The 144,179-nt window shown below is 43.0% G+C and overlaps 1 protein-coding gene across 3 annotated transcripts; it reads left to right on the plus strand.

Annotated features, from left to right (window-relative positions):
- Window positions 1-11,898: 11,898 nt before the first annotated feature.
- Window positions 11,899-102,039, plus strand: LOC133481277 (BMP/retinoic acid-inducible neural-specific protein 3-like). 3 transcript variants are annotated; one of them, XM_061780442.1, is made up of 9 exons: window positions 13,384-13,503; window positions 19,327-19,439; window positions 19,521-19,736; window positions 32,881-33,071; window positions 46,027-46,211; window positions 71,656-71,761; window positions 72,542-72,778; window positions 81,282-81,504; window positions 97,925-102,039. In XM_061780442.1, the coding sequence occupies exons 5-9, from the start codon at window positions 46,041-46,043 to the stop codon at window positions 99,039-99,041; spliced, it is 1,854 nt and encodes a 617-aa protein (XP_061636426.1). In that variant the 5' UTR covers window positions 13,384-13,503; window positions 19,327-19,439; window positions 19,521-19,736; window positions 32,881-33,071; window positions 46,027-46,040; the 3' UTR covers window positions 99,042-102,039. The 3 variants fall into 3 exon arrangements, with proteins under 3 accessions (XP_061636424.1, XP_061636426.1, XP_061636425.1); XM_061780440.1 differs by lacking the exons at window positions 19,327-19,439; window positions 19,521-19,736 and adding an exon at window positions 11,899-12,344 and having other exon boundaries at window positions 13,196-13,503; XM_061780441.1 differs by lacking the exon at window positions 13,384-13,503 and having other exon boundaries at window positions 13,529-19,439.
- The last annotated feature ends 42,140 nt before the right edge of the window (window positions 102,040-144,179 follow it).

Raw genomic sequence — 144,179 nt, forward strand, 5'->3', positions numbered from 1 at the left:
GCATTGTCCCACTGAATTTCAGAGGAGGGAAAATTGTCCTGGCGGCACAACTTATGGTCATTTAGCCAGCTCAGAGGCTGCTTCTCTGTAGCCCATGGGACATCGGTGGTGGTGACCCACATTGGTGGTGACCAATGTGGGTCACTTGGAATTACGTGAAAGAAGGCTGAAAGTTCCGTTGAGACGGGACTTTGAGAGCATTTAGTGACACGCCCATAGCGTCTGGAAGCTGAACGAATGTCTCAATTCTTGACAATTTTGAGGCCTGATTTCACATACCGTATTTTCATGACCATAGGGCGCACCGTATTAAAAGGCGCAGTCTCAGTTACGGGGTCTATTTCTGTATTTAACACATACATAAGGCGGAACGTATTATTGGGTGCAGGCATGGTAAAACATACGCTAGCTTAAAACATATGGTAGCATGCATGGACACTAAAACAATGTTTTTAAAAAGGCATGGAGCAAAACTGAGTTCGGTTGTACTTTATTGACGTATTTAACAATGTATTCATGTTATTTTTTGATCAATCCTCATCCACTAATCCATCAAAGTCCTCATCTTCTGTTTCCGAAATGAACAGCTGAGCAAGTTCTCAATCAAACACGCCAGGTTCGAGTCAGTCTCGTTGCCGTGCAAAAGCTCGAACAACAGTGCAAGCAGACATGTTAGCCCCAGCATCCACAATCCATTCACAAATTGTGGAGTAACTCGCCCGGCGCTGCCTCCTAGTCTTAGTAAAGCTGTGTTCACCATCTGGCATCCATGGCTCCCACGCCGCTCACTTCACTTTGAACGCCCTGTTTACACGGATGTCCAGCAGTTTGTCAAGCCTCCCGGAATGATGGCAATCCCACACATAAGGCGCGCCACATTTTAAGGTGCCCCATCCATTTTGTAAAAAATTTAAGACTTTCAAGTGCGCCTTATGGTTGTGAAAACAACGGTAAAAATTGTTTTTATCATTCATTGTCCATCTTGTTAACAAGACTCTCTTCTGTGATGTGTCAAATTTACAAGACTTTTTTTCATCTGTTTGGGTGCACTTTAAATTGGCCAGAGCTGTTTCTGTTCCCATTCTGTTTCTAAAAAAAAGATCATTAATAAAAAACATGTGCCAACTGAGATTGAATTTATTGAATTGCCCGGTGATTTAATCTGTAGGTCTCAAAAGTGGACATGTCCAGGGAAAACAGGAAATCTGAACTGTAAGAACAGAACCTCAGCACTTCCATGTAACATAACAAATTAGTTCCCTGCAGTAATTGGGATTCATAAACAACACATTTGGTACCTTTGCACTTGGCACACTGGTATCGCTTGAAATATTAATGCGAAAGCAACCACTCTGCTTGTTATCTAAGCATTTTCATGCTTAAATCAAGACAACTATTTACAATACATCACAGTAAAGATGTTATAAAGTATGTTTTGATTTTGTTGGAGTGGTCACATTTACAAATATAATTTTTTTTTCTCATAAAAATAAACTCAACTCCCTGAAGAGGTGAAAAATTTCCACATCTTGAAAATGTAGATTAATTCTAAAGTGATACATGATCACATCATCTACACACAAATTGTGTGTGTGTGTGTGTGTGTGCATGTGTCTGTGTGTGTGTCGGTGTCTTACTGCGCTCCACCGAATATACGCTGCATGTCAAAATCATTCAGTGTGAAGGGGGACAACATGAAAAGCATCTTGGGACCTTTATGCAGTATATACAGTGGGTACGGAAAGTATTCAGACCCCCTTAAATGTTTTCACTCTTTGTTATATTGCAGCCATTTTCTAAAATCATTTAAGTTAATTTTTTTCCTCCATGTACACACAGCACCCCATATTGACAGGAAAAAAATTGAATTGTTGAAATTTTTGCAGATTTATTAAAAAAGAATAACTGAAATATCACACAGCCATAAGTATTCAAACCCTTTGCTGTGACACTCATATATTTAACTTGGGTGCTTTCCATTTCTTCTGATCATCCTTGAGATTGTTCTACACCTTCATTGAAGTACAGCTGTGTTTGATTATGATGATTGGACTTGATTAGGAAAGCTACACACCTGTCTATAGAAGACCTTACAGCTCACAGTGCATGTCAGATCAAAATGAGAATCATGAGGTCAAAGGAACTGCCTGAAGAGCTCAGAGACAGAATTGTGGCAAGGCACAGATCTGGCCAAGGTTAAAAAAAAAATCTGCTGCACTTAAGGTTCCCAAGAGCACAGTGGCCTCCATAATCCTTAAATGGAAGACGTTTGGGACGACGAGAACCCTTCCTCGAGCTGGCCGTCCAGCCAAACTGAACAATCTGGGAAGAAGTGCCTTGGTGAGAGAGATAAAGAAGAACCCAAAGATCACTGTGGCTGAGCTCCAGAGATGCAGTCAGGAGATGGGAGAAACTTCTAGAAAGTCAACCGTCACTGCAGCCCTCCACCAGTCGGGGCTTTACGGAAGCCTCTCCTCAGTGCAAGACACGTGAAAGCCCGCATGGAGTTTGCTCAAAAACATCTGAAGGACTCCAAGATGGTGAGAAATAAGATTCTCTGGTCTGATGAGACCAAGATAGAACTTTTTGGCCTTAATTCTAAGCGGTATGTGTGGAGAAAACCAAGCACTGCTCATCACCTGTCCAATACAGTCCCAACAGTGAAGCATGGTGGTGGGGGTCTGAATACTTTCCGTACCCACTGTATCGAGATTGTGCCTCTATGAGTAGACAATTATTTAATCATTTCACTTTTCTATTAAGAGGTTAAAAATATATGATGAAAACCTTTCCAATGTTATACTTAGTTTATGAATAATTACATAAAACAAAATTACAACTGAAATATGAACTGGAATTAAGGCTTACCACAGACTCAATGTATTTCAATAAGATTGAGGCCCATAGTCCACAATGGTTAGCACATCTGCCTCAACTCCAGCCTCACCTGTGTGGAGTTGTATGTTCTCCCCATGCCTGTGTGGGTTTTCTCCAGGTACTCCGGTTTCCTCCCACATTCCAAAAACATGCATAGTAGGTTAATTGAAGAATCTAAATTGCCCTTAGGTGTGAATGTGAATGCGAATGGTTGTTTGTTTATATGTGCCCTGCGATTGGCTGGCAACCAGTTCAGGGTGGACCCCGCCTCTCGCCCACTGTCAGCTGGGATAGGCTCCAGCACGCTCGTGACGCGTGTGAGAATAAACGTTACGGAAAATGTATGGATGTATGATCCCCATAGTCACCCATTGGGATACATGTTGTACCATGCTGCCAGGAGTAAAATGGACCAATCATGGTGTGTGTTCTGTGTGCTGCTCTCAACTCAATTGATTTTTACTCCTTGTCTCGCAAATAGATAAGAAGGAAAGAAAAAAATAAACACAACAATACCTTGCTTTTCCACAGTTAAAGTTTGTTTTACACCTTTGTTTGTTTTACATCATATTGGGTCGGCTGTTAAAGTTTACAAAATGAACAATTATAACAAAATTGTAATACTAATAAATGTCTGTGTTACTACTGCTCGCTTACTGCTTAATTCAATAGCAAGAAACACGTTTACAGGATATAAACATGGATCAATGTGTATATTTATATTTTTCACAGAGGGTTTGCATTATATCATGAAAAGTTATATCATGTTAAAGTTTACAAAATGAACAATTATAACAAAATTGTAATACTAATAAATGTCTGTGTTACTACTGCTCGCTTACTGCTTAATTCAATAGCAAGAAACACGTTTACAGGATATAAACATGGATCAATGTGTATATTTATATTTTTCACAGAGGGTTTGCATTATATCATGAAATGGCTGTTTCTTTCTGTGACTGGCAAGGGAGAAGGCAGTCTGCATTTAATTTTGTTGGATTTTCACTGAGCAGGACATATAATGAGCATCATTTTCACAACTTAGACAAGAGACATTTACCGAATACTTCAAATTAAACACACAAGTTTTCTATTGAGGTATAATTCACACTTTTTGAAGATTGGTAAGGTTTTTCATGACCACTTTGACCAATGATGCCATTATTGAACAAAAAACATCTACAATTTTGATTTTAAAAATTAATTTGTTTTGTAGATTTTTCACAAGACACAAACCTCTTTCTAATGGTCACTAACCTGCATTATCTGAAAAGGACCCACAAATTATAAAGAGAATTAAATGAAGGACAATCTTATAACTAGATACACTATATTGTTGTCACTGGCTGGTAATACAGCTACTAAGATGAAGCCCAGTAGTGCCACAAATAAATCTAAATAGCACTGAAAATAGAAGCATGAAGATGAAAGATAGTATAAAAATGTTACATTACTGTTGGTTTGATGAGGTCTTTGCATGCACTTTTATGAATTAATATGTGGACTCACATATCATTGAATACTCATCCGTTGATGAACAGTAAAGATAATGACCCAGATGAGCTGTAAGTATATTGTAGCTACTGATTAAAGCTTAGTTGGGCTCCTCGATTTTTTTTTTTTCACCACTTTAATGTATGTCTCTAATGACATGTGTTGGCCTTCTATGAACAGTTTTTTGTAATTGGTAGCAATTTTGATTTTAGAGATACAGAGGCAGTTAACTTGCATCCCATAAGCCTGAGTTATTCTCATCTGAACAAAAGGAAGGTCGTCACAGAGGAAAAACTCATCTTGACATTGAAAGGCGAGGTTTGTAGATCACAACGAGGTACCACCAACCAACACTACAGTGTCAAAGTACAGAGAAAGGCTGTCAGGTTTTCAAGCTAATTAAAACCCTTAGCTTCACTCTGTTCCCTGATCACTCCTCACAGAGACCCATGAGTGGCATCAATAAGCACGCACAGGCTTAAGTGAATGTTTACTTCCCCTAATGACTATCTGCCTCAGTGCTGAGTAAATGCAACTTCCAACGTCCTCTCTGCCGCTCGTTGACTCGTCTCACATGGAGATAGTACCTCAGCCTGGGGTCTGTGTACCAGCTGTTCGCCGACACTAGATAATTTGCTGTCCATTATTATTTTGCTGTGTGTAATGAGCACTCTGTAGTGTGCGACCTCAGAGGCATGCAGTGTTTGTCAACAGCAGGATGAGTATTTTCTGACTGAAAATATTTTGTATTTTTGCTCAGACAGATGGATAAATAGCTGCATGAATCTGTTATAGTGATTATTTGCCAAGGATGCCAGTGTCTGTCATAACCATTATATTGTATACCCACCTGTGACTGGACAGTTGGCTCATTAAGATACGTTTGGAGATTGGAGCGTCCAGTTTATCTGATCAAACATACATTTTCACTATTTCAGCAGACCCCATTACATTAAAGTTTTGGGCAGCAGAGTCACACCTACTTTCCTGTAACAAATGTATGATGAAGCAAATGACATTTAAATTCTAAATAGATACTGAGCTCTAAAGAATACTCAGACTCAACATGAAATATGTGAATAATAGGTGGAAAATGCCAAGTTAAAACTCTTTACATGGGTGTTTTTTTATCCTTTGTTTTATTTCACGCCTGCTAATTGTACAACCCCAATTCCAATTAAGTTGGGACGATGTGTTAAACATGAATAAAAACAGAATACAATGATTTGCAAGTCATGTTCGACCAATATTTAACTGAATACACTACAAAGACAAGATATTTAATGTTCAAACTTTATTTTAATTTTTTGTCCTGTTCGGCTGTTAGGTCAAGCAGAATGGAAAATCTGTATCCCTTTTATGCCGGAACAGTTTTATTGTGTCAGAGTGGAGTTTTTAAATTTCCGCTGTGGTATTATAATTGAGGTTTATTGAGAATCAGACTTGATCAGTCGAACAGAGCAAAGTTTCTAGAAGGGAGAGAGAAACAAAGACAAAAGACAAATCACAAATTGTGAACAGGTTGAGAGAAGTAAACCATTACATTATCTACAACAATGAAACATTACATATGAGTGTTGCATGGGGCTGTAGTGCTACACCCTGTGAGGGAAGGACAGGACAAGATAGAACAGGACAAGGACAGGAGAAGAAGCATGCAGGGCAAGGGTCGTGAACCCGACTGTACAACTGAACTGTGGTGGCATTAATTATGTGAATTATAAAAGTCTACAGGACGAGAGTATAAGTGAGGGGATACACAAGCGATTTGCATATTCATGAGTTATTTGTCGCAGTAAGTGCGTGACCCCACACCCAGTGAAAGAGTCCTAGGGGTGTGTGTCTGCGGATACATGCAAGTGAATTGATACCGTTTACATGCACAAAGACTGACAGAAGTGTCCTGTAATTGCTGTGGCCGCACCGCGGCGGCTGAGCACCCCACCCAGTCAATCGAGCGGCGGGATCAGGCCCAAGGGTCCACCCGAGAGCAGCCCGGCGGACGGGACACGTCCCACACCGAGGGACCCAGGGCGGTCCGCTCGCCCCACCGAGGCGCCCCAACAACTGGCCACCCAGTGGGGGCCGCAGGGAGCCAATGCCACTCCACCAGCCAACCCCTCCCAACCCCCCGCCACACCCACCTACCCACACGCCCCCCCCACCCCCCAACCCCCAGGAGAGCAAGTTTAATGTTCAAACTGATAAACTTTATTGGTATGGGGCTGTGTTAGTGCCAATGGCATGGATAATTTACACATCTGTGAAGGCACCATTAATGCTGAAAGGTACATACAGGTTTTGGAGAAACATGCTGCCATCCAAGCAACGTCTTTTTCAAGGACGCCCCTATTTATTTCAGCAAGACAATGCCAAACCACATTCTGCACGTGTTACAACAGCGTGGCTTCGTAGTAAAAGAGTGCAGGTACTGCCTGCAGTCCAGACCTGTCTCTCATTTAAAATTTGTGGCGCATTGTGAAGTGAAAATACGACAACGGAGACCCCGGACTGTTGAACAGCTGGAGCTGTACATCAAGCAAGAATAGGAAAGAATTCCACCTACAAAGCTTCAATAATTAGTGTCTTCAGTTCCTAAACGTTTATTGAATATTGTAAAAGAAAAGGTGATTTAACACAGTGGTAAACATGACTGTCCCAGTTTTTTTGTTGCAGCCATAAAATTCCAAGTTAATGATTATTTGCTAAAAACAATAAAGTTTATCAGTTTAAACATTAAATATCTTGTATTTGTAGTGTATTCAATTAAATATAGGTTGAACATGATTTGCAAATCATTGCATTCGTTTATATTTATGTTTAACACAACGTCCCAACTTCATTGGAATTGGGGTTGTACTAATAGCAGTAGTTAACTCATTTACATGTTACTTAAAAAACACTGAACATTTAAAAAAAAAGTGTTATGATGTTGATAGTTTAACAAACACGCATTCATACTCGCATTGACACCTAAAGATAATTTAGAGTCTTCCATTAACCTAACATGCATGTGTTTGGAATGTGGGAAGAACCCGGAGAAAACATTCACGCACGGGGACAATATGCAAACTCTGCACAGGAAGGCTGGATACGAACCCACAACTGTGAGGTGGTCATATTAACAGTCCTCCATCATGCGGTTCGTTATTGCTCATAGTGAAAAACAGTTTTCAAACTTGATCAATTTGATGGTTTTACAACGATGATAATACAAAATCTGTGTGTACTGTTTTGAACTGAGTCGATATTGGGCTGGTTCGTGGAAGTGGGCCTGTAGTGTACTTGTCCTTCAAAGTCATAATGGATCTAGCGGGGCGAAAGAAAAGACACCCAATCCCAAGACATGATGATGAAACTGTGACAAATCAACTCTTTCTCTCACTCCACTTTCTGCAAGTCGCTGTGCCATGGGATTCCAGCTTCTCTTTGAGTTTGGGAGTCAGTGAATCTCATGGCTCAGTGGTGTTCATTTCTATAATCCAATCTCTGTATAAAACCTTCCTTTGAACATCGACAGAAAAAAAAAAATGAAAGACCGCACATCTCCCTCCCTTCTTTCGTCCGCTCTCCGCCGCGTTGATTTACGCACAGTGTCCGATGCACAAGCACTGGAATAAAGCTGGGATGAAGCAGATCTAATTAACTTTTCTTATGGGGAGAGTGATGATTATGGTGCTGGAAGAATGAGCTACAAGATGAGGGCAAAAATGATAACTAGAAGGACTTTAAGGTTTTACACGGTCCCCTCGTCTTGATCATCATCATGATCACAACAACCATTATTCCCCAAATAATTGAACATGTTTAGGAATCATTTCACCTAATGATAATATCCATTTGAAATATACATTTAGTTGATTGAACCATTAGTAGTACACTGTAAAAAAATGATTTTGGAGAGGGGTAAATATTCATGAAAACCATCTAAAATTTACATTTTATATTTTACCTACACTACCGATTTGACAACAGTAAAAAGTGTTACCAAGAAAAATTGAGTAAAATCTACCCAAAAGCCATTGGTATTACAATATGAATCACGTGACGTGTGCATGCCGCACTATTTGGCTAACGTTTCATCGGCTCATCAGCGCATGTAGTAGTAGCGTGGTCGTCTCCCAAATCCCAACTTGGACGTTGTGGGATCGCTTAATGAGTAATTAGTTGTGTATGCCACCTTTCACCCAAAGTGTTCGCTGATCTAAGTTAGTTACAAAGCATGCCAAAAGTACTTTACCTCTGAAACCTCACCGGATGCATTAAGTTCCTTGGCTCCCGGCAGGTTCTTAGCGCTGGGGTCCTGGGTCCGCACTTGGTTCCCTGGGTGGGCACTTGGCTAGCTTGGGGCGGGATGGGCTAAACACCTTGCGACACTGGCAAGAGGTTACCTGCATGATCGTAGCCCAGTCCATCAGCGAACACTGTGATCCTATAGTTTGAACTGGTCAGGCCCAGAATTGGTGCTGCATCATAACTATGCTATGTATGGATATGAGGACTCGAAATTTGGGGTGAAAGGAGATGTACAGTAGTACAACTCCAACTATTGCACAAATGCTTGCCTTTATGTTTTGCCTGTGTGTCAGTCTTGGCTTGCTACATATGGTGTATCACAACCTTTATCGGTGACATAATACAACAAGTTATGGGGGGAAAAAAGTGTTTAATTATTTTCTTTTTCTTATTTTAGCTCAAGAGAGGGCAGGGATAGGACACGCACGGAAATAAAACGTGTATGTAAGACAAAATAAAAAAGCATTTCTTGGCAGAAACCACAGAGCCTAAAGACATCAAGACAAAAAAAGAAGAAAATGTACCATGTAGTTAGTTGTGGTGTGGGCCGAAGAACCTGTATAAGATTGGTGTGGCTCCAGATTAAAGTGCACTTCTCTTCCAAGGTTTCCCTTAATCTTTCGCTCTATATGTATGAATCTTCATTGCTGTCACGTACGTGGTTAGGGCAAAGGCGAGGAACACAAGGCAAGAACATGGTGGACCCAATTGCAGGGAAGCAGGGAGGCAAGGCAGGAGTGCGGGAATCTCAAAATAATAATATTTAATCACAATGATAAAAACAACTGCCGACTATGACATGGCAAGACATGAGACAACGACAATGAACCGACAAGAACTGAAAGAAACCAGGGAACTAAATACAAACAAATTGACGAGACAACGAGGAACACCTGGAGAAGACACGAGTGGCTGGAGAGAGCTGATTGGTCGACACAAAGTAGACGAGAACAGGTGGATACAACAACCTAATGAGCACACGACAAACATGGAACACAGGAAAACATGGAACAAAACTAAACAACCCAAACCAAAACACAGACCATGACAGTACCCCCCCTCTAAAGGAACGGATCCCAGACGTTCCCCAAACAACAACCAAAAAGTCACCAACCCAGGGTGGGCGGAAGGGGGCCTGGAGGAGGGTACAGAGTCCACCCCTCAGGTCAGTCTGGTGGCCATCCAGGCCACCCGAAGGTGAGGTGCTTGGCTGAGCGGTTCAGGAGGTCGTCCAGGACGCCAAGCACCAGGGTATTTACAGGGCCATTCAGGAGGACGGCCACGGTGCCGAACCCAATGGTAATGCAGGGGCCAGGCAATAGGGTTGGGTGGCGGCCGCTGGACGAGCGCCGCCGGAGCAGGGTCCGGTGGCGGCCGCTGGACGAGCGCCGCCGGAGCAAGGACGGGTGGCGGCCGCTGGACGAGCGCCGCCGGAGCAAGGACGGGTGGCGGCCGCTGGACGAGCGCCGCCGGAGCAAGGACGGGTGGCGGCCGCTGGACGAGCGCCGCCGGAGAAGGACGGGTGGCGGCCGCTGGACGAGCGCCGCCGGAGCAAGGACGGGTGGCGGCCGCTGGACGAGCGCCGCAGGAGCAAGGACGGGTGGCGCAGCTGCCGAGGAGCCGGAACGGGAGCCTGGCGCAGCTGCCGAGGAGCCGGAACGGGAGCCTGGCGCAGCTGCCGAGGAGCCGGAACGGGAGCCTGGCGCAGCTGCCGAGGAGCCGGAACGGGAGCCTGGCGCAGCTGCCGAGGAGCCGGAACGGGAGCCTGCCGCAGCTGCCGAGGAGCAGGAGCAGGAACGGGGCCTGCAGTCGCTTCCTCAGCCTGCCGCCATTGAGGTTTGGGAGTAGAGGGTACGGGAGTGGAAGAGTGCACAAGGTCTCGGGAAGGTGAACTAGAAAAAATGGCTGGTACTGAACATGGTGGCAGGTTTGACTAGACGTGACTTAATTGGAGCCGTGGAACAACGTGTGGGAACAGGTGAAAAATTAAGTGACTTGTGAACAGGGGAAAAACAACGAGGGGCGCCTCCGTTGGCCACCACGCGGCGGTCCCGGGTAGATGGCCAAACGGGTGCCCAAGAAAAGGTCAGAGGGAAAGGATTTGGACTCACTGGGGTTGGAAACGGGGAGACATGACAAAAACTGACGAGGACGGGATAAACTAGGGAAGGAACCAGAAAAATCTAAATCTGTGTCAGATTCAGAATCAGACAGGAGGTTAACTAAATCGGGGCCATCTTCACAATCAGAAAAATCAGAATCTAAAGAAACGTGGATGTAAAATAGTAGGGCATGGTGAATAACTAGGACAAGTAGGGGGACCCGATGAAAAGGACAGAAAAGACTGAACGATAGGGCTTACTGGAGGAGGGTAGGTATGGATGGCAGGCTGAGGACGGTGGGAGGCAGTTTGGTGGTGTCCAGGGTGACGCCATGTTCTTCCCGCTGGGTCCTGTTCTGGTCGGTTCATTCTGTCACGTACGTGGTTAGGGCGAAGGCGAGGAACACAAGGCAAGAACATGGTGGACCCAATTGCAGGGAAGCAGGGAGGCAAGGCAGGAGTGCGGGAATCTCAAAATAATAATATTTAATCACAATGATAAAAACAACTGCCGACTATGACATGGCAAGACATGTGACAACGACAATGAACCGACAAGAAGTGAAAGAAACCAGGGAACTAAATACAAACAAATTGACGAGACAACGAGGAACACCTGGACAAGACACGAGTGGTTGGAGAGAGCTGATTGGTCGACACAAAGTAGACGAGAACAGGTGGACACAACAACCTAATGAGCACACGACAAACATGGAACACAGGAAAACGTGGAACAAAACTAAACACAACCCAAACCAAAACACAGACCATGACAATTGCAGGTTTCATGGCTGCATAAGCGGTAGTCCTACAGTGTCTACTTTATATAAGGATGTACAATTTGGTGCTGCAAATGTGGGCCTATGTACTGTATGTATTCAATGTAATATGAAGACAAGCAAAAGCCTTTTCAGGAAGTGAAAAAAGCCAAGGGGTAGGAATAAGTGTTCATTTATTTCGTTAAGTGGTTATTTGACATCATCTACCCTTGGAAAATAAGATCCAGCATCCTCTGACCGCCGCCTCCTTCTGAACACCTCCCACTCTCACTCACGTCCCAGCCAACCGGGAGTGCTTTTGCTGCGCGAATAAATTAAAATGAGGCTGTGCGTTAAAGGCGAGAGGGAGAGGGAGAGGGCGCCGTTCATGCGATATGCACACAGCAGCGCGCGGCCACTGCGGCCAGTGTCAGCATACCCGTATGCGCCCCTCAAGGTGTTGATGGAGAGCTCGTCGTAACTTCCTCTTGACATTTTGGCCGAACGGAGCAGAAGGGATGCAGAATATGCGATATTGCATGAAGTGGACTTCTAACATGTGAGCTTTGGGCACTCTTAGAACATCCGCGACTCGTTCTTTGGGATTGTATCATTTGAGCTGGATTTTAAAAAACAACAACAACAACAACAACAAGAAGAGGGCGAGAAAAGAGCGGCAATGGTACAACTGCGCTAAAAAGTAGTTTTCTCATGCTGCCTGGTCTGTGCGTGGAACCATCCACAACTTCGCTCGCCGATCAAATCATTTTATGGAGACCAATTCCCTCAAATTACGGACCACAGCGCTTCCCAAGAAGGTAACAGGCTCCTTTAAATCAATCAAAAATACCTCAAATTTCAAGTACCTTGATTCAATACCAATGTATCCACTTTTACTGGTCAAATCCAGTTATTTGTGTATATATCTGATTTTCATAGTGTCTTCATTTCATTAGCGCATTTAGATCGTTTACTTATAATGTGTTTCTTTTTTCCCCCCATTTAATTCACCTTTTATCTCGAATGCACTGTTTGTTGGTTGAATTTGTTATTACTGACTCGGGCACAAGCACAAGGATTCCAGTGTACCTGTTCTAACCTATTTTTAACTTGTACACATGCAATAAATACAATTCTATTCTAAGACAAAAATGTAGCACTAGATCCAATTTGGCATAACATATGCTTCTTACACTGTATTTTAAAAAAAATATTTATTCTAACATATAGAATGTATTTGTATTTATTATTTTACGTATTATTTTCATTGAACAAAATGAATTTACGAAATGGCCTTTGGGCAATGTATCTTTTTGCCCCCCCCCGCCCGGTATTGTGGAATCACCTGAGGAAATTTGGTGTTAAGCTCAAAAGCACCCCAGCAGGGCTCAGTGAAGCAAATCAATCATTACTAACATTTATATTTTGGTCCTCTGTGAGTCTCATAAGTCTCACTCTCAAGTCCAAGCCTTACCTAAATACCAATTCATACTACCTATAATAGAGTCAATTCAATATGTAATAGCATGTCTCAATACTGTAGTACAATTCCTGGAATCTCTGAGCTCAGTTATATAAGGAAATGCAGCTCGAGCATTTGTTTTCACCGCTCACACTTCAAAAACGTAATCTCTCTCTCAACTCATCCTTTCTTCTTTATTTCCTTTAGGACAATTACGAAGTGAAAGGAGAATGAGGAGTCAACGGGGACGGTGGAAGCAGCATGAGTGGCCCCTGTATCACTGTTAGACTGACGGCCCTCATGTTTCTATGGAAGTGGATAACACTAAGCCTGCTACTGAGCCGGATGTTGGTAGGGGTCCAGGCTGCCGAGCCCGCACTTGCTGGCTTCACTGGCTCTGCAGGGCCCCTGGGCTGGCTACTGACAGGCAAGGGTCCTTTCCACCACTCACAGGAGTTTATTGATTTCACAGAGCGCTACCAGCAAGGATTCACCACCAAATACAAAATATACAGGTAAGATTTCAGAATCTTAAATAGAAATAAGGTAGCTTGCTTATGAGAAGCAGGAAAATACTTGAAACTCAATTTATAACTATGTTTGACTTTGCTGGGCATTCTAGCATAAAAAGGGTTTGTAGAAAAGGTTTATTATTATTTTATTTTTTTACTTTTCCATTTGACTATAAAAATACTGAGGTCAGTGGAAATCAATGATAAGTATTAGGGATTATTACTTGCTGCACACAAATGAAAAAGCTATATGCATGTGTGTTTTGTCTTACATAACTAACCCTGATATATAAAACAACAAGGTTTCATACTGCATAGCAATACAAAGTGAAGATACCACACCCACGTTTGAGCAAAGGAGATATCCTACTGAGCCAGCTGATGTGTGGCTGAGTAGTAAGAATGGCTTCAGAGGTGTTTGTTATGAAGCACAGTGGGTGTGTACATATAGAAGCCACAGGGTATTGTTGGAAAGCTACTTTCTGATATTTCTTCAGGTTGCAGAGACAGATAAAAATCAGGGCTAAAGTCAGCGTTTCAAAATCCTCCTTAAATGAATGCACACAATGATACACATGAACGGGTTTGCGCAATGGGAGTCTGTTTTTGAAAGTCAAATTCTTAGATATAACATTTCATCTGAAAATGTTCACGTGAACCTCGAAAGCGGCAACAATACTCGCGTCCTTCATCTTTAGCAAGCAAATGCAGGTGTCGTTTGTTCTGGTATTTCCCCCTCGAGTTGCATTCTCTTTCAAATACAAATATCGCGGAAGAATTCAAACTTTGACTGGCTTACATAAACTGCAATTTAGCATATCTTTAAGATAACAAAGCACACATAATTTAGCAAAATATTGTATTTTATTAAGTGGATTTCAACAGTACATGCGGACATATGTGTGTCTTTCTTTAGAGGTATATACAGTATGCTTTTCTAAGATTGAGTGAAAGCTGTCAGAGGGTTGCTTGGTTGTTTGTGACCATGTGCCAGGAAGGTGGATGCTTTGTGGAAAGAGTAATGCTGTCAAAGTATCCACACTGCATTAGATGACGAAGTGATACAATTTGGACACAGGTTTTACTGGCGCTGGCGTTTATTAACTGACTGATGTGACAATGCGAGGTAGGGACAGAGAATTTACCTTTGTTGGCTTCACCTAATATAAGCATAAATGACGAAATGTCAGTAAAGACATGCAGAGGAAAGAATAACAATTTCATCCCAAAAAATAACATTGAAATGGTAATATACACATTTGTACATTTGTACATGAACAGTATTAATTCAATGTCGAAATAAAAGAACTAATTTACACAAAATAGCCACCTAACTAAACTTTAATAGCCCAAGACAATTTATTTCAATGTGTTTGAATGAAGTAAATAGTAACTATTGTGACAATTTACGACAGAAAACTCAAACTGTCTCAGGAATAACTTAACAAAGTCTTTATTCCAACAAAGTAACACAAAAAAAACAAAACAGTTCAACACAAATTACTATTGCCATGTAGAAAAAAAAAAGAGTAATCACATCAAAAGGCGCTATTAATGAGAGGAAAATGAGTGTGTAAGAATTCCAATAAAAAACAAACCAAAAAAACTACAGTGCTAGATTAAAAGCAAAAAGGCACAGTAACAAAAAGAGGATAGTTCATGCAGAAAAAAAAAATCATATTACAGCGAGGAAGGAGTGGAGCCAGGAAGACACAAAAAAAACAGGAATACATCGAAGGTATCTTACATGGATCAAAAAACAGGAGTGCGACAGGATGCAGTACCGCAATCGGTAGTAACAAAGGCGTCTTTTTGGTGTGGCACTGAGCTTTGGACAGTGGCTGATTGAAATTAACATCCACATATGCCTTGTTGCTCTACTCTCCATTGATACACACGGTGCTGACTCGGGACAAAGAAGAACACAAGGAGCACAGCAAAAAGAGAAATAAGAACAAACTCATCGACTAAGGATCATGACAATCCATTTCCCACATCTGATTGGTGCTTGAAATTTGATGTTTAAAGCACTAAAAGGTGTTTCATTATGATACTGCAAGTAGTATACACCCGTACACAACAATAACTCCTCATCTATGGAGTGTGGCATTAACCAATTCACTAACATTTGGAGATGCTACAAATGAAAAATGCAGTGGTTGCTCAATCCCTCCCTCTTTTCAGAACAGAAATCCTGACAACAAAGGCATAGGAATCTTTGGTAACCAATTTTATTCTGCTTTTTACAGACATAGTGCCCATTATGTCAGTGAAATGTTTGTTGTTTTCTGTATTTTCTCTGGTTGTTCGTCTGTGTCATTAAATGTCAAACTGTTTTTTGACAACTGACATTAAAATATCCTCAGTGGGAAGCTTTCTGAGTGATTTTCCTTAGTATTTTTAAAAGAGGTGTATTATTGAGTGGGTCTCTGTAGTCCCTGCATTTCAAGTGTGAAATTACACAACGATGTACATTTTTTGAAAAACCAAACCGTTCAGATAATTTAAAACAAACAATGCAGAGAGGTAAAAAGAGAAAATGTGTGCAGGTTTTCATCTCACTAGTATGTTATCCTGTATTTTTTAACATCACAAAATACTTTATATCGCAGGGTTAAAAAGGAAAAAAAAAAGGCAATGTAATTTTTTTTACAATATCGTGCAGCCCTACTTTCGTCAGTCCGCTATATGTGGAACATCATGTGACTCAAGTGAAACACAGGATAGCTGACTCCCTGTGTATGGTATGCTAACGAGCATAAATAGGATTGAATACATGATTGTGTAAAGCCGAATTTGCTAAAATGTTCTTTATGGCCGGTGTCTTTGGACAAAAGTTAAATAAATGTATGTCCTTTATTTATACAAATATGATATCATCCATGTAAATAACAAAGCTTAAACACCGTCTACTGTTATCTTTGGCGGCTCTGTGGTGACATCTGTAGTGTTTAAAAAAAGACATTGTCGGCGTTTAAAGTTCCTACGGGTGCTTTTGAAACGGTCCCCTTCCCCATTCACCCGAGTGAGGAGGAAGTGTTTTTACCCAGTTTGCCTCATGCGGAAGTAGTTTGTGCATATTCTGGATTGACTTCCAAAGTCGGATTGAAAACAGCGCTGTTCTTCGTTAGGCAAATCCGTTTTTATGTTGGCACAAGCCACAGAACGGAAGCAGTGGCCTATGTTCATGAGACAGAACCGCCTCCCCAAAACCTGTTGAAATCAGTAGGGCTGTAATTTCTTCATCCTTGGGTGTTTTGACTGAGGCATGTCACAGACATGTTGTGAAGACACCTTGGTTTTAAATTGTGAAAAAAACATGCATAATACATGCATGCAGTAACTATATCTAAAATATGTATAAAATGTTATCAACACATGGCTTTTGACAGAGCGAACCAAGGGACAGAAGGAGAGCTTTTGAAAATTATCTAAATTAACATCCTTAACTACCAAGCATGTGTCTATTGAGTTGATCACCATGTCTAGGATGCAGGCCATGCATTTTTCCCCCCCATATAAGTCCTTGCCCCCCTTTCCGACACTCCCCTGTCAAATGATCTAATGAGCTAATTTTTCTTTCTGGCTCATAAATATTCTACAGAGAAAAGTTGGCCTATGCTGTCACTGGGGCGTGGAAGTTAGGGATGAGATGAAAGGCTAAGGGAGTTGGCTGGATGAGGGGAAATGCAGGGAACCAACACCTTATCCCCCCTGCTAGTGGGTTGTTTCCACCCACAAGAACAAATTGCAGAAAGTTGTTCCAGTATATTCTAATAGAAATAGATTTGAGGTTCAGTCTTTCTGAAATACCATAACTAAGATCCATGGAATGTCAAATATGACATTTAAAAAAAAAAAAACTCCACCCCGCAAAAAACTTCACAGCATGTGGAAAATAATGTGTATGAAAAATGTATGAATTTTAAATATGCAAGAGAGTGATGTAAAGTAACTTTGGTAAGCCCTAATCCACTGCCTTGATACATTAATGGACTCCTTGAATTCATGTGAATCACAGGTATGAAAGCACTTGCAGGAAGCAATTTTGCTCCTCTGCATTCAGAATATGTAAAGCAATTAACGTCAGTCCTTCACTGACTGCTCTTTGTTCTCACACGAACAGAATGAGTTTGACATGATTTTTTTCCCCAATCAGTGGTAGGAATTGGAAAGATGAACAAAATACAGTACTGTGATGAGAAGTAGTGTTTTTGGGAACTATGAGAGGCTCTCATAGTGTAGCATCATGAACAGCACCATATTAGTCAAAATGTCAGGTCCTCCTTTATCCTCTTCATGGACCATAAATTTTATATCACGCCTCATCTGCCATGTTTTATCCGCTCATTTCTCTCATTCCCTCAGTGTAAGCAAATAAAGCTTGGTTAGATGTAAATAGTCCATGTAATTGTTCCACAATTATTAGGGATGCACCAATACCACCTTTTTCAGACTAAGTATGAGTGCAAGTACAAGCCAATACCGAGAGATACTGATACTGGACCGTTGGCCGCAGAAGCACAAGTTTGAATGTAAACAAACAACTGCAGTTTTCAAACAGCAATTTAGTTCATCCGTTGGTTAGTAAACACACAAACAGGAGTGGTTCACTTCACTTTACTTCATTGGAGCTCTGGCTCTCATCCCTCTCCATATGCTATCTCCTCCGAAATGCATTCTGCGCTGAGGGGACGCTGGCCGGGTGTTGTTCATTTTAGGAAGGTGCAGCTCCTCGCAGTTGTAGCATTGTAGACAAACGACGAGAGTCTGCTAGTACTCAATGCGGCTTTTGATACGGTAGATTATAACATAATGCCGAACAGGTTGGAAACGTGGGTAAGACTAATTGGAACGGTCCTTAAATGGTTCAAGTCCTACCTGGAGGAAAGGAGTTATTTTGTAACCACTGGTAGTGTTCACTCTCATCGAATGGCAAAGACCTATGGGGTCCCTCAAGGGTCAGTTCTTGGACCCCTCCTGTTCATCCTGTATATGCTACCCTTGGGTCAAATTCTTCAGAACCTTAATGTTGACTATCATAGCTATGCTGATGACACACAGGTATATCTACCAGTGTCTCCAGATGACTACAGTTCAATTGAGGTGTTGTGTCACTGTCTAAAATAACTGGATGAGCCAAAACCTTCTTCCGTTCAAGGTCAGAGGACAAAGATGTTTTGGGGTCAGTTAAAAATCATATTTGCATCTTTATGTTATGTAATACATGCACGTCACTTCCAGCAAGTTGTCAACTATGGTTTAGCTAAAAATGAAGTTTTTATTACACATATTGAGCACTCCCCGAACATACCCGAAACTCAAGAAGTGGTTACTCCACCTCAAGGTCTATCAGAAGTGATGTTGCAATTGACAAACACAGCACGCTACACTCTATACGCAATGGCGAGCAACGTGTAGGAATAGGAGGAGGAGGAGGAGGAGGATTTCGACGTACAGGAGCACCCAACTGAACTTGGCAATGTCAAACCGTACATGTTTAAGACGATCAGGAGGTCAGAAACTGACAGTGTCAACAAGCTGTACAACAGAAAAAGAGTGGCCACTGGGTTGATGTGACGGTATGTCTTTATACAGTCATGGCTAGAAATAATGGCACCCCAAGGGTGCCAGTATTTTTTAGCACAACTATACATATTATATATTCATATATGTTTCAGTGACACGGCACAACTGCCCAGTGCATAATAACCATAATAGAGTCGTTGTCATGAACTGTGTGCCCTGCAGTCCTTTTGCTGGAGCCTGGGTGGCGCTTTGCGCCTGTCTCGCCCTCTCTCTCTCTCCCTCCCTCTGTCTTCACAGTAATCAGCACCACCTCGGCCGCACACTTGTCATCAATCAGCCCTCATCATCACCTGCATATAAGCCTGCCAGATCTCGGAAACTCTCGCCAGAGTATTGAAGCTTCTCCAGCGGTACAACGGCTCCCCAGTCTCCAAGTCAGCTATGTAATTCCTTGTCATCGTTCTGACCTTCGTGTTCTTCCTTGTCCTCAGTTTATCCTCTGTGTCCCTCGTCAAGTGGATCTGTGCCACCTCGCCATCAAACCAGCCACTTGTACTCGTCACTGCCTGCCACATATTCTCTGCCTCCACACTCGCCAGCGCATCTCAAGGACCATCCCCATTTCCCTTTCAATAAACTCTTCATCACAACCTCTCAGCCTCCGCCTGCTCTTGGGTCCAGTCTCTATCCGATCGTGACAGTCGTAGGTATATACAAGGAAATCCTCACCTCTTCTCCGCGTCGCTTCGCCCGCTGCACCGTGGCATGGAGTGATGAATTTTATAAATGCCATCTTTCCCAACAAATAGGCCTGAACCTAATCACATCATAGGCCATAAAATTGTAGTGCACTAATTTAACATAGAGTGTATACCATTTGCATTTAACAATTATCCATGATTACAACATTTTTCTAGTTCTCTGATGGCAGTGTCATAGAGTCGGACAGCGTCTATGGTTTTTGTTTTGCTGTTTTAGATCAATAGTCCTAATTCATTTTTAACAGAATGGTATTCAAGTAGGCACGGTGGACAACTGGTTAGCGCGTCTGCCTCACAGTTCTGAGGACCTTGGTTCAATCCGCGGCCCCGCCTGTGTGGAGTTTGCATGTTCTCCCCGTGCCTGCGTGGGTTTACTCCGGGCATTCCGGTTTCCTCCCATATCCCAAAGACATGCGGTGTAGGTTAATTGATGACTCTAAATTGCCCGTAGGTGTGATTGAGAGTGCGAATGGTTGTTTGTTTGTATGTGCCCTGCGATTGGCTGGCAACCAGTTCAGGGTGTACCCCGCTCGGATAGGCTCCAGCACTCCCCCGACCCTTGTGAGGATAAGCGGCTCAGAAAATGGATGGATGGATGTTATTTAAGTTATTAAAAACAGTTTTTCCTTTAAAAAAATCTGCACGCCATTACCAGGAACATTTAGAAAAATTATCTGGACTCACACAATATGTAATAATTTTATTTATTATCCAAAGTATTAAAGTTGCATTATTGGGTATAGTGCTTGAAGAAACATTTTGGAACACTAAAACAAATGGAAATGTGTCTTTCAAACCCTCATTTTATAAATGTTATTGTGTTTACCATGTACACACGTCCACCAATAGCTGTTTAACTTCTTACCATCACCAGTTAAGAAATCAGAAACCCAATCTTAAAAACACATACCCAAAGACTAATCTTAACTAAATACATGTTTTGTGCAAGGTTCCGTCACACTTAATTTTGTACTCCAATAGATTTACTCAAACTCTGCCCCGAAGCAATTTTGTGATCCTCTTGATACTACTAGTCCATCAGGGTACTGGGCTAAGCACTTAAAGGTATTTTCTTGGCACATCAGCTGGGATGGGCTCTAGCTCTCCTGAGACCCCAGTGAGAAAAAGTGGTATTTAAAATTGCTGGATGGATTTGGTTATTTGTAAGCTTTAGATACAGTTGGTGCTTGTTTTATTTCGATTCAGAAAATGTCTCTGAGAAAGCAAGTGGCCCACATGATGAGCAAGAGCTTCAGCACAAGTGTAATGAGAAAAGGTAGTTTTTAGACCAGTTCTTTTGTAATTATGAATGCCCATATGGCTTGTCCAGTGAGGCAGTTGTGGCTGAGAAGAAGTCAATCTTTTGTCCTCAGGAAAAAAAGCAGAGCAAAGGATTACCAGCAGCAATAGCAATGACGAGGACATCACCAAGCACCGAGCTTATGACTTGTGACAAGTGTGTGACAGGAATGATCGGAGCCAGAGGTTTATGGAAGCAGCCCCCCCTACCCCAAAGATTAAGTCTGTGTGATAATATTTTATCACAGTTTTATATGTATTTTTACATCCAAAATAGATCCACACTATCTTGATATTAATAAAAAAAAACCTAGATACGAATTATTCATATACACAACCACAGGACTTTATTGTAATTGTAGTTTATGTTACAGTTTTAGCTTTAAATTGATATCGCAAACCCCAGAGAGAGCAGCTTTATCATAAAGAGCACCGTTATGGTTGTTGATTGCCCTTCTATCTTCTGTTGTTTGTGTTTTTGTGGATGTTTGCACCGAATGTATTAACATAAGTACACGCTTCATTATGTATCGTACAATTCACTGCATTTCTCGTTTGTGTGTGAGCACACGTCACTTGTCATAAATGTTATGACAAATTGCAATACAAAAGGGATCAGTAGGTAAGCTGTCAGCACACCGCTCTGCAAATCATGCTCTCTTGCTGACTCGTGTTGTTTTCTATTGTCAGAGGTGTAGTGACATTCATGGAAGCAACAAATCAATACTGCAATTTCCTTGTTTAATAAAACTCACGTCCTGCAGTTTTGCGGTTTTGTCACACTATGTGGGATTCAACTGTGTCATATGGATGAATTGGGTTGTTATAAGAAATCTGCAAATAGATAATACTAGGTTCAAGACATCCTCCTGCTATTGCTGCTATTATAGTTTATGCTGTTAAAATTGTGAAAACTAATGCATTCATAAAAAAAAAATCCATATACAATGAAAATATACAGTTTATATTAATCTGTCCTAACATAACATGAATGCCACAGTACCTCTAACACCAATCATGCTTTTCAGTTGTTGAGTTGTACCCTTGGTCAGCCTTCCTATGGAGAAAATGTATATACAGAGGAATCTCAAGTCAAATAGCCTACAATCTGGAATAAAACATTTATTAACTGTACAAGAACAGTTTAAAAACAGACTTACAAGCAGTTTTTGGCATATTCCTTTTAAAAGTAATTATTTATACAACTCCAATTCCAATGAAGTTGGGACATTGTGTTAAACATAAATAAAAAGCGAATACAATGATTTGCAAATCATGTTCAACCTATATTTAATTGAATACACTACAGAGACAAGATATTTAATGTTCAAACTGATCAACTTTATTGTTTTTAGCAAATAATCATGAACTTAGAATTTTATGGCTGCAACACGTTCCAAAAAAGCTGGGACAGGTTCATGTTTACCACTGGGTTACATCACCTTTTTATTTTAACAACATTCAATAAACGTTTGGGAACTGAGGACACTAATTGTTGAAGCTTTGTAGGTGGAATTCTTTCCCATTCTTGCTTGATGTACAGCTTCAGTTGTTCAACAGTCCGGTCTCTCCGTTGTCGTATTTTATGCTTCATAATGCGCCACACATTTTCAATGGCAGACAGGGCTGGACTGCAGGCAGGCCAGTCTAGTACCTGCACTCTTTTACTACGAAGCCACGCTGTTGTAACAGGTGCAGAATGTGGTTTGGCGTCCATGAAAATGGCGTTGCTTGGATGGCAGCATATGTTTCTCCAAACCCTTTATGTAGTTTTCAGCATTAATGGTGTGCGTTCACAGATGTATTAGTTACCCATGACCTCTTTGACCCGGAGGACACAACCTCCACAATTTCCAAAAACAATTTGAAATGTGGAATAGTCGGACCACAGAACACTTTTCCACTTTGCATCAGTCCATCTTAGATGAGCTCGGGCCCAGAGAAGCCGGCGGCGTTTCTGTTGTTGATAAATGGCTTTTGCTTTGCATAGTAGAGTTTTAAGTTGCACTTATGAATGTAGCGCCGAACTGTATTTACTGACATTGGTTTTCTGAAGTGTTCCTGAGCCCATGTGGTATATCCTTTACACATTGATGTCAGTTTTTGATGCAGCGCCACCTGAGGGATCAAAGATCACGGGCATTCAATGTTGGTTTTCGGCCTTGTCGCTTACATGCAGTGATTTCTCCAGATTTTCTGAACCCTTTGTTGAAATTATGGACCATAGATGATAAAATCCCTAAATTCCTTGCAATTGTACGTTGAGGAACATTATCCTTAAACCGTTCGACTATTTTCTCACGCACTTGTTCACAAAGAGGTGAACCTCGCCTCATCTTTGCTTGTGAATGACTGAGCAATTCAGGGAAGCTCCTTTTATACCCAATCATGACACCCACCTGTTCCCAATTAGCCTGTTCACCTGTGGGATGTTCCAAACAGGTGTTTGATGAGCATTCTTTCTCTGTCATTTTTGCCACCTGTCCCAGCTTTTTTGGAACGTGTTGCAGCTATAAAATTCCAAGTGAATGATTATTTGCTAAAAACAATAAAGTTTATCAGTTTGAACATTAAATATCTTGTCTTTGTTGTGTCCATCCATTTACAACACCGCTTATCCTGGTTAGGGTCGCGGGATGCTGGAGCCTATCCCAGCTGACATCGGGCAAAAGGCGGACTACACCCTGAACTGGTCACCAGTCAGTCGCAGGGCACATAGAGACACGGACAACCATTCACACTCCTATTCACACCGTCACTGAGTGGGAACTGAACCCACGCCGCCTGCACCAAAGTCAGGCGAGTGTACCACTACACCATCAGTGACTGTCTTTGTAGTGTATTCAATTAAATATAGGTTGAACATGATTTGCAAATCGTATTTTGTTTTTATTTATGTTTAACACAACGTCCCAACTTCATTGGAATTGGGGTTGTATTTAGTTCCCTGGTTTCTTTCAGTTCTTGTCGGTTCATTGTAATTGTCTCTGTCTGTGCCACGTCTTAAGGCCTCTCTAAACCCCCGCGGTCGCGACAACGCCCGCATTGTATCATGTGACCGACGAATTGCCCCGCGCAGCACCTCTACGTAGCTTGCCGCGCACCCATCAAAAATAGTTGCTGCCCGTCGAACGCCGAGGAGATCATCTCCCGAGATTGGTCCGTTTTAGTCAAATGCTGTGATGACGTACCAGTGTGGCCATTGGTTCTACATACCATCTACATTGCCGCCTTCTCGGTCGATTTTGCAGCATAATTAAACGTATAATCTGGTCATTTAGGTCCATTTGTTCTGTCCCAGTCGCCATTGTTGTTGCATTGTTCATTGTTACTGAAAGGAAAATAAAAACGGCTACCGGAAATGGCCAAAAGAATTGCAGAGGAAACTCCACCGTGGTGTCCTATCCAATACCAGCGACACCCCCGACTTGGAGGAAAACTGCAGGACACTTTCAAAACAGCGCGCATGGGTTGCGCTCGAGTATAAAGGCAAACTACGCGTGGGACAGCCGCAGTGACGTCAGCGCGGTCGCCGTCCGCACGAGTATAAAGAAGCCTTTACTCACTAGTCACGTTTTGTTTCCAGTTTTAGGTTTATTCATTGTTTCTTTGTTACATTGGTTATCTGTTGTGGGACTTAGTTTAGTTTGCTTTATCCATGTTCCTTGTTTGCCTTTTTTCGTAAATTAAATGTCATTTTTAGAGACTTCTGCACTCCTGCCTTGCCTCCCTCCTTCCCTGCACTTGGGTCCTCCACATTTTTGCCTTGCCTTCCTCACCTAACCCTAACCCTGACATTTACGCATCAGCATAACAGTGGAACTTCAAAAGATTATTTGCCAGAAACGCAAGCTTGTTAACCATGTCTGGCTTCAGAAAGGACCTCTCGCAATTTATCCCCGATGCATTTGAAATTTCCTCTGAGGGAGATCTAGTGGATTGCACACACAAGTATTTTCTTGCCAAGTTGATTCGCTTTGTCGCAATTTTTGTCACCTGCACAACACTTCGCTCTGTTTTGGATCGTCTTTTTTTTTTTTCTTTACATCCAAAATACAAAAATATTGGAGAATGGCTTTATTTTTTCCACAAATTCTGTTGCATGTCTTCACACATTTTTCTCTTTAAACTGTGTATGTAGTGTGTGCGTGACTGCGTCTCCCTCAGCTTGAAGGAGCGCTCACTTCTGCCCTCAGATGTTTATCAATGGTGTGCTTTAGATGTCGATCCACGGCAATCATGAAGTGAGATTTGTAATTTGCTGGCCTAAGTGGTGCAGTTATGGACAAATGTAAAAACCTTTGCCTGAGCGGTACATGCAGTTGCAAGCGGAGAAAATCTATATTGTTGATAAGGTTGATTTTGAGATATTAATTTTGTTAACTGGCGGCAAGGTGGACGACTGGTTAGCACATCTGCCTCACAGTGCTGAGGGCTGGGGTTCAAATCCCGGCCTCGCCTGTGTGGAGTTTGCACGTTCTCCCCGTGCCTGCGTTGCGTGGGTTTTCTCCGGGCACTCCGGTTTCCTCCCACATCCCAAAAACATGCATGGTAGGTTGATTGAAGACTCTAAATTGCCCGTAGGTGTGAATGTGAGTGTGAATGTTTGATTGCGATTGGCTGGCGACCAGTTCAGGGTGTAACCCGCTTCCTGGCCGAAGATAGCTTGGATAGGCTCCAGCACGACCGCGACCCAAGTGAGGATCAGCGGTACAGAAAATGGATGGATGGATAATTTTACTAACAGCCCAATATTGGGAAAGATGATGTCACATTCATCGGTCTGATGACAAAAAAAAAAAAACTGGACTGATAACAACAACCGTATTATTCCAATATCATACAACTGCACAGTCGTCAGCCTTTTGCAGTGACTCCTTACACTCATGGATTTTGTGACCAAAATTCTTCGCTTCCAAGACCAAAAAAAAGACAATATCTGCTGTAAATTAGCCTATGATGACCAGAACTTGCTGAAATTACGACCGTCCAGTGACTTTGTGTTCGTAACTCCGACACATGCGACAAGACCCAGCAGCCTACGAAGAAGCTGGCTCTCTTAGTATCTCAAGCCAACAGCAGAGCAGTGGGGGCGGCTTGGCTGCATGCGGAAGCACGATTGTTGCAGTGGCTAACAGCAAAGGTAACAATAGCTCACCCCTGCAAACGCCGCTCCAATGCATCTTCATTTACAACTTTAGCTCACTGGACAATAAATGAGATCATCTACAAATGGAATTAACATCAAAGCACACAACGGCCCTCCTTCGTTCGGCAGGGAAATGTGCAAGCTTGTATCCACTAATACTAGACGCATCTGCCGGCTTGCTCGATCAGCACCAACTCCCTAACTGGCACTCTTTGCCAGACACCAATTCAAATGTCCTTAAATTCATTGGGTTATCAATACTATTGTACTGATTGCATAATGACAAAGTACATTTATAAATTGCATCTCAGATCAATCCCATTGTACTTGTGTAAAGTGACAATAAAAAAAAGCATTGTTTTATTCTTATATTACATTACTACTATTATATTACTATTATGACTATTACATACACTATATTGCCAAAAGTATGAGGTCACCTGCCTTGACGCAGATATGAATTTACTGTGACATCCCATTCTTAATCCATAGGGTTTAAAATGACATCGGTCGCAACGCTGCAGTTACAACATCTGAAACTCTTCTGGGAAGGATTTCCACAAGGTTTAGGACTGTGTTTATGGGAATTTATGACCATTTTGTCACAACGCCATTTGTGAAGTTACACGCTGATGTTGGACAAGAAGGCCTGCCTCTCAGTCTCCGCTCTAATTCGTACAAAAGTATTCTACAGAGTTGATGTCAGGATTGTGCAAGCCATTCATCCACATCAAACACTCTCATCCATGTTTTTATGAACCTTGATTTGTACCTTGATGCACAGTCATCTTGGAACAGCAAGGGGCCATCTGTTCTCACCAAGTTGGAAATGTCCAAAATATTAGCCCCTGAGCTCCAGTGAAAGGAATTCTGAATGCTTCAACATGTCAGAAATTTTGGACAGTCAGGTGGGGATTACCCCTTCCTGTGCACCAGTGCACAAAGCAAAGTCCATAAAGACATGGATGATAGAATTTGGTATGGATAAACTTTACTGGCCTGCACAGAGTCATGCCCTCAACCCAATAGAACAACATTGGGTTGATTTCGAGTGGACAGTGAGCTCGGCCGTCTCGTCCAACATCAGTGTGTGACCTCACAAATATGCTCCTGGAAGAATGGGCAAAAATTCTAAACTCACTCCTAAACCTTGTTGAAAGCCTTCCCACAAGAGTTGAAGCTTTTAGAGGTGCAAAGGGTAGACCAACATCATATTAAACTGGAATCGAGACTGTGACCCAAATGGTCGCATATGTGACCCTTATTTCAGTGTTCGTGAGTAAAAATGTAATCTGGTCGTACTTGTTATTTGACATAGTGGTTGAAAATCATCGTCTTTTTCACTCCTTTAGTCAATCTCCTCCATCTCCACACTCTCTTTTCCCAAGAAAGAACTTCTTCTCGTTGATTAATCACTTATTTTCTCCTTGAAAATCATAATAAAGTTGCAGGAAAGTCTATTAATACCATTAAAAATGACCAATTATATTTGCTTTATTCCTTTGTGACATTAAACTAGTCCAGTGATTAGACATTTTGGGAATACACTGTGTAGGTCACCACACATTAGCATCTTTGAGAAGCGGGCAGTTTCGAAGTTGTGAATTGAATAGTTTGTGTTAACCTTGGATTTTCATGGTTGCCCTTTGGGTGCGCTGGCATCCTCCTGTGGGAAACATGCTTGTTTGAGACCATGGATGTGAAATATCTTGTCTGTTTCCAAGCATTCAGCTCTGTTATTGACTAGAGAATTGTGAGGTGTGCTCACTCAGACCTGCACTTGGCAAGTTGAGCGGAATTTATTTGTATGATAGATTTTACATGGCTAGAGAATCTGTTTGGGTGTTTAACGGTTTCGTCTTTACTGTTACATGTATGTTTTTATTTGATCCTGATGAGTGTGGTGATCTCCGCCTTTTGTATTTTTATATACAGAATGAAATGCCTTTAGTTTTGAAATGATAATAAGCCTACAGTATATCAGATTGTCTGTAACTAAGAGATGTACAACAGGCCAAGGTTCCAGGACTGGTGTCACAAAAGATATACAGTATTTTGAACACAAACTACAAGTTTTCCCCTTCAATGTAGGCTAGACATTCAACGTCTACTAAGAGATCCTGCGACATTTGCTTTGTTCACTGCAATAGAAGAGGTCTGCATTGTGGCAGGACAACTTGTGCCTGTTTCACTATGACAATGCACTTGCTCACATTTCCTTGAGTATTGGACAGTTCCTGGCCAACAAGAACATTGCCATACTGGAACAACCTTTCTACTCATTCGACCTGGCTCCTTGTGATTTTTTTCCCTCTTTCTCAAACGCAAAAGGCTTATCAACAGGACCTGTTCTGAAAAAAAAAATGGTTGTGACAACGGAGCTGTGGTGAATCCCAGAAGAATCCTTCCAGGAGTGCATGAAGGTGTGGCAGAGAAGGCTGGGAAAGTGTATTACACTCCAGGGGGATTACTTAGAAGGGGAAATGTTGTAATTTGAATTAAAAATGTATCTTTGATAGCACCACTCCTGGAACCTTTCTGACACACCTCGTATCGAACTAAAAGGATGCATTTACGTTTTTCCAATCACAGGCAAGCTCTCTATGGTGAGAGTTAGCTATCTGACAGACTCCAGCTCTCTCCTAAGTTTTACAGGCTTAAAATTGTTGCTGATAAATTCATTCTGACTTTCTGATGACTGCAAGAGCTGGGATTGATTAACCAGGGGTCATAATTTTTCCCCATGGAAGTCCTGACTTTTTTCTCCCGAAGGCATTTTCCACAAAGAATAATGACATTGAGGCTGATCCAAACAATAATGTATGTAGGTCACTGCCAATGTGGTACATAAATCATAGAGGCACAGTATGTACAATCAATTGTAAGATTTTACCTGATGTATTAGGCCAGCTGTCATGAAAACAAGAAGAGGAGCATCCGGCATCAATTCCTCTAATGCGGACACTCTCTATTTTGGTGAATTCTCAACAGGTTATCATTTTGAGCAGCAAAGAGTATTCAAACTGAATTCAACTTTTACATCCAAAATTCAAATAACTCAATGGGCTTTTCTGAGAAGCTAGAAATTACTTAACGATAACAGTCAAACTTTATACACACACTTAAATGAGCAAAATACATTTTATGCGAATACTGTATGGATAAAGATGAGGCACAATGGAACGGTCCCAGAATGCAAATGGTCCCATCTCTCCAAACGTAGTCAATAATCATTCTCTAAAAATTAGAAAGTAGCCAGCTTTTAGGCTGGATTTAACAAGTCTAAGTGCTCAATTCCGATTTAGTGTCAATCAGATTTTTAAATTATCTTTTACTTATTTTCAGATTGTACAATTTACTGGTACAAATTACTGGTTGCGACAAAAGTGGCAAAAACAATGGAAAAAAGTCTACACACCCCTGTTCAAATGCCAGGTTTTTGTGATCTAAAAAATTAGACCATGATAAATAATTTCAAAACTTTTTTTCACAATTATTGTGACCAATAACCTGCACAACTCAATTGAAACAAAACATTTTGTTTAAGGGGGGGAAAGAAAAAAATAAAAATAAAAAAATATATATATATCGTACAATCGCCTGGTTGCATCAATATGCACAACCTAAAACTAATACTTTGTTGCTGCACTTTTGGCTCATGTTATAACGCTCATTCTTTTTTAGTAGTAGTCTATCAGGTGTGACAAAAACTTCCCACTCTTCTTTACATAAAATACGCTCCAAAGCTGTCAGATTGTAAGTGCATCTCCTGTGCATAGTGTCCTTTTGGTGATGAGCAGCATTGTATTTATGTATGCCAAACATACTTGTAGGAATTATGGCCAAAAAGTTCAGCATTGGTTTCATCGGAACATTAGACACTTTCCCAAATGCAGATTTCAGGTGTGTTTTTTTTTTAACAATGGAGCCGGACTTGGATGTTTTTTTTTTGTAAGGTAATTCTTTCGTCTTGCCAGCCTAATCCATAGCCGAGACATATGAAGATGATGGGAGATTGTTGTCACATCTACTAAAGTACCGGCTACTTGCCAGAAATTCATCAATGTTGCTGATGGCCTCTTGGAAGGCTCCCTGACCAGTTTTCTTCTCGTCTTTCCATCTATTTTGTAGGGACTTTCTATTTTGGTGAATTATGTTCTTGTTTAGGTCAGGTGTTGTGTCATATTCTCTCCACTTGATGATGACTGTCTTCACTGAGTTCCATGGTATATTAAATATGTTGGATATGGTTGTGTACCCTTCTCCTGGCTGCTACTTTTGAACTATGACATCCCTCCGATCCTGCTAAAGCTCTCTGCGGACCATGGCTTTTGGTGAAAGATGTGACAACAAAACTGACAGGAAAGGTCTACTAGAACATCTGAACTTTATTTGGGGTCAATCAGAGTCAGTTTAAATGGTGGCAGGTGTGGTGAATCCCTTTGAATGTGGTTGGTTAATTCTAAATACAGCCACATTCCCAGTTATAGACTGGTGTGCACAGTTTTGTAGCCAGATTATCTCAAACTTTTATTTTTACTTTTCCTCGCTAAGAGATTTTGAAATAAATAATTCAGTGATAAGGGTTATAGGTCAGATTAGTGGTGGAAATATGTGTTGAAATTATTTCTTGGTAAATTTTTTGACACCACAAAAAGCTGGCACTTGAACAGGGCATACAATAATACAGTGCACCACAATCTGTTTTTTACTTTCGTTATCCAAGGTTGAATGACTTGGGAGATCAGTGGACTCTGCTGAGAGCAATTCTAGTGTGTTGTTATGGTTGGTGTGTTTTTACCGCATCAGCCATTCCTAAGGTTGTTTCCCCAATTTGCTATATTCAGCACAGAGCTGCACCCTCAGGCTGCCTCAATGCAGTGATGGATCTGAGACACCTGAGCTCTGATGGACAGGTAACAGTTTACTAAACCCCTACTCTGATCACAGCCATGAAGCTGACTCGTGCTGATAAACAATGCTCCAGCTCCCTTGAAAAGCGTTGTTGACAAGTAGAATTGCATCGAGGCCCTTGTTGAACCTCTTGTCGGGGTGTGCTTGTATGTTTGTGATTGGCCATTATATGTACTCAGGATCTCACCGAGAAGTCAGTCTGTGTTTCAGAAACATCAAATCCCTGTGTAAGTGTGATTCGTGTAAAATTACAGTAGAGGTCTTCAACTAAAATTTGTGGGTGCATATATACTGTAGTTCCAGGCTCAGCTGTAGTACCAATCAAAGAGTGAGATACATATCACTTTCAAACACATTAATTTCAAAGAGATCCCCATGGATAACAAACAAAAAAATATATATAATGGTGAATCATTAGGGAGGGATAGACATAAAACAGGGTTTAATGAGCTGTTTTCGGTTTCATATATTTCCCAGGGGGTCATTGTTATTGGTGGGAAATTGATGGGCAGCAGGCCTACACCCATGGGGGCTGAATGATATTCTGGGCAATCAAAAATTACTTTCAGCAAGGGTAGCTTTGTTTCGCTGTTTTCAGCTGCTGAATCTGTGATTGCATTTTTCTTTTTATAGGGAAGTTGGTGACCGCTCAAGGATTTAGAGTTTGTATGTATAACAAGACATATCAGAGTGCCCATTTGTTCCTTTGAAAACATATTGTTTTAGATTTGACCAACATGGATTTCTGCTGTACATACTGTATATTTGGCCTGACAACTGTAAATGGATGGCCAGGCTCTTTAAGAGCTGTGTTTGATAGTATATTGAATTTTGAGATTTTTTTTTTTAACAATAAAACCTGAAGGATCATTCTCACAGTAAAAAATGGTGTGTGTGTATTACCTGAAGTTATTACCTGAATATATATATATATATATATATATATATATATATATATATATATATATATATATATATTCAGGTAATAACTTAAATCTTATGATACTAGGGCTAGATTTTTACATCATTGGGTTTTCTTTGGAAAAAACGTCTTTAGTGCATAGTTGAGTTATAGTGATAAAAAAACAGCATGCAATTACTTAGAATTGAATAAAAATGACTTTTTTTAAAAATGCTTTTCACTTTTAAATATACAGAACAGTATGTTGAGAACCTATGAGAGTGGAAGGTTTTCTTTGTTAGGTTAAAACACTGAATATATTGTAAGTAGTATTTGAGTAGTGGTAATCTATGTATCAAGCATCGGGTACTGCACTCGGTAGATAAATACAGCTTGGCATGCTCCAAGGCCAGGCTGAATATCAAATGGTTTCAGATGACGCCTGCACTAAAAGAGCTGCTCAAAGCTGCAAGGGTCTATCCAAGAAATGAAAAAATAAAATAATTATAGTAAACGCAGATGAGAAAAGATCTGCCAATTATTATGAATAATCCCCAGAGAAACGCAATGTTTTTCAGTGGTGCAAAACCATTTTCACAGCCAGAACAAAGGAAAGTGGAAACGCACAAGCACACTTGCACACACTCATTTTCTTTTCTTTTTTTAAGAAAATAACTGTAATCTTGATGTAAAAATGTAAAAAGCTTAGTAGATGACCTTGAATTGTTTCTTTTCCCATAATGTGTGGCTTCTGCTCTTTTTTAAAAACATGCGTACATACATTATGTATTTTTTCTCTCTCTCTCCTTCTCTTTATGACATTTCAGGGAGTTCGGACGATGGAAGGTGAACAGCCTGGCCTTGGAAAGGCAAGTGAACAATGGCTTTCCCTTTCCACTGGACCCAGAGTTCCTCCAGACCATTAGGAATCTTGGAAGGCGGCCCAGTCTCAGCGCCATCACTGACAACATTATTAGGAAATATGGAACCCACTTCCTCCTTTCTGCCACGCTGGGAGGTAAAATAAAGTCAATAGGGTCTGGTTCAGTTGTAATATTCTGTATTATCCTACTTTGAATCTGGTAGTAAAAACACTGGTGGACCCAAATGCAGGGAAGCAGAAAAGAAAGGAGAACAACGAAATAAGCGAAGGTTCACAAGACCTCTTTTTGAGCCTTCAACAGAATCCATAGATTTCTTCTAGAGCTCTTTTAACCACTTTAAATAGGTTAATATTGCGTAAAAACAACAGACAAAGCAAAGACCAGTAGTATCAATTTGTGAAAACACGAAATTGACCACCCTCCTTGAACCGTCACCTTATCGTGGTGGAGGGGTTTGTGTGTCCCAAAGATCCTAGGAGCTAAGTTGTCTGGGGCTTTATGCCCCTGGCAGGGTCACCCATGGCAAACAGGTCCTACGTGAGGGACCAGACAAAGCACGGCTCCAAAAACGAGTACAATAAATGGATTCAGGTTTCCTTTGCCCGGACGCGGGTCACCGGGGCCCCCCTCTGGAGCCAGGCCCAGAGGTGGGGTTCGAAGGCGAGCGCCTGGTGGCCGGGCCTGCACCCATGGGGCCCGGCCAGGCACAGCCCGAAAGGGTAACGTGGGTCCCCCTTCCCATGGGCTCACCACCTGTGGGAGGGGCCACAGGGGTCGGGTGCAGTGCGAGCTGGACGGTGGCCGAAGGCTGGGACCTTGGCGATCCAATCCCCGGCTACAGAAGATGGCTCTAGGGACGTGGAATGTCACCTCTCTGGCAGGGAAGCTGGTGTGTGAGGTCGAGAAGTTCCGACTAGATATAGTCGGACTCGCCTCAACGCACAGCTTGGGCTCTGGTACCAGTCCTCTCGAGAGGGGTTGGACTCTCTTCCACTCTGGAGTTGCCCACGGAGAGAGGCGCCGAGGAGGTGTGGGTATACTTATTGCTCCCCGGCTCGGCGCCTGTACGTTGGGGTTCACCCCGGTGGATGAGAGGGTAGCCTCCCGCCGCCTTCGGGTGGGGGGACGGGTCCTGAATGTTGTTTGTGCCGAAGCAACTAACAGCAGTTCAGAGTACCCACCCTTTTTGGAGTCCTTGGAGGGGGTGCTGGAGAGCACTCCCGCTGGGGACTCCATCATTCTGCTGGGGGACTTCAATGCTCACGTGGGCAATGACAGTGAGACCTGGAAGGGCGTGATTGGGAGGAACAGCCCCCCCGATCAGAACCCGAGCGGTGTTCTGTTATTGAACTTCTGTGCTCATCACGGATTGTCCATAACGAACACCATATTCAAGCATAAGGGTGTGCACGCGTGCACTTGGCACCAGGACACCCTAGGTCGCAGTTCGATGATCGACTTTGTGGTCGTGTCATCGGACATGCGGCCGCATGTCTTGGACACTCAGGTAAAGAGAGGGGCGGAGCTGTCAACTGATCACCACCTGGTGGTGAGTTGGCTCCAATGGTGGGGGAAGATGCCGGTCCGACGTGGCAGGCCCAAACGTATTGTGAGGGTCTGTTGGGAACGTCTGGCGGAATCCCCTGTCAGAAGGAATTTCAACTCCCACCTCTGACACAACTTTGCTCATGTTCCGGGGGAGGCGGGGGACATCGAGTCCGAGTGGAACATGTTCCGCGCCTCCATTGCTGAGGCGGCCGACCGGAGCTGTGGCCATAAGGTGGTTGGTGCCTGTCGTGGCGGCAATCCCCGAACCCGTTGGTGGACACCAACAGTGAGGGATGCTGTCAAGCTGAAGAAGGAGTCCTATCGGGCCTTTTTGGCCTGTGGGACTCCTGAGGCAGCTGATGGGTACCGGCTGGCCAAGCGGAATGCAGCTTTGGTGGTCGCTGAAGCAAAAACTCGTGCTTGGGAGGAGTTCGGTGAGGCCATGGAGAAAGACTTACGGACGGCTTCGAGGAAATTCTAGTCCACCATCTCTGGAGGGGGAAGCAGTGCACCATCAACACTGTGTATAGTGGGGATGGGGCGCTGCTGACCTCCGAATACTTCGAAGAGCTCCTCAATTCCACCGACACACCATGAGGGAGCAGAGTCTGGGTTGTCTGAGGCGGGCTCTCCTATCTCTGGGGTTGAGGTCACTGGGGTGGTTAAAAAGCTCCTTGGTGGCAAGGCCCCGGGGGTGGATGAGATTCGCCCGGAGTTCCTAAGGCTCTGGATGTTGTAGGGCTGTCCTGGTCGACAAGCCTCTGCAGCATCGCGTGGACATCGGGGACAGTGCCTCTGGATTGGCAGACTGGGGTGGTGGTCCCCCTTTTTAAGAGGGTGTGTTCCAACTACAGGGAGATCACACTCCTCAGGCTCCCTGGTAAGGTCTATTCAGGGGTGCTGGAGAGGAGGGTCCGTCGGGAAGTTGAATCTCAGATTCAGGAGGAGCAGTGTGGTTTTCGTCCTGGCCGTGGAACAATGGACCAGCTCTACACCCTTGGCAGGGTCCTCGAGGGTGCATGGGAATTCGCCCAACCAGTCTACATGTGTTTTGTGGACTTGGAGAAGGCGTTCGACCGTGTCCCTCGGGGGGTCCTGTGGGGGGTGCTGGAGTATGGGGTACCGAACCCCCTGATACGGGCTGTTCGGTCCGTGTACGACCGGAGTCAGAGTTTGGTCCGCATATCCGGCAGTAAGTCGGACTCGTTTCCGGTGAGGGTTGGACTCTGCCAAGGCTGCCCTTTGTCACCGATTCTGTTCATAACTTTTATGGACAGAATTTCTAGGTGCAGCCGAGGCGTAGAGGGGGTCCGGTTTGGTGACCTCAGTATTGCATCTCTGCTTTTTGCTGATGATAGGGTTCTGTTGGCTTCATCAAGGCGTGACCTCCAACTCTCACTGGAGCAGTTCGCAGCCAAGTGTGAAGCGGCTGGGATGAGAATCAGCACCTCCAAATCTGAGACCATGGTCCTCAGTCGGAAAAGGGTGGCGTGCCCTCTCCAGGTCGGGGATGAGATCCTGTCCCAAGTGGAGGAGTTCAAGTATCTTGGGGTCTTGTTCACGAGTGAGGGAAGAATGGAACGGGAGATTGACAGGCGGATCTGTGCAGCGTCTGCAGTGATGCGGACTTTGTATCGATCCGTTGTGGTAAAGAAGGAGCTAAGCCGAAAGGCGAAGCTCTCGATCTACGTTCCTACCCTCACCTATTGTCACAAGCTGTGGGTCGTGACCGAAAGAACAAGATCCAGCATACAAGTGGCCGAAATGAGTTTCCTCCGCAGTTTCTCTCCCTTAGAGATAGGGTAAGAAGCTCGGTCATCCGGGAGGATCTCAGAGTAGAGCCGCTGCTCCTTCACATCGAGAGGAGCCAGATGAGGTGGCTGGGGCATCTGATTCGGATGCCTCCCGGACGCCTCCCTGGTGAAGTGTTCCGGGCACGTCCCACCGGGAGGAGACCCCGGGGACGACCCAGGACACGCTGGAGAGACTACGTCCTTCGGCTGGCCTGGGAACGCCTCGGGATCCCCCCAGAAGAGCTGGATGAAGTGGCTGGGGAGAGGGAAGTCTGGGCGTCCCTGCTAAAGCTACTGCCCCGCGACCCGACCTCGGAAAAGCAGTAGAAAATGGACGGATGGATGGATGGATGGATGAAATTGACCATTTCCGCTCGTTCAAGTCTGTGTTTAAAAAGACGCGTACGGTAAATACCCAGCAATGCTGTGCCCATTTGTTCCAAAACTGTTTTCTGTCAATCACCCAAAATTCACTGTTGGAGTAAAACAGCGCTAATAAACACAACATCAAGCAAAATTAGCCTGTATCGATAGCGCTAATAACTTTCTGCCCGATTACAGTACACCAATAGTTGATTGAATTGAATGACTTCAAGGGGACATTGAAACCAAATTATCCTTCATATGGTAGAAGACATTTGAGGACGTGATAAACTGAAGATGCCATCAGTAACTCACAGACCACTCTATTTACACCATTAAGTTGCATCACCATGATGCTGTTTAGGGTTTAACTTGATTGATTTGCTGAAGGAGCAACGTTGTTTTGTCATCACAATCAAACCATGGCAAGTTTGGACACGCCTTCAGTTGATTTGGTTACTGAAATGTGTTTGTTTTTGGGTTTTTCTTTTGGCAATTTGGTTACTCTTTTCTTTTTTGAAGCCACATTTACAGTATTGACCCACGGTGGCCCGTGGAAAAAATGGGATGGTATACAAATCATCATTATCATCTTCATCAGCCATAATCTATCCACTGCAGGATGAAGGCTTCTTCTTCATGTTTCCAACGACTACGACATTTTGTAATTTATTGCCAGTGTATTCCGGTGTGTTTAATGATTTCATCTATCCATCTACTTTTCGGTCCTCGCCGTGGTTGCTTTGTGTCCAGTGGGATCCAATTGATAGTTTCTGTGGTCCACCTTTTGTCAACTCTTCGGCCAATGTGGCCAGTATATTTCCATTTAAGGCTTTTTATTTTTTGAATGACGTCGGTAACTCGCGTCTGCAGTCTTATTGAACTGCATCTTTTCTTGTCGCGAATGCTTATTTTCAACATTGGGTAAGATGAAGTTGGGACATTGTGTTAAACATAAATAAAAACAGAATACAATGATTTGTAAATTGCTACAAAGACAAGATATTTAATGTTCAAACTGATAAACTTTATTGTTTTTGGCAAATAATCATTAACTTAGAATTTTATGGCTGCAACACGTTCCAGAAAAGCTGGGACAGGTGGCAAAAAAGACTGAGAAAGTTGAGGAATGCTCATCAAACACGTGTTTGGAACATCCCACAGGTGAACAAGCTAATTGGGAACAGGTGGGTGCCATGCTTGGGTATAAAAGGAGCTTCCCTCAATTGCTCAGTCATTCACAAACAAAGATAGGGTGAGGTTCACCTCTTTGTGAACAAGTGCGTGAGAAAGTAGTCGAACAGTTTAGGGACAATGTTCCTCAACGTACAATTGCAGGGAATTTAGGGATTTCATCATCTACGATCCATAATATCATCAAAAGGTTCAGAGAGTCTGGAGAAATCACTGCATGTAAGCGGCAAGGCCGAAACCCAACATTGAATGCCCGTTACCTTCAATCCCTCAGGTGACACTGAGCAAAAGCCATTTATCAACAACACCCAGAAACGCCGCCGGCTTCTCTGGGCCCGAGCTCATCTAAGATGGACTGATGCAAAGTGGAAAAGTGTTCTGTAGTCCGACAAGTCCACATTTGGGACTTGCAAGAATGGGAAAGACTTGCAAGAATGGGAAAGAATTCCACCTACAAAGCTTCAACCGATAGTGTCCTCAGTTCCCAAAACGTTCATTTGTATGTTGTTAAAAGAAAAGGTGAAAACATGACCCTGTCCCAGCTTTTTTGGAACGCGTTGCAGCCATAAAATTCTAAGTTAATGATTATTTGCTAAAAACAATAAAGTTGATCAGTTTGAACATTAAATATCTTGTCTTTGTAGTGTATTCAATTAAATATAGGTTGAACATGATTTGCAAATCATTGTATTCTGTTTTTATTTATTTATTTATTTATACCACAGTCCCTTGCTCTACCAGAAACTCGTAAAACTCACACTCGCGCCCAGTCATAAAGCTGCCCCCCCCCAGCTGGGACGCCTGTGTCCTGTCATAAACAATTTGTTGCCAGTTCCCTGCGATCTGGGGCACCGAAGGACTTCCCAGATTCTCCAGTCTGCTATTTCTTCAAGAAGCCTTAACTAGTACTTATTCATCTATATATTGTGCTTTACTATTACCCTTTTTCTTAAAAACGTAGCTCTACGATTGACCAAAAAAATTGTTGTAATCAACCTGGCTTAGGAGACAGAATGCAAATAAATAAACCTCCTCAAAATTTACTTGCCAGACAGATGGAAAAATCCTCTTTGTTGCCCCTACTCTAATGCTGAATCTGGGGAGAAAATCAAACAGATTAATCCTCATACCATATTAGTCACTTTCAAAGACAAGTACTCCACATAATTTCCCTTGTACATGATGCAAATTAGGCACAGTCTCATGACGTATGTAGCAACTCAACTTGACACCTGTGGCACATCCGCCCACTTCTGTGAATGGAAAGGATTGCATTCGCTATGCTGTATTAATAGTCACTATACTGTATCAACTCAATATTGTAGGGATGTCTTTAGTTGACTGGTGTCCCTCGCGTAATTTTCTTAATCCGGTTTGCCACAAACAGGAACTTCTATGTATATCTACTTACAAAAATTACAGACAGGGAAATTATGTTCCCAATTAGAGTCTTCCAGCCGTTTACTTGTGTGCCACTCCACAAAAAATGACTCCCTCTTACACACAAGTTAACACATCTTTCATTACTTTTCAACCTATGTCAAAACTCCTCTTCTCGGCACAAACAAGACTAAAGCCATCGTATGTGTTAATGTGCTTCTCACAATCCTCTATCATTTCAAGTGCTCTCTTAGCATCCATCCATCCATTTTCTGAACCGCTTCTCCTCACGGGGGTCGCGGGTGTGCTGGAGCCTATCCCAGCTATCATCGGGTAGGAGGCGGGGGACACCCTGAACTAGTTGCCAGCCAATCGCAGGGCACATACAAACAAACAACCATTCGCACCCACATTCACACCTATGGGGAATTTAGAGTCGTCAATTAACCTACCATGGTTACGGGGAGAACAGGAAAACTCGACAGAGACGGGGCCGTGGATTGAACCCCGGTCCTCAGAACTGTGAGGCAGACGCCCCTAACCAGTCGCCCACCGTGCCGCCGCTCTCTAAGCAATACATATCAAATCCCATTCACCATCTCAGATACCAACTTGCACGGCATTTATTCAAACTCCGCGTGCCTTGACTTACAGCGGCCATCTCCAATCAGGTTTTAAAGGCGCCATAACACATCCGCCGGGCACACGTGTTAATGTATCTATTATTTAATTATTCTTCCAGAATATCATGTGCATACCTATGTATACACAGACAATACCTTATTTATTTATGTTATAAATATAACGGGCAACCTTTAAAGCACTTTACAAATATTTACATATATATTCATATAATTATATTCATCATAGTTCTAGGGTTTACTTTATATTGTGTACACAATTTATAAAACTTATAAAATTATAAAAAATAAAAAAAATCTCTCCAATGGAGGCCTCCGCAGGACGTGTCTGTGAAACGTAGAATCACTTGTCCGATCTTATTACTCGCAGAAACTCATGTGTCGGGATATAATGGTTAACCAGCGCTTTGACGACAGACGACGCGTCGTCTTTTGCACAAGGATAGGCTTTGGGCCGTCCAGAAAAAGTGTCGACAATCATTAATATGGACTTTATGCCTTGGACTGGGACCACCATTGTTGGTTTAGTCCATTACCACCACATCATTCGGGCATCGGCCCATCTCAGTGTGTTGCAGTTCCCTCTTCGTTGTAGGAAACAACAGGAGACACTGAAATCTTGACATATATCACAAAAAACACAAAAATCTTTTACCTTTGCAGAAGATCAGGGTGCCACCAAAAGCGCAGCTTGTACAGCATTGACACATAACTCTCATGTGCCGGGGCGTGTGCTTCCTCAACCACTAACCACATGAACTTTCCTGTAGTTAAGACCAGTCTCCTCGGGCCTCTCATCGGGCCAAATCACAGCTTCTCTTTGTCGTCATACTCAACATCTTTCTTTTGCCACTCACGTTTGTCTTCCTCTGGCGCCGCGCACTACATCAACTGTTACTGCAGGGTGAAAGTAAATCAACTGATCCTGTTTCACAACATATTTTCCTTCAGCATCCATTTGATAGCCTGCTACTTTTTTTTTTTTTAAGTTGCGGCATCAGCCGAACCATTAATAAATAATAACACTCTGACCTTCAGATAACTGCACATGGCCAGCAGTTCTGCAACTTGAGTGGAGGGTTTCATAAAATCATTTGTGGACCAAAGCGTTTGGAATTCAGAATTTGGATCTCTCCGATGTCTTCATTGGCCTCTTGTTTACAGGGATACTATGGCACGTTAACAAAAGCAGTCTGGCAGGTCATGGCTGCATTGAATGGCTGCATTGAATGGTGGCTAATTGTAGGCCATTGAATTGTTCATTTTAAACCACACAGCCTTTTGGCTGTCCTTTTGGAATGGTAGCAGGAGTAAGAAACCCCTGGGTTTTCTAGTACTCGCTACTAGCTACTTGTGTAGCAAACATCTCTCCAGTCCCCCCCAAAAAAACCCACATTTTTTTTTACATTTTTTCAGAAAGAAAAGTAGCAGTAAAAATAAAATATAGTGGTGGAATGAGTCAACTCGGTGAGGGACACAAAAGGAGCACTGAGGAGAAGGAGAAACACGGAGGTCAGAAAAATCACAAGAAGTGTCACGGCTTACAAGATGCTTGAGAACCGTTGCACTGTAAGAGAGTTTTAATAATCTGGCGAGAGTTTCCGGGATCTGGCAGACTTTTATGCAGGTTACCATAGGGGCGTATATCAGAGAGCAGGAAGTTTGAGTGGCAGTGAGGTCTCCATCCGGTGATGGCTAAGTGCGTCCAGTTTATGTTTTCTGAGCCAGGGAACTAATGGGGTCTTAGGGGAAGGGATAACAAAAAGAGAGATGTTCTTGTGGTGATTTCCAGAAATAAGTAAGGTGAATGGCACTGTTTGCTGAGTGACAGAGGAGATAACTCGGCCATCCAGGGCTGTGATTTTCTTGGGAGACGTGGGTGGTTGGAGAGGGAGTTGGAGCTGAGATACTATACCTTCGTGAATGAAACTATCGTCTGCATCGGAATCAATTAGGGCAACTATGGGTGTATTGTGAGCGGAACCTAAAATGCAAGCAGGGATGGTCATACGAGAGGAAGAGCTAGGGGAAATGGTGGTTTGGCTCACCACAGCGCTCTCAGACCGTGGCGAGCCTGGTCTTTTGGTCGCAAGGGGCAAGTGGCAATGAAATGACCTGATTGACCGCAATAAATGCACAGCCGCTGGATGACACGACGGTGACGTTCCTGGGGATCTAGTCGGGTGTGACCAATTTGCATGGGTTCCTCAGGTGCAGTAGGTGGTGACAAAGGGACAGTCAGAGGTGCAGAAGGTGGGTGAGATGCTGACAGTGCGGTGCTCACGGTGGGAATGATCTTACGCGCTCGGACCCCCCTCTCTCGTTCTCTCTCTTGTAGTCTGTTATACAGACGAATGGTAAGTGTGATGAGATCCCTGAGAGAGGAGGGCTCATCTTTAAGCTGTTCCCAAAGACCGTTAAGGAAAATCCCCCGGTTTTATACATTTGTAAACGTTACGACAGTAAATATCAAGTCATATTGAATATCAAAATTAGGAAAACAATATTGTGATAGTCACTGATTGTGTAGTGGTACATTTGCCTGACTTTGGTGGGGGCAGCATGGCTTCAATTCCCACTCAGTGACAGTGTGAATGTGAGTGCGAATGGTAGTCCGTGTCTCTATCTGCGCTGTGACTGGCTGGCGACCAGTTCAGGGTGTAGTCCACTTTTCACCTGTAGCCAGCTGGGATAGGCTCCAGCACCCCGCGACCCTGAACAGGATAAGTGGTATTGAGAATTTCGCACATTCAACAACAATAAGCCGTGGTTCACTGCTAAACTTAAGCAGCTTCGCCAAGCTAAGGAGGACGCATATCAGAGCGGGGACAGGGCCCTGTATAATCGAGCTAGAAACCAGCTGACCAAAGAAATTAACATTGCAAAGAGGATCTATACAGCAAAGTTGGAAAAACAGTTTAGCGCGAACGACTCTAAATCAGTCTGGCATGCATTCCAGTCGCCGTCAACCGTCGAGACCTTCAAGTTCCTGGGAATTACAATCTCCCAGGACCTGAAGTGGGCGACCAACATCAACTCCGTCCTCAAAAAGGCCCAGCAGAGGATGTACTTCCTGCGGCTTCTGAGAAAGCATGGCCTGCCACCGGAGCTGCTGAGACAGTTCTACACAGCGGTCATCGAATCAGTCCTGTGTTCTTCCATCACAGTCTGGTTTGGTGCTGCTACAAAAAAGGACAAACTCCGACTGCAACGGACAATCAAAACTGCTGAAAGGATTGTCGGTACCCCCCTACCCACCCTTGAGGACTTGCACGCTGCCAGAACTAAGACAAGGGCGTGCAAAATCCTCTCGGACCCTCCCCACCCTGGTCACCAGCTCTTCCAGCTCCTTCCCTCAGGTAGGCGCTACCGATCAATGCAAACTAGAACTAGTAGACATTCCAACAGCTTCTTCCCTCTTGCAATCAACTTCTTGAACAGCTAACTTACAATTCCATTACAACAAGCTGGCAATTCTTTGACTTGAGTTCGTTGTCACATTTCTGTATTATGTATTACTCGTGCACTCACTGTAGTTGTCTCGCCGTGCTGCACTATTTGCATATAGTGGCCACTCATGCCAGAGTAGCATCTGCTCCATTTGCACACTGATTGAGGAGTATCTGTAACATTTGCACAACCATTGTCCCAGATTATCGCAGTACTCGTCACTTTAAACCGCATACACTCCTTGAAGTCTCAGTGCCCTTTGCACAATGGTCATTGCACCGGACTATTGCGATATTAGCCATTCGAACTGAGGACTCTGCATCTTTTTGCACAATTGTTGTTTGTTGTTGTTTTTTGTCAATGTCTTTATGTCTCCAAAGTGTTCTGTAAATTGACTGTCTGTTGTACTAGAGCGGCTCCAACTACCGGAGACAAATTCCTTGTGTGTTTTGGACATACTAGGCAAATAAAGATGATTCTGATTCTGATTCTGATTCTGAGAATGGATGGATGGATGGATGGAATATTGTGATATCAAATTTAGGCCATATTGTATAACGTAATTAATGCAACATAAATGCTCTGCGTACAATGTCCGTGAGAGAGGAATGGCCAACAATTACATTGAAATAGGATAATCCATACAAAGAACTGCAGAGTAAAGTAAAACAAATCTGAATATATATATATAAATGTAAAAGAAAATATAATACATACACAAAGCGGTGGAGTGGTTCCTTCAGATTGTTAGATACTGTAGATAGCTATAGCTATCTCCAGATTAGATAGAAGCACACAGCAATATCAAGCACTTGATTAATGAAATCTCCAACATGCATAATCGGCCAGACATCACTGGCAATTATTTGTTGTGTTCTTTTAATCAGCCAAAAGGTCACACACTCAGTTCGGGGTATTGTTTTGAGTTAGCCTCTTGCTTATTCTTGAACTCGATGATGTCAGGTAGTGTGAGCTCGATGCATTACTTCTGTACTGTCCATGTATTTTGTGTACTTAAATAGAGGCCTATTTATTGTTTTTAAAAAAAAAAGTACATTCATTTATTCACCTAATTTATAACATAACTTCCGCACTCACATTCACACCTAGGGGCAATTTAGAGTCTTCAATTAACCAACCATTGCATGTTTTTGGGATGAGGGAGGAAAACGGAGTACCCGGAGAAAACCCACGCAGGCACGGGGAGAACACGCAAACGCCACGCAGCCGAGGCCGGATTTGTGAATCACACACACACACACACACACACACACTCACACACACACACACAGACACACACACACACACACACACACAACTGTTGGACTATTTGCTCACGCAGTTGAACCTCACCCATTCTTGCTTGTAAACAACTGAGCCTTTTGGGGATGCTCCTTTTATACCAATCATGACACTCACCTTTTTTCTAATTAACATGTCGAATATTTCAAATAGGTGTTTTTGTTTTAGCATTCCTCAAATTCCCAGTCTTTTGTTGACCCTCTCCCAGGTTTTTTTGGAACATGTTTCAAAATGAGTCAATATTTGCAAAAAAATAAAATAAAAAATAAAAACAAGTTTATCAGTTTGAGCATTAAATATCGTGTTTGTAGTGTATTCGATTGAATATAGGTTGAAAAAGATGTGGAAATCACTGTGTTCTGTTTATGTTTACATTTTATATAACGTCCCAACTTCATTGGAATTAGGATTTGTACATAATACCTCCACACTGAGCTTCTCTGCCCTTGACTTAGTAGCTTGACGGACTGAAGATTTGTCAGTATCAAATATTGTTCGCCAGACGCCGCAGGAGAAGATTGTTTGAAGATGTTAGCATTAGCTGATAGCATTATCAGTGTTAATGATTTTTCCACTGCAAGTGCCACATGCATGGATCTGCTACGTTATTGACAAGTGGAATTGAGCAGCTTCTTGAAGTAAAACCACTGAGCTAGTACCTGTCGTAGTCTTCGCCTCATCTGACCTCTGCCCCAGAAAGCTCCAGTCTGCATTGATTACAATAGACAGGGTGAGCAGTGGTTCAATTGCATGAGACAGAACCACCCCACCATCATGAGTAATTTCAACCTGAGTATTAATTAATAATAGATTAATGTGCTGTAAATAGTTTTCATCTTTTTTTTTACCTTACGATTCAAAAGAGATTCTTTTAAGACACTTAAAAACTTTTAAATTGTGAGAAAAAAATGTGTTAGATGTACAGTATTATTAAAATTAGATTTTTTTGTCTGTGTGTGTGTATAGGAGACTCATATGACAACTGTCGTCTGTTCTCTAACACTTTGTTAGCTCCAGGGAAATTCAGAAATTAACAATCAATTGCAAACTTCTACTGCATGTCAGTGATCTGGTACCTTTATATTAGAATGGGCTACACCAGAAAAAAAAAACACTACAGTGGCTCACTTACATGTTTAAGATTTTGAAATAATCTTTTTTTTTTAAAGAATGTTCTTCATGTGTGTGTGTGTGTGTGTGTGTGTGTGTGTGTGTGTGTGTGTGTGTGTGTGCGTGCGTGTGTATGTATATATAAAACATTCTCTTAAAAATATGGATGAGTATGAGAATATGGATGTATTTGCAAGAATGATGATTAATGTGTAATTTAGCTTCTAGTGTTCTTTTTTTTACATTTTACTTGTCATTGAACTGACTAATGGGATTTTAATGTTTTAATATATCTTTGAAATTCATAGGAGAAGAGTCTTTAATGATCTTTGTGGACAAGCAGAAGTTGAGTCGATCAACTGAATTAAGTGACACTAATGGTACAGCTGTGACTCTGGAGGCTCTCCATCAGCTGGCTGCCTCCTACTTCATTGACAGGGAGAGCACACTGCACAAGCTGCACCACATCCAGATTGCCTCCACTGTCATCAAGGTAAGACCTTGTGCATCTGTTTGATTGTATATGCACATATATTATGTGTATAATGTATAAAAGGTATCATGTATGTATCTGTATGTCTGCTTATATGGGATTTGTCAAAAGGCAATTTTGACTTTTTGAAGTAACATCAGAAAGCCTTTTTTTGTCATTGTAAGCTGCAGATACAACCGTAACAGTCTTTCAGTAAAACATAGAATACAAAAATAAATCATATGCCAGATATACTAAACAAGACTAAAATATGCAGTACTAGGGATCTCGTTTGATGTGCGTCCCTTGTCTGAGACGCACAAAAATGAGCAGACATGCACAAAGCATGGTGAATCTGCGGCCACAGACGCACAGCATTGCTTACCCACGTATGTGTGTTTGTTGCTGAAGTGCTTCAGCGAATCATTATCCACTAAAAGTGCGAGTCCTGTCTTGGTGCTAGCCAGTAGCCGTTATCGTTCCATAAATACAACAGAGACTTTTTCCCGGACTCGATAAACTGTCATTGTTGTGGTAACACCCAGCACGCCGCTCACGAAATTCCAGTCCACCTCCACAATAAGTAAAATTCATGAAACAGAAATACCCTATTGAAATACACCCTAGGTATTTTTTTGTTGCATTTACGGCACTTTTTTGAAAGGCCTATAACCACACCTAAAACAATACAAACAAATCTAAAGGTAATATATTGAGAGAGAGCAAGAGCAATGGAGAACACAAAAATATTGTACAAACAGTATAAAAAATACAATAATAACTGTAATCAAAATCTGCGATATATAGTTGGTGCTTCTCAGTGGGAAGTTCCCACTGGGAGCAATTATTAAAAGCGCATACATGTGAAACACCATTATGAAACAAAACAAAGGTTTTGAAGAAACTATAAAACGGTTCAGTTGTTAAGAGTAGTTAAATTGAAATATGTAAAATTATTTGAGACTTCACTGTTGTGTCAAGATGCCAAACAGAAAAGAGGAAATTCTAACTTTTTAATTTTTTCTGCTTTATTAGAACACCTAGAACTTTCTGTTTTTATTTACTTGCTCTTATTGTGAAATGAAGCCCTACTTTTGTTTAGGAGTGGGTGTGCTGGAGCCTATCCCAGGTGATGCGGGGCGAAAGATGGGTACACCCTGACCTTATCGCCAGCCAGTTGCAGGGCACATAGAAACAGACAACCATTCACATTTATTATGTGAATGGTTGTCGCACTCACATTTATTATGCTGTAATATCATTATATCAGTGGCATAAAAATAACATCAACAATAATATTGTTTATCATGAATGTTTTGGGAAAATATATCATTCTAAAACGTTTGCCATCATGGCAGGCCTAAACACAAAAATAAATTGAGAGAGAGAAAGAGCAATAGATGCAAAAATATTATACAAACAGTATAACACTAGAATGCCCAAAGCATTTAGGCTTTTCTACCTATAATGCCTCAAGAGGAGGCGAGTGGCTGAATTAGTTTGAACTAATATCCCAATTCAGGTGTGAACAGCCCAACAATTTGGCTTTTCTAATTTGCATACCCAAAGGGCTTGCTCGTTCAGTTTTTTCACCATTCTTCACCATCTTGTCACCATTGTTCTGTAAATGAGGTAATTACTCTCTACACAGATACTGAAAAAGAACTGATGTTGGTTTGCCTTTACCTGAATAAGTTGATAGAAATTACTGGCTGTATGCTTACACAACACTGCATACACTTTTGTTCGATACATCCCATTACAGATACACACCCAGATCTCCATATAAACATAGTTTATAGTTACTGCCAATAGCCAACACGTGCATTAGTAAAGTTATAGAAAATGGAGCTCGCTCTGTCTCTGAGTACCACAATCTCGGGGCACGGTGAGAGCAGTGTTGTGTAAACGTGCAGCCAATAATTTCTATCAAAATCAGTGTGTTGTAATGTAACGAGAGAGAGGTAGCCGTTTAGTTTCTCACAACATTGTGTTCAACAGTGCTACAATTAGTAATATTTCCACTTTTGTGATCACAACAAAAAATATTTTCCATTCCCTTCTTTGTAAGAGATCGCGGTTCTTTTTCATTTCTTGTTGAGATTTATTGCTGATGCACAAGATTCAAACAAGACTTTACTTATAAATTACTTCAATGAAATATACAAACACACAAATCTGTGCAGCATGTGGATGAAGTGAGCTCTTCAACCCTCTACATTGTCTGAACATACTTGGCACTGCCAAGCCATCTCCTTTCTGCATTTGCCACGTGCACTTGTAGCAGTCAACACAGCGCACAGTGGCGTGATTGTTCTTGCACTGAAGGTTTACCTGGCACATTGCCCTTTCCCTCTTCCCCAAAATATCTGTAACATACCTGAGTGCTGAATTCATTACGGGACATAGTCTTTTTGGTTGATTCTAGAAGCTCCCAGCGAATCTTATTGACTGTGCCAAGGAGAGTGGTCTTCCGGCTGAGCTGTCGTTGTGCAAGTGACAATGATGTGAAGAAGTTGTCTGTGGTAATGGTTCTTCCTTTGTCCATGAACGGTTCCATTAGCTTCATCACCACATTTTTGGATAGTCTCTCTCCCGTGGGACGACTGGAGTCTTTGCCAAGATATGGGTTGATATTGCACACATACTTGGATTTCAAGTCACATGCCACCCAGAACTTGATGCCAAACTTGTCGGGTTTTGTTGCAATGTACTGCAGGAAGCAGCAGCGTGTCTTCGTTGGAAAAAGTTGATCGTCAATGGTGATGTGCCTGCCTGGGTTGTAAGATGTGATGCAGTTCGCAACAAAAGGCCCCCAAATGTCGTAGACTGCAGCAAACCTGTCAGTCGCAACTCACTTACTGCGTGTGTCCTTGTCATCAAAGTGTAGGTGTCGCATGATGTCTTGGAAGCGGCTTCAGGCCATAATTCTCATGATCAGTGGGTGTCCCAGTTTTGCTAACCATGCATTACGCAGTGATGGTAGTTCGATTACCCCACGCAAGAGGAGGATGGTAATGAACGCCATTAGTTCAGGAAGGGCCATGAACCAACTGTCATGCTGTGTCTCGCGTCCATGCATAACAGTCCACTCCTGAATATTTCGAAGCATGCCAAGAGTGACGAAACAGAGAAAACTCTGTCAGCGACTCGACACTGTTATTCTGACCAACGCAGTTGGCTCTCCATCTGCAGCGTAAGATTCAACTGGGCGGTGAGAGAGATGCCTTCCGACAATGTGCCGTCTTTTGCCTTCTCTGTTGGCCCGGAGTGTGTCTCCAGTCGACCTATCTTTTCTGGTGGCGGTGGAATCTCCTCATCTGTAGGGTGATCATATTTTTTCGATGTGAGCAATGAAATATGATGTGAGCTATAAAAACCTCAACCAAGCTTAAAAATCTACGCAACGCAAAGATATCATTTGAATTATAATTCCAAAACATCAAGTATGTTTCCTCTGTATTGATTTAGCATTGTTTTCATCTTTTCCTAAAACACAACTGCCATAATCAGCAAATGAAAATATGATGTTTAGGAAATCTTACCAGAAGAAATTTCTGAGTCTGAACTCACCTGAAGGGCATTGTCTTCTCCATCGGAGTCTCAAGGGTTGACTTGGTTGAGGATCAAATCCAAAGCCTGCTGAGTGCTGTAGACGTTCTGCATCTTCGTTTCGTAGTTGACTGAGTAAATGAACTACTATGTGCCGCGAGCGAGCTATTTATCCATCTTGGGTCTATTGTTCAGTCATCGTTCACGCCGACACCGACCCTTCCGCCACACCACACCCAGTAGGCCTGCTTTACATTTTCCATCAATATTTATATATTATATACCACACTTACAATTTCCACAGTCGCACAAAGTGCTGCAAGGTTATTAAAAAAGGTATGTGTGCATATATATATATATATATATATATATATATATATATATAACATACCATCCATATACACATGAAAGTAGTACTATCAAGAAAAATATAAAAAGCGTACCGGAATGAAACACTTCAAAATTAAATGAAATCATCTTGAAAAATCAAAATGTCAATGGCAGTTTTGCACAAGGCCACTTGAATATGGACGATGGAAGAAATAGCAGGGAGGCCTGTTGACTGTTTCGCCATTATTTTGTGAAAAATAATCATCAACTTGGCGATGCTATTTTCAACATCACACAAGGTGGTGTTGACCGAAATTTGTTTTGATCAACCTTTCTTTTTTGAGCATTCTTGTGGACGACCACATTCCGATGTCCCTGTTAGACCATCAATCAAGCACTTAACGCGTGTCACATCTGTGTAGCGCTAATCTGCAAAAATGGCCGCATTTACAAAAGAAAGGTGGCATATTGTAGGCCGTTGAGTTGTTCATTTTAAACCACAGAGCCTTTGGGCTGTCTTCTAGGCATTGCAGCAGGAGTAAGAAAACCCTAGGTTTTGTAGTGATGAACGATAGAGTAACAACTGCAATAAAAATCTGCAATGTAGGAAAGCAAGAAACATGATATAGCGGAGGATGACTGTATCTGTATTCCGTGATGATAAGTTGCAGGGACTCATTGTTCCCGGGTTGGGACTCATTGTACAGTTGCGATGGAGTCAGGAATGTTTGAATGTAGCAGCAATATGGAATGAGTGTGGGTATTATTTTGAGTCAATGCAATGACAGCTTGTTGGAAGAAGCTGTCTCTGGGTCTGTTCCTTGTGGTTTCTGATGGACTGGTAGCACCTTTCAGGGGGCAGCAGGTCAAAGAGGTGGTGGGCGGGGTGGGTGTTGTCACCTATGATTGCCTCAGCTCTTCTGAGGCAACGGGACGTGAAGATGTCATTCAGGAAGCGAAGGGGGCAGCCAATGACCCTCTGCGCTGTCTTGACCACTCACTGGAGCCTCTTCCGCTCTGCCTCAGTGCAGTGGGAGAACCACACCATGATGCAGTATGTCAGAATGTTTTTGATGGTTGAGCGGTAGAAGGTCACAAGCAGCTTTTGGCAGATGTTGTTTTTCCTGAGCGCCCTCAGGACCAGGACAGGTCAGCAGAGATCACGATGCCTAGGAAGCTGAAGGTGTGGAGGGTACAGTGAATTTCAAAGACTATCAAGTCATTCTGGAGTGAAATGTGCTGCCTCGTGTCAGATAGCTTGGTCTTAGAAGCAGTTCACGAGTCCTCCAAACAGTAAACACACACCTAAAAACACTCCAAAATGGCTAAGAACAAAACAAAAAAACAAAACTGTTCAAATGTCGCCTTCTGTGTCCCTCAATCTGGATCATACGTGAAAGGGGCATCCTTTAAACCTGACACAGATAGAGCATTTTTGTTCACGAGGAGTGGGACAAAATACCTGTCCACAGATGCATGTCTCTTGACAGTTATAGAAATCAATGATGATTGACCTAATGATTGTAGTGATTGCCACAAATGGTTGTGCAAACATATTAAAAGGTAGAGGTCCTAACAATTTTGTTAATTTTCATTCATTACCTTTTTAAATAATTCCATTACACCACATAATAAACAATGCTTCATTTCCATAAATCTTCTTTACATTTTCAGTTGTTGTTACTTTTGTCAGTTTAAAGGTATTTCAGCGGCCATTCGTGATTTTTCTTTCTTCAACAGTATATCTCAGGAAAAAATACAGTTGGAGATATGGTCAAACCTCTGAAGTACCAATCCAACCATTTTCTAAACTGATTATCCTCATTAGAGCCGCTGGAGGCTATCCCAGGTGACTTCGGGCAAGAGGTGGGGTACACCCTGGATTGGTCGCCAGCCAATTGTAACTGAAGTACAGTAATATGGTTAACCTTTGAAGTACAGTAATGCCCTGCGTAATTACTGTAACTTTGCTATTTACAAATTTAACTACTGAAATTTTTTTTCTGTGGAACTTATCCCCAGCTGTTAGCTGCAAAACTCACCTATTTGCAGTTTTTCTGCTTTTGTCTTTCTGAAAGGCCCCAAGATGCTATCAGATGTTGCCTAAGCTCTGTCTAAAATAGGAGAGTAGTACTATAATTGGTGTAATATAATATAATATAATATAATTGGTGTCAAGGAAACATGTTGACTTTGATACAAGCTTTGTAAGTCGGCAAGGAGGTAAGTTTAGCCTGGGTTGTTAGCAGAAGGTCCGCATTTACATACGCACTTCCGCTGCATTTATTACACAAGTCATTATTTTTAAGGGAAATATTGTAAGAAAAGTTTGAAATGATATTAAACGGTTTTGGTATATTTATGGTATTAACATTGGCAATACTAAATATGTTCCAATTACTATTCACTATTCATTGCAGGCCTCAGTCCCTATCCCCAACGAATAGTATATAAATATATATATTTTTTCAACACTGCTTATCCTGGTTAGGGTCGCGGGGCACTGGAGCCTATCCCAGCTGAGTTTGGGCGAAAGGCGGACTACACCCTGAACTGATCGCCAGTCAGTCGCAGGGCACATACAGACAAGGACAAGCATTCGCACTCACATTCATACCGTCACTGAGTGGGAACTGAACCCACGCTGCCCGTACCAAAGCCAGGCGACTGCACCACCAGTGACGAGAGAGAGAGAGAGAGAGAGAGAGAGAGAGAGAGAGAGAGAGAGAGAGAGAGAGAGAGAGAGAGAGAGAGAGAGAGAGAGAGAGAGAGAGAGAGAGAGAGAGAGAGAGAGAGAGAGACTGCAACTGCTAGAGCTGATGAAACCATTGCTTAGAAACCATTGTACTTTGACAGTATACTGTACACTGGAGCCTTGGTGTACTAACGACTCTGTTTACGAACAATTCGGGTTACCTCTTGTTACGTATTATTTTCGGTTTGTGAATGGTCTTTGTATGGACGAACGGAAGGATCTATGTTGTGCTTTTACTCACGCTTGCATGACGATTGTTGATTCTGTGCATAATGCTCGGATGTAAGCACATTCAGCCAATCCAAATTCAAACAGCAGCCGCCACATTATGAATGAAGGCTGAAAGAGGTGTGCTATGGTCACGCAGAACTTTCTAAAAAAAGTAATAAAATAACTAAACAGTCAAAATGGCAAACAAGATAAAAAGGGAAACTGCTAAGGATAGTGTTAGGAACCAGAAAGATCTGTGCGTTGTGCAATCGTCATTGACTGTGCGTCATGCAATGCAACTATGGTAGGCAAGGCACTGCGTCTTTGTTGTTGTTGTTATTTTTGCCATTTATTAGACTGACAAAAATGTGAAAGCGCTCGCTGGTGATAGCGTGAGCGCGACAATAATAATAAAAAAAAAGATCAAAAGAAATGTGCAGCAAATTGGCCAACAGAACAATTAATCTTTTCAATGACAATGGGATGTCTGACTTTGAGATTTTTTTTCCTGAACAGAAGAACAACAGTTTCCCTGGATTGATTTGTTGTGCCACAATCAACCAATGAATTAAAAAAGCAGCAGACAAAAGGAAAAAATACCAGAATCAGAACTTCCCCTTGTTATTATGAAAGAAGGCACTTCTTCAATGAGCAGCAATAATCCTCCTTCTCTTTCCCCTCCTCATTTTAAGTTAATGAGCAATAAACTGTTATCATATTTATTTATAATAGTGTGTTTTCGCTTTTTCTATATTGCACTATATTTATTTTTAACCACACACTGATAAAAAAAGAGCTAAGTATAGTTTAATTTTGGGGGTGGAATGGCACTTCTTCAATGAGCAGCAATAATCCTCCTTCTCTTTCCCCTCCTCATTTTAAGTTAATGAGCAATAAACTGTTATCATATTTATTTATAATAGTGTGTTTTCGCTTTTTCTATATTGCACTATATTTATTTTTAACCACACACTGATAAAAAAAGAGCTAAGTATAGTTTAATTTTGGGGGTGGAATGGATTTAATTGCATTTTCATTCATTTCAATGGGGAAATAAACGTTACAAACGGTGTCACGGAACGAATTGAATTTAGAGCCCGAGGTTCCACTGTATGTGATTGTTCAAAACTATCATGCTGCTTTTGTCACCTATGATGGGCAAATGAGAAGGAGGAATATTTTCCCTGCTCAGCTAACAGTCAAAGATGTGATGTGTCTTTGGAGTTGACATCCACAAAAGCAGAGAGACCTACAAAAAAAGAAATGAAGCGAGCAGCACTGTTTGCTCATCTCTCATGTGTGTATTCTTAGGCTTGGAAGGCAAAGAGCCAACTTTGCATATCAAGATATGCTTGTGTGTGTAAATATCACTGTGCATCTTTTACCGCTTAATACCTTCAGGGTGTGTTCATTCATCACTCTGTCAGTTCTTATCAAGCAGAATGAATTAAATTAGCTGACTTTGCCCTTTGCACTGCATACTGAATTCTCATTGTGGTTCGTTACAATTGTTTGATGTGTTTTTACTATCTTCTTGTAAACAACATATGAACATCACACACTCTGGCGGTATCAGCTTTTATGAGTAATCACAGAATCATCTTATCATCGTATCAAAACAACTAAAAAAGTTCGACTTCTCTGAGGACAGTACATTGCTCGGGAATATTTGAATTTACTGTATTATTAAAGTGCAATGTTTTGTTGTTACTCTTCAGGAATTATTGTGGTCATACTGTTCATAAAACATCCATGCAAATCAGTCGCCTCTCGACAAAATTCGCCGTTTTGGACTCAAAATAGGCCATTTACGTGAATCGTATAGATCCGATTAGTTTTTCCTGGGGGCGGTCGTCATAGGCTGTTTCGTACTCCTTGAACGCTAGCAGCTAGATCCACGGTACTTTTACTCTGTTACAATGATCTAAATGTCGCTCGCTACTTTTATTGATCAATTATTGCTTATTTAGGAACTATTTCGTGCGCGAAACTACAACTTCGACTTCCGCATTGGGCGCTCTTTGCGCCAATCCAATTTAAGCGCTAGTGACGGTCTATTCTAGTTCACCAATCAAACGACACAAGAAAGTCACATGACCTCGCGTCTTCTATTGGGTTTCCCGGGCATAGGTATTAAAACTAGATAAGCCAGCCCTGTTGATCGTCGTGCCTATGTGGCGGCCATGGTGGGAAGGTCATAGTTACCACGAAGGCAACGGCGCGCTACTCATGTTTACATTTAGACCAACAAAAAAATAAACAGCTTTCATGTATTGTAGTAGTGGTGCCCAAATGTGGCTATTTCATAACTTATATATATAATATATATATATATCTTATATATTATTATAACTCATACCGTGGAACGGTGGACTACTGGTTAGAGTGTCAGCCTTACAGTTCTGAGGACCGGGGTTCAATCCCCGGCCCCGCCTGTGTGGAGTTTGCATGTTCTCCCTGTGCCTGCGTGGGTTTTCTCCAGGCACTCCAGTTTACTCCCACATCCCAAAAACATGCATTAATTGGAGACTTGTAATTTTTTGTAAATTGCCCGTAGGTGTGAATGTGAGTGCAGACGGTTGATTTTTTGTATGTGCCCTGCGATTGGCTGGCAACCAGTTCAGGGTGTACCACGCCTCCTGCCCGATGACAGCTGGGATAGGCTCCAGCACGCCCGCGACCCTAGTGAAGAGAAGCGGCTCAGAAAATGGATGGATGGATGGATAACTAATACCGCCCAGTAAATTGCAGACGTTTTACTGTAGTTTTGACTGTGCATACACACACAAATACACAAACACACACACACACACACACACATAGGTAAATCAGAATTTGCACATTCACATTTTATTTTGCTTTTTTTTTTTATTGATGTTGATGCTGTGTTTAAAAAAATAAGTTACTCAATATTTACTTAATACTTGAGTAATTCTTTCACTCTGTACTTTTTACTCTTACTCAAGTAATTTTTTGGAGGACTACTTTTTACTTTTACTTCAGTCACATTATTGTCAAGTAACAGCACTGTTGAGTACAATGTTTGGCTACTGTACCCCCCTCGGGAGGGGACATCCTCTATTGCTACTCTCATGTTTAAGCAACATTTTTGCTCATCAGATCAGCCAGTGTTGTATTTGTTGCACTGGTCTTTTGTATTTTCGCGTTGAGGTGCTGTGGGTCGTGGACATGGTTGCGGTCCCAGCGGAATCGTGAAGCACACGTAACATCGGCAACAAGAGTTGATCCGCTCGTACATCTTGTATTAATTAGGAAACATGCCTACAATTATCTAATTAGTTTACAGATGTTAATGTTAAATGTATTAAGCGACAGGGCGATATTATGTCACAACACAGACTGAACTAACTTCTAATTCAGAAATGGCCAATAAAGACAGAAAAATATTGTACTTAATATTTTCCTGGAGGATGCATTTGTGATTAGCCTTTGAAGTGGGTAATAGTGAAAAATGAAGTGAAACAGACAATGATTTTAGTCAATTCTTTTTCACAATCAGTGCTTAAAGAGGAGGATGCTATGCAAGTGGCACAGCTTGAAACAGGCATCAGGTGCAGGTGGAGATGGGCCTGGCTCAAGTTGGAGGCCAAAACAAAAAGGCAAAGAAATGAGGCAGATTTAATTTTAATCTTAAATTTGTACATTAACGTACTTGAGCGGTGTAAATAAATGTTTTTTCTGCGTGAAGAAAATGTGTTTATTTTACCTTATTGTACTCTTCAGAGTTTTCCAGATTGCTTAATTTATGTTAAAATTGAAAAATTTCCCTGCGGGGGGCCGTGGGATCCCCCCAAACTCCCCTTACAATGTTTTTGTTTTTGTCACCTTTTTCATGCCTTTGGTGTTTGCATGTCTGATAAAATGAGTTGTCACTCACTATTTGTTCACAGACAGCCCGCATACTTTATTTTTTACTAGATTTCATTTTCTAATAATGATGTTTCTTCTTGCCCTGCGATTGGCTGGCAACCGGTTCAGGGTGTACCCCGCCTCCAGCTGGGATAGGCTCCAGCACGCCCGCGACCCTAGTGAGGAGAAGTGGCTCAGAAAATGGATGGATGGATGTTTCTTCTAAGTGAAGGCATCATTCATGCACTAATTTTCTTGTGTGTTTCTTGACCGTAACTCAAGTCGAGGCACGGTGAAGTGAAGAGCCATTGTAAACCCAGTATATAAATGTTTTGGCTTTGAAAATACAGCTGACGTCAAAAGTCAACTCCTGCAGAAATTGTAGCTGCAACAGCATATACAGTACAATTTATTTTTTCCACAAAGATGCAACTTACACAACGTTAAAACGCTGTATTGGAGTCTTATATTAGATAGCAGACATGGGTGTTAACGGTTGCATATATCTTTGATTAGCTCGCAAAGATGCAACTTACACAACGGTAAAATGCTGAAATACCCTCTGTAAAAAACCTACCTTAAAAAAGTCATCTCTCTGCTATCATGCAGCCAATGCATGAGCATGGGAGCGGTCGTGCTTGATGTGCGTGTGTAGGGGGTGGGTAGGAGGGTAGGGGGTGCATGATGTGGAGGGGCCTGGCACAGGCAGGCTGGATGAGACAGACAGAGAGTGGCAGAATCTACGTGGACTGCATACAGTACAAAAAAGTGGCTAGTGGGAGTGGCTGTGTTACAGCTGCTTAAATTCACACTCATTTAGTGGGTTGGTGGGTGTTCATGTGAAGTCCTGCTTGTTATTCTGTCTGGGAATTTCTAGTTTTGGAGCATTTCATTGTGTCATCAGTGTTTAGCAGGTGCAAACAGCGCTAACACGTGCACAGTTACATATATGAATGTCACAGTATAGTTTTTCTACATTTCCCTGCTAAATGTTTTTGTGGAAAACTGCATTTGGAAAAGTAAATTTTAAAATGTTTCCTATTTCCTTTTCTCAGGGTGTGTAGCTACTGTTATAAATTAAATTGACATTGACTGGGAGTGACGGTGCTCGATAGAGTTCATCAGAGGCAGATAGTAGTGTGACTATACTGATTTGTATGGTGAATGAGAAGTTCCATTCATCCATTCATCAATTCATCATCTATACTGGTTGTCTTCAGTACTGTGGCGGGTGAGCCGATCCCAGCTGATTTCCTGCGAGAGGCGAGGTACACCCTGGCCTGGTCGCCAGCTAAATTGCACATACAGTATAGACAAGAAAGCGTTCACATTCAAACTTGAATCTACAATGAACCTAACATGACTTTTTTTGGACTCTGGGCAGAAAATGCAGTAACTGCAACTAATCCATCCACCCAGCCACAAAGGAAGGCCAGAACCCAGATTCGAACCTCCAACATCAGAACTGTGAGACAAATGTGCTAACCATTAGGCCCACCGTGCCAAATCGAAGTTCCATTATTTTAATTTGCTCTGAGAGCCTCTTTCATCTGTCAAACATTTTGTAGTTAAGGTGTCATATAAAACTGATTTGACGAGAGAGGAGCTGAGGACAAACACGCTCTATTTAGCAGGCCGATGGAATTACATAAGATACGCAGGAAAAGCTGCATCAATCAATGCTCATTTCTTTGATTTGCAGCCCAGGCTCCACTGTATTGAAGATTCATTAAACTAAAGTTGGGAAGAGGATTTCATTGATGGGGAGAAGTGATAAGAAATGTTTGACCCAATTTGCTGTGCGTGCCTTGAGTATTCAGTCAGTCATGCGGTGTTACACTTCATTTGTCGGAGCAGAAAGGAACACAAGTTAGATGGGCGTCGAGAAATCGAACAATGGCTATTGAGGAATGGGTGTGTCTCGTGAGTCTGAGGCAAACAGAACTGGAAAAAAAAGAACAAAGCTCCCTTGGTGCCTACTACTACTAGCATTGACGAATAATTGTCGACTTGACTGATTTTCTATTCATTCATAACCATTTCAATGTCTATAATCGTTCCAAGCATCAGAAACTTTAAAAGCTTTGAGGTAGGCCTTTCCTTTTTGTGTATTAGTGATGTGCACAAAGTGCAAGGTTTTCCTTTGTGTTTCTAAGAAGGGGAATTGCTTTTATCATTCCATCCATCCATCCATCCATTTTCTGCACCGCTTGTCCTCACTAGGGTCGCGGGAGTTCTGGAGCCTATCCCAACTATTTTCGGGCGAGAGGTGGGGTACACCCTGAACTGGTCGCCAGCCAATTGCAGGGCACATTTAAACAAACAACCATTCACACTCACATTCATACCTACGGGCAATTTAGAGTCTTCAATCAACCTACCACGCATGTTTTTGGGATGTGGGAGGAAACCGGAGTACCCGGAGAAAACCCACCCAGGCACGGGGAGAACATGCAAACTCCACACAGGCGGGGCCGGGATTTGAACCACGGTCCTCAGAACTGTGAGGCAGATGTGCTAACCAGTCAACCACCGTGCTGCCTTTATCATACTAAATAATCACAAAAAAGCAAAATCCAAACAAAACAAGAGATAATGGACAGTAATATTAATGTTAAACTCATTCTCACGTTGACTATTCAATATCTTCCGTTGGACTAACTGGTTACCATCGACGTTCACTTTCACCTGTATTGGATTCCGATGTCCACTCTCGTGGACACATGATATTGTCATGAACGGAACAGAGGATAGGACCCAAAAATGCACGACTCCAAAACAAATTGACAGTTTCCAAAAAGAGAGGTTTAATAGACGGGCATAGGTCGGTACACAGGCAGGCAATCCAAGAGAGGCAACAGTATCCAAAAACATGAGGCAAAGAGACAAGGTCGATAATCGGAACAGGGTCAAGTCTTACTGTGAATCTATGACGTGGAAACAAGGAATGCTGGAACGCGACGACAAGGTACAACGAACTGGCAACGAGAGGAAATGAGACACGAGGTTATATACAAGGGGTAATTAGGGTGAACGAGGCACAGGTGATGAAGATGCTCACATGAGCAGGTGTGTGTGAAACAGGGGGGGGAAGACAAAACCCGGAACACACACATATGACAGTACCCCCCCCTTAACGGCCGGCCCCAGACGGCCCTGGGGCCCCTGGATGCGCAACGTGGAAGTCCCGAATGAGCGAATCATCCACGATAAACGCAGACGGTACCCAGGAACGCTCCTCAGGCCCATAGCCCTCCCAGTCCACCAGATATTGAAATCCCCTGCCCCTCCGACGAGATGACAACAGCCGCTTCACAGAGAAGACAGGGCCCCCATCCACAAACCGGGGGGGAGGAGGGGGCCTGGAAGGCGGGACCAGAGGGGACTCCCGGGCTGGCTTGAGTAGGCTGACGTGAAAAGTAGGGTGGACCCGCATAGACCTTGGGAGGCTCAGCTTCACGGTGACAGGGTTGATGATTTTTGTGATGGGGAAGGGCCCAACGAACCTGGGAGCGAGCTTCTTGGACTCCACCCGGAGTGGAATATGTTTGGTTGAAAGCCAAACTCGCTGACCCACTTTGTAGTTCGGGGCCGGTGTCCTCCGACGGTCAGCAGCGGCTTTGTAGGACCGTCCCTGGCGCAGCAGCATCTGGCGGGCTCGCTCCCAGGTCCTCCTGCAGCGTCTCACCAAGGTTAATGCCGCTGGAACTGTGGATTCTGAGGCTATGGCAGGAAACAGAGATGGTTGGTAACCATGCACAACGTGAAAAGGCGATAGACCAGTGGATGCAGAGGGGAGGGAATTGTGGGAGAATTCGACCCAAACCAGTTTCTGAGACCAGGATCGCGGCTCCTGTGAAGCGAGACATCGGAGCCCCGTCTCCAGGTCCTGGTTCAGCCTCTCGGTTTGGCCGTTGGTCTCAGGATGAAACCCGGATGACAGACTGACGGTAGCACCTATGAGTTTACAAAACTCTTTCCAAAATTGCGAAATGAATTGGGGACCCCTATCAGACACCACATTCTTGGGGAAACCATGGAACTTAAAAACCTGATTAATCATTAGCTCGGCAGTGTCTTTAGCTGAGGGGAGTTTTGGAAGTGCAATGAAGTGCGCCATCTTAGAGAACCTGTCAACAACTGTAAGAATGGTGGTATTGCCTTTAGAGGCCGGTAATCCTGTAACAAAGTCTACGGAAATGTCTGACCAAGGACGTTGTGGTATTGGCAGGGGTCGCAACTCCCCAGAAGGACGTTGACGAGAGGCCTTGTTAGCAGCACATACCTGGCAAGCATTGACGTAATCGCTAACATCCCTCCTAACATTAGGCCACCAAAAGCGCTGTTCGACCACTGATAGCGTCTTGGCAATGCCTGGGTGACATACCGTTCGGTTCGTGTGAGCCCAGTGGATGACTTTTCCCCTTAAGGTCGGAACCACATAAAGCCTGTTCTCGGGGCAATCTTCAGGGCTAGGAGTGTCTTTCAGAGCCCCTTCAACCGCAGTCTCAATGTCCCAAACAAAAGCGGAAATGAAGCATGACTTAGGCAAAATAGTCCTAGGGTCGGACAAAGAACTCTCCTCGGAGAAAATGCGTGACAAAGCATCTGGCTTACCATTTTTAGAACCCGGTCGGTATGATAACGTAAAATTAAATCTAGAGAAGAAAAGAGCCCATCTAGCCTGCCTCGCATTTAATCTTTTGGCAGTTTTAATATATTCAAGGTTCTTGTGATCTGTCCATACTAAAAACGGAGTATGTGCCCCCTCTAGCCAGTGCCTCCACTCCATCAAAGCCACCTTGACTGCCAACAGTTCACGGTCGCCAATGTCATAATTTCTTTCAGCTGGGGTCAATTTTTTGGAGAGAAACGCACAAGGATGTAATTTATCATCCTTGAGAGACTTCTGGGAGAGCACTGCTCCTATTCCGGCATCAGACGCATCGACTTCTACCACAAACTGCTGTTTGAGATCTGGCAAAGTAAGGATGGGAGCGGAGGTAAAGCTCGACTTAAGTTTTTGAAAAGCTGCATGACAAAGCGGGTTCCATACAAAAGGTTTGTGTGGCGAGGTAAGATCATGCAAAGGAGAGGCTATAGAACTGAAATTCCTGATGAATTTCCTGTAGAAGTTTGCGAACCCTAAGAACCTTTGTACATCTTTGCGTGACGTGGGAGTAGGCCAATTAATAACGGCATCGACTTTGCAAGGGTCCATCTTGACTTCACCTTGAGCCAGGACGAAACCCAGAAAAGAAACGGACGCCTGGTGGAACTCACATTTCTCAGCCTTGACATAGAGTTGATTCTGCAGTAACTGCTGCAAAACAGAGCGGACATGAATAATGTGAGTCTCCTCATCCGGGGAGAATATCAGAATATCATCTAAATAAACAAAAACATAAACATTCAACATGTCGCGCAGGACATCGTTGACAAGGTTCTGGAAAACAGCTGGAGCGTTAGTAAGCCCAAAAGGCATTACCAAATATTCATAATGTCCCGTTGGTGTGTTGAATGCTGTTTTCCATTCATCCCCCTCCCTTATCCTGACTAGATGATATGCATTTCTTAAGTCCAGTTTTGTGAAAATCTTGGCTCCCTCCAGGAACTCAAAGGCGGTGGAGATGAGAGGAAGAGGGTACCTGTTTTTTACCGTGATCTCATTGAGACCCCGGTAATCGATACAGGGTCGCAGGGTCTTGTCTTTCTTGTCCACGAAGAAAAATCCTGCTCCCGCAGGGGATGAAGATGGGCGAATGATCCCGGCTGCCAGTGATTCTTCTACGTATTCCTTCATGGCCTTGTGTTCCGGCCCTGAAAGAGAGAACAACCTCCCTCGTGGGGGTGTGGTTCCAGGCAGCAAGTCAATAGCACAGTCATAAGGTCTGTGGGGTGGAAGGGATTTGGCCTTGGACTTGGAAAAAACATCTTTAATATCCTGATAACAGGTGGGCACTTGAGATAAATCAGGATCCGCAGATGGGGTCTGTGGAGTGTCCTTAGAAACATGACCCTGAACATCACGTGGCGGCTTGAAACAGTTCCGGGCGCAATTGCTGCCCCATGACATAACCTGCCCAGAGGACCAGTCAATGTGGGGGTTATGTAATTTCAGCCATGGGTTCCCTAAGATAACGTCATGATTCATGGCGTCAAAAACATGAAAACTAATACGTTCCGAGTGAGAATCAGGGAATGTCAATGTGAGTGTTTGGGTGCGGTGAGTGATCTTGCCCATAAAACTGCCGTCTGCAGCATAGGTGTTGCGGTGGCGTTTTATTCCAAAGGTTCTAAGGTGCATACGTCTAACAAGGATGGAGTTGAGTAAATTTGCATCAGAACCAGAGTCAATTAAAACAGGTGTATGAATTTCTTGATCAGGAGAGCATAGTGTCACTTTAGGAAGAACCCGTGTAGGGTCTTCCTTAATGAAATTCAGACTCACCTCTCCCGTGCCCTGGCTACCGGCACCGGCAACTTTGACGTGACAGTTGCTCACGGAATGACCCAACTGACCGCAGTAGAAGCACCGCCCTTCCCTCAGCCGGCGTTGACGTTCCTCAGGGGAGAGACGGAACCTGCCCAGTTGCATGGGCTCATCCGTGGTGACGCTAGCCAGTGGATTGAGACTGGCAGCAGGGAATCTGCCTTGGTTTGGCTTGTCACCGAGGCTCGTCCTCCAAGTGCGCGGTGAAGCATCCCTCCGCCGAACTCCATCCAGCTCGCGATCCAAAAGCCTTCTGTCAATCTTGAGGGCGAGAGCGATGAGAGTGTCCAAGTCGGTTGGCAGGTCTAGCGGGACTAAATGATCCTTGACGGCGGGGGACAGTCCTTGAAAAAAGGCATCGAGTAGCGCCCGATTATTCCAATGAGTCTCAGCTGCTAGAATGCGAAACTCAATCACGTAATCTGACACCCTGCGCTTGCCTTGTTGTAAGGTGACAAGGGAGCGAGCTGCCTCACGATCAGGAGTGGAAAATTGAAAAATTTGCTCCATAGTCTTGACGAAAAAAAGCCCATGAATGACACGCGGCGGAATTGCGGCTCCATTCAGCAGTAGCCCACACCTCCGCACGACCAGTCAGGTGGGAAATCACGAATGCGATCTTTGCCCGCTCGGTGGGGAAGGCGGCTGCCTGCAGTTCAAAGTGGAGTTCGCACTGCGTGATGAACGGCTTAATGTTCCCAGATTCTCCAGAGAACCTCTCCGGTCGAGAGAGCTGTGGGCAGACAGCAGCGGAGGTGGCAGGTGGCTGCATGGTGACTACTTCACACGGAAATACCGTGGCAGTACTGGGTGTGGTGCCAACTGGTTCCTTCTCTTGAAAAAATTTCAAAAGAAGTTCAAACTGCGAGGCCACCTGTCTCATCATATTGTCCTGATTGCTTGACAGTCCCTCGAGATGAAGGTGGAGGGCGGCAATCTGCTCATCCTGCTTCGCGAGGCGTTGACCCTGCGCTTGAAGGGCTTTGCGCACCGGGTCTGAGTCTGCTGGGTCCATGTTCTGGCCAGTTCGTTCTGTCATGAACGGAACAGAGGATAGGACCCAAAAATGCACGACTCCAAAACAAATTGACAGTTTCCAAAAAGAGAGGTTTAATAGACGGGCATAGGTCGGTACACAGGCAGGCAATCCAAGAGAGGCAACAGTATCCAAAAACATGAGGCAAAGAGACAAGGTCGATAATCGGAACAGGGTCAAGTCTTACTGTGAATCTATGACGTGGAAACAAGGAATGCTGGAACGCGACGACAAGGTACAACGAACTGGCAACGAGAGGAAATGAGACACGAGGTTATATACAAGGGGTAATTAGGGTGAACGAGGCACAGGTGATGAAGATGCTCACATGAGCAGGTGTGTGTGAAACAGGGGGGGGAAGACAAAACCCGGAACACACACATATGACAGATATCTTAAAAATAAAAATATGATTGGACAATATTTTTTTTTCCTGGTAGTCAGAAGGATAAAAGAAAAAAAACTGCAAACGTAAATAAAAATATATTACCGGTATATGCAGAAAAATGCACTCAGTGCATGCAAATACCATAGCCAAGTTTAAAGAGATTTAATGAGAATGTATTTACCATGTGATCTAGTTCTCTCTTTACATAAAAGACTGCCTTTGGTCCCTTGTTGCTTTGATTGGTTTTCCTTTGGAGAATGCACAATGATCATTCCAATGCTACCCACCCCATTTTATTTGTGTATGTAGTTGAAAAGCTTATCTCTCCTTGCTTGACATTAATGTGCTCTTAAAATTATAAGCCTGTATAAACAGGCAGCATTGTATCCAATATGCAAATGTGGATTTGCACATTTGGTATGCCTGAGTGATTAGGCAAATGACAGTTCTTGAAGGTGCAGAAATGAGGCAACTTTGAACTGAGTGACAATTTTCATGAACCATTGAAGTCTTTCTACTTTTGCATCCAGTAAGCAAAATGTACTGGGGTTTAAAGTGGATTTTGCACACATCTCACAACACAAGCTTTGCAAGTGACATTTTATGGTGTTTTTGTGGAATTATTCATGTTTCATCGCACAGCTAAATGTTCATTAGTAAAATACTCTTGTGTAGCTGGTTTTGTAATGATATGTAGTTCTTTCATTTTTAAATAATGGAAGTGCCTCAGAGCTATCAGTCTCAATGGACCATGTTAACAGTTTAAATATTGCAGGGGCAATGCCAGGGACTCACACCAGTGACTAAGAGGCTACTCTTTATCTATGTAGAGTGCTATATTTAGTGATACATTTACTTTCACATCTGCTATGTATTTCGGAGAAGAGTCTTGTTTTATACATTATACAGTACATGCCCTTTCATCTTAAGGGATGCTAATGGGTATTATTGTGGATGATGTTGTAGGTTAAACTTTATTCTTAAAATATTTTCTTTGGCAAAATTCAGGTCAGTCCACTGCGTCATTATTTATAACTTAACGATAGATAGATAGATAGATAGATAGATAGATAGATAGATAGATAGATAGATAGATAGATAGATAGATAGATAGATAGATAGATAGATAGATATTAATACTCATAGAATTCCAAGATTATCTCCAGTATATTTGTACCAGGTCGGCATTGCAAATAAGAATCTGTTCTCAGTGGACTAAACTGGATAAATAAAGGTCAAATAAAAAATAAAAAAAACTAGGGACGCGGGCGTGCTGGGATTTGAACCCCGGCCCTCAGAACTGTGAGGCAGATGTGCTCACCAGTCAAATAAGTAAATAAATTCATAAATAAATAAATGACATATACAGTAATAATCTAAGACCAGTAGATTTTACACTACCACCCTCTGTTAACTTGTAGAAGAAGAAACTAAGGAGTTTAGCCCATCCCGTTTTTGGTTATTTAAAGAGGTGTGCCTTTTGTTTCAGTTTGTGGGGGGAAAAAAAGTGTTTAATTTTCTGTGTACATGAAAATTTGCAATGCATTACAAGCTCGCAGTCACTTGAGAAACATTACATAAAACAATACCGTAATCAGTAGGAGTGGCAAAAACAAACAAATTCTTTGCTATACAATTGCAAAGAATTGTGAATGCATTTTGACTCAAAAGTGGAACTCAGAAGTGCAGCATCCATCGGGCACTCAATTTGGTTGACATAGAATGCTACAGTGTGAGTAAGCAAGGAAGCATGCGTGAGCTAGAGCCTATCCCTCGTTTCTTTGTGCGACAGGCGGGGTACATGTGAAACAAATCTTAAGTATTTTGTCAACATGACAAACATGATAAATCACATTAGGCTTTTCCACACGGAGAAGCAGGACAAACAACAGCTTGAAACTTCTTCTGCCAACATGGGACCCATTCCATCACAATTTGGAGTAGGCAAAGCAAATGACATGCTCAATTGCAACTTTCATCTGGAGGGATTTGTGTCCATATTCTGTTGTTCTGCTATTTTGATAACTTTGGATCCGAAATGATCCAAACGGTATTTTACTGTCATAGTATCTACACTCTAAAACTAGATGAAAACCCAAGTCATGTACTCAATGCAGAAAAAAAGTAGTGTAGTTGTCATTGTCAGTTTGTTTTTGTTTTGACTAAATACACCTCATTCCAAACAACAACTGCATTTTTGTTAGATGTCTGTTATTTGTAATAAATGGAAGTAAATTTATCCGTCATTAATTTGAATCAGCAAAATATTGATCATTACAACTGTTAAGTGGGTCACATTGTAGAAAAACGAATGTGCAAAGAGACGCATCAATAATTGGTGATCAAATTGAAAATAAGTTGGCAATACAATCCACTTCCAATCATCACAATAAATTAAATGTCTAAAAATAGCCGAGTCTTTTCTGAGAGCCCTATAGTGTACATAGCAACGCACCTTTACCTGTACATTTAAAAAAATCATATAAATTAATGTAAATATCTAGTACATCTTGTTTGGTACTAAAGGGAGGTTAGTACTAGTACCGCACGAGGATCATGAAAACATGCGAACATCCAAATGGTAACATACAATGAATTGTTCTCAAAGAAAGATTGTGAAAAAGACCAGGATTTTCACCTTTGTATCATCATACTTATAGGTTATGTAAAAATTGAATTAATTAAGTAATTTGATTGAACAATCACTGTCTTATGAAGGGTCATATTGCAATTCAGTGTCCAGAAACTACATTGTAGCATACATTGGTTTGGATAAAAACATAATTAATTTAGGAGAAAGGAATAAGCCGGAAGCGATGCCTGCATTACTTCCGGTTTAGCGTAATTTTAAGTTTCAGCGTTATATATTATGAAATACGAATTCTTGATGACAGAGGCTTACTTAAACTCAAAACACACACAAAACAAAACCAAGAGTAGAATTTTATAGAGTATTTAATGAAATCGACGCGGGATCTATAGGGAAACACAAAGAGGGGGTCTGACTATAACAAGGAAAAACAAATAATGGTGCAAGAAAGAAAATATGCGTATGAAAAGGGAAATAGAACATTGTGTGTTGGACTAAAGTTGAACAGTCCGGAGAGAGAGAGAGAGAGAGAGAGAGAGAGAGAGAGAGAGAGAGAGAGAGAGGACAAAGTTGGGATTTTGTGTGAAGCTAGTAATTTCCCTAAGATTATTAGGCACTAATATTGTACAGTCTGGCAAACACTGTTGTGTTACTCACGAACGTAGATCAGCTGGTCTTTGGGAGTAGTCTTTCTGCACACGTCTCAGGAGGCGAGGAGAGGTTTGGTTTGCGAAAAAGATGCACAAAAATAAAACAAAACCAGGCGGGAAAAGGGAAAGAAGTTGTTCTTCATGCGTTCTGTGGGAGGTTGCGACTTCAGAGGGATCACGCTTGGGTGGAAGCGTACCTGGTACTTTTAGTAGCAGCTGCTCTGATCGCCTAGCGGTGGCCCACATAGAGGCTGGGAAGCCGAGTCTCCAATACAACTCATTTACATATCACATTTTCGAAATATGAGTATGTTTCATGTCATTTTGAGGAACCAAACACATGAAGACGTTCAAGATCATGAAATATAATGTATTACTTGTGGGTTTAGTAATTGCAAATAGTGACACAGCACACACGATACGCTCAACCTGGTTGTTTTTGCAGCTGATCTACTGGCAAAATTGTTTGTTGTTGGAAAAGAGAGAGAGAGACAGAGAGAGAGAGAGAGAGAACGAGAGCATTCACATTGAAATTCACATTTGTGAAATGGTAAAATGCCAGCTTATCCTAACACATACAGCAAGTACTGTATATTGTGAACTTTGGGGAGAGAAACACACTGTTTAAAATTATTACATTTAAAAAATGATCCTGCATTACATCATTTGTATTCTGCCTGTAGAATTTTGATAGATGTTCAAATTCTGACTTCATCAAGGAATGAGTTCAGACAGAGAACTTAAGCTTAATTGCATACTTGTTATGACTTAAAAATATGATAAAAATAGTCTGGGTATCTTTTTGGCATCTAATATCCAATTTGCAAACACTCCCAATCCACCTTTCATTGGTGCATTTGTATATTTTATTCTGAGATATATTTTTGTTTAATGCATTTTTATATTGTGAGAGTCTTTTGTTTAATTCCATTAACCTAATAGAACTATCAAAGAAATGAAACTTTGACTACGTTTTAACATTGATATTTGTGTCCTTAACTGATCATTTGTTATAGTGACTCTTTGCTGTAGTACTACAGTGACTCCAACCACCAGATACGTTTCTTGAGTATTTTAACATAGTTGGCAAATAAAGCCAATTCTAATTCTGATATTGATAAGACAAATATACATTTATTAAAGAACTTTTAATAACATCTGCCAACACATTCAAAATTAAATTACAGCGTCTCATCACGAAGAATTGTTTTAAACGGTTCAGTCACTTGTTCCTTTACTTGACAATGCCCTTGTCCTTACCTTTCATTTGTAGCACAGGTTAGCAGTGACTTATTCAGCATGCCAGTGTAAGAAGAACTATGCTTGCTATGTATGCAATTAAGTTATGCAGATCATTTTATTCTAGATAAACAAATCACTAAATCAAAATCAAATATCAGGTCAATGCAGTCCCAAAAATTGGATAATGTTATGGTTCTAAATTAATCAGGTTTATCGTTGTGCCTGTGAATTCTTCTTTTCAACAAAAGTAGAGAAGCAGAATATGTTTTCGTGGATTCATTCAAGCATAAAAACAGTCAAATACCTTCATTTGGAAGGTGGTTGTGTTGCCTCGAACAAGTGAGTGACAAAGGAAAGTGATCACCTTCTTTCTCGTCTTTGCACACAAGCTGTCTCTCAGCGTGTTATCTCTACCTGTGTTCTTGTACTGAAAAAATTACTGAGTGCAACACTTTTTATTCCTCCTCCCGTTTTTCATTCTTCAAACCAACCACATCACAGGTGTGGCATATCAATATGCTGACGAGACAGTGTGATTATTGCACAGGTGTGCCTCAGGCTGTCCACAATAAAAGGCCACACAGGCAGTTGTATCACACAGCACAATGTAACAGAAGTTGCAAGTTTTGAGGGAGCTTGCAATTTTCAGGAATGTCCACCAGAGCTAGTGCCCGTGAATTGAATGATCATTTCTCTACCGTAAGCCGTCTGGGAAAGGCATTTCGGAGAATTTGGCAGTATATCCAATTGGCCTCACAACCGCAGACCACATGTAACCCCACCAGACCATGACCTCCGCATCCAGCATCGTTACCTTCAGCCACCCAGACAGCTGCTGCAGCAATTGGTTTGCATAACCCAAACATTTTTGCACAGAATGTCAGAAACCATCTCAGGTAAGCTCATCTGCATGCTCATTGACCTAAATCCAGTTTGTGATCTTAACCGACTTGAGCAGTTAAAGGCTCACATTCGATGACATCTGGCACTTTGAAATCCCAGTTTTCATTGTGCAGGGCACATGGCAGACAACAAGTATGGCAACGTTTGGGTGAGTGGTTTGCTGATGTCAACGTTGTGAATTGAGTGGCCCATCGTGCATTTTATTCATGGCATTTTGAGAGATATTGTGATGAGATTCTAAGGCCCAATGTTGTGCCATTAGACCACAACCATCGGCTCATGTTGCAGCATTATAATGAACGGCCCCGTGTTGCAAGGATCTGTACAAAATTCCTAGAAGTTAAAAACATACTACTTCTTACATGGCCAAAATACTCATCAGTCATGTCACGTATTAAGCATGGATAGAATGATCTGGGATCAGCAGATACAGCACTGTGTTCCAGTTCCTGCCAATATCCAGCAACTTCGCATCGCCATTGAAGAGGAGTTGACAAACATTCCACACGCATCGATCAAGAATCTGATCAACTTTATGCGAAGGAGATGTATTACTCTACACTGGCTGAGAGTGGCCTTTTATTGTGAGAGGCCTGCAATAAATCGTTCTGTCTAATCAGCTTCTTGATATGCCACATCTGTGATGTGGACAAAAAAAGACAATTATGTCTTTTGGAAGATTAATGCAAAAGCCAGGGTAATCCTAAAGGACCCCTCTCACCCCGGACACTCACGTTTCCCCTCACCTCTGAAAAACGAAACAGGACATTAAAGTCGAGAATAATGAGGTTTAAAAACAGCTTCTACCACCAAGCTGTGAAATGCATAAAGCTCTATTCTATTCTATTCTATTCTATTCTATTGTGTACATACAGTAGAAATATTCGTAGATGTTTGAGTTCACCTCTTTAAAAATGGGAGCAAAATAAGTTGCATTTATATTTTTGTATTGTACACATATAGGGACACTGGTTGCAGTCATGACAGCATGAGTAAATCAGCAAAGGGGCCTCTAACACATTCCAAAAGTAATACAAATGTTCTGCATGTGTTGTACATATTACAACTATTAGACTACTATGCTGCTACCAATGTGCTTCACGTTTTAGCCGCTGCACTCCTGAAACAATATTGCATATCTTATGAAAATCAAGATAATTACAGTAAATTAGTTCTCAGGTGTGAATATGATTGAATTAAAAATGCTCATATATGCATGCTACAGGGCTTGCATAGGTTTGCATTATAATGACTAAATACAACGTGGGGTTTAGGTGGCAGCAGTACAATTTAAATACTATGCTCACCTAGGAAGTTGATTTGTAGCCCATACACCCATAAAATCATTCCCCTTAATATGAATTGCATGAGGGCTGACTACATTAATTTTGTGAAAATGATAGTTTAAGAGTGGATGAAAGAAATGCATCTGTTTTCCCCCTTTAGGTGACTGAAACAAGGACAGGCCCTCTTGGATGCAGTAACTATGACAACCTCGACTCCGTCAGTTCCGTTTTGGTTCAGAGCCCTGAAAACAAGATTCATTTGCAAGGTTGGCCATTCATAATTGAACTCACACAATTTGTAATGGAATTGTCACGCTGTCTCTTTTCTGGCTAACTCATAACTGCAGCACAAAGAGTGTCAGAATGAATCAAGCTTCAGTCCCCCTTTTTAAAATTTTTTTTTTTTTTATAAACAATCCTTTTTGGGAGGTCTTTGAAGTGTATACCAGGCAGTGATGACTGAGAACAAAAGCAGGAGAAATGTGAAGCAAAAATAAATCTTTCAATCAGCATATAGCATGTTATGCTGAACACGTTAAGTATGTCAGAACACAAGAGAATTTGATTGCCTTGTCTTGAATGCGGCGGCACGGTGGACGACTGGTTAGAGCGTCAGCCTCACAGTTCTGAGGACCCGGGTTCAATCCCCGGCCCCGCCTGTGTGGAGTTTGCATGTTCTCCCCGTGCCTGCGTGGGTTTTCTCCGGGCACTCCGGTTTCCTCCCACATCCCAAAAACATGCATTAATTGGAGACTCTAAATTGCCCGTAGGCATGACTGTGAGTGCGAATGGTTGTTTGTTTCTATGTGCCCTGCGATTGGCTGGCAACCAGTTCAGGGTGTACCCCGCCTCCTGCCCGATGACAGCTGGGATAGGCTCCAGCACGCCCGCGACCCTAGTGAGGAGAAGCGGCTCAGAAAATGGATGGATGGATGGATGTCTTGAATGCCTTACGGATGGACCGTACAACAGCAATCAAATTGTATTTCACCACGATTTGCTATATTGGTTAGTTATCTGTCTGACATAATGTCTCCATGACTCAGGCCTTCATGCCATACTGCCAGAATATCTGCGGGACAGATTTGTGCAGGCAGCACTCGGCTACATCGGATGTAATGAGGAGGGCCAATTTGTGTGCCGGCACAATGACTGCTGGTGTCAGTGTGCTGCAGACTACCCACAGTGTAATTGCCCCGAGTTGGATTTGAGATCTATGGAAGCGAGTTTGCTGCAAATTCGAGATTCCTGGAATAAGGCCAACCAAGACTTTGAGGAGTCAGGTCAGTTTTTGTGTTTCCAGTTGTACATTCTGTGTCTGTGACCTTTTGTTGACAGCAAACACTGAGTATAACCCAGTGATTGCCACTAGCTGGCGATAATCAATCAACACTGAGTTTTTTAGGAGCATGAAAAATGGTTTGAAAACAACAGAGGAGGATGTCCCATAACTGTTTATAGAAGTGTTGGATATCCTCATTATGTTTAAAAATTTCAAAAAACAAGTATTTGTCATAAAATATCTTGTGATGAATATTAAAATAAATAACCATAAGAGGCGATACATTAATGAACATAGCCCCACAGCTTTGTGGATTAAGATAACTATTATGCATTTTAAAGTGGTGATTAAACTTGCTTAAACACTTCCACTATTATTTTCTGCAGGTCTTATAAAAATGAAATTGTAGCATTTAGAATGGCTGTATTGTCTGCTGCAGCATAAAAGAAGGATAAACCAGCTGCGGTTACTGAACATTTTACAAAAATTAAAGCGACTTTTCATTCAAGCCACGACTAAGATGAGATGACACAATGGTGATTAAACTTATCAGCACCTCTAACATCTTGCTGTACTTTGTATTTGATCTTTTACATTTCGTATCGGCCAGCGACGTCCACGTTGGCCCACTTGGGGTCGCACCGAAAATGGCATAGCGGAAATGACAAATTTTACCGACCAGTCGGTTAAGCGTGCCCCCTTGTCTCCCGTTTGTAAAAAGCTATCTAAACATATTATTTTGCATTTTTGTAGCGGATAATAAATTACTTTTGTAAACATAAACAACATTTATTGTGAACAAACTCAACATGTCTTTCCGAGGATGTCTGTCTCTTTTTGTTTTTATTTTAAATTGACTATATCAAAGTTTTTTTTAAAATGTTTTTCCGACAACCCCTTAGCTGGCCAACAAGGTGCCTGACGTAAAATACCCGCACCGAACAATGCACTAAATGTAGTAGTAATAGGAATGACTCACTCTGTCTGAATTGCACAGCCTGGGATATTTCTGTCTGATATCTTCAGCACAAACGCAGACAGCCTTCGATCATGAAAGAAAAAAATTATTGCCATCTGCTGCGAACTAAATCCACACATTTCCCCGAGGGCCCCTTAGCTGCCCAAAAAGGTGCCTGACGTACTTCAGCACTGTCCGAACAATGCATGTAGAAAACGCAGCAATAATAGTGAATTTACAACAATTACATCTTCCGAATAATCCATCTTTTTTCACCACCGGCTGTCCTTAAAAACAGAATGTAACTGTTGTAGGATCACATACACGGGGGATAAAATGCAGAGCCTACGTCATATCAAAGCAACGGCCTTATTATTGTAATTCCAACCTAGCGGGTGACAGAAGTTACTTACAAAAGGTTTAAGCTTATCCTATAGAAACAATTCATTGGCTCAGTCTGAATTGTTCAATTAAAGAGTTTGCACCCAATAGAGTTGCATGACAAGATTGTTTTTTAAATGTCATGTGGCAAATCACTCTTCATAGAATGTGAACGTTTATAAAGAAGTTGCACCATTAACAAAATAGTAATAATAAATGTATTTATATAGCACTTTTCAAAAACAAGTTACAAAGAGCTTACCAATAAAAGAGATGCAAATGGACAATAATACAAAAAGGATAAGATTTTACAGTTAAGAAAAGCCAAACAGTGAAAGTGAGTCTTCAAAAGAGATTTAAAAGAGGATACTGAATCTGCTTGCCTGAGATCTTCAGTCAGTGAGTTCCACAGTTGAGGGTTTGAGCAGAAAAAAATACGTTCTCCCTCAGTGACCAGGGCCCTCATGTACAAAGACCTGCGTGCATTTCCTACTGAAACATGGCTTACGCTGAAATCCAGTAAACGTCATACACACAAAAATATCCAGATGTGTGAATCTGTGCATACACATGTATCCAAGCACATTTCCTTCGTACATTCCAATCAACGTGGAAACGAGCCCACATGTTGGAGTAGCCGACCCATCCCTGTCCACGGCGACATTTAAATATGCAAATCATATTTAAATGAACCCTGCACCTGAGATCCCGATCTCGGCATGATCAGGAAAAAAGGACAATGAGCAAGGTAATGTAGAAAAATATTTTTTTTGAATGTGAAGTTGCTCAATGAAGTGGAGGTGCGCAAGAAAGTCCTCTTTGGCACGCTGTCGTCTGGCGTTAACAACACGCGAAAGAGGAGCGAATGGGACAGCGTGTGTGCGGCTGTCGATGCTGTGGAGTCAGAACAATGGACACACTGAACGAAAAAAACGTGGTCAGACATTAAGGTGGACATGAAGTGGAGGACAGCTGCCCACCGCCAAAGTGTGGCCAAAACAGGCGGAAGAACCGGCGCTGAGGGCCTCACCCCGTTTGAGGAGAGAGTCGCTGCAATCATGGGTGAGACTACTCTCTCAGGGGTGGTGGGAGCACATGTGGCTGACTCTGATCACCCCGCAAGGTTAATACCATGTATTTTTATAACTCATAACAAATATGTTCATACAGTAACTGACACTCAGCCCTGTCAGATAAAGGTTCATGGGTAAATGTTGTATGTATGATATTTATAATAAATCTTTTGCATTCAAATAGAAGCACATCAGCATATCAAAGAGGATATCAAAAACTTTGACTCCTTTTTGATTCCTCAATTTATTATTTTAATAAACGATTTTTTTTCAGTGTGCGAGGACACACACACTGAAATTGTTCATTGCTAATTGTTCATGTGTCTCTGGTGTGCAGATTTGTGATAACAGTTTCCCATCATCACCTCTAAGTGTCGCCAAAGCACCAACAGCTGTAGAAACGTGCGTACGCCAGCCATGCAGTTGGCATGAGGCACCGCACATTTCCACGGTCATTTCACTCTTGATACATCTGAACTTTGCCGTGAAAAAGAACATACGCCACGTTTTTGTGCATACGCACCTTTTGTACATGAGGCCCCTGGTGAGTAAACAATGAACAGGCAAACTCAGGCTGATTAAATGAGAAAAGTTTCTTTGGAAGTGGAGTTGTCCTGTTATTGGGGTTGTCGGGTGCTGATTGAAGTTTTCCATCTTGAAAAACACTATAGCAAGGCAGGGTGGCCGACCTTCAGTTTGAGGTGACACGTAACTCCGCCCCTGACTGAAGAGGACCAATGGTAGAAAATGGATGGAAAGATGGATGGAGGCCAGCTTTATAACATAATTCAACAAAAGAGACAATGGGAGGTGGCATTTGAAAATGATGAATTTCCAAGCTCATTTATAATATTGGTAAAAAACACTTAATTCCAAAACATAAAAGGGTTGATGTGTGTGCACGTGTGCGTTCTTACATGCTAATTTATTTTCATGACAGTCAATAAATTAATCTTAAATTAAAGATACAACATTGCTTTTAAAAATAGAAAAACTTGATGCAGGGTACTTTCAGCTATTTAGTGGTCTTTGTACCTGGTTGGTCTTTGGAATACAATGAAAGAATGTACTGAATACAATAAAAAATAACATAATTTAATACAATTAATAAATAGCATGAATAAATAAATACAGTGAAGCAATTTACACAATAGTGTATGTATGTATCTTAATTTTTAACTGTAGAAAAGAAATCAATGGAAAAGAATACAAAACATTTCAGCAACCCAGTCCATAATAAAACATTTATTTCAACAGATTACTGTTGCAGGCTTGATCAGTTTTGTGTTGTGTTAACTACCATTACTGTAAATAGAAGAGTGCAATCAACTCAAGATGACATAAACACCTGGGCTGGTAGGCTGTTGTTATAATTCATAAAGTTAACCAACAACATTCATCGGCAGAAGTCTTACCTTGTCACAATACAATATTGTTTGTGGTAATCTTTTTTTTTTTTTTTGCTCGTTCAAATAACCTCTTGTCGGGTGGCTATTGGTAACTTCCATCCATCTATCCATCTTCTACCGGTTATCCAAGGTCGGGTCGCGGGGGCAGTAGCTTCAGCAGGGACGCCGAAGGATGTAGTCTCTCCAGCGTGTCCTGGGTCGTCCCCGGGGTCTCCTCCCGGTGGGACGTGCCCGGAACAGCTCACCAGGGAGGCGTCCGGGAGGCATCCGAATCAGATGCCCCAGCCACCTCATCTGGCTCCTCTCGATGTGAAGGAGTAACGGCTCTACTCTGAGATTCTCCCGGATGACCGAGCTTCTCACCCTATCTCAAAGGGAGAGCCCGGACACCCTGCAGAGGAAACTCATTTCGGGCGCTTGTATCCGGGATCTCGTTCTTTCCGTCACGACCCACAGCTCGTGACCATAGGTGAGGGTGGGAACGTAGATGGACGAGTAAATCGAGAGCTTCGCCTTTCGGCTTAGCTCTTTCTTTACCACAACGGATCAATACAAAGTCCGCATCACTGCAGACGCTGCACCGATCCGCCTGTCGATCTCCCGTTCCATTCTTCCCTCACTCGTGAACAAGACCCCCAAGATACTTGAACTCCTCCACTTGGGGCAGGATCTCATCCCCGACCTGGAGAGGGCACGCCACCCTTTTCCGACTGAGGACCATGGTCTCAGATTTGGAGGTGCTGATTCTCATCCCAGCCGCTTCACACTTGGCTGCGAACTGCTCCAATGAGAGTTGGAGGTCACAGCTTGATAAAGCCAACAGAACCACATCATCTGCAAAAAGCAGAGATGCAATACTGAGGCCACCAAACCGGACCCCCTCTACGCCTCGGCTGCGCCTAGAAATTCTGTCCATGAAAGTTATGAACAGAATCGGTGACAAAGGGCAGCCTTGGCGGAGTCCAACCCTCACCGGAAACGAGTCCGACTTACTGTCGGATATGCGGACCAAACTCTGACTCCGGTCGTACAGGGACCGGACAGACCGTATCAGGGGGTTCGGTACCCCATACTCCCGAAGCACCCCCCACAGGACCACCCGAGGGACACGGTCGAACGCCTTCTCCAAGTCCACAAAACACATGTAGACTGGTTGGGCGAACTCCCATGCACCGTCGAGGACCCGGCCAAGGGTGTAGAGCTGGTCCACTATTCCACGGCCAGGACGAAAACCACACTGCTCCTCCTCAATCTGGGATTCAACTTCCCGACGGACCCTCCTCTCCAGCACCCCTGAATAGACCTTACCAGGGAGGCTGAGGAGTGTGATCCCCCTGTAGTTGGAACACACCCTTCGGTCCCCCTTCTTAAAAAGGGGGGGACCACCACCCCAGTCTGCCAATCCAGAGGCACTGTCCCCGATGTCCACGCGATGTTGCAGAGGCGTGTCAACCAGGACAGCCCTACAACATCCAGAGCCTTGAGGAACTCCGGGCGAATCTCATCCAGCCCTGGGGCCTTGCCACCGAGGAGCTTTTTAACCACCTCGGCGACCTCAACCCCAGAGATAGGAGAACCCGCCTCAGAGAACCCAGACTCTGCTCCCTCATGGGAAGGCGTGTCGGTGGAATTGAGGAGGTCTTCGAAGTATTCTCCCCAACGACTCACAACGTCCCGAGTCGAGGTCAGCAGCGCCCCATCCCCACTATACACAGTGTTGATGGTGCACTGCTTTCCCCTCCTGAGACGTCGGATGGTGGACCAGAATTTCCTCGAAGCCGTCCAGAAGTCTTTCTCCATGGCCTCACCGAACTCCTCCCATGCCCGAGTTTTTGCTTCAGCGACCACCAAAGCTGCATTCCGCTTTGCCAGCTGGTACCCATCAGCTGCCTCAGGAGTCCCACAGGCCAAAAAGGCCCGATAGGACTCCTTTTTCAGCTTGACGGCATCCCTCACCATTGGTGTCCACCAACGGGTTCGGGGATTGCTGCCACGACAGGCACCGACCACTTTTACAGCCACAGCTCCGGTCAGCCGCCTCAGCAATGGAGGCGCGGAACATGGTCCACTCAGACTCGATGTCCCCCGCCTCCCCCGGAACATGAGCAAAGTTCTGTCGGAGGTGGGTGTTGAAACTCCTTCTGACAGGGGATTTCGCCAGACGTTCCCAGCAGACCCTCACAATACGTTTGGGCCTGCCACGTCGGACCGGCATCTTCCCCCACCTTCGGAGCCAACTCACCACCAGGTGGTGATCAGATGACAGCTCCGCCCCTCTCTTTACCCGAGTGTACAAGACACGACCACAAAGTCGATCATCGAACTGCGACCTAGGGTGTCCTGGTGCCAAGTGCACATGTGAACACCCTTATGCTTGAACATGGTGTTCGTTATGGACAATCCGTGACGAGCACAGAAGTCCAATAACAGAACATCGCTCGGGTTCTGATCGGGGGGGCCGTTCTTCCCAATCACGCCCTTCCAGGTCTCACTGTCATTGCCCACGTGAGCATTGAAGTCCCCCAGCAGAACGATGGAGTCCCCAGCGGGAGCGCTCTCCAGCACCCCCTCCAAGGACTCCAAAAAGGGTGGGTCCTCTGAACTGGTGTTTAGTGCATAGGCACAAACAACAGTCAGGACCCGTCCCCCCCACCCGAAGGCGGAGGGAGGCTACCCTCTCGTCCACCGGGGTGAACCGCAATGTACAGGCGCCGAGCCGGGGAGCAATAAGTATACCCACACCTGCTCGGCGCCTCTCACCGTGGGCAACTCCAGAGTTGTATTGTGTGTGGCAGTTGGTAGTGGAGCAAGTAAAAAGTCAAATAAAATGTGAGGGAAAGAAAAGGCACAGTGGTCCCTGGCTGGATTGAAATTCTGTCAAACATGGCACTTAGACCACTGAGGCAGCCCCTCATGAGGCATTTATTAAATGAAAGTAGAATGGACATGTCTAATCACACTATGTATATTCCTTGTGTCAACAAATCCTATTAAAATAACTTTACTGGCAATATTTCGAACATTCACTGTAACGTTTTAAGCTTTCTGAGTCCACAGACGGCGAGAATGTTTTCTTCTTCTTCTTTATTAGTTTTGACGTCAGCTTATCCCAAGTCGGTACTTAAAATAATTCACAGGTCAATTATTATTAGAACGCAAATTGTCAGAATAAAAACTATTTCATTGCCACACACAAAATCTTCAGACTTTTTGATTTCATAACTGTTGTAATAATTGGCATTAGCTTATATGTACAGTAAATTACAACCGCCGCATTGAAACTGTTTAACAGTGGCTAAATTATTTTCATACTTACACATAAGAATGTTAAATATCCTGTATAGTTAATTCGACTAATCTGCTGCCTACAAAAGACAAATTAAAGACTTAAAGATATATATAATGCGACAAATTTAAGAATTGACAAAATGTGACCACATTACAAATAACCAAACTGGGTGTCGTTTTTTTTTTTTTTTTATTTATTTTTTTATAAAATATAATATAAAAATATATAAAAAAATATAAGTAAATGTAGTTCATTGTTTCTGTGGTGGCTTTTTCTTTTTTTTTTTTTTTTTTACTAACGTGTCCTGTTCAATTTCATGGCCTTGCAGAAATGTAGATCGGTCTACCGTTTGTTCTGGAACAGTATTGCTGTGAAACAGGGGAGACACTCGGTGAAGCCATGCAATAGCTAACCAAGAGGACTAGATTTGGGAGGACAGAAAAGGGCAGGATAGGACAGGATGTGGGAAATGAGCGAGGCAGTGCTACTGACGAGTGGTGCTGTGAGATTCTTTTTAGTGTTGTTGAAAAACCTGTAAGAACCTGTGAGATGATATGTTATTATAAGGCAGCAGGAGTCAAGCCAAGAGATGTGAATACCCACCATCCACCCAAATGTTTTGTCTAAATCTGAGTAAATGAGAGGTTGACATCGTGTCACAATGGAGGTTTCACTGCATATGCCAATGTAATGACAATACAATGGCTATTTTAGACATTATTTGTAAATTTCTAATATGGATTTTCAGATGAAAATTTTGTGGTCTCACTAAATATTTCAAAGTTAGTAAAACAAAATCGCCACCTTTAATATGCATATTTTCATATGAATGCCGACTTTGAATTTTACAAATATCTACAGTGATATTCAACTGGAGTTATCACTTGAGAAACCCTTTCATTACATTATTAATCAAATCTTGCCTCATTAAGATAGTTTGACGGATTGATGGCCTCTAAAGCAGTCATTTCATCGTCTGAGTTTCTGATCCGTGAGAATAAATAAATTGTTGTTGACTACCATGGAAATTAATCTGTTTATGTTAAACTGTTTTTATTTGATAGTTGCTCAGATAGCCTGTAAGTCCCTATCCCTTGTGCTCTATGTCAAATCTATTTTCTCTCCAAAATGAAATAAGCTCTGGAAGAGAGCTTTTGGCAGTTCATAAAGGAAGAAAAAAAAAACCAAGCCCTTATTTAGCTCTGCAGCTTTTCATTATCATATTCATCAAACAATATCACTTCCAGTTAGCCCAAGAGCTGCCCGTGTGGCCTGCGTGAAGGGATTTTCTCATTTAGTCCGATTAAATTAGCCAAATATAGTTAGAGTGAAGTGGAGAAGGCTTATGTGTGGACATAAAAAAGAGTGTTCACATTTATCTGCCTGCCTTCCAGATGAGTTCCAGAACTTTGTTCGAAGGCTTCCCACATCGTACGCTTTGAACGCATCTGCCATCGAGTACTTGTGGAAAATAAAGCCAGCAATTCATCAACGCTACAAACAGCTGGAGCTCAACACCCAACAGCTTCTGAGCAAATCTGGGCGCATCATCAACAAGCTCTTCACCCTCAGCAAGAGGTGCCGCAGCAAACCCAAAATCATTATGCTGAGAGAGAGGTGAGACACTCTGGTATTGTTGAAGGATTCCTGCTGACCTTGCTGTTGACATGAAGTGTGTGTGTGTCTGTGCCAGCATGCACCACTATATGAAGTAATAAGCAAAAATTCTAAAGCCTGCAGCCACATCACATGTCCTTTCAAGCAATCTGAAAATGGCACAGTTCATTTAGTTTCTTCTGCCTGCTCTGTGCACAGCAGTTTTGCAATCGCCTGAACTCGGCATTATGCTAAGCATGCACACAATATACTGTATTAGGCCTTTGATATTCAAGGTGCCACTGATGTTGGCTATAGTCTCACACCTGATGATTTGGCTGCAGTTTTAGACAGCCTGCCTTACTATGAGGAAATTAAGACTATGCTCCTGTAAAATCAAAGTTTGCAGTATTTATAAAGAGGAGCAAAAAATGTTTTTTGTTTTGCAAGAATATGTTGTAAGTTCCCCCATTCTGATTAATATTGCCATTCAACATTACATGACCAAACCCGGAAAACAGGTTAGCGGACTTTCCGTGTATCCTGCGTTACGTAGAATAACCACGGGTTGATGACAAGATGGTGTGAACCCAAAACGAGCTAATTTTCTTCAAATCATTACATCATGAACCCATAGTTATTAACGTTTTCACAGCATAAACGGAAAATCAGCTAACCTCTTTTTAGGGTTTGATCACGTGACGTTCGCAATGCAAGCGTCAGAACAGTTATGACGTTAATTTCGGTCGATAGCAGAGGGCCGTATTGCCCAACATGATGGGCCCCCTGAGATGGATGAAAAATTTGTAGTTTATGTTTAATTCCTATTCCACAAACACAATTTTAATCAAAATATTGTGCTTACACTTGTGGGGGCACATACAGCGGCTGAAATAAGTATTTAACACGTCACCATTTCTTCTCATGAAATATATTTCCAAAGGTGCTATTGACATGAAAAGTTCATTACATGTTGGGAACAAGTAATCCATACATACAAAGAAAGTACAACAAATAAGCCGAGAAATTAAATTGTGTGTAAGAATGTGAAATGACACAGGGAAAAAGTATTGAACACGCCAACTGGTATTAATTTAATACTTTGTCCAAAAGCCTTTGCTTGCAATGACAGCTTCAAGACGCCTCCTGTATGGAGAAACTAGTTACATGCATTGCTCTGGTGTGATTTTGGCCCATTCCTCCACACAAGCAGTCTTCAAATCTTGAAGGTTCCATGAGCTTCTTTTATGGACCATGAGTTTCATTTCTTTGCATAGATTTTTGATTGGATTCAAGACAGGTGATTGGCTGGGCCATTCTATTCTTTCTTTGAGACCAATTGAGAGTTTTCTTGGCAGTATGTTTTACATCATTATCCTGCTGAAATATCCACCCTTGTTTAATTTTCATCATCCTTGTAGATGGCAGCAGATTTTTGTCAAGAATGTCTGGTACATTTGCCCATTCATCCTTCCTTCAATAATGTGAAGTTTACCAGTACCATTTGATGCAAAGCAGCCATACACCATCATGTTCCCACCTCCAAACTTCACTGTTGGTATGGTGTTTTTAGGGTGATGTGGAGTGCCATTTCTCCTCCAAACGTGGTGTGCATTATGGCATCCAAACAGTTAAATCTTGCTCTCATCAGACCAGAATATATTCTCCCAGTATTTAACTGGCTTGTCCAAATATATTTAACAAACTTTAAACAAGCTTTGACATGCTTTTTCCTTTTTCAGCAATGGGGTCTTGCGTAGGCGGCACGGTGGCCCGACTGGTTAGAGCGTCAGCCTCACAGTTCTGAGGACCTGTGTTCAATCCCCGGCCCCTCCTGTGTGGAGTTTGCATGTTCTCCCCGTGCCTGCGTGGGTTTTCTCTGGGCACTCCGGTTTCCTCCCACATCCCAAAAACATGCATGAATTGGAGACTCTAAAATTGCCCGTAGGCATGACTGTGAGTGCGAATGGTTGTTTGTTTCTATGTGCCCTGCGATTGGCTGGCAACCAGTTCAGGGTGTACCCCGCCTCCTGCCCGATGACAGCTGGGATAGGCTCCAGCACGCCCGCGACCCTAGTGAGGAGAAGCGGCTCAGAAAATCGATGGATGGATGGATGGAGTCTTGCGTAGTGAGCGTGTATACAGGCCATGGCAGCGGAGTACATTACTCACTGTTTTCCTTGTGACAACAGTATGTGCTAATTCCAGCTCTTTTTGAAGCTCTCCACAGGTGCTCCTTGGCTGTTGGACAACTCCTATGATTATTCTTTGCACTCTGTCAGAAATCTTGTGAGGAGCACCTGGTCGAGGCAAATTTATGGTGGTATGATGGGCTTTCCACTTACGTATTATGGCCCCAACCGTGCTCACTGGAACGTTCAGAAGCTTACATATGCGCCTGTAACCAATGTCATCGTTATGTTTTGCAACAATTAGCTTGTGATCGTCTTGAGACAGCTCTCAGCTCTACCCATCATGAGATATGCCTTAACTCACACCTTAGCAATGACACCCTTTTGTAGGCCATGAATTAGGACTGAACCATCTGATATTCACTTGCACTGACAAGGGGGTGGATTGTTGTTTGATTATTAATAGATTTTAGGTGTTGTCTTGGGTTTCCATGCCTACTTGCATCTCCCTCTTCATTCAGTACTTTTTCCCTGTGTCATTTCAGTTTTATATACAACTTAATTTCTGAGCTTATTTGTTCTACTTTCTTTGTATGTATGGATTACTACGGTTGTTCCCAACATCTGGTGAAATTTTCAGGTCAATTTAGTGAGAAAAATGGTGACGTGTTAAATACTTATTTCAGTCGCTGTAGAACGTATTCTTGCCCAAAAAAAATAAATTTTACGACCTATTTAACCAATACATATCATTGCCTGTGATTTAAAACAAATACATGCAGAGGCAAAGGAAGTTCACTCATTTTTGTCACTTTTCTTTTTTATGTAATAAACCAAATCATTCACTGTGATTTTTAGCAGGTACAGTTGGCTCCTCAGGCTGTTTTTCCACTCGCCTCCATCATTTCAGACCTTCAAAATGTTGTTACCAACATAAACATTTATTTAATGATTATTGGTATTAAAACATAAACTAACGTTGCTATGCAGCTAGTGATCTACAGTGGATGCTGTTTATGTTCATGACTGCAATTACTCAACCAGAGATGCCAACCTCTCAGAAACATTCTGAATATTTTGTCAGGAACATTTTGATTTTGTCAGGGACACTTGCGTCTTAGCCAAAACAAACACACACCACCAGAAGAACTCCAAACGACACTAATATTTTTAATATGAAGTATTAAATTTAGGCTTTACACGATCAGGATTTTTGGGGCCGATCACCGATCAGCGAGTTTAAAAAAACGATAACCGATCACCGATCCGATCACAAGATGGAGGAATGTGTCTATTTAAATGACCTGTTCATTTACTGTATATACTTGTGTACTTAATTGCTCAACAATTATATTTATAATAAATAATGTATCTTTGGTTACTGATGGTGTAGTGGTACACTCGCCTGACTTTGGTGCAGGCAGCGTGGGTTCAGTTCCCACTCAGTGACGGTGTGAATGTGAGTGCGAATGGTTGTCCGTGTCTATATGTGCCCTGCGACTGACTGGCGACCAGTTCAGGGTGTAGTCTGCCTTTCGCCCGAAGTCAGCTGGGATAGCCTCCAGCGTCCCGCGACCCTAACCAGGATAAGCGGTGTTGAAAATGGAAGGATGGATGGATGAATGTATCTTTGTTCCTCTATTTATGCCAGTGAGGCATAGTGACAGACAGCACAAATGAATGGTCTTCTATTAGATGCTAGGAAAGAAATACAGTAATTAATGTTTCCACTTCTTGTGACATTTTTGTTTGTTGGTGTTCCATGAGATTTTTCAATTGTAAAATATGTTCCTTGGCTCCATAAAGGTTGGAAATCACTGCTCTAGTCAGATCGTGTATTCTAATCAGTCAGGTCAAACCAACACTAGATGACAGAAATAATGGGTGCTAACTTACTGTAATGAAATTACTTTATTTTTAATTAAATTACTTCACCCACACCGAAACTTTAGAGCATGATTCGACAGAACGGCGGCATGTTTATGTCCAACCGTTCGTGCTACCGCTAGCTTGCTAGGCTACATAACATTTTATTGCCTGCTTGTGAGCCGTATCGTATTAAAAGTACGTGAACATACCTCAAGCAAGCCTTAAACGAACGTCTTCTCCTGTCCTTAGCACCAGTGACCACCAACACACATTTTTCCCCATTTTGTCCTGATAATAGCGTCGGCTCGCTCCACTCTTGTTGTCGTCGCCACGGTAATGAGTGTATCCGGTCGCATTTGAGTTGACAAGATAAAGCCCAATTATCGTAAAAAATGGGATGCGGAATACAAGATTTTATTGCAGTAGTCTGAAATCGTGAAAGAGCAAATTTGTCTTATAGTCTGATCTGGGCATTACGTGTTGCCTGTCTCCGACGTGTTGTCTGTCCCAGACTGCCGAGGTTTTTTTTTTTTTTTTTTTAAATAACTTCTTTGGCCGTCAGATATTTACAGCATTACGTCAAAAGACACGCGACTAGGCTAAAAATAAACTTGCTTTTGGATTCAAATATACTGTGCACGCGGTGACGTGGAGTAAATGTCTTTGATGTCATTGATCAGATCGGCGAATTATGACATTAAAGCCGATCAGCATAAAATGCTAAATATCAGGCGATACCGATCAGCCCGATCAAAAAAGGTCGGTGTAAAGTCTAATTAAATTAACTGAAAATATATACAGGTATGTATGATGACCTAAATTCCAACATGATATGGCCCCGAGTGAACTTAATGCACACATTTTCTTCTCTGGAACATTTTCAACTTAACCGTAACAGTGGAACATATGAAAACTGCTTGTGTCAAAATACTGGGAAATCGGAACACTTCAAAAGTATGCATGTGTATTTTCAAAAAAGACCAAAGAAAATGAGTGGAAATCAATTTAACTCTTAATTTGAGTAATTCTGCTAAATGGTAACTAGGGGGCCGGCACTGTGGACGACTGGTTAGCACATCTGCCTCACAGTTCTGAGGACCGGGGTTCAAATCCCAGCCCCGCCTGTGTTGAAGCTTGTGAATTGGAAAAGCCGATGTTTTTAGTGTTTTATTCAAGCAGTGCTAAGCTGCCTTTAAATTGTTGTTATTATTGAGCTGTTGTGATTATTGGACGCATATACACTGAACAAAAATATAAATGCAACTCTTTTGGTTTTGCTCCAATTTTTCGTGAGCTGGACCCGAAGATCTAAAACTTTTTCTCCATACAAATCTGTCTAAATCTGTGTTGGTGAGTATTTCTCCTTTGTCGAGATAATCCATCCCACCTCACAGGTGTGGCATATCAAGATGCTGATTAGACAGCATGATTATTGCGCAGGTGTGCCATAGGCTGGACACAATAAAAGGCCACTCTGAAATGTGCAGTTTTATCACACAGCACAATGCCACAGATGTCTGAGGAAGTATGCAATTGGCATGCTGACTGCAGGAATGTCCACCAGAGTTGTTGCTCGTGAATTGAATGTTCATTTATAATTATATTATTATATTATTATTATATATTATTATGTATGTGCACACATGCTATCTTTTATTTATCAATCAATTTTCAACCAAAGAGAAAATAGCTTATTTTTGCTATCTCCAATTCATTATTTTGACTTTTGAATATTATTAGATTAGATATTGTACGTAGCTATAAAACCAATAAAACATTGTTTTGTCCCTCCCTCCACATTTGTTGCCATGAGTCTCTACCATCTTGAACCACCAGGTAAAGTTGTTGAAGTGACTTTTCTCATTCATTTCGCAGTTACATTGTTTTGCTTTATTTTATGAAACAAATGATTGTTTTTTTATTCACACTTTGTAATGGTTTTCCATGAATTTAAATTATAGTGATCACTGTGAAAATAGCTGTAAGAGATGAATAGATAGCAGCATGGGGACCGAGCTTCTCCTTTGCCTGTCGTTCACACTGTGTCTCCATAACAGTTTACATGTCCTGCTGACACTGTGCATCCGGATGGCAGAACAGCTTCCTCTCACCTGCTGTGCACAGCCATGACAGCAATGAGATGTGCATGACAAACAGATGGGTTTCAAAGGAGACAGTCAACGTCAAAACTTAGCACATTGACTGACAACATGATCAGACTGATACATTTTTTTGTGTTGATTAATATTCTAACAAATCAAAAAAATAATAATAAAAAAAACAATGAGAAAAGCCATTTCAACAACTCTTAACTGGCTTGATCAGAATGGCATAGATTCATGGCAACGAAAAGGCAAAAATGTGGCATCCTGAATTTTCTTTCTACATGCTTATTTATTTGGTTTTCTTGATACTAGAGTTAAAGTTTTTCACACTTTTCAGTTATAGTAATTAGACAACGCTTTTTTGATATGTGGCACTCGATTAAAAAAAATAATCTAATTAATTAGAGGCTTTGTAATTAATCAATCTCGAATAATCGTCTTTCAATCATATAACAAAATTTGACCTAAAAAGCAGCATAGTTTCATTTAAATAGATTTTAGTAGATGACAGAATCAAATAATTGACAAAGACAGGAATATTGTTAACTCTGGAAGAATACATTTAATTGCATCCATCCATTTTCTGAGCCGCTTCTCCTCACTAGGGTCGCGGGCGTGCTGGAACCTATCCCAGCTGTCATCGGGCAGGTGGCGGGGTAAACCCTGAACTGGTTGCCAGCCAATCGCAGGGCACATACAAACAAACAACCATTAGCACTCACAGTCACACCTACGGGCAATTTAGAGTCACCAATTAATGCATGTTTTTGGGATGTTGGAGGAAACTGGAGGCCCGGAGAAAACCCACGCAGGCACGGGGAGAACATGCAAAACCGTGCCGCCCATTTAATTGCATTTCAATACAAAACACTAGAAAACCTAAGAGAAAATCTCCAATTAGACCTAAAGTGAAAGTGCTATTTTAGGACAATTTATATTAGAAGACTATTGCCTTAAAATGGTTTCTGCACGGCAGTTGAAATGTGAAGTGTTTCGGTGGTATGAAAACTCCTTTTTGCACAAAACCAGGCTTATCAAGACTTCCATCAGGTAGTTGTTTTTTTTTCAAATGAAATTTGCCTCCCATCGAGAATTGCCACTTCTAAGAAATTAAAATAAGGGATGCCCACCATGATATCTCGGGGCCATGGCCCCACAGGCCCGACCCCTGAGGGATGGGGCGCTCACAGCAGTGTTATATGAATAAATGTGGTTCGATGTTTGGTGGTGGTCAGAAGGGCTGTAGGTGCAGAATGGCAGCCACGCTATCATCAGACTGCCCCCTACAGGGCAGCTGTGGCTACACTAGTCGCTTACGACACCCAGGGTGTAACTGTGGATTGAATGAATAATGCATGCACTCTGAGTGCCTTGAAAAGCACAATATAAGTGAAATGAATAATTATTATTATCCATCCATCCATTTTCTGTACCGGTTTTCCTCACGCGGGTCACGGACGTGCTGGAGCCCTGGGGTGGGACGTAACCAGCTATTTTCGGGCGAGAGGCGAGGTACACCCTGAACTGGCCGCCAGCCAATTGCAGGGCACATATCAACAAACAACCATTTGCACTCACATTCACACCTACGGGCAATTTAGAGTCTTGAAATAATCTACCCTGCATGTTTTTGGGATGTGGAAGGAAACCGGAGAAAAACCACACAGGCACGGGGAGAACATGCAAACTCCACACGGGAGGCCAGAGTGGAACCTGGTCCAAAGAACTGTGAGGCAGATGTGCTAAACAGTTGTCCACCGTGCTGCCGAATATTATTGTTGTTATTATATTATTATTATTATTATTATTATCTATCCATCCATCCATTTTCTACACCGCTTATCCTCACTTGGTTCGCGGGTATGCTGGAGCCTATGCCAGCTATCTTCGGGCGAGAGGCAGGGTACACCCCAAACTGGTCACCAGCCAATCGCATGGCACATAGCAACAAACAACCATTTGCACTCACATTCACACCTACGGGCAATTTAGAGTCTTGAAATAACCTACCATGCATGTTTTTGTGATGTGGGAGGAAACCGGAGTACCCGGAGAAAACCCATACAGGCACGGGGAGAACATGCAAACTCCACACAGGCAAGGCCGGGATTTCAACCCTGGTCCTCAGAACGGTGAGGCGCCTGTGCTAACCAGTCGTGAACCGCGCCGCCTATTATTATCCATCCATCCATCCATCCATTTTCTGTACCGCTTATTCTCACTGGGGTCGCGGGCTTGCTGGAGGCTATCCCAGCTATCTTTGGGCCTATTATTATTATTATTATTATTATATCGTTATATCATATGTCAATTTTTTTACTAAATATGTGATCTAGAAACAGTCTCACTTAAAATGCTTTATGACTAATGAGCATATTCTTTAGTATGCAACATTGTTGCATATAAAGTGCTGTTACTTTGGCTGCATAAATACTTCATTACATTAATTCATATTTAAAGTAAACAAAAAAGTGCCACATACTCACAACTTAGTAATTGCACAATCAGTCAAGATGTAATGCAATACAGTATGATCTACCACAGAGTAATTGCAGTATAACACTGCTTTTGGAGTAAGGACATATTTTACCACTTCTCTGCCTTTGTTCTGCCTATAGTCTTTGTTTTGTTGTTTTGTTTTTTTAATCTGGTAGTATCTTTTGATTATGTCTATGGGCACAGTCAGCACTGTTGTAGCTGAGGTTGTGTTTGACTGCACGGTACCCTTGTGTCACTTCAGGTTGCCAGGGATTTTTGTTTGTTTGTTTTGTTTCCATATAAATAGTGCATTTTCTTCTCCAGAAAATTCATGTCACATCTGCATTTTAGGTTGTGGGTAATGACACAGATTAAATATTTTATTTTAACAACTCAATATTTAACATCAGTGTTATTTGGAGCAGTAAATATTCATGAAATAATTCGAAAAATACATACGATTGATTGGGCCTTAACCTACTTTATGTGCAAATTGTGCACTGACAAAGGTACCACGTTGATTGGGACACAAAATCCGATTAAAATTTTGTTAGAATTAATTTGTTTGTAATTAATTAATCGTGATTCATGTGTTAAAGTCCCACCCCTAGCTTTTTTCTAACCATTCATCAATAATTTTTTTTATTCCACTAATCCTCATTAGAGTCACAAGTGCCCTGGAGCCTATTATCCCAGCTGATTTTGGGCGATAGGCGGGGAACATCCTGGACTGGTTGCCAGTCAAATGCCGGGCACATCCAATACAGACAAGCAACCATTCACAAACATGTTCATAATTACGGACAATTCAGATTAATCACTTAACATGCACATTTTTGGAAAGTGGGAAAAAGCTGGTGTACGCAGAAAAAGAATAAAATAAAAAAAAACTTAATATATATATATATATATATATATATATATATATTCTGCACTGCCGTCTTGTGCCAGCGACGAAGCCGCGATGGAGGCGATGATTAGTAATTTAGTGACGCTAGCTAGCTAGCTAGCCTGGGTAATCACAGTGCAGAGCTACGCAGCTGGCCGTTCAAGAGAATTTGACATAATAATCTGGCGACAAGTGACGCTAGCTAGCTAGCTAGCCTGGCTAACCATGGTGCAGAGCTGTGAGGCAGACAGACAGTGGAGCATTTCTTTTTTTTGTTTGTTTGTTTGTTTTGCGGGGGAGTTGCAGTTTCATCTTCCTGGGTGGCTGTCAATTTACTTGGGTGGCTACCCAAGTAAATCTTATAGAGGGGAAGCACTGCTTAATATTTAGTTGCAAATCCTTTTTTTGCTTGCTCAACATCTGTTACGTCGTACACTGGTGATTCCTTTTTTCTTTAGGACATTCCAAATGGTTGTATCGGCTATGGCCAATGTTTATGCAATGACTCTGAAAGATTTTCCATCTTTGCTCAGTTGCAACAACAATAAATTGCTAGGTTTTGATCAATAGATGGCTTGATGATTTTCATATTGGTTATATTTCTAACTAGTATACAGTGGGAGGAAGAAGTATGTGAACCCTTTGGAATTTCTCGATAAATTGTTCATAAAATGTTGTCTGATCATCTAAAACACAAGAATAAACCAAGTCTGGGTTTTGAAACTAATACCACACAAACAATTATGTTTTCATATTTGTATTGAAAATAACGTAAACATTTACAGGACAGGGAGGCTACTGATTCTCCAAGAGCTAATCAGAGTCAGGGGTGAGCCAACCTGACAAAAACGTGGACGTAAAATGGTAGTGCATGGTGAATAACAAGGAAAAGTGGGGCACACAGGTGAAAAGGACAGAGAAGATGGAACGATAGGGGTTCCTGGAGGAGGATAGGTATGGTTGGCAAGCTGAGGGCGCTAGGAGGCAGACTGCTGTCGTCCAGGGTGACGCCCTGTTCTTCCCGCTTGGTCCTGCTCTCGTCGGTTCATTCTGTCACGATTGGTTTTTGAAGGCAAGAAAGAAAAGGCAAAAACGTGAAGGACACAAGTGCAGGGAAGCAGGGAGGCAAGGCAGGAGTGCAGGAGTCTCAAAAAAATATTTAATTCCCAAAAAAGGCAAACAAGGAACATGGAAAAAGCTAACTAAACAATGTCCCACAACTGATAACCAAAGTAACAAAGAAACACTTGAATGAACCTAAAACTGGAAACAAAACATGACATGAAGGAGCTGATTGGTTGACACAAGGTAGAAGGTTGATGAGAACAGGTGGACACAATAAATAAATGAGCACACGACATGAACAACATGGGACACAGGAAAACATGAAACAAAACTAACCACAACCCAAACCAAAACACAGACCATGACACATACTCCCACTGTAAATTTTGTCTTCCATTTTGTTTGATCCTTCTCCAAGAACAACTCGCTCACTCGTAGAAAATGTTCCACATAGCAAGGGTATGCCCTTTATCTGCCAAATTATGGAACAGGAAGTTTTCTGGCATTTAATTTAAATCTTATTCTTCCTTTTATAACCTATAAATGTATTTAATACATTATTATTTCTGTATTGCAAGTAGTGAAACCTAGTTAACTTCAAATTGAATTATGACTGAAATACTAGTGCAAATTCTAATGGAAAATAATTCACAGAACTGCAATGATTGCTGACCAAACTGGTGAATTGGGAAAATGTGTAGCCTACTTGTCACGGAGTGCGTTTGCACCTCATTCTGATGCAGTGTCTTTGAAAAATTTTACATTTTATTATTATCAGCTATAACTGCCCTGGAGTCAAGGCTCAGGCGAACATTGTCCGTCACAAATTGTGACCCTATGTTTCGGTACATCAGAAAATACGTATAAGTATGTCATATGTATCTGAAAAAAAATTCTCCGTTGGTTTCGACGACGCAGATTCGTACCACATTCTCATCATACTGGAGCATCAGAGGCATAACAGGATAGCCAGTCTTTATTCACCTGTGCTTTTCAGACAGCACTTGACGAAGCAGAGCATTTCTTTGTCCGAAGTGCACATTCTTTTAACATAATTAGAAGTAAGGAGACAATTGCTTTCAACCCAAAAGGTGTGGACACTGAGTCTCGGACGGTAAACACTGGTCACCTCTGATGCTAAGACGTACCCTGGTCCTTTGCACGCAGAACAGAGTGCTGGGCAAAAGCAGTGATAATACTAGTTTATAGTAGCCAGTGTTTAAGAGGCCATACTGAAAGATTTGGATCTTGAATCAGTTGATGTTTGGCTTGGACCTTTGTAGTCTTATCTGATTGACAATTAACATTTCAGTGTTCAACTGTACTGCATACATGATGATCTCTTATGCAGTATGTCCGATGTACCCTACAGCTGTATATTGGATTTGACAGGAAAAGAGCATATAAAAAAGAGGAATCTGACTGGAGACAGTGGCCTTGACTAATTACATGGAGAAAAGGGGTGGGAGAGATAGAGGTCATAAAACAGTAGGGATGTCCCGATCACATTTTTTTGCACCCTAGTCGGGTCTTTGATTTGAAGGATTTGCCGATAGCGAGTACCGATCTGATACCTTGACAGTTCATTTAAAAAAAAGAGCGTGCATCCAAATTTTTCTCAAATAAATGTATGTACATACTGTACTGTATGTGTATGTATACAGTTATACATACATACATACATACATCCATCCATTTTCCAAGCTGCTGTGAGGCAGATGTGCTAACCAGTCGTCCACCGTGCCGCCTGCAAAAATATACACAATGAATATTGAATATATATACAGTGGTGCCTCAAGATATGAGCGACCCGAGTTACGAGTTTTTGAGATACGAGCCATTGATTGGCCGTGTTTTTGCTTTGACTCACAAGCCCAAACTTGAGAAACGAGTGCTGTTTGGCAGCAGGGGGCTCCACTCACTTGACAACAAGCAGCACTTTGCCTGATATAATAAGTAAATATTCTTCAAAAAAGAGACCTCAAGCTGTACATTGCCACTACCAGTTGGAGTTTACTTGAAAAGTAACTATAAAACAAAGAGAATGATAAGTTGTGTATTTGAAACAACCACAGCCTCCTTCAAACATTAGATGGAAAAACACCACAGCAACACGGGCTAACAATTACCATCCATCCATCCATTTTCTGAGCCGTTTATCCTCACAAGGGTCGCGGGCGGGAACCCTGAACTGGTTGCCAGCCAATTGGAGGGCACATATAAACAAACAACCATTCACACTCACATTCACACCTACGGGCAATTTAGAGTCTTCAATCAACCTACCACGCATGTTTTGGGGATGTGGGAGGAAACCAGAGTGCCCGGAGAAAACCCACACAGGTACGGGGAGAACAAGCAAACTCCACACAGGCGGGGCCGCATATCGAACCCCATTCCTCAGAACTGTGAGGGAGAGGGTCTAACCAGTCGGGCACCGTGCCGCCGTCGTGGGGCACGGGAGCCTATACCAGCTGACTTCGGGCGAAAGGCGGACTACACCCTGACCTGGTCGCCAGTCAGTCGCAGGGCACATATAGACACAGACAACCATTCGCACTCATATTCACACCGTCACTGAGTGGGAACTGAACCCACGCTGCCCGCACCAAAGTCAGGCGAGTCAGGCCGCTACACCATCAGCGACTTCACAATTAACATAATACAAAAATAAAATACAATAACGCCAGCCGGGTGTTAACAATAATTGAAAGTTGTGGACAAGAGATCGCCAGAGAAATTACGGAGATAAGTCTGCAGCAGACCCGAGTATTTGTGGAAGAATCACTGAGCAGTTCGATCGTGCCGATCGGCACCCAAAATATTATTCAGAGAAGAACTGAATGTAATGTGGGGTGCAAATGTTGTTACTGAGTGTTTGTACACAATGCCGAACTGTTGAGTCTTTTTGTAAAAGACGTAAAACAAAGGTTTTTGGACTGCTGACTTGAGACACACAGCCTTCCTGCACAGCAGAAGTAGAGAGGGCGGCGGTATGGGGAGAGATTTGTCTCAAAATTATTTACACAAATATATCCGCGATTTACGTGTTTTTCAGATCCACAAATATATCCATGATTTACACGTGTTTTTTTAATGTTGTGTGTGCATTTATTATGACTTATCATTTGTAAATATTAAATTCTGCTTGTGAATTGTTGGTGCATTTGTGGATCATGGGGCACGCACATTTATTTTTTAGATAAACGTAACGCAGTTTTCAGGATATTCACACATACACACACAAGTTGACACACACGTGGGAAGGCCGTCCTTTCATCCACTAGGCAGCAGTGTTGCTGTCTCCATTGATGACTTCACTGCAAGGCATTGTTATGGTAATCCAACAGTCTGGTCCGACCATGCTGAAATCCGTGGTAAACCAACCATGGCTGAACAAGGTGGACAAGAAATCGCCTTCCTCATCTGTCAGCAAGATACTAAAAACAGCTTATTATTACAGTGTTTAAATAATTTTTCATGTTCATGAGGCGGCCCAACGAGATAACAGTGGCTAGCTCTCAAACATCTATTTTATAGTCTATGGTCTCAACGGAGACAGCAACACTGCCGCCTAGCGGATGGAGGGAAGACCTTCCCACATGCGTGAATATTGTCGACTTCTGTTTGTGTAAATATCTTGTGCGTTACGTTTGTCTCAAAAATAAATACAGGTGCCCGCTGATCCACAAACACATCTTCAACAAGTCACGAGCAGAATTGAATATTTACAAATGATAAGTCATACTAATTGCACACACAACATTAAAAAACATGTTTAAATCGTGGATATATTTGGGGATCTGAAAGATCCCTCGTTTTTCACAGTTAATGGGGACCAGAACCCCCCGCTAAAGGTAAAAAAACGCGAAGTAGGATTGCTTTGCTGGCTCAAAAGCCTCGTCCTCGAGGAGGCGAATCACTCCTGGCAGCGCGAGTACTGGCTTGAGGTTCGTCAGGTTCATCAGCACCTTCTTCAGCCTCTTCATTGTCATCATCGGGCAAGATTTAGTCGTAGGGAGCTTTGGCCTTGATCCTGATCATATTAGTGTCCAAACTCACTGTCTTTTCCCTGCAATCAGCAATCCACAATGCCAATGCAGCTTCCATTTTCACAATTCTCTTATTACGTGGAGTTACCACACGTTACGCTTCCTTATTGAAGGTTATTGAAGCAGTTTTGCGGAGGTTTGCTTCCTCTTTCTTGATGTACCGCACTGTAGATTCATTCACGCCATAATGGCATGCCACAGATTCATAACTTCTGCCCTCTTTGATCATATCTAAAAGTTTCACTTTTTCGCTGATGGTCATCATCTTCTTCTTCCTCTTGGGCGCCCCAGAGGAAGCTTTTGCAGGGGCACAGCGCTTAGGCGACATTGTAAGGGCTTAACTAATTAAGTTTAAGTTATCGCTTAAACAAAAAAAGTTATCGCGAACACAACACTAAGATACAGTATGCGAGACAGTCAACAGCGTGGACGAGACTGGCAAGTCACAACATGGGAAGATGCTAGGTGATCAATCAGCTCACGGGATAAATCCCCTCTCATTGGTCGATATCGCGCCGGGAACCAATCACGCGCCTTGTATGAGTGCCCGTGGCATGTACAGTACAGTACAGTATAGGCATCTACAAAGCCTCTGAATCAACTCATCTCTTTGTTTGGCATGCAGGGAAACCTTCTCTCTCACGCATCAACATGAAACAACGCGTCTTTCCGCAATATGGCTGCCGATATGGCTGTATTTTTTCATTTTTATTTTTTGATGAATATTTTGGAAAAACCCGCGAAGCATTGAAGCCGCAAAACGTGAAGCGCGAAGTGGCGAGGGAACACTGTACTGTATTTGTGGATGTGAAAAATGTGTAAATCACGGATATATTTGTGGATTTGAAAAATATATTTGTGTAAATAATTTTGAGACAAATCTCAAAGCGAGTGTAAGGAGAGAAAGAGAGCGAGAGTGAGAGAGAGAGAGAGAGAGAGAGAGAGAGAGGGGGGGGAGATGGAGCATTTAAAGGTATAGCCACGCAAATGAAACTTCAGTTTTTGTTTGCATGTGTGAGACTTGAATTGATGACACTTCATAAAACCAGTTAATCACTTAATATATTTACATTATCTTCTATTCTATTTTTATGACTGTATTTTACAATATTCTGACACGTCTTTTTTTTAAAACATGTTTAAAAAAAATGTGGTGTCTTTTGGGGGACTGGAACGAATTGCATTTCCTTTCATTTTAATGGAGAAATATGTTTTGGGATAGAATTGTTTTATTTTTATTTATTTATTGAATTTTTTTGATAAGCGCATGGTCACAGAACGAATAAAATTTGTATCTCAAGGTACCACTATGTATATAAAACATGGAACACACACACACACACACTTTTCATCATTCTATCTTTTTATTAGCACTAAATTTGATGAAGCAGTAAACATATTAAACTACTCAAAATGCATTTTGTCCCAACTCAGAAAACTTAATCATAATTTATAATTAAACAAAAGAACCGGAATGGGTTTTTAACATACCATCAGCAAACACATTACATTTATGCTAATGAATAGAATGTTAACACAATGTAAATTACAGATCGATGTGCAGGACACTTAATAATATTTTTATATTTTATATATATTTATATTTTGGATATGATTATTGATGGGCCAACCAATTTCATATAAGCATGGTACACAATAAGAATAGCATTGCTCAGTAATTTAGGACATGGAAATGTTCTATTGCTGTTATGTCTTGCTGGAGATAAGCCAGCTGCTGACTTGATGAGCTGGGTGCAAGAGTAACAGTATCAATATTTCATATAATTTTGTCAATTATTTTCGGCCATGTCTTTCTGAAAACTGAAACATCTCTCTTACATACTGTTTCAGACCTGTGACCTACTGGTTGAACTACATCCTCTCCATAATGTACTGCAGTGAAAACAATCACATTGGCTCATACTTGGAAGAGACCCGCAGTTGCACCTGCCCTTATGAGCACCCTCCCTGTCAGGGTGTGATTCCCTGCACAGTGGGGGAAGGCACTTCCTGTGGCTCCTGTTCCTATGAGAACCGTTCCCGCTGTGCCACGTGCAACCAGGGTTATATGCTTAGTCAGGGCATGTGTCGCAACGAAGTTCCAGACTCCATTGACCATTACATCGGCTTCGAGACGGACTTGCAGGATTTGGAGTTACGCTATCTACTGCAAAAACGTGACAACCGCATCAACATCCATGGGATCTTTGTCAGCAATGATGTCAGACTAAATAACTGGTTTGACCCATCATGGAGAAAGAGGATGCTGCTGACTCTGAAAAGTAACAAATACAAGTCAAACCATGTCCACATGCTTTTGGGGATTTCTCTTCAGATTTGCCTTACCAAAAACATCACATTGGACCCAGTGCTGTCAGTCTATGTAAATCCATTTGGGGGAAGTCACTCAGAGAGTTGGATCATGCCTACTGACCAAAATAACTACCCTGACTGGGAGAGGACTAAATTACAGCTTCCCCGTGACTGTTATAACTGGACTTTGACTTTGGGCAACAAGTGGAAAAGCTTTTTTGAAACAGTTCACTTTTACTTACGGAGTCGGATCAGGGGCCCTTCAAGTAATGGAAATGGAACTGTATATTATGAACCGTTGGAATATTTGGAACCAGGGCAAAATCTTGGCTCCATGAAAATAAACAACATACAGGTGTATGGCTATAGTATGCACTTTGACCCAGACGCAATCCAGGACTTAATTTTACAGCTGGACTATCCATACACTCAGGGATCACAAGACTCTGCCCTGCTGCAGCTGCTGGAGATCCGGGATCGGGTAAACAGGCTTTCCCCACCCGGAGCGCAGCCTTTGGATCTCTTCTCTTGTTTGTTGCGGCATCGGCTCAAACTATCCACAACAGACGTTGCCAGGATCCAGGCTGCGCTGCAGACGTTCAGTGCCAAGCAGCCCAACTCGATGGAATACGAAACAACCAAATTATGTAGCTAATAAGTGGGCAGGAGGCCAGGTGCACAGATGGAAAACTGTTACCACACACTCCAGATGATGGTTAAGAGCAATTTTGGAGCTGTGCAAAGGATGTTTGAGGGACATTCTCAATGTCATCATGAATCTCAAGAGTGCACTTTCATTCTTCATAGAAATTTGTACAACACTAGAATTTCATCACTATCTTGTTCACATTCTTCTTTTCAAAAAACAGACTGACACTTATACATTCGTACAGTATAATCAAACTTTGCAACACCATAATTTATGTTTCGAACACAAATGCACAAACTTGAATAACAATGTAATGCTCTTATATATATTTTTACACCAGCATATTTTATATTTTTGTTGTAGTGTTTTGCAGCCTATATTTCACAGTTAAGACAAACATTATCTCTTGCTGATATATCCTGACCTTTTATTTTAACATGTGACTTGATTGACAGCTTCTTGTTTTCAGCGTTTCCTGTGATAATATCAAGTTAAAAAAAAAATTTGTAGGAAAAGTGTTACACACGTTTGTATGAACAACATATATACAGGAAATATATGTATTCCACTAGAATGATCACACAGTGTTTATTTTTCTATTGTTGTTTGTGTGTGTGTGGGGGGAGGGGGGAACACTGTATATGAAATTGTATTATAACATTTGTTAATACAGTACTCTGAATAAAAAGCTTTTTACGTGTGAGCTATAGATAGGGTATCATGTGGGGGATACTAATCATCCTTCAGAATATTCATTTCCCAAATATTACATATTTGAATTTGTAGAACATAGGACTGGGCATTGTTAAGAACCTTACACTTCAATTTGATTTGGATTCTTGGGGTTGTTATTTGAGTCAATATCACTTCTTTCGGTTTGCAATTTGATTCGATATTGATTTACAACGGCTGAAATAGGTATTTAACACGTCACCATTTTTTCTCACAAAATATACTTCTCAAGGTGCTATTGACCTGAAAATGTCACCAGATATAACAACCCAAGTAATCCATACGTACAAACAAAGTAGAAAAATAAGGTCAGAAATTAAGTTGTGTGTAAAAATGTGAAATGACACAGGGAAAAAGTATTGAACACATGAAGAAAGGGAGGTGAAAAGGGTCATGGAAACCCAAGACAACACCTAAAATCTATCAATAATCAAACAGCAATTTCAGTGCAAATGAATATCAGCTGGTTTAGTCCTAATTGATGGCCTACAAAAATGTCTCATGGCCAAGTTGTGAGTCAATGCACAACTCATGATGGGTAAGAGCAAAGAGCTGTCTCAAGACCATCGCAAACTAATTATTGCAAAACATAACGATGGCATTCGTTAAAGGTGCATATCTAAGCTTCTGACCGTTCCAGTGAGCATGCTTGGTGCCATAATACGTAAGTGGAATGCCAATCATACCACCATGAATTTGCGTCAATGAGGTACTCCTCGCAAGATTTCTGACTGAGGAGTCAGAGGATTGCAAAGAATAATCAGAAGAGTTGTCCAAGAGCCAAGGACCACCTGTGGAGCACTTAAAAAAGACCTGGAATTAGCAGGTACTGTTGTCACAAGAAAAACAGTGAGTAATGTACTCTTCTACCATGGCCTGTATGTACGCTCACCACGCAAGACTGCAATGCTGAAAAGAAAGCATGTCATAGCTCGTTTAAAGTTTGCTGAACAACATTTGGACAAGCCAGTTAAATACTGGGAGAATATAGTCTGGTCGGATGAGAGCAAAATTGAACTGTTTGGATGCCATAATGCACACCACGTTTGGAGGAGAAATGGCACTCTACATCACCCTAAAAACACCATACCAACAGTAAAGTTCGGAGGTCAGAACATGATGGCGTGGGGCTGCTTTTCAGCAAATGGTACTCGTAAACGTCACATTATTGAAGGAAGGATGAATGGGCAAATCTGCTGCCATCTACATGAATGATGAAAAGGAAACGAGGGTGAACATTTAATCAGGATAATGATCCAAAGCATACTGCCAAGGAAACTCTCAATTGGTTTCCAAAAAAAAAAAAAATAATAACCTGACTTGTATCCAATCAAAAATCTATGCAAAGAACTGAAACTCAAGGTCCATAAAAGAAGTCCATGGAACCTTCAAGATTTGCAGACTGCTTGTGTGGAGGAATGGGCCAAAATCACACCAGAGCAATGCATGCGACTAGTTTCTCCATACAGGAGGCGTGATTGCATACAAAGGCATTTGTACAAAGTATTAAATAAATACCAAATGGCATGTTCAATAGTTTTTCCCTGTGTCATTTCAGATTATTACACATAACTTAATTTCTGATCTTATTTGTTCTACTTTCTTTGTATGTATGGATTACTTGGGTTGTTCCCAACATCTGATGACATTTTCATGTCAATAGCACCTTTGGAAATATCCATCCATCCATTTTCTGAGCCGCTTCTCCTCACTAGGGTCGCGGGCGTACCGGAGCCCATCCCAGCTGTCATCGGGCAGGAGGCGGGCTACACCCTGAACTGGTCGCCAGCAGATCTCAGGGCACATACAAACAAACAACCATTCACACTCACAGTCACACCCACGGGCAATTTAGAGTTGTTTATTAACCTACCACGGATGTTTTTTGGGATGTTGGAGGAAACCGGAGTGCCCGGAGAAAACCCACGCAGGCACGGGGAAAACATGCAAACTCCACACAGGCGGGACCGGGGACTGAACCCGGGTCCTCAGAACTGTGAGGCTGGCGCTCTCACTATTCGGCCACCGTGCCGCCCCTTTGGAAATATATTTAGTGAAAAAAATGGTGACGTGTTAAATACTTATTTCAGCCGCTGTAAATGTTCCAATATCTATTTAGTAAGGAGTATAATTATACAATTAACTAAGAGTACATTTTGAACATTTTAAAATATTTATTTTTGATGCCATGTAAAATATGTTGAATGTCATCACATATTTTAATCAATAAAACATCTGAAAATAAACATTTGCACATAACTTAATCGTATATAAGGAGTACAAAAGTAAAAAATATCGCAGTTGTGTACAACCCCAATTCCAATCAAGTTGGGACGTTGTGTTAAACATAAATAAAAACAGAATACAATGATTTGCAAATCATGTTCAACCTATATTTAATTGAATGAACTACAAAGACAAGATATTTAATGTTCAAATTGATCAACTTTGTTGTTTTTAGCAAATAATCATTAACTTTGAATTTTCTGGCTGTAACACATTCCAAAAAAGCTGGGACAGGTAACAAAAAAGACTGAGAAAGTTGAGAAATGCTCATCAAACACCTGTTTGGAACATCCCATAGGTGAACAGGCTGATTGGGAACAGGTGGGTGCCATGATTGGGTATAAAAGGAGCTTCCCTGAATTGCCCAGTCACAAGCAAAGATGGGGCGAGGTTCACCTCTTTGTGAACAAGTGCGTGAGAAAATAGTTGAACACTTTAAGGACAATGTTCCCCAATGTACAATTGCAAGAAATTTAGGGATTTCATCATCTACGGTCAATAATATAATGAAAAGGTTCAGAGAATCTGGACAAATCACTGCATGCAAAAGGCATGCCCAAAAAAACAACATTGAATGCCCGTGACCTTCGATCCCTCAGGTGGCACTGCATCAAAAACCAACATCAATGTGTAAAGGATATCACCACATGGGTTCAGGAACACTTCAGAAAACCAATGTCAGAAAATACAGTTTGGCGCTTCATCCGTAAGTGCAACTTGAAACTCTACTATGCAAAGGAAAAGCCATTTATCAACAACACCCAGAAACGCCACCGGCTTCTCTGGGCCCGAGCTCATCTAAGATGGACTGATGCAAAGTGGAAAAGTGTTCTGTGGTCTGAAGAGTCCACATTTCAAATTGTTTTTGGAAATTGTGGACGTCGTGTCCTACTGGGCAAAGAGGAAAAGAACCATCGGGACTGTTATGGACACAAAGTTCAAAAGCCAGCATCTGTGATGGTATGGGGCTGTGTTAGTGCCAATGGCATGGGTAACTTACACATCTGTGAAGGCATAATTAATGCTGAAAGGTACATACAGGTTTTGGAGAAATATATGCTGCCATCCAAGCAACGTTTTTTTCATGGACACACCATCTTATTTCAGCAAGACAATGCTAAACCACATTCTGCACGTGTTACAATAGCGCGGCTTCGTAGTAAAAGAGTGCGGGTACTAGACTGGCCTGCCTGCAGTCCAGACCTGTCTCCCATTGAAAATGTGTGGCGCATTATGAAGCGTAAAATACGACAACGGAGACCCCGGACTGTTGAACAGCTGAAGCTGTACATCAAGCTAGAATGGGAAATAATTCCACCTACAAAGCTTCAACAATTAGTGTCCTCAGTTCCCAAATGTTTATTGAATGTTGTTCAAAGAAAAGGTAATGTAACACAGTCGTAAACATGACCCTGTCCCAGCTTTTTTGGAATGTGTTGCAGCCATAAAATTCTAAGTTAATGATTATTTGCTAAAAACAATCAAATTGATCAGTTTGAACATTAAATAGCTTGTCTTTGTAGTTTATTCAATTAAATATAGGTTGAACATGATTTGCAAATCATTGAATTCAGTTTTTATTTATGTTTAACACAACGTCCCAACTTCATTGAAATTGGGGTTGTATAAACCCTCAAAAGCTAAAGTGCATGTCAACTTAAATTGTGTTTATTTCCTCTTAAAAATTGTAATAAAAATGCACAACATTCTTATTTGTTCATATGACGTACAAAAGTAAAAACATGATGACGACTCCGTTTTGAAAAAGTAACATTCATGTATACTTAAACAGTATGTGTTTACTTATTTGGGTTATTATTGTTACGTACAGGGTATTTAAGTATTACTAATGAAGTAGCATGTTTGTGGCATTGTAAGACAAGCCAGTACCGGTATTTTCTTTGTCAAACCCCATTTATTTATTGCGTCTTTCACAAGTTTGTTTCATTGCTCCCTCCATGTGTTGCTTCTGTGTAGGGGTCTCTTGTCTGCAGAATATTTGACAGGAATTCCCACTCGTTAGAAATGAAATGAGAAGTGATAGTTATTTAAGTAGGGGTGAGTCGCTCTTTCTGACTCATTTGACTTCAATGACTCCAAAACCATTCAACTCATACACAGCAATTATTGTTTAACATCACATGGACACAGTAGCTCATAGCATGTAAACGGATTTTATATGCAGTAGCTAAGAGCCCCATGCTGCATTGTGGTTCCAAACAGACTTGCTTTCTCACACATGTTGTACATAACACCATGTAATCTAAAGGAAATAATGTGCATTAATAAGCAATAGGGTATGGGATTGATTGGATTTGTAGTCTTTTGTGTGCTTTCATAGATGCTTTTTTTTCTGACGGAAAAAGACACGTACAGAGAAAACACCTTTTTTTAAATATTTAAAAGAATGACAAAATTGTAACTTGATAACTTGCAATGTAGCATAACCAACAAAATGTGCATTCTTTCACGAGCGTATGAAATGCATGCGATATTCAAGAAGATATCTGGCTAGCTACATTTTGGTTGTCTTTTGGTTATTTCTAGTTTAGTTTGAAATAAAGCTAAGGCAGATAAAAAACAAAGATAATAACTGGAACGAAAAAAAAAGACCAGTGGAACATTTGAAATAACACTGACTTTAATGAACAATTACAATAGTTAAAGTTTTTAAAAAAACAAAAAAAAAAATCAGCAGTTTGTCTCTCTCTTTGGGAGGCATTCGTACAATATGACACCACCCCAAATATGAGAAAACGTTTATATTAACTTTCTTGTCTCATGCAAAACCTGGAATGCAGCTTTTCAAGCAGACCGGGGCATAATACAGCTTGCGGGTAACATCCAGCCCGTCCACTTTCTCTAACCCAGTGATTCCCAACCTTTATTGAGCCAAGGCACATATATACCATTTGAAAAATCTCACGGCACACCAACAAACAAAAATGTCACAAAAAGTGGGTACACAAGTCAATTATACACTTTCTGCCATCTAATAGAAGAGCATTCATTTGTTCTGTCTGTCTTTATATGCCGCTGGCATATATGGATTAAAAAACATAATCATTTGTAAATAAATAATATTTTCACCAATTAAGTGAATTTTGATAACTTCCCGCAGCACACCAGAAGAGCTCTCCCGGCACACTAATGTGCCACGGCACACTGGTTGAGATTCACTGCTCTAACCGACCCTCACAAAGTTTTAATGAAGTTAAAATGAAACTTAAACTACAATATGCGGTGTTTTTAATTTTGAGAGATGCTTTGATTTTGATGTTATGTGTGCGGGCACTACGAGCAAGCAAGACCAAATTGTATCTTCGGTTGGAGTTGAACCGACAAGTTCGACTTTACCATTACGTAATGACGATTATAGCTTGAAGTCGATTAATCGCCGAATACGTGTTTTTGCATTAAAAATACGGATGCTACTGGTGGAGGGTTCACACAGCAAACTAGCAGCGGTGCCTGAAGCATGTGGAAATAATTTACGAAAAATAAGATTGGTACAATGGAACGATAAGGAATCCTCTTCTTCTTTCAACTGGCCCCACACCCTGACTCCCTCATTCAATAATAAATCAGAGACACCTTCATGAGCTCGCTGTCAGTCAATCTTGCAAAAATCCATGTAACACAACTGTAGGTTTGCACCAACATTAATTTGGTCATATAACATTCCACAAATAAGTAGTGAGCCAGCTTGCGTTTGGAGTAGAGGCTGGCATTTTACAAGGTTCTCACCAGGTGCCCTGGATCCCGCGGGATGGGAGTGAATATTACCATCAATCACAGGATTGCCCAGGAGTGGGAGCGAAGGTCATCGGGAGCAAGCAGGAGCGGGAACTATGGAAACAAAGTCAACGGGAATGGACACTGGAAATGGAAACCATGATGGTGAGAGTTGACGGGAGTGAATCCATCATGCAGTTATATTTTATTTTATTTCTAATAAAATCGACATTTGAACATTTCCCCTCAGCATCGAGCTATCCATCCATTTTCTACACAGCTTATCCTCACTAGGTTCGCGGGTATGCTGGAGCCTATCCCACCTAATTGCGGGCAGGAGGTGGGCTACACCCTGAACTGTTTGCCAGTCAATCGCAGGGCACCATAACACATTACAAAGTAACACATTACTCCAAAAAAAACACCATTTTGAGGAACGAGCAAAGTAACGCATTACTTCAACAGGAAGAATAATTAGACTACAGTTACTTCTTCAAACCAACAATAGTTACTTTTGCATCATTGATGTCTCTCAACAAATACTAATTTGTAGCTGGTGATTAAATCAAAGAGCTGTGCAGAACCATCTAACCAAAACTGCTCAATTTTTTAATAAATTAAAGCAAGAAATTGGGAAGTGACTGTTTATGACAATGCACAGTGACGGTGCAGTACCATAAAAGTGCAAAGAAATGCACCACTTCACTGTCGCCACACTATTTTTGTTATTTTCCTTCGTAAAATGGAAGGTAACTAAAAAGTTACTTTTTTTCTAATTTAGTTACTTTTGAAATAAAGTAATCAACAAAGTAACTTTTAAGCTCAAGTAATTGGTAAGTTAAGTTACTTTTTTAAGGTAACTGCAGTGCACATATAGACAAACAAACAGTCGCACTCACATTCATACCTACATACAATTTAGAGTCTTCAATTAACCTCCTGTGCATGTTTTTGGGAGGAAACCAGAGTACCCAGAGAAAACCCACACAGGCATGGGGAGAACATGCAAACTCCACACAGGTAAGGCCAGATTTGAACCCAGGTCCTCAGAACTGTGAGACGCATGTGCTAACCAGTCGTCCACCGTTCCACCGCAACAACATTGCTAAACTAAGGGACTAATACGGCTTGGAAGGAATGGGAAAATCTTGGGCTCAGGATTGTTTTTCAAAAACTTGGGATTGGGCGGGATTTGTTTATAAACACTCATTTGGGATTGGTCAGGAATGGGATCAACTTCTGTGGGAGTGGGAAGGAACGGGAGTAAACATCAATTCCCTGGTCAGTGTCAAGTTTGGAGGCTTGCGAGAACTGAAAAAAAATATATCAATGACATCATTAATTCATTGAACTACCACTATCATCACCTTAGGGTCGGCTACAAAAAAAACTGAAGTTGTTCAACTACTAGTCTTCAGTATTGCAAACTTTGTCGCTGTATTTAGTGGCTTTTCCGACACCTCGTACGACTATTTTTCAAAAAAGCGACAAGCAAAAATAGTTCACGTCAAAATTCTTATGTATGGTTTCAGCCCCTGATCTCTCATTGGGTCACTCAAGGTGTTATGCAGAAAAGAGCTCACCTCATCCGATAAACACGTTAGGCACCTATTGTATTTGTCCCCTAAGAGATTCTTGGTGAATGATAACAGATTGGAAATGAAAGCAAAGTGCTTCCATGCCCTTTCCTTCCTCCTTTCTGTAAGATCACATTGGCACATTTTGATTCGGACCTTCCCTGGTAGTCTTCATGTTCTCTCTCCGGTTCCATGGGTTTGCTCCTAGTGTGCAAGCTTTCTTCCATGATTTCCAAACATGTACAGATTAACTCAGTAGCTACCATGAATGGCTCCCTTTATGTGTCAACCCTTGGATTGACTGGTGTCCGTAGTGTATCATAGGGGATAGGCTGATGAGTCCATTTGACAAGTGTCAAGTTTGATCCAAAGTTTAGGAAAAGTGTTTGGAAATTGGTGCTTTTGTTGAATATGGGAAATACATTGGGTCCTTAATAGGTTATTAATAAAAAAATTAAAAAGTTTCCCAATCCTAACCCAGTCAGCAAAATTTAGGCTTAGTTGCTAACAAGCATTGGCCGATAAGCATGTATTTCCCAAGTTCATTAAATGTCTCAGGGAGGTTGGTTTTACGTCGACACGGCTCGACTTGCTGGTCTTCGAGCACAGCGTCATAGCTGGATTGATTGCAGCACCAGCACACGGAGATTGCCACCAGCATGTTTCCGGTGAGTTAGTTCTGGAGAAATTGGGTGCTGCTTTTGCTGTTGTTTATTGATGTTCATTCATTGTTATTGTATTTTTCTCTTGTTTCTGCTGAAGATCTATAAATAAAGTTTCTTAACCTGAATTATTTGTCTTCATTACAAACAAAATTAGGTTCTTATTTTTAAAAGTCAGTATGGTTTTTCACATTGGATACTAAAAATGTACTGAAGCGACCTGTGTTGTTGCTGTTCTGTGGGGTGATTTTAGACAGTGGTAGGATTTCCAACGCACCTTGTGCAAGTGAATGCAGCACTGAGCTGATGGAGTGAATGGAGCACAACAAGAGGTGGAGCGACGTGCCACCGTTAAGAAGCTAAATGGCGTGGTAAATGAGTCAAACAGCAGACGTTACAGTACATTCGAAAAAGTCCAACATGAATGAATAAAGTTCATATAATTAAAGTCATATGAAGAAGCTCACTCTGGTTGGCGTTCCTGCTTTAATCATTCAGAAGTTCTGTGGTGGTAATTTTCAATTTCATGCCAACGTCTTAGCGACATCTTGCTAATGAGCAAACGCTTTCCCTACAACATTTTAGCGATGGAATGGTCCGACGATGCGACGTATGTTTGCCTGGAGTGCTCATTTGGTTCCTCTTCTTTTACAGCATCTCCCAGGCCCTAGAGAAGACAGAACTCTTGTCATGCAGATGATGCAACCATAAACATTTCTGAGTAAGCACATAAAGGTATAGATTAAAAATAATCTGTTGTCCTTTTATGCAGAGGATCATCTGATCTGGCAATATTTTTCTCAGTCAAGTGTTGATGCACCTCCACCATGGGAGCTGCAATATTCTTGAGGCACTTCTCTTCTTTTATACTATTTTGTCCAAAGATACCGTGATATAATTTAACTTGTAAAAACACACTTAAACTCTTTAATTAAACAGTCATTGATCGTCAAATATTTCTTGATGCTTGACAGTATGAGTCACTGTTAGTGTAGAGGTTAATGGCTGAATTTCACACAGCACATTAAATTGAATACTGCACAGTGGCTATAGGCGTGAATGTGAGTGTGAATGAATGTCAGTTACTGCGAGAAGAACAGAAAACAAGAGTCCACACAGCTAAGGTTGTGTATAAAGTGCCATAAAAAAAAGTACTTGATTTTATTTTTTCTAATTTTTTTGCATATTTATCACAAATGTTTTGGATAATCAAGCTAATGTTAATATCACACAATGACAACCAAAGTAAATAATCCAGTTTCTAAATAACAGATTTCTTTTTATTAAGGGGAAAAAATACAAACCATTCTGGCTCTCCATGAAAAGTAATTGACCCTCTTTGTTATATATTAGTCCACTGTAACCACCTTTTTTGGAGCGCTTGAGTACAATTGCTACACCTAGGCCTGATTACGGCAAGACTTTTAAAATCAAGAAATCACTTAAATTGTACCTTCCAGACGGTGAAGTAGGATCTAATAAAATAAGGCATCATCCCACAAGCCAAAGAAATTCAAGAACAAATGAGAAACAATGTGATAGAAATCTATACCTGTCTGGAAAAGGTTACAAGGCATTTCCAATGATTTGGGTCAGAACCAAAATCCACAAATGAAGAAACCACCTTCTTTAGAACAACCACTCCTTCACATGGACGCCTGCCTGTCAGGAGAGCTTTTTCTACCCTCAAGAGGGCCCTCATGAACACTCCTTTCCACTCACCAAGACCCAGCCTTGCCCTTTGTATTGGAGACGGCGTAGGGGCGGTGTTGTCATAGTGGTGACATGAGTGGTGGTCTAGTTTAACCGCACCTTAAATAAGAGTGAGCAGACATGAACTATTGGGTGTTGATATTGGCTGCACGGTACTTTAATACTACTTGTGTGGCGTGCCCTTCACCATCAGAACAGACCAGAAAGTGCGGTTGAATTCACTCAGGGAATCAGAAGGCCAAGTGGCACAATGGCTGGATGAGCTGCAGTCCTTTCACTGATGCACATTCTCAGCACCGGTGTGCTGTGGACGGCTACAACTACTACAACTGGCGGTACGCCAGGAAGAAGGAGATGGGTGGAGTGACTGGAGTATGCCCAGAAGCTGAAGGATCAACTGAAGGCAGCGCACGTGTTTTCCCAAGACCAATTAGAGAAGGCTGGTTTGATGCAAAAGAGGAACTATGATGCACGTTAGCAAGCAGTTCCATCTCGGGGTAGAAGTATTGCCTTACACCATGACTGGTTGGCTGTGTACAGGGGCAGTGCTGTTCCCTCTTTGAGGCAATGTCTGCCTCCCCAGCCAGTTAAGGGCTTGGATTGGATCCAAGTTCGATTCCAACACTGTTGTCCCGGTTCAGCCACTGGTGTCACCTGGAGACAGACACGATTCAGACCATGGCCGGCCACAGAGATCGATGCAAAGACCGCCGAGGTTCAGGGATTTCTTTTGTTGACAATAGTGTTGTTTCATTCATGAACGTTTAGTTCAAAAGAACGAATCTTTTTAGTATCTTTTTACTTTAAGCTTGACTGCCGCCGTGAGCGAGTCGGCTGGGAGCGGAAATGGAACTGCTGTACCGTTCTGTCACTCACTTCTGAATCTTCGGCGAATGACCAATGAGCAGCCAGCGTGCAGGAGGGGTCGGGAATTCTTTAAATGTACTGCCATGTGGTTTGCAATTCGAGAGCGTTGTCACTCACTTCGACAAATGACCAATGAGCAGCCAACATCAGGCAGCACCGTGCAGGTGCCGGAGGGACGAGCTGAATATACTATTGAACTGAATGCACTATTGAACTGAAAGTTCTATTGAAATGAATGTACTGAAGGGAACTGAATGTACTGTTAGCCACGAGTGATTCGTTTGTTGAACTTCATTCGTGATCGGCTAAGGAGTGATGTACTAGTACGTATGCAGTGATTTATGCAGAAGTTCACGTACTACGCAGTGAACGTACTCATGAGTGATTTTAACCGCTTGTCCTGACGTCCTTATGGGGATAGCTTTCACTGGCAGCTGTTTCTTCAAGCTAACGGCTAATGTTGAGTCAGTGAAGCACATGAAAACAAGCACAAACACGGTGTGGGTCGGACGATGTTCCATAATCTTAACACGAACAGACTACACATAAAGTCATGAGAGGATAGGAGACCGACATGGGAGTTAGATTTGCCAGTGCAAGGCAAGCTGAAGCGGCAGCAGCAGGGAGTTTAAGGGGGGATTTATATGAAAAGATTCATAAGAAATTTTAAAATCTTCTTTTCTTTCGTATTGTCCCATGAGGGGTCGCCACAGCGTGCCATCCTTTTCCATGCAAGCCTATTTCCTGCATCCTCCTCTCTAACACCAACTGCCCTCATGTCTTCCATCACTACATCCATCAACCTTCTCTTTGGTATTCTTTGAGCTCTCTTGCCTGGCAGCTCCATCCTCATCACCCTTCTACAAATATATACTCACTCTCTCAACTCTGGACATGTCCAAACCATCGGGGTCTGCTCTCTCTAACTTTGTCTCCAAAACATCTAACCTTGGCTGTCCCCCTGATGAGCTCATTTCTAATTTTATCCAACCTGGTCACTCCGAGAGAGAACCTCAACATCTTAATTTCCACCCGCTCTACTTCCTGTTGTCTCTTCAGTGCAGTGCCACTGTCTCTAATCTGTACATCATGGCTGGCCTCGCCACTGTCTTATAAACTTTGCCCTTCATCCCAGCAGACACTCTTCTGTCACATAACACACCTTACACCTTCCTCCACCCGTTCCAACTACTTGTTTCTTCACTTCCTTTCCAAACTCACCATTGCTCTTGACTGTTGACCCCAAGTATTTAAAGTCTTCCACCCTCGCTATATCTTCTTCCTGTAGACTCACTCCCCCACTTCCACCCCTCTCATTTATGTACATATATTAATATTTCCACTAATCTTCATTCCTCTCCAGTCCAGTGCATGCCTCCACCTTTCTAACTGTTCCTCCACCTGCTCCCTGCTTTCAATGCAGATCACAATGTTATCTGCGAACATCATGGTCCACGGGGATTCCAGTCTAACCTCATCTGTCACTCTATCAAATCACTGCAAACAAGAAGGGGCTCAGGGCTGATCCCTGATGCAGTCCCACCTCCACCTTAAACTCTGTCAAACCTACAACACACCTCACCACTGTTCTGCTGACCTCATACATTACATGTTCGGTACTTTTCAAACATACTTCTCTGGCACTCCAGACTTCCGCATGCAGTACCACAGTTCTTTTCTACATACTCTGTCATGGGCTTTCTCTAGATCTACAAAGACACAATGCAGCTCCTTCTGGCCTTCCCTGTACTTCTCCATCAACACCCTGAAGGCAAATAATGTATCTGTAATACTCTTTCTAGGTATGAAACCATACTGTTGCTCACAAATACTCACTTCTGTCCTGAGTCTAGCCTCCATTACACTTTCCCTTCATTACTCTTCATTGTGTGGCTCATCAACTCTATTCCTTTATAGTTCCCACAGCACTGAACTTCACCCTTGTTCTTAAAAATGGGCACCAGCACACTTTTCCTCCATTCCTCAGGCATCTTCTCACCCACTAGAATTCTGTTGAACAAGCTGGTAAAAACTCCAGTCACCTCTCCTAGATGCTTCTATACCTCCACAGGAATGTCATCAGGAACAACTGCCTTTCCATTTTTCATCCTCTTTAGTGCCTTTCTATCTTCCCCCTTGCTAATCATTGCTACTTCCTGGTCCACCCCTCAGGTCAGTCTGGTGGCCATCCAGGCAGTTCAGGAGGTCTTCCAGGATGCCAAGCACCAGGGTCTTTACACGGCCATTCAGGTGGACGGCCATGGTGCTGAACCCAATGGTAATGCAGGGACCAGGCAATAGGGTCGGGTGGCGGCTGCTGGACGAGCGCCGCCGGAGCCGGGACGGGAGACGGCCGCTGGACGAGCGCCGCCGGAGCGTGGTCCCACATGTTGTTCCACGGCTCCAATTAAGTCACGTCTATTCAAATCTGCCACCACGTTCAGTACCACCTGTTTTTCCTAGTTCACCTTCCCGAGTCCCTGTGGACTCTGCCCCTCTCGTACCCTCTACTCTACTCTGTGACGTGAGCATGTGCCCTTAAAAGGTGAGGCCTGGTGAGTGATGTGTGAGATCAGAGAGCGGCTGAGGACCACACCCAATCAATCGAGGGGCGGGATCAGGCCCACGGGTCCACCCAAGAGCAGCCCGGCAGACGGGACACACCGAGGGAAACCTAGGGCGCTCCGCCAGCCCAACCGAGGCGCCCGACAACTGGCCACCCGGTGGGGGCCGCAGGGACCCAATGCCACCAACCAGCCAACCCACCCACCACCCCACACGCTGCCTCCTCCCCCAGCAGAGCAAGACGCCCCAACCCACAGGGCCCGCAATGCAGCCAGTCCCTTCCAGCCCGAGGGCGGAAGAGTGTCCCTTGTTTGTTGGAAAGGAGGGCGGATGGGGGCACTTATCGGGTGCTATCCTTATTGGGTGCAGAAACCAAGGAGCAGCCGCGGGCAATGAGAGGTCAGCCCAAACACCAAGCAGACATCCAGCCCGGTGGGCCCGGCCTCAGGAGCACTGCCATGCAAGTAAGTGAGACCCACCTCCCCCCTGTTACTATGACTGCCAGGTCCCTGACTGCTGAAACCCGATCCGACACCCACACCCTCCCGATCCCAAACCAGTCCCCCAGGAACCCTTTGTATGTATGTGCCCAGTTGTGTTTCGTGAGAAAAATACAGTAAATGGTGTGAGTGTGTGCTAAGTGAGTGATTAAAAGGCATGGCTCCTGCAGGTCGGGCCCATTAGGCCGGACAACCACAGACGAAGAGGGCCATCCCTTCCAGACCCACAGCAACAAATCCAAAACCCCCACCCCACACATGCGGATGTGGATGCAATTATTGGATTCCTGAAACATTTATGGCGTTTAAGACAAGTAGAAATAAATGGGAGTTTTGGTAGTTTGATGTTGTTGCACTCTGTTTGTTCCAATTCTAGCCAAGAATCACACTCCTCACTGTGGTGCAACCATTTGATGAGGTATTGTAATTGGTTAGCTAAATAATAGTGTTTAAAGTTGGGTGCATTGCCTCAATCCAAACAAATTCAAGAACAGACGAGTAATAAAGCAATTGACATCTGTCAGTAAGGAAAGAGTTACAAAGCCATTTCTAAAGCTTTAGAATTCCAGCAAACCACAGTGAGCGTCGTTATCCTCAAATGGAGAACACATGGGACAATGGTGAACTTTCCCAGATGTGGCCGACCTAAAAAAATGATTCCAAAAGCACAGCGATGACTCATCCCTAAGGTCACAAAGGAACCCAGCACAACATCTAAAGCTGGCCTTAATAACTCGTTGGGTCTGCCTCAGGAGCAAAAACTGAAATCAGGCATTTTCTATAACTGGCAATGAGTCTTCAACATCTATCCATCAATCCATCCATCCATCCATCCATTTCCTACCACTTATCCGAGGTCGGGTCGCGGGGGCAGTAGCTTTAGTAGGGACGCCCAGACTTCCCTCTCCCCATCCACTTCATCCAGCTCTTCAGGGGGGATCCCGGGCCAGCCGAAGGACGTTGTCTCTCCAGCGTATCCTGGGTCATGCCCGGGGTCTCCTCCCGGTGGGACGTGCCCGGAACACCTCACCGGGGAGGCGTCCGCCAGGCATCCAAATCAGATGCCCCAGCCACCTCATCTGGCTCCTCTCGATGTGAAGGAGCAGCGCCTCTACTCTGAGATCCTCCCGGATGGCCGAGCTTCTCACCCTATCTCTAAGGGAGAGCCCGGACACCCTGCGCAGGAAACTCATTTCGGCTGCTTGTATCCTGGATCTTGTTCTTTCGGTCACGACCCACAGCTCGTGACCATAGGTGAGGGTAGGAACGTAGATCAAATGGTAAATCGAGAGCTTCGCCTTTCGGCTTAGCGCCTTCTTTACCACAATGGATCGATACAAAGTCCGCATCACTGCAGACGCTGCACCGATCCGCCTGTCAATCTCCCGTTCCATTCTTTCCTCATTCGTGAACAAGACCCCAAGATACTTGAACTCCTCCACTTGGGGCAGGATCTCATCCCCGACCTGGAGAGGGGACGCCACCCTTTTCCGACTGAGGACCATGGTCTCAGATTTGGAGGTGCTGATTCTCATCCCAGCCGCTTCACACTCGGCTGCGAACTGCTCCAGTGAGAGTTGGAGGTCACGGCTTGATGAAGCCAACAGAACCACATCATCAGCAAAAAGCAGAGATGCAATACTGAGGCCACCAAACCGGACCTCCTCTACGCCTCGGCTGAGCCTAGAAATTCTGTCCATAAAAGTTACGAACAGAATTGGTGACAAAGGGCAGCCTTGGCGGAGTCCAACCCTCACCGGGAAAGAGTCCGACTTACTGCCGGATATGCGGACCACACTCTTACTCCGGTCGTACAGGGACCGAACAGCTCGTATCGTACCCCATACTCCCGAAGCACCCCCCACAGGACCCCCCAAGGCACACGGTCGAACGCCTTCTCCAAGTGCACAAAACACATGTAGACTGGTTGGGCGAACTCCCATGCACCCTCGAGGACCCTGCCAAGGGTGTAGAGCTGGTCCACTGTTCCACTGCCAGGACGAAAACCACACTGCTCCTCCTGAATCTGAGATTCAACTTCCTGACGGTCTATTCAGCACCCCTGAATAGACCTTACCAGGGAGGCTGAGGAGTGTGATCCCCCTGTAGTTGGAACACAACCTTGAGGAACTCCAGGCGAATCTTATCCACCCCCGGGGCCTTGCCACCGAGGAACTTTTTAACCACCTCGGTGACCTCAACCCCAGAGATAGGAGAGCCCGCCTCAGAGAACCCAGACTCTGCTCCCTCATGGGAAGGCGTGTCGGTGGAATTGAGGAGGTCTTCGAAGTATTCTCCCTACCGACTCACACCGTCCCGAGTCGAGGTCAGCCCACTATACACAGTGTTGATGGTGCACTGCTTCCCCCTCCTGAGATGCCGGATGGTGGACCAGAATTTCCTCCAAGCCGTCCGGAAGTCTTTCTCCATGGCCTCACCAAACTCCTCCCATGCCCGAGTTTTTGCTTCAGCGACCACCAAAGCTGCATTCCGCTTGGCCAGCCGGTACCCATCAGCTGCCTCAGGAGTCCCACATGCAAAAAAGGCCCGATAGGACTCTTTCTTCAGCTTGACGGCATCCCTCACCGTTGGTGTCCACCAACGGGTTTGGTGATTGCCACCACGACAGGCACCAACCAACTTACGGCCACAGCTCAGGTCGGCCGCCTCAGCAATGGAGGCGCAGAACATGGTCCACTCGGACACGATGTCCCCCGCCTGCCCCGGAACATGAGCAAAGTTCTGTCGGAGGTGGGAGTTGAAACTTCTTCTGACAGGGGATTCCGCCAGACATTCCCAGCAGACCCTAACAATACGTTTGGGCCTGCCACGTCAGACCGGCACCTTCCCCCACCATCGGAGACAACTCACCACCAGGTGGTGATCAGTTGATAGCTCCGCCCCTCTCTTTACCCGAGTGTCCAAGACATGCGGCCGCAAATCCGATGACATGACTACACAAAAAAGGAACACATTTTTAGTTTATAGGATCTTTAATACTATCCATCCATCCATCCATTTTCTGAACAGCTTCTCCTCACTCGGGTCGCGGGCGTGCTGGAGCCTATCCCAGCTATCATCGAGCAGGAGGCGGGGTACACCCTGAACTGGTTGCCAGCCAATCGCAGGGCACGTACAAACAAACAACCATTCATACTCACATTCACACCTACGGGCAATTTTAGAGTCTCCAATTAATGCATGTTTTTGGGATGTGGGAGGAAACCGGAGTGCCCGGAGAAAACGCACGCAGGCACGGAGAGAACATGCAAACTCCACACAGGCGGGGCTGGGGATTAAACCCCAGTCATCAGAACTGTGAGGCTGACGCTCTAACCAGTCGTCCACTGTGCCGCCTCTTTAATACTATCCATCCATCCATTTTCTGAGCTGCTTCTCCTCACTAGGGTCACGGGCATGCTGGAGCCTATCCCAGCTATCATCAGGCAGGAGGCGGGGTACACCCTGAACTGGTTGCCAGCCAATCGCAGGGCACATACAAACAAACAACCATTCGCACTCACATTCACACCTACGGGTAATTTATAGTCTCCAATTCATGCATGTTTTTTGGATGTGGGAGGAAACCGGAGTGCCCGGAGAAAACCCACGCAGGCACGGGGAGAACATGCAAACTCCACACAGGCGGGGCCGGGGATTGAATCCGGGTCCTCAGAACTGTGAGGCTGACGCTCTAACCAGTCGTCCACAGTGCCGCCTTACTGGCATTATTATTATTATTATTATTATTATATGTAGCAGCAAAAGTGACTATTTAATAATGTCAGATCCTCAGAGAAACCATTTCTGAAGACCATTTACAGAAACGCAATAGTGTCCCAGAACAATGCAGTCTTTAACTTTTAGGACTTAGATAAAGTTAATAATATTTCATCTAACCTGCAATATATAGGACAGAAAAAAATTACATGCCCATGGCCTTCATATTTTTCTTGAGCAGAATATTTTAACAACAAAAGCACCTTATATCTCTTAACCAGAGGGAGTAAGTGGCTTTAATTTCGCAGCAATAAAAAGGAAATTAATGGACGACGAGCATCAGCGCACATAAAGAACTAATTTCATCTAAAAGTTCCATCAACGTAGGGGAATGTGTAATTGCAAAGTGGGTCTATAAAAATAGTGATTTGGCCAGCCAAATACAAATGTGCCCCTCACTCAACTCTTCCAAGTTCTTTTGGAAAGTGTCAAAAACTCCTTTCCTGAAATCATATTCATAAAGTTAGATCTTACAATGCAGGATACAGAATTCCCTTTGGTCCATTATAGTCACACAGGAAGCTTGTTTGTGTTTGCTTTCTCTGGTTACTTTTTGTTCATATGGCAATGATGAAGTCATCATTCTATAGCGGTTATCCTGTTCAGGATGCCAAGAGCTGGATCTTATCCAAGGTGACATCAGGTGGCCTACACCCTGGACTGGTTGACAGTGAATAAGTGGCACGTAGAGAGACAGAAGACCATTCGCACCATCACTGAGTGACAATGGAACCCAGAGTGGCTGTACAGAAGTGAGCTTTTAGTGATGCAATGTGCAAGCCATAGTTGAAAACAATGTGTATGGTGTGCACAGAGTCAAGGAGGTGACCACTGTGCGCAAAATGATTGACTCCTCTGCCAACCTTGCCGCTTGTGAAAATACCAACAATAACAATAAGCCTTATTTCACAATAAATACGAAGTATACAAATGCTCTGAATGTGGGTTTTATAGCTCTTAGCTTTTTAGGAAAACATGATAAATTTGGGGTTGATGAACCATGGCAAACATTTTTGGTGTAAAGCACTACCTCCAAATACACTGGTCATTAAATATTGCCCAATTTCAATCAGACGAGAAAAGTTTATAGCTATTTTTCGTCGCTCTTTGTAAGTCATTACACGTATCTCTTACTGGAATTGGTCATTCTGTGAAAAGCCAGGAATGGGATTTTTAGGCTAACGGAAAGTAAAGTAACTTAATTTCAGTTGACTTCAGGCAAAAGACAGACAACACCCTGAACTTGTTGCCAGCCATCACACGTGATCTCACAAAACACTTCCCACTGATGTTTCCCGGTTGCTGAAGCTGGGAGCCTTGTAAAATGGCGATGTTCTCAAAAAGCGACTTGCTTTGGAAAATACTGGTCCCTTTTGCCATCTAGTGAACCCACTTTTCTGCATAAAATGATATTGGACAAGACATTTTTGTTTTAATTTATGGTTGCTTCCGCATTCGTTAGACTTGGGTGCTTCTTTGATTGGCTACATTCTGTTCCATGTCACCATTCTCAGGATCATGACTCGGGAGAATTTGGCGTTCCCCACATAAAAAGAGTTTTGGTTGTAAATATTGAAGACGTTCATTATTTAAGATTGTTGGCCCCGACCTGTTACGGACCCTAAAATTGGGAAAAATCCACCTTTAACACACATCAGACCTAAGGACAATCTTATAGGATAATCTTAAAAGATTTAAAATTGTCTGGTGTTTGATGTGCTAGGCTGGGGCAGAATCAGCCGATTGTCTTTATGTGTGTACTTGGCCTTAATGAACTTAAGTACAGAGGCGTGTGATTGGCTGCCGACCAGTTCAGAGTGTACCCCGCCTCTTTCCAAAAGTCAACCGGGATAGGCTCTTGCGCACCCGCAGCCCTTATGGGGTTGAGCGGTACAGAGAATGGATGGATTGATGGATGGAAGTACAGAGCCTACACTGCAAATGAGTCAAACAGAGGTATTTTCATGGTTTGAGCTTTCATTGCTTCTTCTGGGACAGGCTCATTAATCTTCATTGATGATGTAAAACATGATAGCAGCAGCAAAATAAACTTTGAAATCCACAGAAACATTTTGTCTGCCAATTATAGGAAAGATTGCTTGGAAGACCCTTCGTCATGCAGCAAGATGATGACCCAAAACACTATCAAAACAACAGTCACCACCCCTTTTTGGCCAGCGTAAAGGCCGGAGCCCCTTTTGTTTGCTGGCTCTTGTTTGACCAACTTGCCGAAGACTGGCTCAGCCAGGAAGCCCCACCTCGCACCACGAGGTGACGAGGACACATCAGACTCTTCCCCGCCGCAGGGCATCCTGGCAGCGCTCCGAACTACCCTTTTTGGGTCCCTGGGCAAACTCCGTTGGGAAGGAAGCGGGCAGCACACATCCCCTCCGAGCATCTTACTAACAACGACGTACGGCTCCAGCCACCCTGCCTGGGAACTTTTTTTTTTCCTGCTCTTCCTTTTTTTCCTTCCTACGTTTCTACCAAATCCACCTGTTCCCCATGCGGACCGGACCGGCCAAACATTCGGGAGACCGACTAGCCTGCCTAAATTCTGTTCAATGCAACGTAAGTCCAGCCTGTGGTCTACTAAAAGGACAGATTAGTGCATATTTGCACTCCTTGAGCCGTCACCTTATCGTGGTGGAGGGGTTTGCGTGTTCCAATGATCCTAGGAGCTAAGTTGTCTGGGGCTTTATGCCACTGGCAGGGTCACCCATGGCAAACAGGTCCTAGGTGAGGGACCAGACAAAGCACGGGTCCAAAAACTCCGTATGACGAGTACAATAAATGGATTCAGGTTTCCCTTGCCCAGACGCGGGTCACCGCGTCTGGGCATAACGAACACCATGTTCAAGCATAAGGGTGTCCACACTTGCACTTGGCACCAGGACACCTTAGGTCGCAGTTTGATAATCGACTTTGTGGTCGTGTCATCGGACTTGGGGCCGCATGTCTTGGACACTCGGGTAAAGAGAGGGGCGGAGCTGTCAACTGATCAACACCTGGTGTTGAGTTGGCTCCGATGGTGGGGAAGATGCCGGTCCGACGTGGCAGGCCCAAACATATTGTGAGGGTCTGCTGGAAACGTCTGGCTGAATCCCCTGTCAGAAGGAGTTTCAACTCCCACCTCCGACAGAACTTTGCTCATGTTCTGGGGGAGGCAGGGGACATCAAGTCCGAGTGGACCATGTTCCGCGCCTCCATTGCTGAGGCGGCCGACCGGAGCTGTGGCCGTAAGGTGGTTGGTGCCTGTCGTGGCGGAAATCCCCGAACCCGTTGGTGAACACCAACGGTGAGGGATGCCGTCAAGCTGAAGAAGGAGTCCTATCGGGCCTTTTTGGCATGTGGGACTCCTGAGGCAGCTGATGGGTACCGGCTGGCCAAGCGGAATGCAGCTTTGGTTGTCGCTAAAGCAAAAACTCTTCTGGACGGCTTCGAGATAATTCTGGTCCACCATCCGGTGTCTCAGGAGGGGGAAGCAGTGCACCATCAACACTGTGTATAGTGAGGATGGGGCGCTGCTGACCTCGACTCGGGACGTTGTGAGCCGGTGGGGAGAATACTTCGAAGACCTCCTCAATTCCACCGACACGCCTTCCCATGAGGGAGCAGAGTCTGGGTTCTCTGAGGCGGGCTCTCCTATCTCTGGGGTTGAGGTCACAGAGGTGGTTAAAAAGCTCCTCGGTGGCAAGGCCCCGGGGGTGGATGAGATATGCCCGGAGTTCCTCAAGGCTCTGGATGTTGTAGGGCTGTCCTGGTTGACACGCCTCTGCAACATCGCGTGGACATCGGGGACAGTGCTTCTGGATTGGCAGACTGGGGTGGTAGTCCCCATTTTTAACCAGCCACCCTGGTAAGGTCTATTCAGTGGTGCTGGAGAGGAGGGTCGGTTTGGTGGCCGGTTTGGTGGCCTCAGTATTACATCTCTGCTTTTTGCTGATGATGTGGTTCTGTTGGCTTCATCAAGCCGTGACCTCCTACTCTCACTGGAGCAGTTCGCAGCCGAGTGTGAAGCGGCTGGGATGAGAATCAGCACCTCCAAATCTGAGACCATGGTCCTCAGTCGGAAAAGGGTGGCGTGCCCTCTCCAGGTCGGGGATGAGATCCTGCCCCAAGTGGAGGAGTTCAAGTATCTTTGGGTCTTGTTCACGAGTGAGGGAAGAATGGAACGGGAGATCGACAGGCGGATCGGTGCAGCATCTGCAGTGATGCGGACTTTGTATCGATCCGTTGTGGTAAAGAAGGAGCTAAGCCGAAAGGCGAAGCTTTCAATTTACCAGTCGATCTACGCTCCTACCCTCACCTATGGTCACGAGCTGTGGGTCAAGATCCAGGATACAAGCGACCGAAATGAGTTTCCTCTGCAGGGTGTCCGGGCTCTCCCGGGCTTTTTTAAAGATAGGGTGAGAAGCTCGGTCATCGGGGAGGATCTCAGAGTAGAGCCGCTGCTCCTTCACATCGAGTGGAGCCAGATGAGGTGGCTGGGGCATCTGATTCGAATGCCTCCCGGACGCCTCCCTGGTGAGGTGTTCCGGGCACGTCCCACCGGGAGGAGACCCCGGGGACAACCCAGGACACGCTGGAGAGACTACGTCCTTCGGCTGGCCTGGGAACTCCTCAGGATCCCCCCAGAAGAGCTGGATGAAGTGGCTGGGGAGAGGGAAGTCTGGGCGTCCTTACTAAAGCTACTGCCCCCGCGACCCGACATCGGATAAGCGGTAGAAAATGGATGGATGGAATTCACAAGAACACGAATCCCCAGCTATATGCAGTGTCAATACACACTAATTACATCCTCATATCACAAGTCAGTGTCCTTTGCCAGTCTTGTCCTTTTTTGCTTTCTTTCCTGCATTGTTCCCCTGGTAGATTCCTATGTTAGATCTCATTAAATCTTCGATAAAAATTCACTACCTGTATCATTTGTGTCTCTTTGGGTTCGACAAAAGACCTATGATTATTGACAACTTTTATCTAATTCATGTAGCAACCTTGCGATTACGAGACTGGTTAGTTGTCACTTTTTCCTAAATGTTATACAACGCTGAAATTTAAAATTACGCTAAACCGGAAGTAACGGAGGCGTCGCTTCCGGCTTATTCTTTTCTCCTAAATTAATTACATTTTTATTTAACCCCAATATTTGCTACAGATGCAAATTTAAATACCTGGAAATAAAATCTAAAATGGTCTCTAGTCACAACAAGTCCAAGTCCACAGCAAATATAAAGGATTTGTCCTGATTACCTTTGGAGGGGAATATTTAACATGCACAGGAATACTGCTTATGATAAAATACACATGTTCTGTTGCAACATCCACTGTGGGAAATGCTAAACCAATGGATGCCATCTTTTAACATACCTTCTCTGCATAAATGTGTCCCCCCGTATTCTTTTATACAGTATATGCTGCAGTCATATAAGTACAGGTAGCTCTCTCTCTCTCTTTCTCTCAATCTCACTCTCTCTCTCTCTCTCACACACACACATTGCCTTCTCTCCTGTTATTTCTACTTTAATATATGTCCTGGCTTGAGGCCCCTTCCTCATTATTCCTATCTTGATATCTGCCATGGTTAATGAGTGGAGGGAATCTGGTTGTAGATTTTGAGTGTTTGGATTAATGTGTGTGCTGCAGCAGGGAAATTTGGGGATTCAGTTCATTACTGGGGATTTATGAAATTTCAAGGCTGTGAGATGGCCAGGCTAATGATGCTCCCTGGTAAACACCAGAGACTGCCAGTCATTGCACCTGAATATGTTCTTTGAAATAGCAGGGATGACAACACTGACAAGTCCAAACCCTGAGCACCAACAGTTGTTTCTTTTCTTTTTGTTTTTGTTTTGTTTTTGTACAGGAAATATCTCATATCCTGCTGATAGTAGATTAACATATTTTAAGAGCACAGGGGGTGTACAGTATATGGTCCAGGCACATAGCGCAATTTATTAAGCTATATAATATTTAATTTGATCGTGTTGAATTTTTTTTCTCTCTGTCTTAACATGTTCAGCAAAAGACAGGAAAGACAGATTTTTTTTCTTCCAAATTTGGCGTTTATCACATTTTGGAAAATGCTGTAGCTTTTCATCTAGAGAGAAGACAATACTGTATTTAATTCTATTGTCCTGTTTTGACCAATATCTCCATTGTTCACTTTATTTGAAAAATAACACATTAAAGGCAAGAGTCCCTCACTGTTACTTTGTGTACATGAATTTTGCAACATCAAAATAATGATGATGATATGGAAATAATTAAAATACTGCTTGTTTTGTGCGTCTCTTCACCATTTGATCTGCAGATGCTTTGTTTTTGACAGAGATGATTATTATGTGGCTCTTCTGCTTGATAAGAGGCTTCCAACTGATTTTGTATATTAATTTAGTAAAATTTATCAGTGGACAGTTGATTAAGAAGGGGGACATGCAACACCTGTCACACCTACCTTAAAAAAAATACCCACCCACCCAAAATAAAAAGCCATAGTTTTCCTGTTTTAAGATAATGCATACCGTTACAGCACTAATAAAACACAATAGACTGAAAATACACGTGAAAATGATGCAAATAGTCTAACTCAATTAAACAAGTTCATTTTGGATCTCTTGAAATTCTATACATTTATACATAAATTTGGTGAAACAGAAATAACTTATGTTAAATTAGATGAGAAAAAAAACCTAGTATTTGAAAGCTGTAGCAATAACGGTTTATTTTTGTCAATGTGTAACTTATTGATTGTCATATCAGTCATAGTATTATCTATTATAAGTGGATGTGTCCCTGCCATGTTTTCTTGCAGAGAATATGTCTGATATAAATAATTAGCAATATTGGTAACGAGGGCCTATAAAGCCAAATGCCACCACCATTTGCATATATTGACTCACATGCCTGAAAAGCTCGCCAATGGCAGAACAATAATGCTGAGTATGAAATCCCAGATGATTTTAAAATCCCGGCTGAACACTTTTTATAGGTCCACAAAAAGTACACAAAACAGAGAGCCAGGTATACAAATGCAAGAAAAGGTATGTGAACCCTTTAGAATTACCTTGAATTCTGCATACTGTACATTGGTCATTAAATGTGAGCTGACCTTCAGCTAAATCACAACATGTGTTTTACATGTTATGCTTCATAAAAATATGAAAACATATAACTTTGTGGGTATTATCTTAAGAAAACTGTTTGTCTGTCTGTGCTGTGCAGTTGACTGGCGACCTGTCCAGGATGTATCCTGACTCCTGCTCAAACTAAGCTGGGGTCGACTACAGCTCACTCATCATCCTAGACAGGATATGTGGTAAAAATGGATGGATGAATGCTATTCCTATTATTAAAAGAAATTATACAACATCCACATGTAATAATATTGTTTATTTTGGTTGCGCTACAGGTAAAAGATAGAAACAGGTGACTAACATAATACACAGATGAGGGTCAGAGAACAATACAGATAACAATAGCTGTACTGATAGGAGTAATCACAATACTATCAAAAGCAGGTCTATTGCTATTTACTATAATGAATGTAGAAGAGGTGTTGTTGTCTGCAATAAAGATCAATACACTGTGGAAGCACGGGAATGGACAATGAGATACACTGACACCAACGGAGACCTCACAGCAACGGTTTTGTCATATTGTCATTTTCGGAGAGAAATGTTTCATCCATCCATTTTCTGTACCGGTTATCCTCACTAGGGTCGCAGGCGTGCTGGAACCTATCCCAGCTATCGAGGCGGGGTACACCCTGAACTGGTTGCCAGCCAATCGCAGGGCACATATAAACAAACAACCATTCACACTCACATTCACACCTATGGGCAATTTAAGAGTCTTCAATCAACCTATCACACATGTTTTTGGGATGTGGGAGGAAACCGGAGTACCCGGAGAAAACCCACGCAGACACGTGGAGAACATACAGGGCCGGGATTTGAACCCCGGTCCTCAGAACTGAGAGGGAGATATGCTAACCAGTCCCCAGCGTGCCACCCAGAAATCTTTCAATATAAAGTAATTCCTCTCAGAATAACCACCAGTGGGTTTAAACCAAACATCAGGCAGATGAAATATCAGAAATTAGTGTTTATCAAGCTTCAATTTAAGGTTAAGTCCCACCAGCTAAACACTAACACAGATTAGTGATTCGTATAATATCATTTTGTCTAAAAAAATAAACAAATGATCTTTTAGTTTGATAAACAACTAGCTGAAATCTGAATGAATACTTCCTCTACCCTTTTCCTTCTCTTCTCCTATTTCTCTTGCTTTTTGAGCCAAGGAACTTGACAGCCAGCAGCTAGACTGTCTGGTTGCCTGAGTGATTAAATAGAGCTTGGGGGTGGCAGTCTAGCTATCCCTGATAGAGGCAGGGAAGTATAGTTGGGACTCAGTTTAGTGAGGCAAAGAGGACAAAACAGGGTGAGAAAAGAGAGAAAGGAGAGATCGAGAGGTAGCCATGATAGAGATGAGAAAAAATACAGTACACACTATGTAAAGGGAGGATGTTAATCCTGTCGAAAAAGGGAAGATGGTTGAAAAGACAAAATGCTGTGTAAGAGACCATTAGGGCAAAGATAACATACACTATAAGGTGTAGATGAAGACAATGTCACTGGCAGTGAAGAAATGGATGATGGTGAATCCCAGGGAGAGGAAATTGAAACATGAAGTGAGCACATCAAGGAGGAAGCAATGGAAGATTGGAGGTAGAAGTCTGTTGAGATAGCATTATAATGATAGGGGCTCAACAAAACTAATGATCTCATGCGATTGAGAATAGGCCATTTGAGACAAAGTAGCCTATGCAGGTGTTTCAGTCTAAAATGTCTGAAGGTACTCAATTCCGATTTGGTGCATATCATTTTTTGACTTTTAAAAAATTATTAATAGTATTTTCTAGTGAACCATATGCGATATAGCTGTGTTTACATTTACTGAACACCTTAAACAACAGAAACACACACACGCACAACAAAACACAGGTAAACAGCTTTACACTTGTCTACATCAGGCCGTGAGAACACCTACGTACATAATAATAACGTGCAACCTCGATTTAACGGACCCACAAACAACACACTTCAGATTTAAGAAACAGAAAATAGTCTCCAGTTGGATATCATATCATACTCTTCGTATAAAAAAAGAACAAAAATTGGAAAATGTAATGGAGGAAAAAAATATAGCACCTCACAGAAGAATATGCAATGAATCCAACAGATACGCTTAGAAACCAACTTCAAAAGGCAAAACATTATTTAGATGTTGTCTCATCAAAAAGAACAGATTTTCTACAACAACAGTTAAGATACACTAACTTTGATTACAGTAATAAATCAAGAAAATTCTTTGTGAACCAACTTCAGCGCAATAAAGAAAACTCATTAATTACAGCCATTCAAGATTCAAACGGCAACTGTACACAGTCACCGCAAGAAATAAATGACATTTTTTACAACAATTTTAGCAGCTTATACGCATCTTCGAACAACCCAGACCAAAAAGAAATTGAAATTTTTATTAAGGATCTAAACATTCCTCAATTAAATACACAAATTAAAGACAGCCTTGATGTTCCTCTAACTAACTATCACAGAATTACATAACGCATTAAAAAATATGCAATCGGGACGAGCGCCTGGACATAAAACATTTTTAAACATTTCTGTCCAATACTTCTTCCTTCTTCTTCTTTTCCTTTCGGCTTGTCCCTTTAGGGGTCGCCACAGCGCGTCATCCTTTTCAATGTAAGCATATCTCCTGCACCCTCCTCTCGAACACCAACAGCCCTCATGTCTTCCCTCACGACATCCATCAACCTTCTCTTTGGTCTTCCTCTAACTCTCTTGCCTGCCAGCTCCATCCTCATCATCCTTCTACCAATATACTGACTCTCCTCTGGACGTGTCCAAACCATCGAAGTCTGCTCTCTCTAACTTCGTCTCCAAAACATCGAACCCTAGCTGTCCCTCTGATGAGCTCATTTCTAATTTTATCCAACCTGGTCAATCTGAGAGCGAACCTCAACATCTTCATTTCCGCCACCTCCAGCTCTGCTTCCTGTTGTCTCTCGTGCTACTGTCTCTAATCCGTACATCATGGCTGGCTTCACGACTGTTTTATAAACTTTGCACACATTTCCTCCATTCCTCAGGCATCTTCTCACCCGCAAGAATTCTATTGACCAAGCTGGTCAAAAACTCCACACCCATTTACATTGCTGAAATTGACTGTAATTTTTATGTTACACTGTTTTGGAATTCTATTTCACTCTGCACCACATACCTTTTCAGGTTTCTGTGTTTTTTGTTTGGAGGTTCTTTGTTTCAAATTAGATCACATTTAGAATGTTTTCTGTGTGCATTTCTCCCACAATTATGCACTAGAAGTAAATAGTGAACACATCACTACTCTGCACTAATATTTTTTTCTTTCAAAAAACCTGACAAAATTGTGTTGCACAACTATACCGTATTGAAAAATAGGGATAGGTGTGATGTGATGTGATTTTTAATGGAAAGAGGAGGACAGCAATTTTCCTCACAAGATGAAAATACTGTACATTTGGAACAACACAACACTGTTCTATGCTCCCCTCCAAAAGTATAAACACAAAACGTATACAGCAGGCGCTGGGGAGCATTTTGAAGCCATAAAAATTGCAAAGGTGTGTAAAAGTCAACTGTGAGCCCAATTGGTTCATTTTGTATGAGACTGAAAACATTTGAGTTTGACTTTAAGCGGTATATGAGACACCAGATGAACATTGGCAGATTTAATTTCCAGGTATTTACATCAGAGATACGAAGACAGCACCTTGCATTTGTGCCCACCGATTTTTCATGTGAGCAAAGTATTTAATGATACAAAGTATGATTAAATTGACTTTTTTCTCTGCATTTTCACAGCACCTATCCAATTTGTGGTGCAACCAAAACATACAGTATTTGAATTGTGTCCCTCATACTGTAAATTCCCACTTTGTTTTATTGGTCAAGTTAGTGACTGTATAGTGACTGAGTGTGTGTAAAAGCTGCAGGCAGAGGATCCAAAAAAAGCATTGCGCGTACAACCATATTATGCTCCACAACAGATGTGGAGTCGAAAGTTAAAACATATTCTTTAGCACAATATTATTCATGTTAAGAGGAAAACAAGTTTTCCCACAAGTGCAAACCACTCATCACACACGTACGCACGCACACAAACACGCTGACATTTAAGGGTTAATTGTGTGTGCTAATTTCAATGACAACTCATTCAAGAATACTACACGCCACATTCCATTCAGGTATAAATGTTTGTAGCTTCTTCCCACCGTTGTAATCACTCCTGGGCTGAAGCGCATAACAGTGCAGCATAATTTGACCACCCGAAAGAAAAATGTAAATTATATGTGACATATAATCTTAGCCTCGATGTCACCATCATCTTTTTTTTTATTGTAACATATAACTCGTAATGGACAAAGACAAATGAAGCAATCTCAAAATCCCTGAGCTATACACATTTGGCAGTGTCCTAAGAGAAATTACCAATAAGTCATTAATTGCCGACATTCCGCCAGAGCTCATGGTAGGAGATAAAAAATTAAACTTCGGATAGTCTGCTTGTTTGGTGTGTTTAGCTGCTTATGCAGACAGGGCTTAAAATGAAATGATTAATTTTTGTTGTTGATCTTTCATATTTTATCAAGGTCATCCACTTCATTCATTCATTCATTCGTTCCGCTTATCCTCACTAGTGTCGCGAGCGTGCTGGAGCCTATCCCAGCTATCTTCGGGCGAGATGCGAAGTACACCCTGAACTGGTCGCCAACCAATTGCAGGGCACATACAAACAAACAACTATTTGCACTCACATTCACACCTACGGGAAATTTAGAGTCTTCAATTAACCTACCCTGCATGTTTTGGGGATGTGGGAGGAGTACCTGGAGAAAACCCACGCAGGCACGGGGAGAACATAAAAACTCCACACAGGTGGGCCCGGGATTTGAACCCCGGTCCTCAGAACTGTGAGGCAGATGTGCTAACCAGTCCCACCGTGCCGCCTTATCACTTCATTGCTGCTGAAAATGACAGGCAATACATTTTGGCATCTGGCCATTAACGCACTGGAAAAGCACAATTTTGCATTCCAGACTAGTGGGAAGGAGATTTATTTATTTTTTTTAATTTAAATTTTAAATTTTTATTCAAACTATAAACACAGCTTTTCTTATATGCCGTACTAAAACAGGAAGAAAAAACTCCAGCAATAACCAATGATGGACATCGAGAAGTTCCATCTCTATTGTTTTTGAGCTCTGCTGAATATACAAGCACATACAGTATATCACCCACATTATTCATTGTAATTATACCAAACAGTTAATGGCAGAGTACCATAATTTTAGTGAATGTTTGCTTTAAAATATTATTTTGAAAAACACGATTACATGGGCTGCGATTGGCTGGCGACCAGTTCAGGGTGTAACCCGCCTATCGCCCGAAGATAGCTGGGATAGGCTCCAGCACGCCTGCGACCCTAGCGAGGATAAGCAGTACAGAAAATGGATGGATGGACGATTACATGGGCATTAAATATTTACTTAGATCTAATATTTATTTTTTAACAGTGTACAAACAGTGCATTTGTCCCTTGTAGTTACTGTATATTTGTTGTATTTCATAATTGTGAAAAGAGTCTATTTTAATCTTGACAAAAGTACTTAAAGAGTAACATTCCAACATTTAAATTAAGGATGCATGGCATTGAGAAGGACTGATACATCTACTTAGAGGAGCGGCTCTGTTTTGGAGAAAATCTTTCTGATGCATCCAGATGCTTCATTTACACCTGCCACTTCTTTCATCTTCTGACCACTGTCTGTCCATTGCGTGCTCATGCCGCCCGTCTCCACTCAAAAGCAAAAACAAATAAAACACATTTGGACCGTTTTTCAACTGAGAGTTGGCTCCCTTAATTTTTTTGTGCAGGCTTGGTTGTCAGGTTCCCGCTTAATTGGCACATCTGATGGGTAACACGAGAGCTGCCATATACTCCTTTTAAGACATAAAACAAATCCCCCTACCCACATGAACAACTTTGTCGAACATTTGAGTATGTGCTACTTATCAGAACCAAACACAGATAATGCTATTCATTAATGCTAATCTATTCCAACACTGCAGCTTTCCTTACTTTTTGGCTTTAACGTAACATTGCTTCCAAGCAGTCTGGCGGTCGGTCGGACTGCGGCTGTCGTTTGAAAATGATGACTCTTGACCCAGACTTCCTGCCAAGTAATTGGCGGAGAAACTGGAGTGTGGGGCGGTATTATGTAAATTAGCTACGCTGCTATTTCATGGTGGGGCTAAATTCCAAATGACTCACTTACAGACACATATTTGGAAACACTGTAGGCGGCTCACAAAAGATTTACTTGATTTTGTAATTTCTCGACAGGTGGTCAGGCACTCCAGAGCCCAACTATTTGTGTAAAAGCATTTAAAAAGTAGATTTTCCATAATATATAGGGTGAAACCAACTGAACCAATGGAGGTAAGGAAACATTCCTTTGAGATGGTAAATGGACTGCACTTATATAGCGCTTTATCGACACTATCACAGTGCCCGAAGCGCTTTACAATGCCTCACATTCACCTACTCACACACAGAAAATTAGGGTTCAATGTCTTGCCCAAGGACACTTCGACATGTGGACAGTCGGAGCCGGGATTCGAACCAGCTGCCCTTTGGTCACTGAATGACCCGCGCTACCTCCTGAGACACATGAAGGATGAAATCTTGAACAGAACCAAGACTCAGTGTGTGGGGTAGGGGTTGTACAGCCTAGTCGATGGCTTGTCGACTTTACAACTCCACAATATGACACTTAGAGCTTGACGTTGACAAGTTGCAAATCCCATTTTTTTGCCCTCCTTGAGGAGGTATAGCCGCTTTCAGTAAGAGTGTCCTGAGTGAAATTAGTCATTCACATTGATTTAAATGGTCTTCTATTACCAAATGTGGAGCAGTAAGTGAGTGAGAACCCAGGAAGGAGGAAAAAAAATACAAGCTCCATCAGGCTTTTTTAATAATTTTTCGGCCCATGCTATCAAAGTGGAAGGAGAGTGGGGAATGATTACACCGCACGCGAGGTTATTTCAAACACTGCAAATTCCTACCCTCAATGCTGTGGTGGCCCCAGAAAAAAGACAGGTTCATCGTCATACCGAGCAAAATAAAAAAAAATTTCTGGCTGGAAATACCAGCACGCCACGGTGTGCGAGCCTGGTATTGTAATGTAATAAGTCTGTTCTGTGGAAATTTGGTGTTTAAATAAGGCAGCTTTTCACTGGTGCATATACAGGTAGCTAGTATATATATATATATATATATATATATATATATAAACTCAAAGAACCCGCACCAGCTCTACACCTTCGCCAGGGTCCTCGAGGGTGAATGGGAGTTTTCCCAACCATTCTAGATGTGTTTTGTGGACTTGGAGAAGTGTCCCTTGGGGAATCCTGTGGGGGGTGATAAGGGCTGTTCGGTCCTTGTACGACCAGTGTCAGAGTTTGATCCACATTGCTGGCAGCCTAGCGGATTCGTTCCCGGTGAGGGTACCCTTTGTCACCGATTCTGTTCATTAGTTTTATGGACAGAAATTCTAGGCGCAGCCGAGGCGTATGGTGGATCTGGTTTGCTGGCCTCAGTATTTCATCTCTGCCTTTTGCAAATTATGGGGGTCTGTTGGCTTCATCAAGCCGTGATCTACTACTCTCAATGGAGCGGTTCGCAGCAGACTGTGAAGCGGCATGTCACGGACGGCAATGCCGTAAGGGCAGATCCCAAAAAAGAGACTCTAGGAAAGAGGTCCAAACAATTTTAATACAATGACAGAGCATGTGATGGCGAGACGTACAAAACTAAAGGGACTCACCACCAGAGAGAATCAAAAAAGAGATAACGCAGGGAGACACGACAAAAGGTCCGTGTGGTATAATCATATAGAACCTACATTTTGACAGCGGTCAGAATGGCGGCAAACACGGGGCAAAAACGAGTGAATATTCCGACGCCCACACACTGTCACGGTGCCCCCTAAAAAGGCTGATGATTACCATGCATGACAGGTGCGTCACCGATGTCAACGCCCACCTTCGCTCACTCAGACACTGCAACACAAAGAAAAACAATTTGAAACACAGGGCCATGACACGGCAAGGATGAAAATCAGCACCTCCAAATCTGAGAGCATTGTACTCAGAATCAGAATCATCTTTATTTGCCAAGTATGTCCAAAAACACACAACAAATTTGTCTCCGGTAGTTGGAGCCGCTCTAGTTTGACAACAGACAGTCAATTTACAGAACACTTTGGAGACAGAAAGACATTGACAAAAAAAAAAACAGTCACTGAGCAGTAAAGCGTTGCGAGTTATCTGGTAATGCCGGTACATTTATTTATTTTTTTGACAATTGTGCAAAAAGATGCAGAGTCCTCTAGCACTTAGAGTAGATCGAATGGCTAATATTGCAATAGTCCGGTGCAATGACCATTGTGCAAAGGGCGCTGAGACTTCAAGGCGTGTATGCGGTTTAAAGTGACGAGTAGTGCGATAATCTGGGACAATGTTGGTTGTGCAAATATTACAGATACTCCTCAATCAGTGTGCAAATGGAGCAGAAGCTACTCTGGCATGAGTGGCCAGTATATGCAAAGAGTGCAGCATGGCGAGACAACTACAGTGAGTGCACGAGTAATACATAATTGGCCCCACAGAAATGTGACAATGAACTCAAGTCAAAAAAATGCCAGCATGTTGTAATGTAATTGTAGGTCAGGTGTTTAAGAAGTTGATCGCAAGAGGGAAGAAGCTGTTGGAATGTCTACTAGTTCTAGTTTGCATTGATCGGTAGCGCCTACCTGAGGGAAGGAGCTGGAAGAGCTGGTGACCGGGGTGCGGAGGGTCCGAGAGGATTTTGCACGCCCTTGTCTTAGTTCTGGCAGCGTGCAAGTCCTCAATGGGGGGTAGGGGGGTACCGACAATCCTTTCAGCAGTTTTGATTGTCTGTTGCAGTCGGAGTTTGTCCTTTTTTGTAGCAGCACCAAACCAGACTGTGATGGAAGAACACAGGACTGATTCGATGACCGCTGTGTAGAACTGTCTCAGCAGCTCCGGTGGCAGGCCGTGCTTTCTCAGAAGCCGCAGGAAGTACATCCTCTGCTGGGCCTTTTTGAGGACGGAGTTGATGTTGGTCGCCCACTTCAGGTCCTGAGAGACTGTAATTCCCAGGAACTTGAAGGTCTCGACGGTTGACACAAGGCAGCTGGACAACGTGAGGGGCAGCTGTGGCGAAGGATGCCTCCTGAAATCCACAATCATCTCTACAGTCTTGAGCATGTTCAGCTCCAGGTTGTGTCGGCCGCACCACAGCTCCAGCCGCTCTGCTTGCTGTCCTTGATGAGGCCGATGACAGTGGTGTCATCTGCAAACTTCAGGAGTTTGACAGTCGGGTTCGCTGATGTGCAGTCATTCGTGCAGAGAGAGAAGAGCAGCGGAGAGAGGACACAACCTTGGGGCGCCCCAGTGCTGATGCTGCGTGTGGATGAGGTGGCCTCCCCCAGCCTGACCTGCTGTGTCCTGCCCGTCAGAAAGGTGTAAATCGACTGGCAGATGGCAGGTGAGACGCTGAGCTGGAGAAGCTTGGATGAAAGGAGTTCAGGGATGATGGTGTTGAACGCTGAGCTGAAGTCCACGAACAAGATCCTCGCGTAGGTAGAAGGTATTCAAGTCGTTGGCTAGTGTGCTATTGTTCTCAGCTTGGGGGGATCGTCGCTTGTAATTAGTCAGCGATTGGAATGGATGCCAGACTGATTTAGAGTCATTTGCACTAAACTGTTTTTCCAACTTTGCTGCATAGTTCCTCTTTGCAATGTTAATTTCTTTAGTCAGGTGGTTTCTAGCTCGATTATACAGGGCCCTGTCCCCGCTCTGATATGCATCCTCCTTAGCTTGGCGAAGCTACTTAAGTTTAGCAGTGAACCACGGCTTGTTGTTGTTGAATGTGCGAAATGATTTTGTTGGTACACACACATCTTCACAGAAACTGATATAGGATGTAATGTAATGTAATAGTATATTCATCCAGGCTGCTAGCTGAATTTTCAAAGACACTCCAGTCTGTGCAGTCTAAACAGCTTTGAAGTTCCATCTTGGCTTCATTGGTCCACTTTTTCACTGTTTTCACTGTAGGCTTCGCGCATTTAAGTTCTTGCCTGTATGTCGGTATTAAGTGAATTAAGCAGTGATCAGACGAGCCCAGGGCTGCACGAGGTATAGCACGGTATGCGTTTTTTACCGTAGTGTAGCAGTGGTCTAAAGTATTATTTTCCCTGGTAGGACAGTCGATGTGCTGCTTGTATTTAGGGAGTTCGTGGTTGAGTTTAGCTTTGTTAAAGTCCCCGAGAATAATGAGGGGTGAGACCGGGTGTTTTTTTTTAAATTTCGTTGACTTGTTCGGCGAGCGTTAGCAATGCGGTGTTCGTGTTAACTTGAGGCGGAATGTAGACTCCAGCCAGTATGAATGATGCGAACTCACGTGGCGAGTAGAATGGTTAACAGTTCAAAAACAGCGACTCCAAATGCGGACTCCAGTGTGTGCTCAGCTCCGTGACGTCCGTACACCATTTTTCGTTGATATAGAGGCATATCCCGCCGCCCTTTGTTTTCCCCGATGATTAACAGAAGATGAAGCTCGTCCATTTTGTTGGTAGGGAGCATACATTCGCAAGGTGGATCGACGGGAACGGCAATCTGTGTCCTCTCTTGCGGAGTTTCACCTGAATGCCGGCTCGCTTCCCTCTGTGGCGCCGCTTCCGTCTCCGTGCGTCGAAAACTGCGGACGCCGCTCCGGTGAGTAACTAAGGGAAAAAACTGAGCGGATTTGCGAAAGTTGGTGACAGAAAGTCCGTAGTAGCCTCCTTGATGGTTAGCAGGTCTCCCCTTGTGTAAGTGAGTCGTGTAAGGTCTCCAAAGACGGACGAAAAACACAAAAACAAAAACAATACGCGTTACCGAGGCGACCACACTGGTAGGCGCTCAGTCAGAAAAGGGTGCCGTGCCCTCTCCAGGTCAAGGATGAGATCCTGCCCAAGTTCAAGGAGTTAGAGTATCTTGGGGTCTTGTTTACGATTGAGGGAAGAATGGAACGGGAGATCGACAGGCGGATCGGTGCAGCATCTGCAGTGATGCAGACTTTGTTTTGGTCCGTTGTGGGTAAGAAGGAGCTAAGCCGAAAGGCGAAGCTCTCATTTTACCGGTTGATCTATGTTTCTACCCTCACCTATGGTCATGAACTGTGGGTCGTGACCGAAAGAACAAGATCCCGGATATAAGCGCCCAAAATGATAGGCCCTTAGAGACAGGGTGAGAAGCTCGGTCATCTATACATATATATTAAAATGTATTTTTATTTTGTTGGTAAAATGACACAAAATGACTCGAAACTCAGTGTAGGACTTGCGACTTGACTTGGGACTTGCATGTCTTGACTGTAGACTCTACTTGGGACTTGCCTGTTTTGACTTTGGGATTTAACTCGCGACTTGAGGGCAAAGACTTGAACTTACTTGTGACTTGCAAAGCAATGACTTGGTCCCACCAAGGGGCCGAAATGAGTTTCCTCCGCAGGGTGGGTCTCTCCCTTAGAGAAAGGGTGAGAAGCTCGGTCATCCAGGAGGTGCTCAGATTAGAGCCGCTGCTCCTCCACATTGAGAGGAGCCAGATGAGGTGGCTCGGGTATCTGATTAGGATGCCTCCCTGGTGAAGTGTTCCTGGCATGTCCCACCGGGCGGAGACCACGGGGAAGACCCAGGACACGCTGGAGAGACTATGTCTCCCGGCTGGCCTCGGAACACCTCGGGATCCCACCGGAAGAGCTGGATAAAGTGGCTGGGGAGAGGGAAGTCTGGGCATCCCTGCTAAAGCTACTGCTACTGCTAGCGGAATAAAATGTGTGCGTGTGTATTTTGTATATATATCCATCCATTTTCTGAACCGCTTCTTCTCACTGGGGTCGCGGGCGTGCTGAAGCCTATCCCAGCTATCATCGGGACCTTAACTGAGGTTAGGGGACCTTTACTTTTTTTCCTCACAGTGTCAGGTAGATTTGAATAGTGTTTTTTCCCTTAATAAATAAAATCATCATTTAAAAATGACATTTTATGTTTACTTGGGTTACATTATATGGTGATATTTACATTTGTTTGATGATCTTCAACAAAGTGGGGGAACTACACAAAAAAGGAACACATTTTTAGTTTATAGGATCTTTAATACTATCCATCCATCCATCCATTTTCTGAGCAGCTTCTCCTCACTCGGGTCGCGGGCGTGCTGGAGCCTATCCCAGCTATCATCGGGCAGGAGGCGGGGTACACCCTGAACTGGTTGCCAGCCAATCGCAGGGCACGTACAAACAAACAACCATTCATACTCACATTCACACCTCCGGGCAATTTAGAGTCCCCAATTAATGCATGTTTTTGGGATGTGGGAGGAAACCGGAGTGCCCGGAGAAAACGCACGCAGGCACGGAGAGAACATGCAAACTCCACACAGGCGGGGCCGGGGATTAAACTCCAGTCATCAGAACTGTGAGGCTGACGCTCTAACCAGTCGTCCACTGTGCCGCCTCTTTAATACTATCCATCCATCCATTTTCTGAGCTGCTTCTCCTCACTAGGGTCGCGGGCATGCTGGAGCCTATCCCAGCTATCATCAGGCAGGAGGCGGGGTACACCCTGAACTGGTTGCCAGCCAATCGCAGGGCACATACAAACAAACAACATTCGCACTCACATTCACACCTCCGGGCAATTTAGAGTCCCCAATTAATGCATGTTTTTGGGATGTGGGAGGAAACCGGAGTGCCCGGAGAAAACCTACGCAGGCACCAGAGTTTTTGCTTCAGCGACCACCAAATCTGCATTCCGCTTGAACAGCCGGTACCCATCAGCTGCCGCAGGAGTCCCACAGGCCAAAAAGACCCGATAGGACTCCTTCGGCTTGACGGCATCCCTCACCGTTGGTGTCCACCAACGGGTTCGGGGATTGCCGCCATGACAGGCACCGACCACCTTACGGCCCAAGCTCTCGTCGGCCGCCTCAGCAAAGGAGGCGCAGAACATGGTCCACTCAGACTCGATGTCCCCCGCCTTCCCCGGAACATGAGCAAAGTTCTGTCGGAGGTGGGAGTTGAAACTCCTTCTGACAGGGGATTCTGCCAGACGTTCCCAGTAGACCTTCACAATACGTTTGGGCCTGCCATGTCAGACCGGCATCTTCCCCCACCATTGAAGCCAACTCACCACCAGGTGGTGATCAGTTGACAGCTCCGCCCCTCTCTTCACTCGAGTGTCCAAGGCATGCGGCCACAAGTCAGATGACATGACCACAAGGTCGATCGTCGAACTGCGACCGACGGTGTCCTGGTGCCAAGTGCACGTCTGGACACCCTTATGCTTGAACATGGTGTTCGTTATCCGTAATGAGCACAGAAGTCCAATAAGAGAACACAGGTTCTGATCGGGGGGGCGTGGCCTTTCCTCCCAATCACGCCCTTCCAGGTCTCACTGTCATTGCCCACATGAGCATTGAAGTCCACTAGCAGAACGATGGAGTCCCCAGTGGGAGCACTCTCCATCACCCCCTCCAAGGACTCCAAAAAGGGTGGATACTCTGAACTGCTGTTTGGTGCATGGGCACAAACAACAGTCAGGACCCGTCCCACCACCCGAAGGTGGAGGGAGGCTACCCTTTCGCCCACCGGGGTGAACTCCAACGTACAGGCGCCGAGCCGGGGGAAAATAAGTATACCCACACCTGCTCGGCGCCTCTCACCGTGGGCAAATCCAGAGTGGAAGACAGTCCAATCCCTCTGGAGAGGACTGGTACCAGAGCCCAAGCTGTGTGTGGAGGCGAGTCCGACTATATCTCGTCAGAACTTCTCGACCTCACACACCAACTCGGGCTCCTTCCTACCAGAGAGGTGACATTCCACGTCCCTAGAGCCAGCTTCTGTAGCTGGGGATCGGATCGCCAAGGTCCCTGCCTTCGGCCACTGCCCAGCTCGCACTGCACCCGACCCCTATGGCCCCTCCCACAGGTGGTGAGCCTATGGGAAGGAGGACCAGCATTACCCTTTCGGGCTGTGCCCGGCCGGGCCCCATGGGTGCAGGCCCGGCCACTAGGCACTCGCCTTCGAGCCCCACTTCCAGGCCTGGCTCCAGAGGGGTGACCCACGTCTGGGCAAGGAAAAACTGAGTCCATCGTTTGTTGTCATCATAAGGGGTCTTTCAAACTACAAAATGTTTAAATAGCTGAGCCAGCTGCATTAAAATTAAATTACTGTATCCCATACAGGTTTAAACATGGAATTAATATACAGTAGTCTTTTTGTAACAATTGGAAGTGTTTAATCCCATCGAATGGCAATGACCTATGCGGTCCCTCAAGTATCAATTCTTGGATCCCTCCTCTTCAGCCTGTACATGCTACGCTTCAGAAGTTTAATGTTGATTATCATAACTATCCAGATGACACACTTATATCTAGCTGTGTCTCCAGATGACTACATTTCAATTGAACTTTCGTGTCACTGTCTAAAACAGAAAAAACTGGATGAGCCAAAATTTTCTTCAATTAAACCACAACAAAACAATAATTGTTTTGGGCAATAAAGAAAAGAGGATTGCTGTTAGTAAATACCTGGAGTCACTCTCTTTTTAAAAACCAAAGATCAAGTCTGAAACCTTGTTGTACTGATAGATTCTGACCTGACTTTCAACAGTCATATTAAATCAATTACAAAAACTGCCTTCTACCATCTGAAGAACATATCCAGAGTGAAGACTTGTATGTTCCAAGCAGTCCAGGAAAAGCTCATCCATGCTTTTATCTCATGGAGACTTGACTATTGTAATAGTCTTCCGACTGGGCTCCCCTAAAAGAGCATTAAACAGCTACAGCTCATTCAGAATGCTGCAGCTCGGGTTCTGACCAGAACAAAGAGGTCAGAGCATATTACTCCAATTCTAAAGTCTCTACACTGGCTCCCAGTCAGCTTTAGAATATATTTTAAAGTTCTGCGACTGGTCTATAAATCAATAAATGGTTTAGGTGCTGAATACGTGAAATAAATGCTAATGGAATATAAACCTGAGATCTACAGACTCAGGTCAAATAATGGAGCTCAGAGTCCAAAGAAAATATGGTGAAGCAGCATTTAGCTATTGTGCTGCACACAAATGTATTAAGTTTCCAACAGTAGTGACAACAGCCCAGAGTGTGAATGTTTTTAAGTCCACGTTAAAAAGTCGACATTTTTCTCATGCTTTTTAGAGCATTTCCACTTTTAAATGTCATTTCTTGCACTGTACGCTGTTTTAATTGTAATGTTATTTTCCTTTGTTTTAAATATTTATAAGATATTATTTTCTCTTTGTTTTTAAATGCTTTAAATCATGTAGAAAACATTGAGTTACCTTGTGTTTGAAATGCGCTATATAAATAAATATGCTTTGCTTTGCTTAGTCTTGACTCTTGAGTGGACCATTTTTGTCCAGATGAAAGTCCCACAAGAGGAGGGCCATCCTGTTGCAAAGTCTGTAAAAGAGTACTCAACTGGCAATCCGTCCCTTAAGAATATATGCTTTAAGAAAGTCTTTCAGGATGTAAGCAAGGAATAACAACCCCTTTTCTGATTTTCCTTTTAAATGCTGACAATGCTGAAGTGTGTTTCCTTCCTTCTTCTGTACATTAAAAAGCTTATGGAGTGTTGAGGGAGCACATTCATTTGTCCACTTTTCTTTTTGATTTGAGCCAGTTTAACCTTGAACATAGATGGTGGTTTTCTTGATGAAACCTGCACCCTGAAAGTAATTTAGAAAAACATAATGAAAAAAATATATGCAGTTCAGTTACACATCTCAAATCATGGAAAGGAAAAAAAAATATTTATCTTTAAACAAGACAATATAACTTTTTAATACTGTATAGGGAGATTTGAGATTTAGGGAGACTAATTTTTAATCACAACATCATATGTATACCTGCCTGCTCCCTGCTAGTCTTTTATGTTGCTCTTGTGTAGCTTCATCACACTACTGCCACAATTCATTTGATTGTGGCTTGTGACCATCCATCTTCCTCTTGATCTGTCACGGGCAGCAATGCCGTAAGGGCAGATCCCAAAAAATAGACTCCAGGTAAGAGGTCCGAACAATTTTAATTAAATGGCAGAGCATGTGATGGTGAGACATACGAAACTAAAGGGACTCACAACCAGAGATAATCAAAAAACAGATAACGCAGGGAGACACGACAAAAGGTCCGTGTGGTATAATCGTATTGAGCCTAAATTTGGACAGCGGTCAGAACGGTGGCAAACACGGGGCAAAAACGAGTGAATATTCCGACGCCCACACACTGTCACGGTGCCTCTTAAAAAGGCTGATGATTACAATGCATGACAGGTGCGTCACAGATGTCAACGCCCACCTTCGCTCACCCAGACACTGCAACACAAAGAAAAACAACTTAAAACACAGGGCTATGACAGTATCCTCCCCTCAAAGGACGCCCCCTGGCGGACCACCCGGCTTCTGCGGGTAGAGAGAGTGGAAGGCCCGGAGAAGGGACGGATCTAAGATCCAAGAGTGGGGAACCCAGTAACGCTCCTCAGGGCCATAACCCTCCCAGTCGACCAAATACTGCACCCCCCTGCCCCTTCTTCTGGAATCCAATATTTCACCCACCGTGTACACTGGCTCACCATCAACCACCCGCGGAGGAGGAGGAGGCCGGTTTGAGCAAGGAGACATGGAATACAGGGTGAACTTTCATTGCGGGAGGGAGCCGAAGTTTAACTGCCACTGGGTTAACAACAGGGTCAATTTCGAAAGGACCAATATACAATACCAAGATATATATATTTCCCTCCGGACAGTGGAAGGCCCGTGATGAAGTCCAAGGCGACGTGGGACCAGGGGCACGAAGGAATGGGCAATGGAGGAAGAAGACCAGCTGGAGGACGATGGGACATCTTGCTATGGGCACACACTGAGCATGCCGAAACATATTCTTTAACGTCCCTGCGTAGTCCCTGCCACCAGAACCGTTGGGAAATGAGGAAAATTGTCCGACTGACCCCAGGATGGCAAGCGACTCTAGAAGTGTGTCCCCACCTCAACACCTCTGGACGTAAAACGACCGTAACAAATTGTTTAATATGATCAAAAGTCACATCTGCCTTAGGGGTCCATACAAATGGTATTTTATTGGAAGTTAGTCTAGTCAGAGGTCCCACCTTAAGACTGTAATCACGTATAACACGCCTATAAAAATTAGCAAAACCCAAAAACCTCTGCAACTGCTCCCTAGACGTTGGAGTTGGCCAATCAACCACAGCCTGGATCTTGGCTGGATCGGCCCGAATGCTGGCCCTTCTCCACGATGAACCCCAAAAACTGTACCGACTCCGCATGGAACTCACACTTCTCAGCCTTGATGTAAAGACGGTTTTCCATCAAGCGCTGCAACACCATGCGGACAATTTGGCGATGTTCATGTAGATCACGGGAAAAGATTAAGATGTCGTCCAAGTACACAAAAGAGAATACATTTATCATGTCCCGGAGCACATCATTAATAAGACACTGAAACACAGCGAGTGCATTCGCATGACTAAGTATTCAAAATTACCTAATGGAGTATTGAACGCAGTCTTCCACTCATCTCGCTCCTTCATCCTCACCAGCTGATAGGCATTGCGCAGATCTAATTTTGTGAACACCTTTGCAGACTGCAAAGGGGCAAACGCCGAGTCCAACAGTGAGAGAGGATACTTATTCTTTATCGTGATGTCGTTAAGACCCCGGAAATCGACACAGGGTCGCAGGGTCCCGTCCTTTTTATCGATAAAGAAAAATCCGGCGCCAACTGGCGACGATGAGCGAGGAATCAACCCGGCAGCTAGCGAAGTCGAAATATAATTCCTTAATGCCTCTTGCTCTGGCTTGGAAATCTAATACAGCCTCGCACATGGTAGTGGAGCCTCGGGAATCAACTCTATGGAACAGTCGTATGGACGATGCGGTAGAAAAGACTGGGCGCGATCCTTACTGAACACTCGTTCCAAATCATGGTACTCAGCCGGTACATTAGCCAAATCGATGTGCTCGTCTTGAACACGGGGGTGGTAGTCAACGTGGCAGACTGCAGACAATGAGAATGACAAAATAGGCTCCAATTTACAATCTGTAGTTGATCCCAATTAATATCTGGATTATGAAGTTTTAACCACGTTAATCCCAGCACAACTGGAGCAGATCGACAGGGCATTACAAAAAAAACGGCGCGATTCGATTTGGTTACCCGAAAGCTTTAAACACAGTGGAGCTGTAATATGTGTTGTAACCGCCAGGAGACGCCCATCTAAATCAAGAACTTTTCTCGGTTTGCTAAGTCTGTACAGTGGACAATTTAGAGTCTCTATCACACAGGAGTCCACAAAACACTCATCAGCTCCGGAGTCAATTAACGCGGAAACCTTCACAGTGCCGCTAAATCCCGATACTTCCCCCGACAATTGAAGTCTCTTGTTGTTCAATCCATTTCTCAATTCACCGGGTACCAAGTCTTCATCAAAATACTCACACGATTAGACGTTCTTTCCGGAGGCAGAAGGCGCTGTCACCACCACCTGGCCGCTCTACTTGGAACACATAGCGTCACTTCCCCGTGAAGGTCTCGCCATGCAGGTGGATACCTTGTGTCCTGGTCGGCCGCAGCACAGACACACCCCCGCTCTCATGCGTCTCCGACGTTCCGTCTCCGTCAGTCGCCCCCCGCCGAGTTGCATCTGTTCCTCCATGGCCAGGCCCGGCTCCCTCGTCGACGCCGAGGTGGATGGGGGAACCCAGGCCGTGTCTTCCATGGCGGACGAAGAATGGGAAGCGGACCCAAAAAAAATGCGCCGTTCAGCCGCCCGCTCGCGCTGCCGTTCCCTCAGTCGATTGTCCAGTCTAATGGCTAGTCCGATCAACTCCTTCAAATTAGTGGTCTCGTCCCGGGCCGCCAACTCATCTTTGACGGGAGGACAGAGTCCCAGATGAAAAATGCCACTCAACGCAACATTGCCGAATCCACTCTCTGCTGCCAGGATGCGGAACGAAATGGAGTATTCGGCTACTGACAAGTCCCCCTGGGAGTGGTCCAACAACCGGCTACCGGCCACCTTGCCCTTGACTGGGTGATCAAAAACTCTCCTCAGTTCAGATTTGAATGCCGGGAAGGAGGAACATAACGCTGGGTTGGCGCTGCTAACTGCCATCGCCCACGATGCTGCCTGACCCGTAAGTAGACTCATTATAAAACCCACCTTCGTCTTATCCTGAGCATACGTGACCAGCATAACGAGGTGGATTTGGGAGACAAGCTTCCCTGGCGGGTGGCACCGCGGCCACCGTGTTGGTGGCGGGTGCTTCTGCCAGAACCGGAGGTAATCCAAGTGCACACACCTGATCAACCTGAGAACTCAGCGTACTGAGATGGGTCGTTAATGCAGTAATTGCCTCCCTGAGCTCGTGTAACGATGTCTCGTGTCTTCCTACCAAATGTCCCTGACTTGCCAACACGTGGCGAAAAA

This window comes from Phyllopteryx taeniolatus, chromosome 7 (assembly GCF_024500385.1).
Source record: "Phyllopteryx taeniolatus isolate TA_2022b chromosome 7, UOR_Ptae_1.2, whole genome shotgun sequence".
Taxonomy (NCBI): domain Eukaryota; kingdom Metazoa; phylum Chordata; class Actinopteri; order Syngnathiformes; family Syngnathidae; genus Phyllopteryx; species Phyllopteryx taeniolatus.

What these genes read in the sequence shown, in the direction of transcription:
- LOC133481277 (XM_061780440.1), top strand. Translation starts at nt 13,250, where the DNA reads ATGAGTGGCCCCTGTATCACTGTTAGACTGACGGCCCTCATGTTTCTA. An exon ending in ACCAAATACAAAATATACAG is followed by an intron (nt 13,504 to 32,880) that starts GTAAGATTTCAG and finishes ATGACATTTCAG; the next exon opens with GGAGTTCGGACGATGGAAGG. An exon ending in ATCATTATGCTGAGAGAGAG is followed by an intron (nt 81,505 to 97,924) that starts GTGAGACACTCT and finishes ATACTGTTTCAG; the next exon opens with ACCTGTGACCTACTGGTTGA.